At 47.2% G+C, this 127,014-nt stretch overlaps 6 protein-coding genes and 1 long non-coding RNA gene across 10 annotated transcripts; 4 read left to right on the top strand and 3 right to left on the bottom strand.

The window, feature by feature from the left end:
- Positions 1 to 2,932: 2,932 nt before the first annotated feature.
- LOC308664088 (uncharacterized protein) lies at positions 2,933 to 14,746 on the bottom strand. 2 transcript variants are annotated; one of them, XM_081321070.1, is made up of 7 exons: positions 14,591 to 14,746; positions 12,076 to 12,642; positions 11,700 to 11,817; positions 11,504 to 11,586; positions 10,460 to 10,586; positions 5,925 to 6,908; positions 2,933 to 3,024 (listed from the first exon to the last, which is right to left on the bottom strand). In XM_081321070.1, exons 2-6 carry the CDS (start codon positions 12,487 to 12,489, stop codon positions 5,932 to 5,934), a joined length of 1,719 nt encoding a protein of 572 aa, XP_081177196.1. In that variant the 5' UTR covers positions 12,490 to 12,642; positions 14,591 to 14,746; the 3' UTR covers positions 2,933 to 3,024; positions 5,925 to 5,931. The 2 variants fall into 2 exon arrangements, with proteins under 2 accessions (XP_081177196.1, XP_081177195.1); XM_081321069.1 differs by lacking the exon at positions 2,933 to 3,024 and having other exon boundaries at positions 4,751 to 6,908.
- A 20,395-nt stretch (positions 14,747 to 35,141) lies between these two features.
- Positions 35,142 to 41,214, top strand: LOC308661428 (uncharacterized protein). The gene is made up of 7 exons (XM_081316353.1): positions 35,142 to 35,355; positions 36,013 to 36,572; positions 36,836 to 36,953; positions 37,081 to 37,163; positions 37,344 to 37,448; positions 37,836 to 37,962; positions 40,012 to 41,214. Exons 2-7 carry the CDS (start codon positions 36,159 to 36,161, stop codon positions 40,932 to 40,934), a joined length of 1,770 nt encoding a protein of 589 aa, XP_081172479.1. The 5' UTR covers positions 35,142 to 35,355; positions 36,013 to 36,158; the 3' UTR covers positions 40,935 to 41,214.
- Positions 41,215 to 56,899: 15,685 nt separating this feature from the next.
- On the bottom strand, positions 56,900 to 74,449 carry LOC308663001 (uncharacterized protein). The gene is made up of 9 exons (XM_081319144.1): positions 74,149 to 74,449; positions 72,278 to 73,120; positions 72,163 to 72,187; positions 71,496 to 71,858; positions 71,125 to 71,357; positions 69,394 to 71,016; positions 64,737 to 64,869; positions 62,144 to 63,070; positions 56,900 to 58,043 (listed from the first exon to the last, which is right to left on the bottom strand). Exons 2-9 carry the CDS (start codon positions 73,040 to 73,042, stop codon positions 57,922 to 57,924), a joined length of 4,191 nt encoding a protein of 1,396 aa, XP_081175270.1. The 5' UTR covers positions 73,043 to 73,120; positions 74,149 to 74,449; the 3' UTR covers positions 56,900 to 57,921.
- A 3,905-nt stretch (positions 74,450 to 78,354) lies between these two features.
- LOC308662483 (zinc finger and SCAN domain-containing protein 26-like) lies at positions 78,355 to 87,961 on the bottom strand. 2 transcript variants are annotated; one of them, XM_081318343.1, is made up of 4 exons: positions 87,887 to 87,961; positions 84,810 to 85,776; positions 83,052 to 83,178; positions 78,355 to 81,985 (listed from the first exon to the last, which is right to left on the bottom strand). In XM_081318343.1, exons 2-4 carry the CDS (start codon positions 85,566 to 85,568, stop codon positions 81,174 to 81,176), a joined length of 1,698 nt encoding a protein of 565 aa, XP_081174469.1. In that variant the 5' UTR covers positions 85,569 to 85,776; positions 87,887 to 87,961; the 3' UTR covers positions 78,355 to 81,173. The 2 variants fall into 2 exon arrangements, with proteins under 2 accessions (XP_081174469.1, XP_081174470.1); XM_081318344.1 differs by lacking the exon at positions 87,887 to 87,961 and adding an exon at positions 87,654 to 87,837.
- Positions 87,962 to 89,474: 1,513 nt separating this feature from the next.
- LOC308664628 (uncharacterized protein) lies at positions 89,475 to 98,848 on the top strand. Of its 2 annotated transcripts, XM_081322032.1 has the most exons (4): positions 89,475 to 89,511; positions 90,596 to 91,544; positions 92,877 to 93,000; positions 94,948 to 98,848. In XM_081322032.1, the coding sequence occupies exons 2-4, from the start codon at positions 90,780 to 90,782 to the stop codon at positions 96,999 to 97,001; spliced, it is 2,943 nt and encodes a 980-aa protein (XP_081178158.1). In that variant the 5' UTR covers positions 89,475 to 89,511; positions 90,596 to 90,779; the 3' UTR covers positions 97,002 to 98,848. The 2 variants fall into 2 exon arrangements, with proteins under 2 accessions (XP_081178158.1, XP_081178159.1); XM_081322033.1 differs by lacking the exon at positions 89,475 to 89,511 and having other exon boundaries at positions 89,817 to 91,544; positions 94,951 to 98,848.
- A 9,955-nt stretch (positions 98,849 to 108,803) lies between these two features.
- LOC308663000 (zinc finger protein 202-like) lies at positions 108,804 to 115,715 on the top strand (the record flags this gene model as incomplete). Its single annotated transcript, XM_081319143.1, has 3 exons — positions 108,804 to 109,502; positions 111,456 to 111,582; positions 113,875 to 115,715. The coding sequence occupies 3 exons, from the start codon at positions 108,804 to 108,806 to the stop codon at positions 114,762 to 114,764; spliced, it is 1,716 nt and encodes a 571-aa protein (XP_081175269.1). The 3' UTR covers positions 114,765 to 115,715.
- Positions 115,716 to 122,642: 6,927 nt separating this feature from the next.
- LOC308661528 lies at positions 122,643 to 126,244 on the top strand. The gene is made up of 3 exons (XR_014024961.1): positions 122,643 to 122,753; positions 123,416 to 123,513; positions 126,067 to 126,244. It is a non-coding gene; the product is annotated as an uncharacterized lncRNA (long non-coding RNA).
- The last annotated feature ends 770 nt before the right edge of the window (positions 126,245 to 127,014 follow it).

Raw genomic sequence — 127,014 nt, 5'->3', positions numbered from 1 at the left:
TATTATTTTTATTATTTTTAAATTTTCCTTTATATGAGGTTTTTAGATCTGTATAAGCCACCTTGGACAGGAGGGGCTCTCTAAACTCATTTAATAAGTAAATAAATCAACAATGGATTTCAACACCCAGGCTTTACAAAAGGCCAACTTTGACAAAAACACGGGCCTAATCGGACACATAGCGTGAATGATGCATTTTAGACACAGACGCATCTCCGGCTGGGGATAGAGTGGGGCAAGGCGGGAAACCGAGTTCCAGTCCTTGCACGCCTGGCACCCAACTCCTTCCACACGGAATCCCAGCCTTGCGTGCAAAGCCAGTTGGAGCGACATAATAGATCCCTTCTCTCAGCTGGGGAATGGGGAGGCGAGGAAACCCCCCAAAATTGCAGGAAATTGTCCAAGAGAAGACTGACTTGGAAGCCCAAACCATGCAGGGGGTTTTCCCATCGAAATGGAGGCTGGGGGTGTAAATGGCTGCCCCTTTTCTGCGATTCTGATTTTTTTTTTCCTCCTAGGTACAGGGGTAGGCAACCTCGGCTCTTTTATGACTCATGGACTTCAACTCCCAGAATTCCTGAGCCAGCTGTAGAAACGCTGTAGAAACGGCGCGTGCGCGCTTTCAAGCCTTCCCGGGAAAATGCCTCGGGAAGCGCGCATGCCTGAGTCTGACTTGCGGAAAGAGGCAGAAGGCGCATGCTCAGTTATCTGGCAATGCGAGGGGAGGGGGGGCGGGGGGAGCTACCGCTCTCTTCCAACCGCCACCCAGGGAGCCCCCTGGTGGATCCTGTGCGCAAATGCCCTGCCTGAGTCTGACTTGCGAAAGAGGCAGAAGGCGCATGCTCAGTTATCTGGCAATGCGAGGGGAGGGGGGGGGGCGGCGGGAGCTACCGCTCTCTTCCAACCGCCACCCAGGGAGCCCCCTGGTGGATCCTGTGCGCAAATGCCCCGTTGAAGAAGAATTATCAACAATTGTGCCAGTGGTGTGTAGGGGCTTATGCTGGCTTATGCTGGCTGAGGAATTCTGGGAGTTGAAGTCCACAAGTCATAAAAGGGCCAAGTTTGAAGACCCCTGATCTAGGATCTGCAGGCAGCATAGTCAAACCATGTTTCATCCCAGCGGGAGAAAAAGAGCCATGACTTCAAATGGAATAAAAGCCATGAAAGTCAAAGGGAACCCTTGGCATCAGTTATGAGTCTTCAGACTGAGGGAGGCTGGTGCCACTGAGGGTACCAAGATGGGATCTGAGTCTTTAGTCTTTAATCTCCGGATGGGACAAATCTTATTTCCTGTTTCAGCCTAACCCAAGGCCATCCATAGGCAGTGGTCACAGTAGTGATAGCTCATATTTGTGTAAATTTTTTGGATTGCTAATTCTTTGTTAGCAATCCAAAAAATTTACACACACATACACACACACACACACACCTGCCCAACTCACTCTTCAGTGACTCCGGGGTGCTTAGAAAGACTAAAACCCAATACAAAACAATAAAAAGCAATAACCCACCCATCCACCCAGCAGCAACAATTCATGAAATAAACCACTTGATGGGATCCATCCCAGTCTGGGTTCCCCAGGCCCTTTGGTAAAACCAGGTCTTCGAGGCCTTATAAAATAGGGCTAAAGTGGGGCCCATCTTATTTCTGCGGGGATGATGTTCCACAGGGGAGGGAGCCACCCTAGAGAAGGCCCTTCTTCTTGGTCCCACTAAATGTGGGACCCACAGAATTTCTTGCCTACTCATTCTGGTCGATTGGATAGATATAACCAGAAGAGGGTCCGTATCGGGGTTTAAATAGGACATTCAGCATCTTGAATTGGACCCCGAAGCAAATCAGCAGCCAATGGAGCACCAGCAGGAGACATGACCTATGTGCCCACTTAAGCCTGTACAAAACCATGGAGACCACTGCATTTGGAACCAACTGGAAGCTTCCGGATACTTTCCAAGGGCATCCCACATAGAAATTAGTTTTCATCAGCTTCTCCACTTGATCTCCTGAGAGTGAGTGTTTTACTGTGCCTGACTCCTGGTTGCCACAGATTTTCTTCTCTACTTTACAAAGTGAACCAAATGTCTTTTCACTCAGACTACATTAGTGTGAAAAAGACCCAACTGGTAAGAATTAGGGTGTAAGCATGTGCACAACGTCACAAGCATAAAAATCACCATTCATTTTGCCTTCACTCAACTACCTGTCCTTGGTTAAGAAATGGAATTTGGATCAGAATTTGCATCACTAAGTGGTGATGAATCACAAAAGTCAATCCCAGTGTTGGAAAGGTGCCAGCGCTTTAGCTGCTGTCCATTAATAATGAAAAACAGGAAATCCTAGAGAGGATTTAAAGACAGACCAGAGCTTGAAAAAGTAAAAATATTGTTGTATACCACTAGTGGTATAGTAGCAATAGTTAATATACTTGCTGTAAAAATAGTATAATATAGCGTAGATGGACAGAAGTATATAATAGTATCTTACAGAGAACATTATATAGCAGACATGTCAAACTCGCAACGTCACATGACGTCGCGCAACGTATCGGAGCTTTTTCTCCGTTGCCGGCAATGGGATGGGTGTGGTTTTGGGATGACGCGTCTGGCCCACAGGCCGGCAGTTTGACACCCCTGTTATATAGTATCAATATAGTAGAGATCTGGTGAAAGGTAAAGGTTTCCCCGCACATGCGTGCTAGTCGTTTCCGACTCTAGGGGCCGGTGCTCATCTCCATTTGAAAGCCGAAGAGCCAGCGCTTGTCCAAGGACGTCTCCGTGGTCAGGTGGCCGGCATGACTAGACGCCAAAGGCGCACAGAACGCTGTTACCTTCCCACCGGAGTGGTCCCTATTTTTCTACTTGCATTTTTACGTGCTTTCGAACTGCTAGGTTGGCAGAAGCTGGGATGAGTAACAGGCGCTCACTCTGTTACGCGGCACTCGGTATTCGACCCGTCAAACTGCCGACCTTCTGATCGACAAGCTCAGCGTCCTAACCCACTGAGCCACGGCGTCCCTTAGAGATCTAGGATAAGACAGCAAAAATAAAAAGAATTTGCACATTGTATGTTTCACTTTTGTATTTTGAATATTTTTCCAAAGTAAAACTTCTCCACAACCCTTATCAGGAGAAAGAAAACTTATTGTCTAGAATTCATACTTTTTAATGGATCTTTTGAGCTCAAGTCAATCAAACTGGGTATGGTTTAAAAAGAACCTGTGACAAACTGATGATAGTGGCTGGATCAGCTCTGACTCAAGGGACTCACTAAGTTCTGTGTATGAAAACAAACATTAGCTGCTAAAGGAAGGGATTTGCTCACAAACTGCAAGATTTTGCAAGGAACAGCCAGCATTCTGGATGCAGCAATCAGGCATCCCACTGGAGCCTTCCAAAGACAAGCAAGGACGTAAAACAGGGGTGTCAAACTCAATTTCACTGAGGGCCACATCAGCATTGCAGTTGCCCTCAGGGGGCCGGGTGGGTATGGCCAGGGTGGGCGTGGCCTACTGGGTGGGCGTGGCTAGAGTGCGTATGGCCTACTGGGTGGGCATGGCCAGCTCTGCATCATTCGCATCAAGGGTGCCTATGGGGGCCTGGGCAGGAGTGGGACAGATCTGAGGGTCTCTGGCAGAAAGAGGGTCTCTGGGCCAGGGCCAAGGCAGTGGGGGCCGTTCCCTCACTGTTTCCAGGATGGCTTCGCGGGCCACATGAAACCACTTCGCGGGCCGGATCCGGCCCCCGGGCCTTGTGATTGACATGTCTGACGTAAAAGGTAGAACAGCCAGAAAAAGGGCTGGGTCCAGATAACCTGGGCCAATATCAGAACAGAAATATTGAGGTAACAGCCAGAATGATTATTTTTAGGTGCAGAGGCCTTGTCCTTTCCCGGCTATTTTCATAATCCCTGTCATGCTCTTCGATATTTATTTTTATTTATTTTAATTCCATTTATATCCCGCCCTTCTCCGAAGACTCAGGGCGGCTTACAAGCTTAGCAGTAGCCTTCATTCTATGTATATGCCTGCTTATTAGGGCTTTCACACACACCCCAAGCGGCATTATTACAAAGTCAGCTTAATTGCCCCCAACAATCTGGGTCCTCATTTTACCTACCTCGGAAAGATGGAAGGCTGAGTCAACCTTGAGCCTGGTGGGACTCGAACCTGAGCCATGTATCGTACATGTCCCGTAATCCTAAAAAATCTGTTCAGGACTCATCTGGGTTCTTTCTGAATGCTTGGCTAGACAGTCATTTTTTTTCTTGATAGTTACTGGCATCTGGACACAGCTGGGAACAGATTCAAAGGTGAAGATATTTCCCCAACACTAGAAACTTGTAATGGTTTGTGGGAATCACCTTTTAGAGACAAGGGAAATAGAAACTAATCTGATCCGTCACACCGTTATTTGCCACCCATCTTGCATTTCAAGACAACTTTAAATGTGATCCCCGGTGTGCACTTTCAGACTTGCACCATTCTATTATTATATAAGCTTATCCGGCCATGTTTCCTATCTCTATTACCTTGCAGGACTGATAAGACCACTGTGGTCTTTTGTGTAAATGATTTCAAGTTGCCGTGAGATTCCAAAAGCCTCACGTAGGCCCCCTCCAAAAATAACCCGATGTTTGTAATTGATAAATCAACCCAAAGTTCATTTAACTCTGTAACTGTAAAGAAGTCATACCAACTGTAAATCATTAATTTAATCTAAGGCTACAGGTACATGTGCCAAAAAAAAAATCCATGTTAGCTTTTATCCGTGACAGGAAAACAGAACTTGGCACCTTCGCTGGAGAAAAACTTTGCCATGTGCCTTTATAGGACTTTCCACCATTGTAGCTCATTTTCAGAGCTCTTTCCCCGAGGCTTCTTTCTATTAAATAACAGGCTGGACATATCCCTGAAAAGGCAATTTAATGCCCTTAATCGCCACTGATACTGTTGTGATTCAGGGTCAGCCTGTGGGTTCGGCAGTTGGGTCGGACGACTCAGAGGAGGAGGGGGGTGTTGAAGACCTTGCTGAGGGGGTTGAAGATCTTGCTGATGATAGCCCTCAGCCAGGCCCCTCCCACTTGGTCACCATGGAGACCCAGCTGTGTGAGCCTGACAGTGTGGATGAAGATGACCCCTAGCTGGCCCTGTTCAAGGACGCCCGACGCAGGAGGCAGTCAATTAGGAGTAAACAGAGGAAGGCAATGGGGCTTCTCGGAAGGAGGCAGAGAGAAGCCACGCCCTAAACTCTATATAAGGGGAATGTCTGGGAGGGCTGGTTTGCTGAAGGCAACCGCTGGGATGGTTCATGTTTCTTTAAGCTTCTGTGTCTTGGTTCGTGTCTTGTTTGTTTTTGTTGCAATAAATTTGGCAGGCGTAATTCCAGCCTCTTGCCGTTTGTGGAGGGGTTGTCCCTGCCTTTTCTGCAGGGCCGGTAGCAGGCTGGTACAGAACAGATACTTTTTAGTTCTAACCTCCGATTAGCAAAAACCCCAAGCAGGGTTTAGGACCCACCTTGTTCTAGTTTGGACTAGAAAGGCCATTTATGCATGCATATCTAAGGTGTAGAATTTTATGTCATACTCAAGTGGTCCTTCCATGAGGTTTTAGGTGACCACAGGTAGTCTTTGACTTACAACAATTCACTTAGTGACTGTTCAAAGCTACACCACTAAAAAGAGTGACATTACTGTTTTTCACACTTACAACCTTACCGAACCTCAGGTATTTGGCAACTGACTCATATTTACCAAGGTTGCACTGTCCCGGGGTCATATAATCCTCTTTTGTGACCTTTTGACAGGCAAAGACAACAGGAAGCCAGATTCACCGAACAAGCGTTAAGTGAACTTGACAATTAACTAACTTGACAATTGAAGTGATTCACTTAACAGATGCGGCTAGTAAACTTGTAAAATGGCTCACAATTTACTTAATAGCTGTCTTGCTTAGCAACAGAAACTTTGGGCTGGACTGCAGTCATAAACCGAGGATTAGCCATGTTTCTACTGAAGCTGTTTCCATACTTCCTCTGTTGATATGGCCTCTCCCGTGTGTGGATCCTTCTATGGCAAGTCAGGGCATTACTCCTTGCAAAGCTCTTTCCACACTCCACGCACTGATACGGTTTCTCCCCTGTGTGGATCCTTTTATGGGAAGTGAGATCACAAATCCACCTAAAGCCCTCTCCACATTCCACACATTGATAGCGCTTCTCCGTTGTATGGGTCCTCTTGTGGGAATTAAGACTACTGCTAAAACTAAAGGTCTTTCCACACTCCACGCACCGATACGGTTTCTCCCCTGTGTGGATCCTTTTATGGGAAGTGAGGTCACAGTTCCACCTAAAGCCCTCTCCACAGTCCACGCATTGGTACGGCTTCTCTCCCGTGTGGATCCTCTTGTGGGAGTTAAGGTAACTGCTATGAATAAAGGTCTTTCCACACTCCATGCATTTATATGGCTTCTCTCCTGTGTGGATCCTCTTGTGGGAAGTGAGGTTACTGCTACAACTAAAGCTCTTTCCACACTCCGTGCATTTATAAGGCCGTTCGCCCGTGTGTTTCCTTTCGTGGCTTCTAAGAGACTGATTATTACAGAACGACTTTCCACACTCTCTGCAGGTAAATCGTTTCTGTGCCGAATGTGTCTTTTTATGGGAAATGAGATGATCGGCTTGATTAAAGCTCTTCTCACACTCCGAGCACTTGTATGGTTTTTCTTCCGCATCGATGCTTGTGTGGTTAGGAAGCCAACTGATTGGAGGAAAGCCGTTTTCAATTCCACTTTGCAGTCGGCTTGTTTCGTCACTCTTTGGTTGCATCTGATCTGCAAAGTATCCTCTTCCCTCTTCCGGATGAATCGCTTGACATTCCTCCTTGCAATTCTTATTCTCTTGTCCACTGAAACCTTGAAAAAGAAAAAATGAAAACTGTAGCCAGACCAGGAGAACGATCAAACCTTTTCTCCTAAAATTTAGCCAAAGAATGTCATTATGTTTTGCCGGCTTTGCTGGCAAATATAAAGATGCCAAACGGAAGAGGTTATTCAAATGCTCATTTCCAAGGGGCTGCTACGAATCCTTTGATATCAGAATGGGATGGCATCAGAACAAACCTAAGACAAATCCTTGATCCAATCTTTGAGCACCAATGTGCGTCAACCCGCTGATGCCCGGGGACAATTCAATGGTGCCACAAACTCGCCGAGTGCATCAGACATTGTTATCGTGCTGGGTCAGCGACACACCCACCAGCTGCCCAACTTCAGTGAAAAGTCTCAACCCCACTTGTCTGCAGAGCAGAATCTCTGAAAGTCAATAAACATCCTGGAAGGCAATAGGTCCCCACTCTCAACCTGGAATGATGCCAAACATTCCTGAAAAAGGAGCATCCCTCTCGGGGGGTGGGGGCACATCTGGGTCTTGAACATGTGTGCCTGTCTGGTACTTCAGAGAGAAGAGCAACAAAGATGATCAGGGGACTGGAGGCTAAAACATATAAGGAACGGCTGCTGGAATTGGGTATGTCTAGTTCAGGAGTCGGCAACCGGAAAAAGGAAAAGAGCCACTCAGAACCGGTTCCATCACACAAACAAAAAAGTGGGAGCCGCAAAAAGTGCCCGTGCGTCCACTCACGCGCATGCGCAAAAAACATTTTGCACATGCGCAAAATGGGAGGCACCTGCGCGGCGACGGGTCTCCCCTTTGGAGAGGTGTGCGCCGTTCCGTTCAGAGACCTGCCGCGTTCGTCAAACATGGACGAACGTGGCAGCTGTGCAAACGGGATGGCGGTGGTTTGGAGAGTGCGCGCGCACCTCTCCAAGCCGCTACCGTCCCGTCCGGAGACCTGCCGCGTTCGTCAAACATGGACGAACGCGGCAGCTGTGCAAACGGGATGGCGGCGGTTTGGAGAGTGCGCACGCACCTCTCCAAGCCGCCGCCGTCCCGTCCGGAGACCTGCCGCGTTCGTCAAACATGGACGAACACGGCAGCTGTGCAAACGGGATGGTGGTGGTTTGGAGAGTGCTCGCGCACCTCTCCAAGCCGCCGCCATCCCGTCCAGAGACCTGCCGCGTTCGTCAAACATGGACGAACGTGGCAGCTGTGCAAACGGGATGGCGGCGGTTTGGAGAGTGCACGCGCACCTCTCCCAAGCCGCCACCGTCCGGAGACCTGCCGCGTTCGTCAAACATGGACGAACGCGGCAGCTGTGCAAATGGGATGGCGGCGGTTTGGAGAGTGCGTGCGCACCTCTCCCAAGCCGCCGCTGTCCCATCCGGAGACCTGCCGCGTTCGTCAAACATGGACAAAGGCGGCAGCTGTGCAAACGGGATGGCGGCGGTTTGGAGAGTGCGCGCGCACCTCTCCCAAGCCGCCGCCGTCCGGAGACCTGCCGCGTTCGTCAAACATGGACGAACGCGGCAGCTGTGCAAACGGGATGGCGGCGGTTTGGAGAGTGCGCGCGCACCTCTCCAAGCCGCCGCCGTCCCGAGACCTGCCGCGTTCGTCAAACATGAACACAGCAGCTGTGCAAACGCGATGGCGGCGGTTTGGAAAGTGCACGCGCACCTCTCCAAGCCGCCGCCGTCCCGTCCGGAGACCTGCCGCGTTCGTCAAACATTGCCGAACACGGCAGCTGTGCAAACGGGATGGCGGCGGTTTGGAGAGTGTGCGCGCACCTCTCCAAGCCGCCGCCGTCCCGAGACCTGCCGCGTTCGTCAAACATGAACGCGGCAGCTGTGCAAACGCGATGGCGGCGGTTTGGAAAGTGCACGCGCACCTCTCCAAGCCGCCGCCGTCCCGTCCGGAGACCTGCCGCGTTCGTCAAACATTGCCGAACACGGCAGCTGTGCAAACGGGATGGCGGCGGTTTGGAGAGTGCGCGCGCAGCTCTCCAAGCCGCCGCCGTCCCGAGACCTGCCGCGTTCGTCAAACATGAACGCGGCAGCTGTGCAAACGCGATGGCGGCGGTTTGGAAAGTGCACGCGCACCTCTCCAAGCCGCCGCCGTCCCGTCCGGAGACCTGCCGCGTTCGTCAAACATTGACGAACACGGCAGCTGTGCAAACGGGATGGCGGCGGTTTGGAGAGTGCGCGCGCACCTCTCCAAGCCGCCGCCGTCCCGTCCGGAGACCTGCCGCGTTCGTCAAACATGGACGAACGCGGCAGCTGTGCAAACGGGATGGCGGCGGTTTGGAGAGTGCACGCGCACCTCTCCAAGCCGCTGCCGTCCCGTCCGGAGACCTGCCGCGTTCGTCAAACATTGCCGAACACGGCAGCTGTGCAAACGGGATGGCGGCGGTTTGGAGAGTGCGCGCGTACCTCTCCAAGCCGCCGCCGTCCCGAGACTTGCCGCGTTCGTCAAACATGAACGCGGCAGCTGTGCAAATGGGATGGCACCTCTCCAAGCCGCCGCCGTCCCGTCCGGAGACCTGCCGCGTTCGTCAAACATGGACGAACGTGGCAGCTGTGCAAACGGGATGGCGGCGGTTTGGAGAGTGCGCGCGCACCTCTCCCAAGCCGCCGCCGTCCGGAGACCTGCCGCGTTCCTCAAACATGGACGAACGCGGCAGCTGTGCAAACGGGATGGCGGCGGTTTGGAGAGTGCGTGCGCACCTCTCCCAAGCCGCCGCCGTCCCATCCGGAGACCTGCCGCATTCGTAAAACATGGACGAACGCGGCAGCTGTGCAAATGGGATGGCGCCGGTTTGGAGAGTGCGCGCGCACCTCTCCAAGCTGCTGCCGTCCTGTCCGGAGACCTGCCGCATTCGTCAAACATGGACGAACGTGGCAGCTGTGCAAACGGGATGGTGGCGGCTTGGAGAGGTGCGCGCGCACCTCCGCCCTTCGGAAAGGTGCGCGCGCACCTCTCGGAATGGGCGGTGCCACTCTCCATTTGGAGAGGTGCACGCGCACCACTGCCCGTTCAAAGAGGTGCGCACGCACCGGGCGACTGGGAGCCGCAGGAGATGGCTCCGGAGCCGCAGGTTGCCAACCTGTGGTCTAGTTTAATGAAGAGAAGAACGAGGGGTGACATGATAGCGGTGTTCCAATATCTCAGGGGATGCCACAAAAAGGAAGGAGTCAAGCTATTCTCCAAAACACCTGAAGGCAGGACAAAAAGCAACGGATGGAAACTGATCAAGGAGAGAAGCAACCTAGAACTAAGGAGAAACTTCCTGACAGTTAGAACAATTAACCAGTGGACAACCTGCCTCCAGAAGCTGTGAATGCTCCAACACTGGAAGTGTTTAAGAAGAGACTGGACAGCCACTGGTCTGAAATGGCATAGGGTTTCCTGCCTGAGCAGGGGGGTTGGACTAGATGACCTCCAAGGTCCCTTCCATCATCATCATCATCATCATCATCATCATCATCATCATCATTATTATTTCAGAAATAACATTTAAACCCACATCCCATGCCTTCTCTGTGTTTCTAAGCAGAAATAGGTTTCTTACCCAGTGAAGCCAGATTCCTGGAATTCTCCAGCATGACTTCCCCATGGAGTGCTTTTTGGCCAGGATCCAGCTGAGACCACTCTTCCTGAGAGAAGTACACAGCCACTTCCCCCAAAGACACAACATCCTGAAGAAGGAAAGAAGCTTCCCAATTAACAGATAACCCCCAAGAACAATCTGAACAGTTGTTTTTCACCAATTCAAACAGAGAGAGATCCTATGAACAAAATGGGCATCTTTTGCAGAATTCAGTAAGAGAACTTACAACTTTTGGCTCATGGCACAACTGAAGCACATCTGATCCAGTTGGGGGGACTCAGAATGCCTTTCATGAAGCCAATTAAAATAGCTCTCTTGGTCAATTGGTCTTAAAACCTACTACTTATCAATGGCTCCAATTCTTCCTAGAGTAGGCAGAAGGAAACACAGGGATTACTCATCTGACTTTTTTGCCAATTTTTTTTTATCCACTGAGGGAACAAACTCTTCCCCCCAATCCACACCTTTATGAAGGTGTTGGGGAAGATTGTAATGGTAGCGAGAATGACTCTGGGAATTTTCAATGACCTGATCTAAAGTTTGAGTTGCTTAAAAAGGTAAAGGTAAAGGTTCTCCCGCACATGCGTGCTAGTCGTTTCCGACTCTAGGGGCCGGTGCTCATCTCCGTTTCAAAGCCGAAGAGCCAGCGCTTGTCCGAGGACGTCTTCCGTGGTCATGTGGCTGGCATGACTGGACGCCAAAGGCACACGGAATGCTGTTACCTTCCCACCGGAGTGGTCCCTATTTTTCTACTTGCATTTTTACGTGCTTTCGAATTGCTAGGTTGGCAGAAGCTGGGACGAGTAACAGGCGCTCACTCTGTTATGCGGCACTCGGGATTCGACCCGCCAAACTGCCGACCTTCTGATTGACAAGCTCAGCATCCTAACCCACTGAGCCACCACGTCCCTTTGAGTTGCTTAGAAACAGCAATATTATGCACTGAACTCCAGAACAAAATAAAACCCAAGATTCATGGATATTTACCAATGTTTCTCCTCCTACCTGAGGCAGAGGTTCAACCACTCTTTCAGCTCCACCAGAAAGAGGAGGCGATTCTAAAAAAAACAAGGACAGCTTTCTATTCTCTGCGAGACAGAAAGTGGTGGAAGCATATTTGTTAGACAGATTACAATCAAGAGGAGCAAAAGAATCATCTGGATGTCCAAACCCCACATCGCGTGTAAGGAGCTTCTGTTACCTGGCAGGGTGTCTTGACTTTGATCTTTCTGGAAGCTTTCCATGAACTGCAGCTCTTGAGAGGGTTTGGGTGGATCTTTCCTCTCCTTGGGATAACCAGACACATCTTTCAAAGACTTCTGGAGGTGATGTCCCAGGAGAAGCAAGAGAAGAGGGAAAGAAATGAATTATCATACTGCACTCTCAACCTAGCAGACCCTCAACGTCCATCGCTGCAGCTGGAAAGCAAGAACAGAAGAATTGCCCCAAATTCATCCTCTGGAAAAAGAATGGAACAACTGACTTAAGGAGATCATAATCCCAGAAAACTCTGCCAGAGAGGAATTGACAAATTCAGAGAGATCCTCTTTAGAGGTGCCACGATTACATTCTCACACCTGCAAGTCTTCCTGCATCTTTTCCAACTCCTGGGTCAGCAGGAAGCCTTCGGCCAGGGCCACCGCCTGGGAACTGGTCTCCGCTCTGCACTCCCGCACCCATTTCTCCATCTCTGATGGAAGGACAGCCAGGAACTGCTCCAGGAGCACCAGGTCCAGCATCTGGGCCTTTGTGTGTCTTTCTGGCTGAAGCCAACGATGGCAAAGACGGTGAAGCTGAGTGCAAACATCTCGGGGACCCCTCCCCTCCTGGAACTGTGCTTTTCTGAAGTGAAAACATTTGACCTCTGAACGGTTGGCTTCATCATCTTGGCTCTTCTGCCCAAGAATTGCCCCATTCTTCCCACAGTTCCAAGGCTGAGCAGCCGTAGGGCTTTCTCCAACTCCTGCATCTGTTGGGTGTTGTCCTTCCATCTTCTCTCTGGCCTCTAATCCAGCTCCAAAATGGACTGATGGACCTTACCAATCACAGGAAGACTGAACAAACCTTCCAAGACCTTCAGCTCTCTTCCTTCACAAGATACTTAAGCCTCCGGAGGAACCAGGAAAGATTTCCAGCTTACAAATCTGAAATGGAAAACACAGGGTGTTCAGCAGGGTGAGTAACTTAAGAGCCTCCCCCTCCTTCAAAATAAAAGTAAAAAATCAGAAATTCTTATAAAGCCTCAGTATCTGGGAAGAAGTCAGGAATCTTATTAGTAAGACTAGCTTATCTATGTTTCAAGAAAATTCCAATCAGCCCTTTCGTATCAGCTTCAGAATATTGAATGAACACATTAAAATATGTTCTGGATTTCTATTTCCTAACTGTTTATCCACATAATTTCAATGGCTGCCTATACGTTTAATAAACTATCCCAGCACGATCCAAATCCTAAGCGTCTAAGATCACAAACAGCAATTGAGCTGGCCGTCTAAATCGACTGAATAAGAAGATCAATCGACGTTTGAACTTCCAGTAAAGCTTCAACTAGCAGAACCCCGTTCACCACCTGGCCCAAACCCCCTGGGTGAACTCCAGAAGCCAGAATTAACAAACCTAGAACTAATATCCAAATGAATAAATCATCATGATGCTTTGATTCAGGCCCATCCTAGAAACAGCTTTCCCATTTTTAGCCTAATCCTGTCTTTTTCAAAATTGTCCAAATGTGAACTCCAGGAACTTACTACAGTGGCCAAGCTTTTAAAAAACACAGGCCTAATCAAACACGAAAAATAGTGTGTGAGAGTGATGGCCCTCAGAACCAGGGGCACACCTCTCTCCTCCAACATCTTCCTTCAGGGTTAGAACAATGGCTAATTGTACCACCCTGAGTCCTTCGGGAGAAGGGCGGTATATAAAATTATTATTATTATTATTATTATTATTATTATTATTATTATTATTAATTATTATTATTATTATTAATTATTATTATTATTATTAATTATTATTATTATTATTATTATTATTATTGACCCTCTTTTAGAGAGTGTCCTCTCGTATGGTATTGTGGTCTGGTATGCTGGTCTGACAGCCGCGGATAGGAAATTATTACAGAGGGTGGTGAGCACAGCACAAGACATTGTGGGCTGTTCCCTGACACCACTGGATGACATCGCCAGGGCTCGCTGCCTTGGAAGAGTGAGGAAAATTCTCAGGGATGACTCACACCCTGGACTGGTATCTCTTTACTCTCCTACCATCGGGTAGGAGATACAGGAGTATAGCCAGCCGCACCAACAGGCTGAAACACAGCTTTTCTCCGTGGGCTGTTAGGCTTTTGAACGGGGAAGTAATTTTTATAAACTTTATGCAGAATTGACTTGCGAGGCCGGTGTGTGGTGCAATCAGTTCACACGGTGTAATAAGATGGAGGGTTTGTTGTCACTGTGAGTTGGGGGGGGGGTGGGGGCACGAAGGGAGGCTCAGCTAATCTCAATGTATATACATGGTTGTACTTTGACAATAAAGGTTCATTCATTCATTCTTTACCTGCCGGCACAGTCAGCTGGAAATAGTGTGTGTGTGGGGGGGGGAAGGGGGAATGGGAAAGCAGGAAACGGAATTCCAGTCCTTGCACTAACTCTTCTAACCCTGGCAACCAGCTCCTTCCACACGGAGTTCCAGCCTGGCTTGCAAAGCCAGCAGGGCGGACTCCGACCGGTCGCTTCTTCTCGGCCTAGGCACGGGAAAAGACGAACAGGAAATTGTCCAGGGAGCCAAGACTGACTTGGAGGCACAAGCCTCTGTTGTTTTGCAAAGCCAAAACCTCTTGCCTCTTCCTCCTCTCCGCAGAGAGAGGTTTTTCCCATCGAAATCCCGGGCAAATGGCTCTCTCCTTTCTGTTAGGGACGACGCGGCGGGTCCGGAGTTTTGCTTTCTACCCTAGCCGGCCGGTACACGCAAAGGGGCGGCAGGGGGAACACGGGAACCCGGGCTTCCCTTTTCCCACGACCTAGAACATAAATATTAGGTTTGACACGTCTCCGTGAAACCCTCCACCGCGAGATAAAAAAAAACCAGACTCACTGAACCCCGAGTCGCGAGTGGATCGCCATCCGATAAAATCTTCCTTAAAGGCTCTTTGGACTCCCGGAAGAGCTCCGCCTAAGGCTCGCAGCGAGAAGGAGCAGAATAGGAAATTGCAAAGTGGGCTCAGCCTCTTCTGGGGAAAAAATGCCCCGGGCAGCGCGAGAAAGAGCAAGGCGCATGCTCAGTTCCCCCCCCCCTGAAGCGGGGGGCGGGGCGGGGCGGGCGGTGCGATTGGAGGCTGCCCGGCTTTCCCAGCGGCTAGGGAGAGAGCCCCCTGCTGGATCCTGCGCGTAAACGACAGAGTTCTGTGCAAGGGGAGAAGTGATCGTGATGTTCCGTGTGGGCCCTGGATGATGGGCATGGGAGCAGAAGAGTCTTGAACATGTGTGCCTGTCTACTACTTTACAGAGAAGAGCAACAAAGATGATCAGGGGACTGGAGGCTAAAACATATAAGGAACGGCTGCTGGAATTGGGTATGTCTAGTTTAATGAAGAGAAGGACGAGGGTGTGACACGATAGCGGTGTTCCAATATCTCAGGGGATGCCCCAAAAAGGAAGGAGTCAAGCTATTCTCCAAAGCACCTGAAGGCAGGACAAGAAGCAATGGATGGAAACTGATCAAGGAGAGAAGCAACCTAGAACTAAGGAGAAACTTCCTGACAGCTAGAACAATTAACCAGTGGAACAACCTGCCTCCAGAAGGTGTGAATGCTCCAACACTGGAAGTGTTTAAGAAGAGACTGGACAGCCACTGGTCTGAAATGGCATAGGGTTTCCTGCCTGAGCAGGGGGGTTGGACTAGATGACCTCCAAGGTCCCTTCCATCATCATCATCGTCATCATCATTATTATTATTATTATTATTATTATTATTATTATTATTATTATTATTATTATTATTATTATTTCAGAAATATCATTTAAACCCACATCCCATGCCTTCTCTGTGTTTCTAAGCAGAAATAGGTTTCTTACCCAGTGAAGCCAGATTCGTGGAATTCTCCAGCATGACTTCCCCATGGAGTGCTTTTTGGCCAGGATCCAGCTGAGACCACTCTTCCTGAGAGAAGTACACAGCCACTTCCCCCAAAGACACAACATCCTGAACAAGGAAAGAAGCTTCCCAATTAACAGATAATCCCCAAGAACAATCTGAACAGTTTTCTTTCACCAATTCAAACAGAGAGAGATCCTATGAACAAAATGGGCATCTTTTGCAGAATTCAGTAAGAGAACTTACAACCTTTGGCTCATGGCACAACTGAAGCACATCTGATCAGTTGGAAGGAGTCCCTTTGCTATTAATAATAATGATAAGTTGGAAGGGACCTTGGAGGTCATCTAGTCCAACCCCCTGCTAAGACTGGAAACCCTATACCATTTCAGACAAAATGGCTGGCCAGTCTCTTCTTAAAAACTTCCAGTGTTGGAGCATTCACCACTTCTGGAGGCAGGTTGTTCCACTGGTTAGTTGTTCTAACTGACATGGCTTGCTTCAAAAAGTGGCGTCGTTTCCAGCGGGCGTCCATTTCTAGATTTTTTTCCCCTTTTAAATGTCTAAGAACCCTCTGTGATCTTGTGAACATTGAGGAAATCTCTGTGGAAGCTCAAAAGTCGCTTTCCTCAAGAGGAGCTTGTGTAGAAATTCGGTCTCAAAAAATGAGCAAAAATCCTTTGAGAAATGGCAGGGCGGTCAAGAGACAAGAACAAGGAGCCTGTCTTTGAAGCACTGTTTGTCTCTTGTGGTTGTCAGCCTACTCAGGCTCAAAGTGGCGAAAGAAACCCACCCTTTTCCCTCCTGCTCATAATTCTGGGAGTTCAAAATCAGACAGGCTTTATTTTTCGCTAGTTCCTCGCTTGGGATGACCAGCCCTTCTTGACTGGTGTCTTGAAACCATTCGTTCCCACGGCAAGGCTGCCCCTTATCACCATTGCTGTTTATATTGACTCTTGAAGTATTAACGAGAACTATAAGAAACGACCCAAAGATAAAAGGATTAACCATTAAAAAGGAAACCTTTAAATTGCAAGCTTTCGCGGACGATCTGGTTTTTATTATGGAGGATCCATGTCAGACGGGACCAAAGCTATTGGAAGAACTATCCAAATATGGTGAGGTTGCCGGACTGCGAATAAATAGAAATAAGACCAAGATGATTGTTAAAAATATGACCAATAAACAAAAAAGAAATCTGGCCGGAATCATGGAGATAGAAATAGTCAAGAAAATAAAATATCTAGGGATTAACATTACGGCTAGATGCACTTCACTCAAAAAAGATAATTATGATAATGTAGTGAATCAAATAAAAGGTGATCTGGAAAGATGGGGAAATCTAAAACTCTCATTATTGGGAAGAATCGCTGTCATTAAAATGAATATTCTGCCTAAAATCCTGTTTCTGTTTCAGAATATCCCAATTCAACTCGACTCTAAATTTTTTCGAAATTTGAATAAATTATCACTAAATTTTGTTTGGCAGGGGAAAAAACCAAGAATTAAATTGAAATATTTACAGGACACGAAGGAAAATGGGGGTTTTGGATTGCCAGACTGGGAATTATATTACCATGCCGCGGCTCTGAGTTGGATTAGAGAATGGGTAATCTTGAGAAATAGAAGACTATTAACTTTAGAGGGTCACGATTTGCAATATGGCTGGCATGCTTTCCTATGGACGGAGAAACAAGGTCTTTTCTCGCATTTTCAAAAACATCGGATCAGGCAAGCGCTACTTAATACTTGGAAAAAAATTAGATCTCACAATTACACCAAAATACCGGTCTGGCTATCCACCCTTGAAGCGATAGTTTACCCAAATCTGTTTGATTTGGGTAACATAATCTCATACAAGGATATTCTGAATGAGGAGGGGGAATTGAAACTTAGGAATGAACTAGAATTACAAGGTATAAAACTCGATTGGTGGGCCTACTTACAAATCCAATCGAGATTTAGGAAGGATAAAAATGAATGGGGGATATATACCTCTGAAACAGCATTGGACAAAATATTATTGGGACCGGACTCTAAACAAATAAGGAATTTTTATAAATTGCTTTTGGGATATAAGCTGTTTGAAGAGCAAGTGAAAGACCCCATGTTGATCTGGGCTAACAATTTAGGACATAACATCGACTTAGGTACTTGGCAAACGATTTTGGATAGAAATAAAAGGATAACACTGGCCTCATCGTATAAAGAAAATTTATTTCAAATGTTTTACCGATGGCATCTTCCCCCAGCCCGTCTAGCAAAAATGTATACAACAGCATCTCCCAAATGTTGGAAGTGCTCTGAAGAGATAGGCACATACTTCCACACATGGTGGTCTTGCAGTAAAACACAAAAATTTTGGAGAATGATTTGGATTTGGCTGAAAGAAATATTGAAACAAGATCTTGAGTTTAGTCCAGAGCTTTTCTTGTTGGGAATTACGAAAGAGAAATATCCTAAAGATGTGCTATACTTAATGATCCATATTATCACAGCAGCTAGAATATCATTTGCGCAAAAATGGAAAAAGAATGAGATCCCAGGAGAAAAAGAGGTTATTAGGAAAATTTGGGATTGCGCTGAAATGGACAAATTAACTTTGGAATTAAAGAATAAAGATCAATCAGACTATTATAGAATTTGGAACAAATTGTATCTTTGGATGGATAAAAAGAAAGGTCTCTATTAGGTTTTACAGACTAGCTCACTGTTTTAAATATTGTGGTATTTCACCGATTTGTAATTTAAGTGTATTTAAGTGTATTTTTGATGTACATATATACATGTATATATATATATTTAAACATTGTAGACAAAAAGGTTTGTCAGCTCGCTGGTACTGTGTCCAATGTTTTTAAATAATAAATTTAATAAAAAGTAAAAAAAAAAAAAAAGAAACCATTCGTTCCCTCTCAAAATAAAATAGAAAAGAGAATGGGGTTCTTGCTTGTCTCCCCGGTGCAGCCTTTTCCTGCCCTTTCTTTGAGCAAGGAGTGGCTTTAATGCTGAGAAAAAGATGTGTTTCTGCCTGGAGTCGAACCGGGACCTTTCGCGTGTGAGGCAAATGTGATAACCACTACACCACAGAAACTACAGGTATGGGCTGCTCTCAGCCCGGATGCCCATATCTTTTGCTGGTCATCCCAGTCTGACCTCTACGGCACCAGAGGGATTAAGGTGATGATATTCCTTATGCTTCCTCCCCTTTTTGCATTTTGGAAGGTAAAAGTGATACAAATATTTGAATCCTAGTGACAAAAAAGCATTGACAGCGTGAGAAGCGAAGCCCTCAGATGAAAAGTCAAGTACAATAGCAACCTATCACCATTATCTTGGGATCACACCATCAAGCAGGCCCTGTCCCTGGGTGGGCTCAAACCACCATCCTTCTGGTTAACAGCCAGATGCGCTAACCCCTTGCGCCACAGAGACTTGGCACAGGGCTTGGCATCAGCCTCCCTCAGTCAGGAGATTCATACCTGGTGCCGGGGCTTCTTTTCGGCTTTCGTAGTGTGGCTTTGTTTTTCTCCCACTGAAAACAAAATCAAATATGAAGGGGGTGAATAGTTAATAGATTGGGCTCTTCATACGAGATCTTCGATTCCCACACTGTCAATGCTTTTTCTTACTGAGGCCTAAATATTTGTTCATCTTTTGGGTCAGCTTTATCTTCCAAAATGCAAAAGGGAGATAAAGACACCCTACAGTAGGGTTGGGCAACTATGGCAACTTTAACAACCGATGGACTTCGACTCCAGAAGTCCACAAGTTGTAATTTAATTTGCCCACCTCTGCCCAGCAGTATCTTTCTCTGGGCTTCTGCTGGCCACCAGAAAGAGCGGAGCGAAGGTTTGTTTTAGGCAAAGTTAATGCAGCCCAAACGACCCTGCCCTGGGCGCTCTCCGAGGTACTGAATCAGTCTCCCCTTTTCCATAGCACGACCCTGCCCTGGGCGCTCTCCGTGGTTCTGAATCAGCCTCCCCTTTTCCATAGCACGACCCTGCCCTGGGCGCTCTCCGTGGTCCTGAATCAGCCTCCCCTTTTCCATACCACGACCCTGCCCTGGGTGCTCTCCGTGGTCCTGAATCAGCCTCCCCTTTTCCATAGCAATCTTTTTTTATTTATTTATTTTATTTTAATTCCATTTATATCCCGCCCTTCTCCGAAGACTCAGGGCGGCTTACAAACTTAGCAGTAGCCTTCATTCTATGTATATGCCTGCTTATTAGGGCTTTCACACACACACCCAAGCGGCATTATTACAAAGTCAGCTTAATTGCCCACAACAATCTGGGTCCTCATTTTACCTACCTCGGAAGGATGGAAGGCTGAGTCAACCTTGAGCCTGGTGGGATGCGAACCTGCACTAATTGCAGGCAGCTGGTGTTACTTAAGGAGGCATTAGCCCACTGCTCCACCAAGGCTTCTGTCTGTCTGTCCTTATGCCATCCACGGCTGGCTTTCCTAAGGCTCCCTGCTATGACACGAAGCAAGCTCAGAGGGCACCAAGGACCCCTCAAATATATCTTGGGTGTCAAACTGTCGGCCCGCAGGCCGGACGCATCAAGAAGAAACTGCACCCACCCCTTTGCCGGCAATGGCGAAAAAGCTCCGATACGTTGCGCGATGTCACGTGATGTTGCGAGTTTGACATGTCTGATCTTGGTGGAAGAGGTCATGGGTCCAACTCTCATTTTCCCCATGGGATGGAACTCTGATCTCTCAGGGATTTGCTCATGTGAAGGAAAGGTTGCTGCCCAATATCTCCAGTGTAAATTGAGGATTCCTTGGTACTCTCTGAGCTTGCTTGTTTTCTTGCAGACGTTTCAATACCTAAACTAGGTGACATCATCAGTGCTGGTAAGGAGTGCAGTTTGCTGTCAGTTTATATTCTGGTGGCTTGCCCTATCAGTGTTGGTGGGCACGGTCTTAGAGATTCTTTGATTGGGCTGTTTGCTGTTGGCAGTTTCTTGATTGGGATATTGTTTACTTGATTGTCATTCTGATGTTAGCCTTGGAGATAATCTATGCTGATCTGGGTGCTGATTGCTGGTGGAGAGGTGTTGAAGTCATTTTGTTCTTTTTGGGGTTGGTCGATTGCATAGTCTGTAGATGTTGTTACTGTCTGTGTGTCTTTTGATGGCTGATTTGTCAGAGTGCCAGGCTTCTAGAAATTCCCTGCCATTTTTGAACCTGGCCTGGTCTATGATGGTCACATTTTCCCAATTGAAACAATGGTTAAGTCTATCCACATGTTGTAAAATTCAGGAACGGAGTTCCAGCACCTTTTTTGGATGGAACCTTGTAGGGTAGGCAAGGCAGGTTGTATGACATGTGTGAGTTCCGGCACCTTTTTCTTTTACAAAAAAAGCACTGGAGCTCTGTAAAGGCACAAAACACTAAGGAATAGTAGATCTTTAATCCATCCCCTACTGCAAGGAACAGTCTGGGATAGCCAGCAAAAGACATGGGCATGCTGGCTGAGATCAGCCCATACCTCTGGTTTCTGTGGTGTAGTGGTTATCACATTTGCCTAACACACAAAAGGTCCCTGGTTCGAAACCAGGCAGAAACACGTCTTTTTCTTTGGACTGATGGCCTACTACTTCTGGGACACTGGAGAAAAAGTATGTAAGCCTCTCATCTCATTCAGCAAGTCAGCTGAAAGGCAGCGAGCCTGGCCACATTGGCAACAGTGGGTGCCCTGAGAAAATGTTGAGGAAGTCTCTCCACCTCCTCCTGACCTTTCCTTTGCCTGAAAGACTGGGTCATGGGGCAGGAGTCACTTCGCAGACCACCACCAGTTGGGATTTTCCAAGGAGGGACGAAGTGAAAGACACAAAGCAGAGGATTCTCTGGCTGTCTTACCAACCTCCCCACTTGCAGGACCTGAGGCTTGAGCTGATGAAATTTCCAAGGAGAGGTTAGAGGGGTGAAGGCCACTTTGACCTTCCCCTGGTGGTCGAAGGGTCAAGATTCAGTACCATGGCCTGGTTTGGATTCCTAGCCAGGGAAAGCTTTTGCTTCCAAAATATGCATCATCCTGCAGGTGGAATATTCAGGGAAGCTCATTTTCATGGTAAAATAGGTTGAACTAGCCAGAAAATTTCCCTAACTTTCCTTCTTTCCACCCATCTCACCCCACCCTCTGGTCCTCCTAGCAGGCTCGACAGAGTCTCCATCCAACCAGCCTGCCTTGGACCTTCAAAGAAAACAGATGATGAATGCAGGAATTGCAAGAGACTTGGAGGGTGCAAAGCTGCCTATAATCCACTAGGGGGAGACAGGTGGCTGTCAGCCCTTCACATAGGCCAGGGGTAGGGAACCTTGGCTCTTTTTATGACTCGTGGACTTCAACTCCCAGAATTCCTGAGCCAGTCATACTAAGGTTGCCTACCCCTGACATAGGCTGAGTTGGAGCCATTGACCCACATCTCTGGAAAACAAGGGGTCAAGGGGTCTGGCTGTTGAGCAGAAGTGGTTTGAGTTCACCCAAGAACACCTGCAGGTACCTTTCCCTTAGCAAGATGATTGAGTGGGGAAATTCAAGGACAACTAATGCCATGTAAACTGGTATGCATAGATTTGAATCTCATCCCTGTGGGCTCTTCTTCCGGCTGATAGTGATTCTGGGGCTTTGGCCCCAGCTATCCTCACAAGAGTTAAACCAAAAGCAGAGAGAGTGCAAGGTGATGTCGGTGTTGGCCACCAAGCGCATTTCTATTTTCCTCCCATTGAAAACAGAATCCGGGATGAAAACTTTCTCTGGGGATGCTGCCTGTATAATCCTAGAAGGGCAAAAGGTGAAAGGAAACGTGCGCCAGCCGGGACTCGAACCCGGGTCGCAAGATTGGGAACCCTGCATGATGCCCCTACACCACTGGCACAGCTGTTGAGATTCTGTCTCAAGAGAAGCAATAGTTATAGCCGGGTTTTCTCATTTCCCATCTGATGGGAGGGGAGGGGCCGAAGAGCACACTGTGCCTTGTGACTAAAGTATCTTATTGCTGTCTAGCCTCAGCTACGGATGCTTAGGTGGGGGCAGCTGAGGGGGAGGCCTGTGCCAGGTCTCTGTGGCGCAATGGGTTAGCGCGTCTGGCTGTTAACCAGAAGGATGGTGGTTCGAGCCCACCCAGGGACGGCCTGCTTGATGAGTTGAATAATAATAGCTGAAGGTTACAGGAGGTTTGTCTATGGGATTCTTTATCTTTTTTTAAAATAATATTTTTTTATTAATTTTCTATTTTTACACTTAGGTATTTAAACAGCAACGTGGTGGCTGGGTAATCAATAGTTCAGTAACATACAAAATTCTCTAGTACAGATTTCAGACTACAACCTCAAGTATTTCCAATCTTTTTCCCTTGGAATCTGCTATCTCATATTTAAGCTTATACAGTTTTTTATGATATCAACTAAATAAAAACATCTCCCATAATTAAAGAGTGGGAGAAGGCCCCAAGCCTAAGAGGAGGGAAATCGGGACATAATTTCTCCATTTTGGTGGCTGCTGAGAACGCATGGTCCAATCAAGGCCAGCCTCAGTTTGTACGTGTTCTGTACCAGCCTGCTACCGGCCTTGCAGAAAATGCAGGGACAACCCCTTTTACAAGAAGGCAAGAGGCTGGAATTACGCCTGCCAAATTTATAGCTACAAAAACAAACAAGACATGAACCAAGAAACAGGAGCTTTAAGAAACAGGAACTATCCAAGCGGTTGCCTTCAGCAAACCAGCCCTCCCACACATTCCTCTTATATAGAGTTCAGGGCGTGGCTTCTCTCTGCCTCCTTCCGAGGAGCCCCATTGCCTTCCTCTGTTTACTCCTAATTGACTGCCTCCTGCGTCGGGCGTCCTTGAACAGGGCCAGCTGTGGGTCATCTTCATCCACGCTGTCAGGCTCACACAGCTGGGTCTCCGTGGTGACCAAGTGGGAGGGGCCTGCCTGAGGGCTATCATCAGCAAGATCTTCAACCCCCTCAGCAAGGTCTTCAACACCCCCCTCCTCCTCCTCTGAGTCGTCCGACCCAACTGCCGAACCCACAGGCTGACCCTGAATCACAACAGTACGTAGAAGAGAGAGAGGCAGCTCCAGGATCTCGCAGAAACTCTTTACAGGAGGTGAGGATTTGGCAATTTCACCAAGACGGAATGCAGAAAAATAATAATAATCCCAGACAGCCTTTCTGAAATCAGCTGCGTGCCTTTAGCCTCCCCGGGAAAACAAATCCAGCCAGATGGCAAATCCCTGAAAGATCAGTGGGTCCCTTCCGTGCAGAAACACAAACCTGCTGACATGATCTCTTCAGTCAGGTTCCTTCCATGTTTCATCTTTGCCTGTGACATAAAAGCGTGTATGGGGGGAACTTTTTTAACTTTTGTATTTTGTATCGGTGTGATTTTAAAATGCCCTGTAAACCGCCCTGAGTCCTTCGGGAAAGGGCGGTATATAAATCTAATAAAATTAAAATTAAATTAAATTAAACTTTGGAAAACAAAAACTCTCCCGAAATGCAGGATTTAACCAGTAGCCCGAGAATCCCTTAAATTTTGCCCCCTCATCTTTCACTCTATCACTGACTTCTGGAGGGCACAAATCTCTAAGGAATATCAGTTGATAAAGCCCTCTCATACTGCAAATACCAGATCTGGATTGGCCTGCCAAAGATATGGGCATGCTAGTCAAAGGGTACCCATACCTCTGGTTTCTGTGGTGTAGTGGTTATCACGTTTGCCTAACACGCAAAAGGTCCCTGGTTCGAAACCAGGCAGAAACATGTCTTTTTCTCAGCATTTCAAGTTCCAGGCATATATGGGAAATAGCATCCTGGTTTTATTTTCTCCCTTAGCCAGCAGGGAATGAATAAGCAGATGACACTTTAAAGCTATTGATCAGGCAAGCCAGCAGCTAGAGAGAACAGAGGCCCTAAGAGTTTGATGGCTTCACATTTTGCAGCCCCAAAGAAAAGTGGCATTTTTCCATTACTAGTCTGTCCTGACAGATTTTATTTTTCTGGGCTCCAAGATCACCGCAGATGGGGACTGTAGCCAAGAAATTAAAAAACTCTTGCTCCTGGGGAGGAAAGCCATGGCAAATCTAGACAGCACACTAAAAAGCAGAGACAACAAAAGTGCGTATAGTCAAGGCTATGGTCTTCCCAGTTGCAATGTATGGCAGTGAAAAGTTGGACCATAAGAAAGGCTGAGCGACAAAGAATTGAGGCCTTTGAACTCTGGTGCTGGAGGAGACTCCTGCGAGTCCCTTGGACTGCAAGGAGATCAAACCGGTCAGTCCTAGAGGAGATCAACCCTGACTGCTCTTTAGATGGCCAGATCCTGAAGCTAAAACTCAAATACTTTGGCCACCTAATGAGAAGGAAGGACTCACTGGAGAAGAGCCTCATGCTGGGAAAGATTGAGGGCAAGAGAAGAAGGGGATGACGGAGAATGAGGTGGCTGGATGGAGTCACTGAAGCAGTAGGCGTGAGCTTAAATGGACTCCAGAAGATGGTAGAGGACAGGAAGGCCTGGAGGAACGTTGTCTGTGGGGTCGCAATGGGTTGGACACGACTTCGCAGCTAACAACAACAACAAGTCTGTCCTGGTCCTGGTCACCATCTAAACTCTCCACCAACTTCTGGAACCAGGTTTAGAAATTTACTATTTGACAAGCCTGATGGGCTGCCGTCCTTGGCTCCGTGGCTCATGGGTTCCCTTCCCCACAGGAGACATGAAACTTCCAGTTGTCGATTCCAGATTCGGGATTGGGGATCCGTCGTCCATTCAACCAAAGATTCTACTCCACAACCCTGATCCCAGGCAGGAGTATTTTAAAATCATTACAGGCAGAGAGGTAGTTGAGTGCAGAGGCAATGAATGATGACTATTTGTGTGCATCTGTTTGCTTACTCATTTATTCTTAGAAATCAGCTTTTTTTTCTGACTAGAGCAGTGGTCCACAGCTTTTGCAGCTTGGCAGCCCACCTGGGAGGGGAGAAAAGGGGAACTGGGTGACGCAAACAGCAGGCCGGCACACATGCGTATGCTTGCTGGCCCGCTGCTCGTCCCTCAGCCCTGTTTGCCTCTACTCAGGCCCCCCAGCCGGGCCACCAAGCCACAAAACAACAACAGGGGCAGAAACATATTGTGCCTCAGCAATGCAAACCAAGGACTAATCTAGCAAAAAAAATTTAAAAAGAGAAATGCTGCATAATTATGGATTTCCTTTATTCCTTCTCTTCTTGACTTTGCTGGGGCTCGGCTGCGAATTCCAATAAAAGCAATTTGAAGTCCTGCTAGCTGGGAAAGGAGCTTTGAGAAATCAAACGCTTCATCCACACTGGACCATTCCTTTGAGCCCAGGGGTAGGCAACCTTGGCTCTTTTATGACTCGTGGACTTCAACTCCCAGAATTCCTGAGCCGGACAGGCTGAGGGGAAAGGGAGAGGTTTCCAAGCTGAGCCATGCTGGCTCAGGAATTCTGGGAGTTGAAGTCCACGAGTCATCAAAGAGCCAAGGTTGCCTACCCCTGCCCTAGGCCGCTTTATGACTCGTGGACTTCAACTCCCAGAATTCCTGAGCCGGACAGGCTGAGGGGAAAGGGAGAGGTTTCCAAGTTGAGCCATGCTGGCTCAGGAATTCTGGGAGTTGAAGTCCACGAGTCATCAAAGAGCCAAGGTTGCCTACCCCAATCTGGAAAAGGAGGTCCCCCCAATTTCCCCATTCTGAGAGCTTTCAAGCTAACACATTTTGGGTGATGCTGGGTGAAGTGTCTCCTCATTCTCTCCCCCCCCCCGCTTTTGTCAGCCCTCTTCTTCCCTGGATAGAGAGTCCCAGGGATCCTAGCAGATCCAGAGCCTGTTACCGTTGGGACGTTGGAGAAAGAGCATACAAGCCTCTCAACTTCTAGGCCTCCAGTGCCGGATATGCCACGAGAAAGCTGCCGTCTGCAGCAAGCCAGCTGGAAGATAGGAAGCCTGGCAACTTTGGCAATGATGGGTGCTCTGAGAAAAAAAATATGAGGAAACCTCTCCACTCCTACCTGGCCCTTCTCCTGCCTGAAAGCCTGGGTGGTGGGGCTGGGGTGTCTCTGCAGGCCGCCATCCCGTTGGGGTCTTCCAAGCAGGGCGAAAGTGAAAGTCTCAAAGGAGGGGGAGACTCCATCTTTCTTACAAACCTTCCCAGTTGCAGAACCTGAGGCTCGGATTGATGTACCTTGCAAGGAGAAGCTGGAGAAATGAAAGCCTCTTTGTCCTTCTCTGATGGACTAATGATGGATTCCACTGTAGCCTAGATTCGATTCCTGGCCAGGGAAAGCTTTTGCTTCCAAAACATCCATCATCTTTTCAGGGAGGCTCATTTCAATGGCATGGGTCCGGGTTATTTACGGGAGGACCTTTTGCCAGTGTTAACTTCCCATCGCCCTGTGCACTCCCACAGAGAGGGCCTCCTCAGGGTGCCGTCAGTCAGGGAATGTCGACTGGCGGCCCCCAGGGGAAGAGCATTCTCTGTGGGCGCGCCTGCCCTCTGGAATCAGCTCCCTGTTGAGCTCTGGATGGCTCCCGACCTTCGCTCTTTCCGCCACGACCTGAAGACTTGGCTATTTGAACTTGTCAGCCTGGACTGAGGGACTGAGATTTTAGATTTTTAAATTTTAAAAATTTTAAATTTTAGAATGTGTTTATTGTTTAGGGCTATTTGATTTAATTCTATTTTAACTTTTATACATTATGTGTTATTTATAGTGTTTTAATTGCCCTGTACACCGCCCCGAGTCCCTTCGGAGAGGGGCGCTATATAAATCCAAATAAATAAATAAATAAAATAGGATGAACTGACCAGAAAATTGTCCCGCCTTTCCTTTCCTTCCTTTATTCCCCCCCATCCCTCCCCCATCCTTTGGTCTTCCTAGCAGGCTTGAGAGAGTCTCCACCCAAGCAGCCTGCTGCCTTGAACCTTCAAAGAAGGCAGATAATGACCATGATGACCACAGGAATCGCAAGAGACTCGGCGGGTGCAAAACTGTCTATGGTCCACTTGGGAGAGACAGGTGGGTGTCACAGGAAAACGTTTGGAAGGATTGCGGGGGGGGGGATACTTCAGATTCAGGCTAGTTTGAAGCTATTTATTCAAATACTGTTCATTAACAGCTCTGTCTGAGGAAGCTTTGCAAATAGCTGAGGAAAGGAGGAAAGCGAAAGGCAAGGGAGAAAAACATAGATATGCCCAATTGAATGCAGAATTCCAGAGAATAGCTAGAAGAGATAAGAATGCCTTCTTAAATGAACAATGCAAAGAAATAGAAGAAAACAATAGAATAGGGAGGACCAGAGATCTTTTCAAGAAAATTGGAGAGATGAAGGGAACATTCCATGCAAAAATGGGCATGATAAAGGACCAAAACGACAAGGACCTAACAGAGGCAGAAGAGATTAAGAAGAGGCGGCAAAATTACACAGAAGAACTATACAAGAATGAGCTTAACGTCCCAGATAATCACAATGAGGTGGTCACTGACCTCGAGCCAGACATCCTAGAATGTGAAGTGAAGTGGGCCTTAGAAAAGCTGAGCAACAACAAAACTAGTGGAGGTGACAGTATTCCAGCTGAGCTATTCAAAATCTTAAAAGACAGTGCAGTAAAAGTGCTACACTCAATTTGCCAGCAAATTTGGAAAACTCAACAGTGGCCACAGGACTGGAAAAGATCAGTTTACATTCCAATTCCAAAGAAAGGCAGTGCCAAAGAATGTTCAAACTATCGCACCATTGCACTCATTTCTCATGCTAGTAAAGTCATGCTTAAAATCCTACAAGCTAGACTTCAGCAGTATGTGGATCGAGAACTACCAGAAGTACAGGCAGGATTTCGAAGAGGCAGAGGAACTAGAGATCAAATTGCCAACATACGCTGGATCATGGAGAAAGCTAGGGAGTTCCAGAAAAACATCTACTTCTGCTTCATTGACTATGCTAAAGCCTTTGATTGTGTGGATCATAACAAACTGTGGCAAGTTCTTAAAGAGATGGGAGTACCAGACCATCTTATTTGTCTCTTGAGAAACCTATATGCGGGTCAAGAAGCAACAGTGAGAACTGGACACGGAACCACTGATTGGTTCAAAATTGGGAAAGGAGTCCGGCAAGGCTGTATACTGTCGCCCTGCCTATTTAACTTATATGCAGAGCACATCATGAGAAAGGCAGGGCTAGATGAATCAAAAGTTGGAATTAAGATTGCTGGAAGAAATATCAACAACCTAAGATACGCAGATGATACCACTCTAATGGCAGAAAGTGAAGAAGAACTAAAGAGCCTCTTGTTGCGGGTGAAGAAGGAGAGTGCAAAACTTGGGTTGAAACTTAACATTAAGAAAACCAAGATCATGGCATCTGGCCCTCTCAATTCCTGGCAAATAGATGGGGAAGAAATGGAGGTAGTGACAGATTTTGTTTTCCTGGGCTCCAAGATCACTGCAGATGGGGACTGTAGCCAAGAAATTAAAAGACGCTTGCTCCTGGGGAGGAAAGCCATGGCAAATCTAGACAGCACACTAAAAAGCAGAGACATCACCCTGTCAACAAAAGTGCGTATAGTCAAGGCTATGGTCTTCCCAGTTGCAATGTATGGCAGTGAAAGTTGGACCATAAGAAAGGCTGAGCGCCAAAGAATTGAGGCCTTTGAACTGTGGTGCTGGAGAAGACTCCTGCGAGTCCCTTGGACTGCAAGGCGATCAAACCGGTCAGTCCTAGAGGAGATCAATCCTGACTGCTCTTTAGAAGGCCAGATCCTGAAGCTAAAACTCGAATACTTTGGCCACCTAATGAGAAGGAAGGACTCACTGGAGAAGAGCCTAATGCTGGGAAAGATCGAGGGCAATAGAAGAAGGGGACGACAGAGAATGAGGTGGCTGGATGGAGTCACTGAAGCAGTAGGCGTGAGCTTAAATGGACTCCAGAAGATGGTAGAAGACAGGAAGGCCTGGAGGAATGTTGTCCATAGGGTCGCGATGAGTCGGACACGACTTCGCAGCTAACAACAAAAACAGCTCTTGATCAAATTGGTGAAAGGATACCAATTTTGCTTTTGTACCCATTATGCAGTGGTGGGGTTCAAATACGTGAACAACCGGTTCTCTGCTTCCGGAAGTCCATTCTGGGCCTGGGCAACAAAAAAATTAGCTACCAGTTCTGCCGAAGTGGTGCAAACTGGCTGAATCCTACCACTGCCATTATGTCGTGTTTTTTTTTTTCATTACAGAAGATTGACAAAAATGGGCTGAGAGGTGTTATGTATGCAGACACCTGCATAGCAACAGCCACCAGGGGGCGTTGGCCTGAACGGTTTTGGCGGGAAACCCAGTTTCATTGGGAAACCTAGGGCCAACCCCATTGGCTGTCTGCTTACCTGGCTAGGTATTTAAGGAGGCCAGGTAACCCTCATTCCTCAGTACGCTACCCCCTACAATAAAGAGCTGAAAAAGTACTCCGTACTTCTTTTTTACTAACTGTAGATAAATCTCTTTTTTTGTTTTTGCACTATCACCTGCAAATCCAGACTAATCTCTTTAAACCATGGGAGTCTATATTCCCTTAAATTCTCTAAAGATCTAAATGTCAAAGCAAGAACATCCAATGTTAGCCTCGAAGTTCTTTGAAGAATTTCATCTATCAGAACCATGACACTTAAGCTTACTACTCATATTTCCTACTGGTTTTTTTCCCCTATACAACCCCTAAATAAAATTATTTTTATCTTCTTTTTTGCCTCCTGGTATTTGAGCTCTGTATTTACTTTTCAGTATTTGCCTTCCTTCATTTTATAATTCCACGTTTTCTCCAGACACATTAGAGACCGGTTCTCCCATTCTCCATCATAGCATCTAGTCTTGGAGTAAAATTTCTAAAACATCCATGAGTTTGAGTTTTTTTCTTCATTTTGGGATTTGTTTTGTTTTGATACTTCTTTTTCATCGGGATCTTTTCTTCAGGATATTATTACCACAGGCTGCCTCTTAGTGCCCTTAGCTGCCCAGAGGCATGAATTTGAGAATGGCAGCTGTAATACCTCAACTCAGACATGTCAAACACAAGGCCCGGGGGCCGGATCCGGACCGCAAAGTGGTTTCATGCGGCCTGCGAAGCCATCCTGGAAACAGTGAGGGAACAGCCCCCACTGCCTTGGCCCTGGCCCAGAGACCCTCCTTCTGCCAGAGACCCTCAGATCTGTCCCACTCCTGCCCGGGCCCCCATAGGCACCCTTGATGCGAATGATGTAGAGCTGGCCACGCCCACCCAGTAGGCTGTACGCACTCTAGCCACGCCCACCCAGTAGGCCACGCCCACCCTGGCCACACCCACCTGGCCCCCTGAGGGCAACCACAATGCTGATGCGGCCCTCAGTGAAATTGAGTTTGACACCCCTGCCTCAACTTGTTAAATAACAATACAAATCTTGATTTTCCTAACCCATCACTTCCCTGCCAGCCCCGACATCTTCCATCATTTCAGGCTGTGGAAAATAACTGGAAGTAGTGAGGATGTTTAAAAATAAAACTATCTATGCTTTTAGTATTATCGTGTGATCATATTTTATATTTTATAATAATCATTTTATAATCAATTGCTTGAGTAGATGCTTTGAGAATATGGGGAAAAACACAGGCCTCAGGTGGAAGGAGGGGGAGAACAGGAGTTACTATGGGGCCCAAATGTGAGTCACTATCTAGGAATTGTTTTTAAGTACCTTCGCAGGTGTAGAACACGGGAGACATCTCTCCTCTAGAAACAGGATAGTAGGGGAGGGATCTTATTAGTATAATGCAGTGCTTTTTTTGTAAAAGAAAAAGGTGCCGGAACTCACACACATCATATAACCCGCCTTGCCTACCCTACAAGGTTCCATCCAAAAAAGGTGCCGGAACTCCGTTCTGAGCGTTCTATGAGGGAAAAAAGCCCTGGTATAATGTAAGCAAACAGGGGCAGAGATAATGTGTTCTGTTTAGGCGCTTCTGATAGATTGTAACCTCCAAAGCCTAAGCCAATGGGGCCATGGGGGAGGGAATGGGGCGTCGCGATAGGATGTATAATAATATGTGATTTTGGAATTTGGGGTGTGGTTCAGTGTTTGGCTACATTGTTTGCCTTCCTGAATCCACCACACTTTGCAAACCCATTACTTTTTAGACTTTGTTGTGAAGTCTAATAAACTTCTTTTCAATTTGTAACTCAAACAGAGTGGATTTCAATTTGTGACTATTTTTGTGTCTAACAAGGCCTAAGTTTGCTGACAGCCACAAGGCACAGGCTGTGTTTCAAAGAGAAGCTCCTATTTCTTGCCCCTTGTCTGCCCTGCCATTTCTGACAGGATTTCTGCTCATTTTTGAGGCCTCCTTGAGTCTTTACAGAGAAGCTGCTCTTGAGGAAAATGGCTTTTGAGGCTCCACAGAGATTTCCTCAATGTTCACAAAATCAGAGAGGGATCTTAGACATTTAAAAGAGGGAAATCTAGAATGCCACTTCCTGGAGAGGCCCCCTCCTTTCTTTATAAAACCCTAGTGGAATACCACAACCAATTTTGGTCACCATACTACAAAAAAGATATTGAGACCTTAGAAAAAGTTCAAAGAAGAGCAACTAAAATGATCAAAGGCCTGGAGACTAAAACATAGGAAGAACGGCTGCAGAACGTGGGTTTGGCAAGTCTAAAGAAAAGAAGAAACACCGGTGACATGATAGCAGTATTCCAGTATTTGAGAGGCTGTCACAAAGAAGAGGGGGGTCAAATTATTCTCCAAAGCACCTCAAGGCAGGACAAGAAAAAATGGTTGGAAACTGATCAAAGAGAGAAGCAATCTGGAATTAAGGAGAAACTTCCTAACACTGAGGACAATTACCCAGTGGAACAGCTTGCCCTCAGAAATCATGGGCTCTCCATCATTAGAGGTTTTTAAGAAGAGACTGGACAGTCACTTATCTGAGGTGGAGGAGGAAACTAGACGTAAAGCTATACTAGACATAATTCTTACTAATAGAGAAGAAGTGATAGAGGGAATCAAAATTACTGGAACCTTGAGTGAAAATGACCATGTCATACTGGAATTTAATATAATGCAAACACTAGCAATAGAAAACAACCCAACCAATGTCCTAAACGTCAAAAGAACTGACTTCAACAAACTCAGAGAGAACTTAGGAAGGATCCCATGGATGAAAATCCTAAAGGTGAAAACAACCCAAGAAGCGTGGGAAACTGAAAAATGCAATCACAAAAGCCCAGACCCGCACAATACCACTGAGAAAGAAAAACAAGAAATCCAAGAAGAAACTAGCACAAAGATCTCTCTAACAAACTAAAAGACAAAAAGGACAAATACAAAAAATGGAATGAGGGACACATAACTAAGGCCGATTATGAGCAGACAGCCAGAACATGTAAAGATGAAGTCAGGAAGGCAAAGGCTCAGAATGAACAAAGACTTGCAACAGAAATCAAGGACAATAAAAAAAAGTTTCTTCCAACATATTAACAACAAGAAAAAAAATCAAGGAAACTGTAGGCCCACTAAAGAGAGAAGATGGCAAAGATATTGCAGGCAACAGAGAGAAAGCAGAGCTGCTTAACTCATACTTTTTGTCAGTCTTCACACAAAAAGAAACTATAGCCCAACACACCAAAAAACCCACTGCAAAAGACATACTAGAAACAAAAATTAAAATAAGCAAGAAAATGGTAAGGGAACACCTGTCCAACTTTGATTAATATAAATCAACAAGACCTGACAGGCTACATTCCAGACTTCTGAAAGAGCTGGCAGATATTATCTCAGATCTGTTGCACAACATCTTTCATAAATCCTGGAGCATCAGGGAAGTACCTGAGGATTGGAAAAGGGCTGATGTAGTCCCCATCTTCAAGAAAGAGGGGGGGGGGGACTACAGACCAATCAGCTTAACATCAATACCTGGGAAGATCCTAGAAAAGATAGTCAAAAAACAGATCTATGAACAACTAGAAGCAAACAAAGTCATAACTAGTAGCCAGCATGGGTTTGTTAAAAACAGATCATGCCAAACCAATCTCATCTCATGTATTTGATAAAGTGACTAAGCTAGTAGACCAGCGAAATGCTGTGGACATAGTATACTTAGATTTCAGTAAGGCATTCGACAAAGTAGACCACAACGTACTCCTTGGTAAGCTAGAAAAAGGTGGAATAGACAACATCACCACCAGATGGATCTGTAGCTGGCTGGCAAACCATACTCAATGAGTAGTCCTCAATGTCACTACATCCACATGGAGAGAAGTAAGCAGTGGGGTACCACAAGGTTCCGTCTTTGGCCCAGTATTCTTCCATATCTTCATAAAATGACTTAGATGAGGGAATTGAAGGAGAACTCATCAAGTTTGCAGATGACACCAAACTGACAGGAGTAGACAACACCCCAGAAGACCAACTAAGGATCCAAAAAGATCTTGACAAACTTGAACAATGGCCCCTATCCAACACAATGAGTTTCAATGTGGAGAAAAGCAAAGTCTTACATTTAAGGCAGGAAAAACCAAAAGTACAAGTACAGATTGGGCGAGACCTGGCTTAAAAACAGTAACTGTAAGATGGACCTTGGAGTCCTAGTGGACAATCACTTGACTATGAGCCAGCACTGTGCAGTAGCAACCAAAAAAGCTAATACAATCCTGGGTTGTATAAACAGAGGCATAGAATCAAGATCATGTGAAGTATTAGTACCGCTTTATAAAACTCTAGTAAGACCACACCTGGAATACTGCAGCCAATTTTGGTCACCATATCACAAAAAAAGATGTTGAGAGTTTGGAAAAAATTCAGAGAAGAGCAACTAAGATGACCAAAGGCCTGAAGACTAAAACATACGAAGAAAGGCTGCAGGACTTGGGTTTGGCTAGTCTAAAGAAAAGAAGAAATAGGGGAGACATGATAGCAGTATTCCAATATCTGAGGGGCTGCCACAAGGCAGAGGGGGGCAAGTTGTTCACCAAAGCACCAGAGCGAAGGACGAGAAACAATGGTTGAAAACTGATCGAAGAGAGAAGCAACCTGGAATTAAGGAGAAACCTCCTGACAGTGAGGACAATCAACCATTGGAACAGCTTGCCTCCAGAAATCATGGGCACTCCATCACTGGAGATTTTTAAGCAGAGACATTCACCTGTCTGAGACGGTATAGGTTCTCCTGCTTGAGCAGGGGGCTGGACTAGAAGACCTCCAAGGTCCCTTCCAGCTCCATTCTATTCTACTCTAGACAAGCAATGTTAGAGAAGCTCTTTTTTTCTACTCCAATGCCCATTATCCCAGGCCCTCATAGAACATGATCTCTCTCCTCCGGCCTTGCAGGGTCCTCTGGCATTGCGCACAGAAACCACTAGGGGGCTACCTCGGCAGCTGTTGAAAGGGCTGGGTAGCCCTCACCCGTCGCCCCCCCCCACCCCGCTTCAGAAGGGAACTGAGCATGCGCCTGGCTTTTTCACGAACTAAAGCGAGATACGTGTTGCCCGGGTCAATTTCCAGAAAAAGGTGAAAGTGCGTCCTCACTTTCTACCGTACAATGTCCGGGTCTGCTCGCCCTCGCTGAGAGCCTTTAGGCTGAGCCTTTCCAGAAGTCCAAGAGGCTGCAAGGAAGCCTTGGACGGATGGAGATCAAGACCCGATCCCGGAGTTCAGCAAGTGGGGTGACTTTTCTGTCGTGCCAAGCTTTCCGGGCTGGACCGTGCATGGAGCATCAGGTACGGAGTCGTGGAATGTGGGGAGCCCCTTGTCCCATGTTCCCCTGCCGCGCCTGTGCATACACGGGCCGGGCAGGGAAGAAATCAAAAGCTACGGACCCAAGATGGCCAGAAAGCTCTGAGCCATTCAGGATTAGGCTAAAATTGGGAAAGCTCTTTCCAGGAGATGCCTGAATCAAATTATGTTAAGCCACAGCGGGTTTATTGATTCGGGTATTATTCTGTTTGCATTGGATGGTGGTTTGTTGATTATGATTTCTCAGGTACCCATAGCAGTTTGGGCCAGGAGGTTGATGGGGTTGTGCTGGCTAAAGTTATACTGGAAGTTCAAGTGTTGATTGATTTACCTATTAAACTGATTTAGATAGCCACTCATCTCAGTGGCTGTTTGTGACTTGAGACATTTATGATTTGGATTCTACAGAGGTTGTTTTTGCAAGCAGCCATCAAAATTATTTGAATAAATGAGTAGGATATAGAAATCCAAAACATATTTAAATGTATGTATCCAATACTTTTAATCCTTGATAGAAGTCGATCCGGAAGCTTACTACAGAATTTTTTTCCCACACACAGATACATACCCTTCCCAGATATTGGTGGATTCATAATCCTTTCTAATTTATTTCTGGAAGTTTCTTTTGTTTTCCATTCCAGATATGTAAGTTGGAAATCTTTCCTGGTTACCCTGGAGTCCTAAGTATCTTGTGTGGGAAGAATAACCTTTAGGAGATTTCTCCAGACCTTTTGTGATTAGTAAGATCTGGGAAGATCCATCAGTCCATTTTGGAACTGGAAAGAAGATGGAGGGACAGTGCCCAGCAGATTCAGGAGTTGGAAAAGGCCCTGCAGCTGCTCTGCCTTGGAGCTGTGGGAAGAATGGGGCAAATCCTGGGCAGAAGAGCCAAGAAGAGGAAGCCAACAGTTCAGAGGTCCACTGCTGTCACTTCAGAAAAGTGCAGTTCCAGGAGGGGAGGGGTCCCCGAGATGTTTGCAGTCAGCTTCACCGCCTTTGCTGTCAGTGGCTGCAACCAGAAAGACACACAAAGGCCCAGATGATGGACCTGGTGCTTCTGGAGCAGTTCCTGGCTGTCCTTCCCCCAGAGATGGAGAAATGGGTGCGGGAGTGTGGAGCGGAGACCAGTTCCCAGGCGGTGGCCCTGGCCGAAGGCTTCCTGCTGACCCAGGAATTGGAAAAGATGCAAGAAGACTTGCAGGTGTGAGAATATAATCATAGCATCTCTAAAGAGGATCTCTCTGAATTTGTCAGTTCCTCTCTGGCAGAGTTTTCTGAGATGATGAACTCCTAAGGCCAGTTATTCTGTTCTTCCAGGGCATGTATTTGGGGAAATTCTTTCATTCCCATTTTCCAACTTCAGTGATGGACACTGTGGTCTGCTGGGTTGAGGGTGCAGTATGATAATTCATTTCTGTCTCTGTGCTGTTCCCTTCTTGTCACGTCACGTCACGTCATGTCTAGAAATCCTTAGATGCTGTGACTGAGTATCCCAAGGGGAGGAAAGATTCTTCCAAACCCTCTCAAGAGTTGCTGTTCAGGGAGAGCTTTCAGAAACATCAAAGTCAGGACACCCTGCCAGGTAACAGAAGTCATTTTCGTGTAATGTGAGGCTTGGCATCTAGCTGATCCTTTTGCTCGTTTTCACTTGAGTCTCTCTCTGGTACCATTTTTAACCATCTGCTTCCACCATTTTCTGTCCCTCACAGAGAATAGAAAGCTCTCCTTGGTATTTTTAGAATCGCCTCCTTTTCATGACAGAGCTGAAAGAGTGGGTGAAACTCTGCCTCAGGTAGGAGAAGAAACATCAGAAAGGTCCATGAATCTTGGAGGGGTTTCGTTTTGTGCTGGAATTCAGTTTATAACATTGATGTTTCTAAGCAACAAATTTTGATATCAGGTCATCGGAAATTCACACTTGGTTTAACCTACCTGTCTCTTCTGATAAGCTTTCTCTGCCCTCCTGCTTCAGGCTCGGATTTCATTGACCAGAAATTGTCTCAGATGGAGATCTTCCTTCTGTCTGCCAGGATCATTCTCACACACCATTAGAAGCTCTCCCAACACTTCCATGAAGGTATGGAGTCTCTGTGTGTGGGTGGGTGGGGAGAGTTGGTCCCTCAGTGGATAAAGCAATTCATTGGCAAAAATGTCAGATGGTTTTTCCCTGTATTTCTTTCTGCCCAGCCTCAGAAGAAATGGAGCCATTGATAAGTAGTAGGTTCAAGACCGATTGACCAAGAAAACTATTTTAATTGGCTTCACTAAAAGGAATTCCAAGTTTCCTTTCAACTTTGTCAGATGTGCTTCAGTTGTTCTGTCAGCCAAAAGCTCTGAAGTCAAATTCTGAATTCTGCAGAAGACGCCCATTTTATCCATTAGATCGCTCTCCTTCATTTGCTGAAAGAAAACTCAAATTCTTCTTGGGTTATCTGTTAATTGGCAAACTTCTTTCCTTGTTCAGGATGTTGTGTCTTTTGAGGATGTGGCTGTGCATTTCTCCAAGGAGGAGTGGTCCCAACTGGATGCTGACCAAAAAGCACTCCACGGAGAAGTCATGCTGGAGAATTCCAAGAATCTGGCTTCTCTGGGTAAGAATCCCTATCTGTGCTCGGAATCGTAGAGAACACATTGGGGGTTGATGTAACCATCTGCTTTTGATAAAATACATTTGATAAAATAGCCTTTTTCAAATTTGTATACTGCCTTTATACTTTTTTAGTACAGGTAGTCCTTGACATACAACAGGCCATTTAACTAACATTTGAAATTATGACAGACCCCTCCAAAAGCTACCTGTGATTCCATTTCAAGGTTAAGATGGCTATAGCAGTTTTGTGGTCATTCTGTTTGACAATGCACCACAGGTTCGTCTGCAGCACCCTCCCACTTCTCTTCCCCCATCCCACCCTGCCAAAACCTTTCAATGCTTGGACCTGCTTCCCCACACACCCATCTCAAACACACACACACACACACACACACACACACACACACACTTACCTTCTGAAGTTCTCCAGACCTCATATTGTAGAAGGAGGGCAGGCCATGTGTCCCAGGGCTGCAGTTTGAAGCAGTTTGTCCCACACATTTGTGGGTGGGCACAAAATGGCAGCTGCCACACAAACTGCTTCAATTTGCTGTGTTAGAGAAGTTTCCACAGTGATGCAGAAGCTTCTGAATGCTGCAGAAGCCTTCTGCAGCACTGCACAAAGTTTGTTAAGGCAACAAACCAAAGCAGTTTTTCCCTGTGCCATGTGGATGGGACAAAATGGCCCCTATTTTTGAAATTATTCCAGTGCTCTGGAAGGCCTCAGAGAAGGGCGTTTGGCCTGGTGGAGTGTAAACAAGGCCACAGGCAGGGCTCTTCATATTTGGCCCTTTCATGACTGGCGGACTTCAACTCCCAGAATTCCTCAGCCAGGCATGCTGGCTGAGGAATTCTGGGAGCTGAAGTACGCGAGTCATAAAAGGGCCACGTTTGAAGGCCTAAGGCCTGGGAGGACCCAGCGGGAGTGGGAAAAGCCCTGTTGGGACCCAAGGCATGGGAATTGGAACATGGGGTAACTCAGGGATGGGGGAGGCCTTGGGAGGCCAAGAACAAATGAGCCTTGGCCTGTACTAGACCCCCAACATCCTCCTCCACCCAGAAGGTATTCCGCACTTAACGACCAGAACATTGGTTTTATGTTTCATTGGGGAGAGCAGGAATGGGAGGGTTGCTAGGTGACTAGTTTATAATAATTATAATATAATAATAATAATAATAATAATAATAATAATAATAATAATAATAATAATAATAATAATAATAATAATAATAATCAGGGCTTTTTTGTCATAGAACGCTCAGAACGGAGTTCCAAGAGAGAGAGAGAGAGAGAGAGAGAAGGGAAGTGCAAGTGCCTCTCTCTGTCTCTCTCTCTCTCTCTGCAAATGGCGGAGGCTGACTGGGAGCCGCAGAAGGCTGAAAGAGCCGCATGCGACTCCAGTGCCATGGGTTGCCGACCCATGGCCTAGTCATTGGGTGCTGAATGGCTGCTATTCAAGACCTGATGCTATTGAACACCAATTATTCTTAGACGTGATCTGAAGGTGGATGAAGCAACTGACTGGCAAGTATAAACAAGACTTGGATGTGCCCTGAGAAGGACGTTCCTTTCTCAGAAATGTGTCCACTTGGGCACTGAGTTCACCCCAAATTGGGGAGGAGGAGCTATTGCCATCGAGAAAGTCCAGTCGGTTTTCAAAGGCACTACTTTGTCCAAAAGTGGAGATGAGACTTTCTTTGAAATAGGAGAGATGGTGGTTATGTTGGTCCCCCTGCATGATGCAGTGTCCAATGCATTTCAGGACTTCATGACACCATGTAACTGACCCTGGTCATCAACACTGATGGTGAAGGATTAGATCAGGATTTTGTCTTAGGTTCATTGTGACATGATATTGTCCTGATGTATGAACTTGGTGGGAGCCCACTTGGAAATGCATACTTGGTAAAACCTTAGTTTGGGTCTTCATATTGGTCAATAAAGCAGCCAAAAGGTATTCATCATTTACGTGGCTAAATTTCAGAGGAAAAAGTTTGATCTTTAATCATGACCCTATTCTTGCTACGGTTTTCATATTTCTTTTTCAAGGCTTTAATGGGCAGGAGAATAAGAAATGCAAGGAGGAATACCAAGAGATCCATCCAAAAGAGGGCAAAAGGAGGTTTGCAGATCAGATGCAACCAAAGAGTGATGAGACAAACCAATCACAAAGCGGAATGAAGAAAGGTTTTCCTCAGGTCGTTTGGCTTACAAACCACAGAATGATCCATACAGGAGAAAGACCATATGAATGTGTGGAATGTGGAAAGGGCTTTAGGAGGAATGGTGATCTTATCCGCCATAAAATCGTCCACACAGGTGAGAAACCATATCAATGCAGGGCGTGTGGAAAGAGCTTTTATATATACGACCATCTCATTTCCCATAAAAAGACACATTTAGAAGAGAAACCGTATACCTGCATGGAGTGTGGAAAGACTTTTGGTTCCAAGTACTCTCTTAGAAGACATGAAAGGAATCACAAAGGAGAAAGACCTTTTAGATGCATGGAGTGTGGAAAAACCTTTACCAGTAGTACTCATCTTACTTACCACAAGATGATCCACACAGGAGAAAAGCCATATAAATGTGTGGAATGTGGAAAGGATTTTAGGAGGAATTGTGATCTTACCCGCCATAAAAGGAAGCACTCGGGGGAAAAGCCATATCAGTGTAATAAGTGTAGGAAGACTTTTGGTCACCATAGCAGCCTTACTTCTCATGAAAAAACCCATACGGGAGTGAACTTGTATAAATGTATGGAATGTGGGAAGAGCTTTAGCAGAAGTAGTTCTCTGATCCACCATAAAGCTATCCACACAGCGGAGAAATTATATCAATGCCAGGAGTGCGGGAAGAGCTTTAGATTCAGAAGTGATCTTACTAGGCATAAAAGGATCCACTCAGAGAAAAAAGCCGTTATCAATGTAGGGAGCACGGAAAGAGCTTCTGTGAGAATGGGTCCATTGTGAAACATTAAAGAGTATCCACACGGAAAAAGCCATCTAAATGTGTGAAACATGGAAAGGGGTTCAGGAAGAATCGTGTTTTTACTTTCCTTTAAAGAATGCACATGGGATTAGCCATATCAGTGGAGTGTGGAAAGAGCTTCAGAAGCTGTAGCTTTCATTTACGACAGGGGTGTCAAACTCAATTTCATTGAGGGCCGCATCAGCATTGCGGTGGGGCCAGGTGGGCATGGCCAGGGTGAGCGTGGCCTACTGGGTGGGCGTGGCTGGAGTGTGTATGGCCTACTGGGTGGGCATGGCCAGCTCTACATCATTGGCATCAAGGGTGCTTATGGGGGCCTGGGCAGGAGTGGGACAGATCTGGGGGTCTCTGGCAGAAGGAGGGTCTCTGGGCCAGGGCCAAGGCAGCGGGGGCCGTTCCCTCACTGTTTCCAGGATGGCTTCGGGGGCCACATGAAACCACTTTGCAGGCTGGATCCGGTCCCCAGGCCTTGTGTTTGACATGTCTGATTTACAATAAAAGGATCCACACACAGGGAAGCAGCCATATCAATGCAGGGAGTACAGGAAGAGTTTCAATACAAATAGCTGTCTAAAAATCTCATGCAAAGGGTCTACTTGAGTAACAGTCCGTATTAAAACTAAAATCATCTTCAATATCCATGCATAAATTACCTTTCTAGGTCAATTCTAAATCCTGGCTGGTTTTTGCTAAGTAGGAGATTGCAAAGAAAAAGTTAACAGGGGAGATGAAGGAAATTAATTGCCCATGTCAGCAATGTGTCCTGCCCATTAGTTAACAATGGCAGATCCCCCAATTATTTGAAGGAACTCCCATCTGAACAACAACAACATGGGGCTTCCCTTGAGGACCACTCAGAGGCTTCAGCTGGTGCAGAATGCAGCCGTGCGAGTAGTAATGGGAGTTTCCCGATACTCTCAGGTAACACCTCTTCTCTGCGAGCTGCATTGGCTTCCGGTTCCCCTCCGGGTGAGATTCAAGGTGCTGGTGATGACCTATAAAGCCCTGAATGGCTTGGGTCCGGGATATCTGAGGGAACACCTGCATTAAGCTCCCTTCGTCCAGTGCGCTCCCACAGGGAGGGTCTTCTCAGGGTGCCGCCGATAGATTGTTGGCGGATAACACCCAGGGGAAGGGCCTTCTCTGTGGGTGCGCCTGCCCTCTGGAACCAGCTGCCCGTGGAGCTTAGGACTGCCCCCGACCTCCGCACATTTCGCTGGGACCTGAAAACCTGGATTATCTCAGGGAGCACCTGCTGCCAGCATCAGCCTCCCATCGTCCTGTGCGCTCCCACAGGGAGGGCCTCCTTAGGGTTCCGCCAGTTAGGGAATGCCGGCGGGTGATTCCAAGGGGGAGGGCATTCTCTGTGGGTGCGCCTGCCCTATGGAATAAACTGCCGGTGGAACTTCGGACTGCCCCAGACCTTCGCTCGTTTCGCCAGGACCTAAAAACTTGGTTATTTGATCTTTCTGGCCTGGACTGAGGGGGTTTTAATTTAACTTTAAATTTTAAATTTTAATTTGTTTTAATTGTGGGCTAGTCTTAATTTAATTCTATTTTACCGTATTTTCCGGCGTATAAGACGACTTTTTAACGCATGAAAATCTTCTCAAAAGTTGGGGGTCGTCTTATACGCCCAGTCGCCTTATACGCTGGAAAATAGTAAATCCTCGGGAGCAGAGACGTTAGTGGAAATGGACAAATCCAGCGCTCGAGAATGGCGAAAGACAGCCTCCTCAAAAATAAACCGACCAGCCCAACCGAGGCTGAGGCTCCAGCTTACCGGCGTCCTAGGGCAGCAGACCCCTTTTTTTTTGGGAAGGGAGCAGGAGTCAAGCGCGTGCCGAGCCCCCGGCACTCAGCGAGCACGAGAGCTCAAGGGAGCACGGGAAGCCAGGCGGAGGCTGACCTGACATGTTTGCGCAGAGCTGAGCTTCACCCGACCCTGGGAGTTCGACTTCGGTGTGGTGCCGTGGCCAGACCTACAGCAACACCCGCCTGGGAAGGCACAGCTCGGGAATTGCGACAGGCAGACCGCAGCGGAAAGCTGGCGCTGGGGCTTCAGCAACCCGGCGTCGCCCCTCCGCCCTGAAGTAGAAGGCAGCCTTTTGAAAAATAAATATTATAATATGTGCAGGGTTTTTCCCCTTTATTTCTTTTTCCCCTTTCTGTATACTCCAGCGATAACTTATGCAAGTGAAAGGAGGAAAAACCCCGAGTTTGCTTTTTCTTGGAAAACTTTAGAAAAGCACAGCAAAATGCAGGGGAGGGTAAACGGGCTTCTCGATCACAGTGCCATGCGGGGCTCCTTCTGGTTTCTAGTTACTTGGAAACTCGGGGCTTTCTTTGAGGGAATCTCAAACTTGCGGTGCAGGGCTGAGCCCGTTTCTTTCACCACCACCCCCCGCCCTCCGCCGCCCTGTTCATTAACTAACCTACGGAAAGAATCGCCTTCTTTCAGACCTGGTGCCTTCCCGAAGTGTTGGGCCACAATGCTGGTCGCTCCTGGCCGAAACAGCCAGTGCGTGTGGCTGAAGTAGAAGGGGGCGCCAACGCGAGAGGAGACGAGGTTTAGGCGAGGCAGAGCAAAGCTGATCTCGAGGCCAAAAGCTCTTGATAATCCTTCACCTAATTGAGAAGCAGCCCTGACTTCCTACTTACCCATATTTTCCGGCGTATAAGACTTTAACCCATGAAAATCATTTCAAAAGTTGGGGGTCGTCTTATACGCCCAGTCGTCTTATACGCCGGAAAATACGGTAATTGTATTTATTTGTATTGTTTAATTCACCCTGTAAACCGCCCTGAGTCCTTCGGGAATAGGGCAGTATATAAAATCAATCAATCAATCAATCAATATCCCTGCTGTGTCTCAAGAGGAGAAAACTCGATCAGCACTACTCCCTTTAGAGCAGATGTGCAGGGGGGAATATAACTTTCCATCCCTTTCTAGAGTTCAAGTTGTTCTTCCTTTCCTTAATCTTGTTACACATCTGTGTTTCCACCGAATTCCCCAACCTTTCCAGCTTGGCGGCCCAGAAGGAAAGAGAAAATTGTGTGCACGGGCCCCCGCGTGCATGCGCACACAAGCATGCGCATGACGGTGCAGGTGCTAGCATCCCCGCACATATGCAATTGGGGCCACTAGTGCCCAGACGACGGTGCTACCATGAGTGGGGCAGGGCTCGCCAGCTATTCTCAAGGCCCGGTGGCCAACAGGCCGCAGCCCGATACCCAGTGCTTTTTTTGTAAAAGAAAAAGGTGCCGGAACTCACACATGTCATACAACCCAACTTGCTTACCCTACAAGGTTCCATCCAAAAAAGGTGCCGGAACTCCGTTCTGAGCGTTCTATGAGAAAAAAAGCCCTGCCGATACCAAGCTGCGGACCGTAGATTGGGGAACCCTGCTCTAAAGAATCTGAACGACTAACGGTCTACGCAAATTTCCGAGAGATAAGAATTGATGGAAGTCAGGGTGGGCTGGACTTAGATCTCTTGCGGGCATGGAGGTACTTGAGACTGAAGACACATTTGATCCCTTCCTCGGCCTGGTCATCTTCAGATTTTTTATATATACTATATACATCTGGTAGTGGGAGAGAGGAGCAAACTATATCTTACAATTAAGACATCTTGAATCCTGAAGCAAAGGAAGACTGATGCCAAATCCTGTGCCAGGTGTCTGTGGTACAGGGACTTTGTGTCTTTGGCTGTTAACCAGAAGGATGGCAGTTCAAGCCCACCCAGGGACGACCTGCTTGATGAGTTGAACAATAGATGAAGGGAATGGATTGTTAATCCATCAGGTTTCTCATCTTGGGACCGCAGTTCCCATCCTCCTCACTACTTGTTTCTGCCTGGCCTACCAGGGTATCTGTTCCTGGAAGTGGCCCAACACATGGACCACAGTTCTGCCTGAGTCTCTGGAGTGCAACAGCACCATTCCTCTTGAAAAAGATCAACAGAAGTAGAAATATGTTTTATCTCAGCAATGCCAAACAAGGATTGCCTCAGGGCTTGCTACTCTCTTCGCTCCTTTTCAGCATCTACAGTATATGAAACCACTGGATGAGATCCTCCATCACCATGGGTCGAGTATACTGACAATAACCAACTCTGTATTTCTGTTCTTGATACCCCCACGTGATGCTGCTGCCCTCTCATGGTTTGTGGAGCCCTGTGGGGGCCTGGATGGAGGACAACAGAAGTCGACTGGACCCTGGCAAGACTGAATGGCTTGGGGTGCATGGGGCCTCAAGTTTCGGGACTTGCTCATCTTTGATGCTGGATGGGATGGCATTACCCCAAATGGATCTGGCCTGCAACTTGGGCCTCTCCTGGACTCCTGTTTCCTGTTTGAAGAGCAGGTGGCAGTTGCAGCTAGAAGAGCTTTTGCACAACTTCAGGTTATGCACCAGTTGTGGTCTTTCCTGGATCAGGAGTCCCAGTGCTTAATAATTCAGCCCCCAGTAACTATATCATGGTTGGACTATTGCAGGGGTAGACAACCTTGGCTTTTTATGACTTGTGGACTTCAACTCCCAGAATTCCTGAGCCAGCATGCCTCAGCTTGGAAACCTGTCCCTTACCCCTCAGCACGGCTGGCTCAGGAATTCTGGGAGTTGAAGTCCACGAGTCATAAAGCGGCCTAGGCCAGGGGTAGGCAACCTTGGCTCTTTTATGACTCATGGACTTCAACTCCCAGAATTCCTGAGCCAGCACGGCTCAGCTTGGAAACCTCTCCCTTTCCCCTCAGCATGGCTGGTTCAGGAATTCTGGGAGTTGAAGTCCAAGAGTCATAAAAGAACCAAGGTTGCCTACCCCTGGAGTATTGTGATGCAGTCTATATGGGGCTACCCTTGAAGACCATTTGGAAGTTACAGCAGGGGCAGAGTGCGGCAGCCCAGACAATTTTCAGGGCCCATGAGCTATTCTGTGCTGCATTGGCTGTCAGTCTGCTTCCAGGAGGAATTCAAAGTGTCGATAAATAACTTTAAAGCCCTTTGTGGCATGGCCAAGTTTTTATTTATTTATTTATTTATTTATTTTTGGGACTTATATGCCGCCCTATCTCCCGAAGGACTCAGGGCGGCTAACAACAATAAAACACGATAATACAAATATTAAAAAAGAATTAAATAACAGCCCCAAAATAAATTAACTACACAGTTAAAAATTAAAACATATTTAAAAACCCATCATCAATCCAGTTAATTGAGGGACCACCTCATCCCACTGAGTTTGGCCTGTCCCACCTGTGCTGGCAGAGGAGGTCTGCTGTGGGCCCTGTTGGCTTATGATTGCAAGTGACCCAGAGTTACCATGTAGTAAGGTAGGCGTATAGATAAATAAATAATAATCCAACAAGAAAAAGATGTATAATGATGGGTTTCTTTTATTCCTTCTCTCATCGATTTTGTTGGAGCTCGGCCGCAAATTCCAACAAAAGCTGTTTCAATCATGGCTGCCAGGAAAGGAGCAATGAGAAGCCAAACCCTTCATCCACACTGGATTATCTCTTGGCGCCAACCACTAATCCAGTCTGGAAAAGGGGGTCCCAGAATTCCGCCATTCCGAGAGCTTCCAAACTAACACATTTTGGGCAGTGCTGGGGGGAGGGGACTCTCATTCTTTGCTTGTTAGGCCTCTTCCGTGAGGCAGGCTCTGGGTATCACCTTTGAACCGGTGGCCTTTCCCCTTTGGGATGTTGGAGGAAGAGTACATAAGCCTCCCATCCTCTAAACCAGGGCTTTTCAACTCTTTCACCCATTGTACCACTTTTAGGATACGGCAACATCCGAGTACCAACAGTTGCCTAGCAAGTTGTCAGAAACTTAATGATCAAAAAAAAGGAAAAAAGTACAGGTAGTCCTCGACTTACAACAGTTAGCTTAGTGACTTGTGACTTAGTGACTTAGAGCCTTGGTGGAGCAGTGGGCTAATGCCTTCTTAAGTGACACCAGCTGCCTGCAATTAGTGCGGGTTCGCATCCCACCAGGCTCAAGGTTGACTCAGCCTTCCATCCTTCCGAGGTAGGTAAAATGAGGACCCAGATTGTTGGGGGCAATTAAGCTGACTTTGTAATAATGCCGCTTGGGAGGGTGTGAAAGCCCTAATAAGCAGGCATATACATAGAATGAACGCTACTGCTAAGCTTGTAAGCCGCCCTGAGTCTTTGGAGAAGGGCGGGATATAAATAGAATTTTTTTAAAAAATGACTGTTTGAAGTTACAATGGCACTGAAAAAAGTGCCTCCCAAGCCACAGCCGAGCAAGACACCTGCCCGCCCGCCCGGCGGCACTCTTCCTCCTGTCCAAGATTTTCATTGTTATGAGCATTTCTGTTGAGGATTGGCAGCGGGGGTGGGGTGGGGGGTGTTTAGTTTTTATTCCCTCCCCCTCTGCTGGGTGGTTGCAGCAGGTTTTGGTCACTTCACATGACCCTGGGATACTGTGACCATCATAAATATGAATCAGTTGCCAAGCATCTGAATGTAAATCACAAGACCCTGGAGATGCTGCAACATTCCAGCTGATCGGCGCTTCTTCTGGGCTCAGCCTGGCGCTGATCCTGGTGCTTCCGCTGAGCCCTGACAGCCCTGCAGCTCCAGCCGTCTCTTGCTCAGGCTTGTGTGGTGCTGCCACCGGTTCATCTCATTCCCCTCCTCCTTTTCTAGGATGGTCGCATACCATCTGCCAGGTGGCAACGTACCACAGGTGGTACTCGTACCACAGGTTGAAAAGCCCTGCTCTAGACTAGAGGTCCCCAACCCCTGGTCTGTGGATGGGGACCAGGTTGCGACATGCTAGAAACTGGTCCGCGCAAACAAGGAAAGCCCCATCCGTGGGATGCAGGCAGTACATGAAACTACACCCCCTGCGGTCGGCGGAAAAACCTCTCTCCACAGGACGGGTCCCTGGTGCTCAAAAGGTTGGGGACCTCTGGGCAAGGCATTCAGAAAGATGCCAAGAGAGAGCTTCCATCTGCAACAAGTCAACTGGAAGGTAGCAATCTTGGCAATGTTGGGCGCTCTGAGAAAGTTTTGAGGAAGTCTCTCCACCCCCACCTGGCCCTTCTTCTGCCTGTAAGCCTGGGTGGTGGAGCTGGGGTCTCTGTGCAGGTCATCCACCACCCGTTGGGGTTTTCTGAGCAGGGAGAAAGTCTCAAAGGGTTTGAGATTCTCTGGGCCTCTTACAACCCTCCCCACTTGCGGGAACCGAGACTTCAGTCGATGCCCCTTCCAAAGAGAAGCTGGAGGGATGAAGGCCCCCTTGTCCTTCCCTGGTGGTCTAATGGTCAGGATTCAGCGCTTTCACCGCTGCGGCCTGGGTTCAATTCCCGGCCAGGGAAAGCTTTTGTTTGCAAAAAATCTTATCATCCTGCAGGTGGAATTATCAGGAAGGGTCAATTTTTTTAAATCCCATTTATATTTTAATGGCAAAATAGGCTGAACTGGCCAAAAAAAAAATGCCCAGCCTTTCCTTTTCTTCCTTTTTCTTTCCCTCATCCTACCCCATCCCACCCCGTGATTGATTCTCCTAGTAGGCTTGACATAAACTCCATACAACCAGCCTGCCTTGGACCTTAAGTTAGGGTAGATGAGAACCGCAGGAATTGTGGTTGTCATCTACCCCAACTTGAAGGGGGCAAAGCTGTTCATGATCCAATAGAGGGAAACAGGTGGGTTCTCTTCTGTTCCAGCCTATGACCGACCCTGTTTGTCAGGGACAACCGCTTTTTCCTTTTTACAGTCAATAGGCTGGGAAAACCCAACCCAAATTTATTTACAGTTCAAACAAAAAAGCAACAGAATGTTTCCTTCAAAAAATGAATCAAAATATCAAACAAGAGTCAACAAACAAGAGTTAAACAGAAGTTGCAAGAACAGACCAGGATTCTCTTAGAATGTCTCCAAATGGTTGCCTTCAGCAACCAGCCCCACCCACACCTTCCCCTTTTATTATCAGTCCCAAGGCATGACTGCCTTCTCCTCCTCTCACTGAGTTGCCTCATTGATTTGCTCTGCTCTGCTCTGCTCTGCTGGATTGCCTTCTGCTTCTAGCATCTCTGAACAGACTCTTCTGAGTCCGACACCTCGTACTCACACAGCTGAGCCTCATGAGGAACATGACTGGAGGGCCAGGCTGAGAGTCCTGCAGTGCATCAGAGCCTCCCTCTGACACCAAAGGCTCTCCAAACCCCTCCTCCTCAGATTCATCGGACTCAGCTGCTGAGAGCACAGGCTGACACTGAATCATAACAAATATTCCCACATCCCTAGAACACGAAGGGTCAAGGAGTCTGGCCATTAGGCAGAAGGATGAGGATGGTTTGAACCTAGCCAGGAACACCTGCAGGTACCCTTACCTTGAGAAGATGGCGGAGTGGGGAAGTTGATGGACAGCTAATGAATGCCCTGTGCTCTTCATACCTGGATTCAAATCCCATCTCTGTTGGCAAGAATGGGAAAACCAAGAAATTATTTCTAGATTTTTGCTTCCTGCTGACAATGCAAGGTGACATCAGTGCCAGCCATCACTTCTCCTTTCTTCCCATTGAAAGCAGAATCCGAGATCAAAACCTCATCTGGTGATGCTGCCTGTACATCCTAGAAGAGCAAAAGGTGGAAGGAGACGTGCGCCAGCCGGGACTCGAACCTGGGTCGCAAGATTGGGAACCCTGCATGATGCCCCTACACCACTGGCACAGCTGTTGAGATTCTGTCTCAAGAGAAGCAATAGTTATAGCCCGGCTTTCTCCTTTCCCATCTGATGGGGGGAGCGAAGAGCACTCTGTGCCTTGTGAATAAAGTATGTTATTACTGTCTAGCCAGCCCCAGCTACGGATGCTCAGGTGGGGGCAGCCGAGGGGGAGGCCTGTGCCAGGTCTCTGTGGCGCAATGGGTTAGCGCGTCTGGCTGTTAACCAGAAGGATGGTGGTTCGAGCCCACCCAGGGACGGCCTGCTTGATGAGTTGAACAACAGATGAAGGGGATGGATTGTTTATTCACTGGGCCCTTCACCTTGGGACTGCAGTTCCCAATCTCTCGATATTTTTTTCCACCAGACTTAAATATTTAGCCATCTGCTTCATCAGCTTTACCTTCCCAGAATGAAAAAAAGCAGACAAGGCCCCCAGGCCTGGGGGAGGGGAAATTGGGAAATTATTTCTACATTTTGGTTCCTGCTGAGAACGCATGGTCCGATCAAGGCCAGCCTCAGTTTGTACACGGGTTGCAAGTTACGAAAGCTGAGTGATGCTTTCACAGCGTTGTGCAACTGCGGGAATCTTGTTCCTTTTAGGATGAAAGGTTCCCGCAGAAGAGAGAGAGGCAGCTCCAGGATCTCTCAGAAGCTCTTTACTGGAGGTGAGGATTTTGGCAATTTCACCAAGACGGAAGGCAAGAAAAAAAAAATCCCAGACAGCCTTTGTGAAATCAGCTGCTTGTCTCTGTCATTAACCTCCCAACATTTGCTGCTAGCCACATCTGCCCAAATCGGCGGAACATCCCTGAAAGATCAATGGCTCCACCGTTCACTGTAGAAGCACTGAACTGATCGCATGGCCTCTTCAGCTGGGTCCCTTCCACAGTTTATCTTTGCTTGTGGCACTGATAAAATGGCTTCTATGGGGTGGGGGGGATCCTTTGCAAAAACAAAAAAACAAAACACCTTTCCTTTATTGCAGGATTGAATCAGCAGCCTGAGAATGCTTTAAATTTTGTTCCCACATCTTTCACTGTATCACTGACCTCTGGAGGGCACATATCTCTAAAATAATTATCAGCTCTTTAAGCCCTCTCATACTGCAAACACCGGGTCTGGAATGGCCAGCCAAAGATATGGACATGCTAGTTGAGAGCTGCCCACACCTCTGGTTTCTGTGGTGTAGTGGTTATCACGTTTGCCTAACACGCAAAAGGTCCCTGGTTCGAAACCAGGCAGAAACATGTCTTTTTCTCAGCATTGCAGCCATTTCAAGGATGTAAGCATGTACGAGGAATAGATTCCTCCCCTCCCAGAAAAAAAAATCAAGAAGCATCCCCTTTTCTTTTCTCCCTTACTCAAGAGGGAATGAGTAAGCAGAGGAAGCTTCTAACTATTGACCAAAGAAGACAGGTCATCCTAAGCCAGGGGTGTCAAACTCAATTTCATTGAGGGCCGCATCAGCATTGCGGTTGCCCTCAGGGGGCCGGGTGGGTGTGGCCTGGGTGGGCATGACCTACTGGGTGGGCATGGCTAGAGTGTGTATGGCCTACTGGGTGGGCATGGCCAGTTGTACATTGTTCGCATCAAGGGTGCCTATGGGGGCCTGGGCAGGAGTGGGACAGATCTGAGGGTCTCTGGCAGGGGGAGGGTCTCTGGGCCAGGGCCAAGGCAGTGGGGGCCGTTCCCTCACTGTTTCCAGGATGGCCTTGCGGGCCGCATGAAACCACTTCACGGGCCGGGTCTGGCCCCCCAGGCCTTGTGTTTGACATGTCTGTCCTAAGCCATCAGCTAGACCAGGAGTAGGCAACCTTGGCTCTTTTATGACTCGTGGACTTCAACTCCCAGAATTCCTGAGCCAGCATGGCACAGCTTGGAAGCCTCTCCCCTCAGCATAGCTGTCTCAGGAATTCTGGGAGTTGAAGTCTACGAGTCATAAAAGAGCCAAGTTTGCCTACCCCTGAGCTAGACAGAACAGAAGCTGTAAGAGTTTTATGGCTTCACACATTCTGGAGCATTATGGAAAAGTGGCAGTTTTACATTTCTAATCTGTCCTGGTCACCATCTAAACTGGGTGATCTTCCAGGACAGGAGAGATTAAATTCACCACCACCTTCCGGAACAGGGCTAGGAAATTTGCTATTTGACAAGCCTGATAAGCCTCCATCTTTGGCTCAGTGGCTCACGGGTTCCCTTCGCCACAGGAAACATGAAATTTTCTGTCACTGCACGTTTTTTTCAGTTCGTCCGGAAAGTTCATTTCTAATTCTCTGTGGGCGTTCTCTGTGGGCGCGCCAGACCTGTGGAACCGCTTACCGGTTGAGCTCCGGATGGCCCCCGACCTTCGCTCCTTCCGGCGCGATCTCAAAACCTTCTTTTTTGAACAAGCTGGCCTGGTCTGACGGGATGGGGTTGGGTTTTTTTTATAATTAGTTTTAACTTTTAATATATATCAATTACTACGGGCATAGTTGTTTAATCACTTTTTAATTTTTGTATCCTGTTTTTTATTATGTATTGCCCTGTTCACCGCCCTGAGTCCTTCGGGAGAAGGGCGGTATACAAATTAAATTATTAAATTAAATTAATTAAATTAATTGTACATCTCTTTCTGCTCTGCCCCTGTGTTATTATCTTATCATGTAACCATAGTGAATCTCATATGTCCAGCTACTGTATGTTATGGTTTTAGACTGTTTTGTGCGCATGCCTAGAAAAAAGTTTCTCACAGTTTTTTCTTTACTTTTCTCTTCTGCCTGATGAGAGAATGTAGTCCGTTTAGGTCTTTTGTTTTCTCATTAAAAGTTTTACCATAGAATATGCCTCGGATTTTCTTTCTTTGATATCCACCATGCAAATGAACCACGGTCCATCCTCCTCTGGTCGGAATGTTAATTATTCCGCGACACTTCCACCTATGGATTCCTGATTGGTGGGGGGGCCATCATCCGTTCAGCCCAAAAGTTCCACCACACAGCCTTGACCCCAGCCAGGAGTACTTTAAAATCATTACAGGCCGCAGCGAGGTAGTTGACTGTTTGAGACAATGAATGAGGATTGTGTGAATGTTTGTGTGTATCTATTTGCTCATTCCTTTATTCTCAAAAAACGCCTTTGATTAGAAGGTCCCTTCTGCATAAAACTGTTTTGATTCAGTCATGTTGTCTTTGCAGAAGGGAAAGAGGGAGCTGTGCTAGGCAGGATTTGAACCTGGGATACAAGATTGGGAGCCTTACTTGACGCCACTGCCCCCACTGGTGCAATCATACAGAGCTGGCTCAAGAATGCTTTGCTTTTGGTGTACAAAGAAACAGGGAAATAACCACTTGGTAGCCAGCCCTGAGTTTGATAACATCTGGGAATCTTTTCTGACACCTGAAATTTGGAGAGGAGCAGAGGAAGACTCCGTTTCCTCTGCCTGCCTTGTTTCTCAGATCCCGAACATCAGGATCCAGAGCTCCTATTATGGTCTCCTCTACTTCTCCCTTTGCCTCGCTAAGAGACTGGCATCCCCCAGCCATGCAATGGAGGGATGAAGGGGCTGGAATGTTACAGCCTGCCTGCCCTCTTCCCAGCCATGGAAGTTTGTATCTTGTCAGCATCCTGGGAGATGAGCGCTGCAAGAGTCACCCCCTCAATGTTCCTTTGAAAGTAGTAATGCCTCTGAGGCTGAGCCACCCCCTGCCCTACAGGTTGTCTGGTCATGGAAGAAGCCCCCCACCCCACTGGGCCACTGCTATGCCTGAGTTCCAGGCGTGCAACAGCACAGATCCTCACGTGCAAAAGGTCAACGGGGCAGAAATATTTTTTTATCTCGGTGAATTCCAACAAAACCTCTTTCAGGACTAGTTAGCTGGGAAAGGAGCTTTGAAAACCCACAGCTTTCACCTTTTGGACAATCATTCAGAGTCCATCTGATCCAGCCGGGAAAAGCAGGTCCCAGAATCCCCCCCATTCTGAGACCTAACACATTTGGGGTGATGCTGGGGCGGGAGTCTCCTCATGTCCCCCTTGTCAGCCCTCTTCCACTTTGGAGAGAGAGCTGCCAACTGCAGCTAGTAAGTTGGAAGATAAAGTATCCAGTGACTTTCAAGGAAGCCACCCTCCCCATTGACCCGCCCCCTTCTTCCTGAAAGCCTGGGTGAGCAGGCCAGGGCCTCCTTCTCTGCAGGCCACCAGCGGTGGGAGTTTCCAAGCAGACAGAAAGTCTCCAAGGAGGGGATGATCCTGCTCTACTGAAAACCTGTGTCCTGCAGTCGGAGTTGATGCTCCTTCCAAGGAGAAGCTGGAGAGATGAGAACCAATTCATCCTTCCCTGGTGGTCTAGTGGTCAGGATTTGGCATTCTCACCGCCACGGCCCAGGTTCGATTCCTGGCCAGAGAAAGCTTTCGATTCCAACCTACCCATCATTCTGCAGCTGTAATTTTCGGGGAGGCTCATTTTGACAGCAAAATAGGCTGGAATTGGCCAGCAAATTGCCCTGCCTTTTCTTTTTTTTTCCTTTCCCCCCCATCCCATCCCATCCCACCCTCCTAGTAGGCTTAACAGAGTCTCCATCCATCCATCCTGCCTTGGACCTTCAAAGAAGGCAGATGATGACCGCAGGGATTGCAAGAGACTTGGAGAGTGCAAAGCTGCCCATGGTCCACTTGGGGGGATGAAGGATTGGCATCAGATCTTCAAGGAGGCTGAGGGGAAGTCATATCCCACGTTTCTGGAGCACAAAGGGGTCAAGGCAGAAGGATGGGGGTGGTTTGAGTTCAACCAGGAGGACCTGCAGGTACCCTTCCCTTGGCAAAATGGCTGAGTGGGGAAGTTGATGGGGGCAGTTAATGCCCTGTACTCTATATAAAATGGATTCGAATCCTATTCCAGTTGGTACTTCTTCCAGCTGATAGTGATTCTGGGGCTTAGGCTGCGGTCATCCTCACAAGAGTTAAAAAGCAGAGGAAAGCCCTGGGCCCAAGATTGAGGAAATCCCGCAGTTATTTCTACATTTTGCTTCCTGCTGACAATGCAAGGTGATGTCAGTGCCAGCCATCAAGAACAGCTTACTATGATGTTAAGGGGACGAGGGGACACAGATTACTATTTGTCTTGGAGTCAATGGTATAAATGGATGTCAAAAAGACTTATTAATTGAATCTTATTACTTGTTATATGCAATGATTTTTCCTTTCTTTGTGGTTGCTTTCTTATATGTAACGGGACAACCTTATTTCCTCCTCGTATTGTGATGTAAACTGCTATTGACTTAATGTTTGCTTGATACACAAATAAACAAAATTGGGGGGGGGAGAACTTTTCTTTTTTTTTTCTCCCATTGAAAACAGAATCCGGGATCAAAACTTTGTCTGGTGATGCTGCCTGTATAATCCTAGAAGGGCAAAAGGTGGTGGGAGACGTGCGCCAGCCGGGACTCGAACCCGGGTCGCAAGATTGGGAACCCTGCATGATGCCCCTACACCACTGGCACAGCTGTCGGGGTCTCAAGAGAAGCAATAGTTATAGCCCGACTTTCTCCTTTCCCATCTGATGGTGGGGGAGGGGCCGAAGAGCACACTGCGCCTTGTGACTAAGGTATCTTATTGCTGTCTAGCCTCAGCTACGGATGCTCAGTTGGGGGAAGCCGAGGGAGAGGCCTGTGCCAGGTCTCTGTGGCGCAATGGGTTAGCGCGTCTGGCTGTTAACCAGAAGGATGGTGGTTCGAGCCCACCCAGGGACGGCCTGTTTAGTGGCATGATTCAAAGATAAAGGCAATGGGTTGAATTGCTGCTCTTCCTCCAGAGGCTTCAATTCCCGATCCTTTTTCTCACTAAATATTCGGCCATCTTCTGCATATATATTTTTTTTACCTTCCAGAGTGCAGACGGAAGAACAAGGCAGACGTGTTCGCAATCAGTGACTTAAGGCGAAAGTGTGTGTGGGGGGAGAGGAATCGCCCCGCATGGGCTGAGCTGCTTCCTTGCAACTGAAGAAGTGCTGGAGTGGCACAAGGCAGCCCGAAGTGGTGAGAGCTCTCCAGGGTCCTGAATCGGCTGCCTGTTGCAAAAATTATTAGGCTACTGGCGTGTTACTTCTAGGAAGGCAAAAGGGAGGAGGGGGAGGGGGAGGAGGAGGAGGAGGAGGAGGAGGAGGAGGAGGAGCTGAAAATCACATCTGACTCACAACTGACAAACTTACCATTAATGCCTTCTCAGTGTCTGGGCAGTTGCTTGAAATCGTTTGCCCACCAAGTAAAATAGGCAGCTCGGTTGAGAAGCAGAAGCATTAAACATAGAGGGGTCTTTGGCACTCGAGGCCAAGCGATGTTAAACGCACAACAAAATGTGGCTGGTTGTGTGGTTGCCCGTGTGGAAAAAAACCAAAAGCGCTTGGGCACATTTTTAACGAGCAGGCAGCCATCTTTTAGAAAACAATAGTCTCCTTTGGTCTCTGCTGGTGTGGGGATGGAAGGCAGAGCCCGCATCTCTGGGGCCGGAGATGCTTCTGTGGCATCAATCTGGCAGTTGACAGTGTGACGCTCCCCCTGCGCCCCCATGAGGGACGGCAGGGTGGTGGGGGGGAGAAGCCAGCCTGTTCTGCATCAGCTGCTACTTCAAAGGGAGCCGAGGGGGAGGCCTCCACCGGTCTCTGTGGCGCAACCGGTTAGCGCGTCTGGCTGTTAACCAGAAGGATGGTGGTTCGAGCCCACCCAGGGACGGCTGTGGGTGCCCCACCCCCTTGACGAGGTGGCCGAGTGGTGAAGGTGATGGACTGCTAATCCATTGTGCTCTGCACGCGTGGGTTCGAATCCCACCCTCGTCGGCACCTTTTCCTCCTGGTTGCAGGATGTGGGGGTGAAAGGATTAGTCCTGCTCTGTACATCGGAAGGGTGAAGAGCAAGAGCGGCCTTGTTATTTTCACCTCGGTTTGTGCTCTTTCGTCATTTCATTTTTGTTGGTCCCTCCAGTTCTATCTAAGGCTATTTTCAGAATTTCTTTCCTTTGACAAGACACATACATCACCACCCAAACTAATCTCTGTTGTGAATATTCTGGGGTTTTTCCCTAAGTATTTTTCACAGACAACTATCCTTTTGTTTTCCAGTACCAGTGAAGGATAACTGCCAGATTGAATTAAGGAACCAAACCACGTTTATATGTCTGGCAATAAGCTACATACATTGACCAGGAAGGCCCCCAGTTATTCTTATTAATCATTAACGATCTCGCTTGAATATTTGTTTTTAATTCCGTTTCATAACAGATTTCTAAACCATCTCTGGATTTCTTTTTGCAAAGAGTGATTGTATAAAAAGACTTCTACAGGCAGTCCTCAACTTACGACCCCAACTGAACCCAGGATTTCTGTTGTTAAGCAAGACAAGTGAGTCTCGTCCCATTTCACAATGTTTCTAGCCACAGTTGTTAAGTGAATCACTGCCATTGTTAACGTTGTTGTTAGCTGCGAAGTCGTGTCCGACCCATCGCGACCCTATGGACAACGTTCCTCCAGGCCTTCCTGTCTTCTACCATCTTCTGGAGCCCATTTAAGCTCACACCTACTGCTTCAGTGACTCCATCCAGCCACCTCATTCTCTGTCGTCCCGTTCTTCTATTGCCCTCAATCTTTCCCAGCATTAGGCTCTTCTCCAGTGAGTCCTTCCTTCTCATTAGGTGGCCAAAGTATTTGAGTTTTAGCTTCAGGATCTGGCCTTCTAAAGAGCAGTCAGGGTTGATCTCCTCTAGGACTGACCGGTTTGATCGCTTTGCAATCCAAGGGACTCGCAGGAGTCTTCTCCAGCACCAGAGTTCAAAGGCCTTAATTCTTTGGCGCTCAGCCTTTCTTATGGTCCACCTTTCACTGCCATACATTGCAACTGGGAAGACCATAGCCTTGACTATACGCACTTTTGTTGACAGGGTGATGTCTCTGCCTTTTAGTTGTTAAGTTAGTTGGTTGTTAAATGAATCTGCCTTCCCTATTTGCTTGTCTGATGGCCACAAAAAGGTGATCACATCACCCGAGGACACTGCAACTGTCATAAATATGAGCCAGTTGTCTTAATTCTGATCACCTGAGTTAAGTGCGAAAAATGTTCATAAGTTTTTTTTTCCAGTGCTGTTGTAACTTTGATTACTCAATGAATGGTTATAAGTTGAGGACTACCTGTACAGAAATGAAGTAGTAACAATAAACAAATAAAACTCTGCCTCCCACTTTATGGGTGGTGCTTAGTGGTGGTGGAGCATGAGAAAGCCCCATGCCAAGAGACCTTTCATTCCCAGCTCTGTTCTTTGAGGCAGCTTAACAGCTCAGGACAGGATGATGGTCTTGACAGGTGACAGATGGATCCTCTGGTCTGATGATTTTGAAGGTCATGAATGATGCAACCTAGAACTAAGGAGAAATTTCCTGACAGTTAGAACAATTAATCAGTGGAACAACAACAGTCTGCAGAAGCTGTGAATGCTCCAGCACTGGAAATTTAAAGAAGAGCTTGGACAACCATTTGTCTGAAATGGTATATGGTGTCAGAATCCATTTATATCACATTCATAAATGTATGTTTAAAACATTATCCCCCCCCCTCATGGATTCTGCCATATCCCGAGGAAGGAGGAGCGCATGTGGATTCAGCCTGCCTTAGGTTATTTCAAAGACCAAGGGAACCTTTTGAACTAGGGGAACAAAAGGGAGGGTTAGAGAAGAAGGCATCTGGCTTGTGTCTTCTTTTAATTCTGGAGAGGAAGAAGGCAATAACCATAAAGATTCAAAGTTCCTTTTTTCCCACGAAAGGGATGACACGAAGTAAAATGATGGGGGCTGACCAAATGGGGTTGAGGGAAGTGGGGTTGAACCGGGATCCCTTTATAGAGTTTCAATTTGTAAAACAATACTAAGTCCTGTCTTGTATTTCCACAACCAAGCATGTCCTAGTAAAAATTCCTTTTGGACTAGAACTGACTCCAACAGTTTTTGTTTTCCTAAGACGTGGATTGGGGTGGGTCCTGACATAGGGTTTCCTGCCTGAGCAGGGGGTTGGACTAGATGACCTCCAAGGCCCCTTCCAAATCTGCTATTCTAATCTATTCTGATGGTTTTCTCATTTGCTGCTTCAGTGAAACTACAGCACAGGACAGTATTAATAATCCCCAAATGGCAAGTGGAGAAGAAAAATTGTGCAATAGTGGTAGATGAACCCCAAACCATAGTCCTTCCTACCACATTGTTGGGAGTGCAGCTTTCATATTCTCCAGATGGTGCAGCTTCGGTTGACTTGAGTTTTTGGACCCACCCAATCAATGTTCTGAACTATGGTGCTGGAGAAGACTCCTGCGAGTCCCTTGAACTGCAAGGCAATCAAACCGGTCAGTCCTAGAGGAGATCAACCCTGACTGCTCTTTAGAAGGCCAGATCCTGAAGCTAAAACTCAAAGACTTTGGCCACCTAATGAGAAGGAAGGACTCGCTGGGGAAGAGCCTAATGCTGGGAAAGATTGAGGGCAAGAGAAGAAGGGGACGACAGAGAATGAGGTGGCTGGATGGAGTCACTGAAGCAGTAGGCGTGAGCTTAAATGGACTCCAGAAGATGGTAGAGGACAGGAAAGCCTGGAGGAACGTTGTCCATAGGGTCGCGATGGGTCGGACACGACTTCGCAGCTAACAACAAATCAATGTTCTGATGGCCAAATTCTAGGTGGCCAAGATTTGTCCTTAACATCTTGGGGTGGGTGGATGGGAACCACACTGGATGGAGCAATGATGTGCCCACACGACATAAACACAAATAGGAAACTAGGATTTCCAATGATTTTTTTTTATTTCCTCTGCATGGCTTGTTTGAACTAAATCAAGCCAACCCAACAGTTATTTGAGTGGTGGAATTATCCAGCCAGAGTGAGGGGTGGATAAAAGACACTAGTGGGCTTGGAATTTATCCAGGGAAGGAAGCCACAAAGGTCATACCCTCCCTAAAAATCTCTGAAGACTTTATCTTCCTGTTCCCAACAGAATGCAGCCAGTCTGGCCAGATTGTTTTAACAGCCAACAAAGCCACAACAAAGAAGCAACTCTGGTCAGTTCAGTGTCATCCTGGTTCTTTGAGTCTAAGGGTGTGACACATTTTGGCCTTGTTCTGACCGATCATTTTGAAGAAACTGATTGCAACTGAAATGTCATCACTTGAGTTTTTTGGGGAGGGGGAGGGTTTGAAACAGGGTATACAAGTAGTCCTCAAGTTACAACAGTTGAGACCAGAATCTCTCTTGCTAAGCAAGTGCTTGAGTCATGCCTCATTTCACAATCTTTTGGCCATAACTGTCAAGTGAATCATTGCAGTTGTTAAGTGAACCACGTTGTTCTTAAACAAGTCTTGGCTTCCCCCATTTGTAGGAAGCCATCTGGCAAGATTCAAGGTACTAGCAATGGTGTTTAAGGCCCTACATGGCAGGGGTCCGGAGTACCTTAGGGAGCACCTGCTGCCGGCATCAACTTCCCTTCGCCCTGTACGTTCCCACAGAGAGGGCCTCCTCAGGGTGCCACCGATCAGAGAATGTCGATTGGTGGCCCCCAGGGGGAGATCCTTCTCTGTGGGCGCCCCGGAGCTATGGAATCAGTTACCGGTTGAGCTCCGGATGGCGCCCGATCTTCGCTCCTTTCGCCGCAATCTAAAAACATTCTTATTCGAACAAGCCGGCCTGGCCTGATGGGGGATTGGTGGGGGGTTTTTATTGTTTTTATTGGTGTTTTAATATTGTATTTACTGTTTTTACTGGGCATATATTTAATCCTTTTTTAATTTTTGTAACTTTGTATTTTTTATTCTTGCCCTGTTCACCGCCCTGAGTCCTTCGGGAGAAGGGCGGTATATAAATATTATTAAATAAATAAATAAATAAATTGTAGATAAGTGATCACACCACACCGAGATGCTGCAGCCATCAGAAATTCATGCAGGTTGCCAAGTTTTGATCATGCGACTCTGGGTACGCTGTGACAATTGTAAGCGCAAAGGCCGGTCTTTTATCAGTGCTGGCGTAATGTTTTTTTTTGTATTTATTTTCATTGATCCACAAGAATAAAATACAAAGCAGAAAAACAAACATCCGACATTAACGAAGACGAAAAAGGAAATTATTTGTGTACAAAAGAGAAGGGGAAAAAAACCAACCCCCAAATGTCGAATATATCTAACCTTAAACATAAAGAATCCACCCTGGCTGGCTTGCTGAAAAATAAATACAGGTAGTTCTCAACTTACAGCAGCTCATTTAGTGACCATTCCAAGTTACAACGGCCCTGAAAAATGTGAGTTGTGGCGTTTTTCATAGTTACGACCTTTGCAACATCCCCAGGATTATGCGATCAAAATTCAGATACTTAGCAACTGGTTCATATTTAGGACCGTTGCTGTGTCAAGTAGTCCCCTTTTACGACCTTCTGACCAGTAAATTCAATATGGAAGCCAGATTCATTTAACAACCAGGCTACTAGCTTATCCACTGCAGTGATTCACTTAAGAGCTATGCAAGAAAGGTCGTAAAATGGGGCAAAATTCCCTTAACAAATGTCTCGTTTAACAAGATAAATTTTGGGCTTAGTTGTGGTTATACGTCGAGGACTACCTGTATATTAAAAAAAAACGGATGGGTTCTCCTTCCCTTGCATAACAGGTCTAGAAATAATCATGAACTTTCCCATCCTTATTCAGTGAAAGTACTGTATTAAATAAACAGATATTCCAGATGAAAGAATCTTTCTATCTAATAATCAAACAGAACCAACATCTAATGGGCTGTTCTAACTTTCAACAGGCTACAACGAATGGTTGTAAGTTGAGAACTATCTGTACTTATTTTTTAAACTGAAAGTTAACCACTGATCTATGTTTGGTGTGAGAAATGCAAGCTTCAGTAAGAGACTGGGCAATTGGTGTAATTCCAGTGCTGACATATGTATTGACTTGGAAAAGTCACAGAGGCAAAAATATTCTAGCTAACCTTTTCCCCTCACCTTCAATTATGGATTGCCTTGATCATAGTACAGGAGTCCTTGACTTACAACCCCAACTGAGGCCACAATTTCTGTTGCTGAGCCAGGCAATTGTTTTGTCCCATTTTACACAACTTTCTTGCCACAACTGTTAAGTGAGTCACCGCAGTTGTTACATTAACGTGGTTGTTAAAGTAAATGTGGGCTTCCCCATTGATGTTGCTGGTCAGAAGGTTGCAAAAAGGCGATCACATGACCCTGGGACACTGCAGCCGTCATAAATATGTGCAGTTGCCAGGCGTTCAAGTCTTGATCATGTGACCATGGGGATATTGCAATGGGGCGAAAAACAGATATAAGTCAACTTTTTTCAGTGCTGTCGTAACCCTGAACGACCACTACACGTATTGTTTTAAGTCGAGGACTACCTGCATGTCTATGATCTCTCTCCCAGTTTTGCTCCCCAATGGGTGTTGAGATCTGATTTTCCCTCTAAGTGATTCTCACCGCTTGAGCTCCTGAATGGATTGACTCCTGTATGAATGCGTTCGTGTGTCATCAAGCCGGACTTCTGACAAAAGGTTTTCCCGCAGCGGGTGCACCGATACGGTTTCACTCCGGTGTGAATTCGCTCGTGGGTGATTAGGTTTGACCCGTCAGTGAAGCTCTTCAGGCACACAGAGCACTGATACGGCTTCACTCCTGTGTGGATTCTTTCGTGAACCCTCAGGACCGCAGTGGTGCGGAAATTCTTCCCACAGCTGGAACATCTGTAGGGCTTCTCCCCCAGGTGGATCTTTTCGTGGACGCTCAAGGTTCCCTTCTGACGGAAAGTCTTCCCGCACGTCAAGCATTCGAAAGGCTTCTCGTCCATGTGGATTTTCTCGTGGATGGTCAGCGTCCCCTTTTGCCGGAAGCTCTTCTCGCAATGCGTGCATCGGTACGGCTTCTCTCCTGTGTGAATCCTCTTGTGGGTGATGAGGTTGGAGCTGGTGGTAAAGGTTTTCTGGCACGTGGGACACCGAAAAGGAGCCTCACTGGTATGAATTCTTCTGTGGGCCTTTAATTGGGCAGATTTATGAAAAGCGGTGCCGCATTCTGTACAAATGTATGGCTTCTCTCCAGTGTGAATTCTTTCATGTACCCGAAAATTGGAGCTCCGCTGGAAACGTTTGCCACAGTGGCACTGGTGGGTTTTATGGCCGGTCCCGTTTTCTTCTGGATCAGAATCACTCTTACCAACAGAAACAACTTCGTCCAAGGTTCTTTGGGGGGAATTCCATTCCGTTTCTGGATCCTCCTGGTTCTTAGGCCTCCCTTCCTCCTTGCAACACTGGGAGGGTATGATGTCTCTTTTTAGTATCCCATTTTCCAGTTCCTCAGGAATGCTCTGATGAAGATGGTTGTCTTGGTTCATCAGTCTGCGATTGTCACCTTGAGGAAGGAAGAGGATCAAGTCTTCAGATAAAGCTCAGGTGACATTCTAGGTCAGGGGTAGGAAACCTTGGCTCTTTTATGACTCGTGGACTTCAACTCCCAGAATTCCTGAGCCAGCATGGCTCAGCTTGGAAACCTCTCCCTTTCCCCTCAGCGTGGCTGGTTCAGGAATTCTGGGAGTTGAAGTCCACGAGTCATAAAGCGGCCTAGGCCAGGGGTAGGCAACCTTGGCTCTTTTATGACTTGTGGACTTCAACTCCCAGAATTCCTGAGCCAGCATGGCTCAGCTTGGAAACCTCTCCCTTTCCCCTCAGCGTGGCTGGTTCAGGAATTCTGGGAGTTGAAGTCCACGAGTCATAAAGCGGCCTAGACCAGGGGTAGGCAACCTTGGCTCTTTTATGACTCGTGGACTTCAACTCCCAGAATTCCTTAGCCAGCATGGCTCAGTTTGGAAACCTCTCCCTTTCCCCTCAGCGTGGCTGGTTCAGGAATTCTGGGAGTTGAAGTCCACGAGTCATAAAGTAGCCTAGGCCAGGGGTAGGCAACCTTGGCTCTTTTATGACTCAGGAATTCTGGGAGGTGAAGTCCATGAGCCAGCATGGCTCAGCTTGGAAACCTCTCCCTTTCCCCTCAGCGTGGCTGGTTCAGGAATTCTGGGATTTGAAGTCCACGAGTCATAAAGTGGCCTAGGCCAGGGGTAGGCATCCTTGGCTCTTTTATGACTCGTGGACTTCAACTCCCAGAATTCCTGAGCCAACATGGCTCAGCTTGGAAACCTCTGACTTTCCCCTCAGCATGGCTGGCTCTGGAATTCTGGGAGTTGAAGTCCACGAGTCATAAAAGAGCTAAGGTTGTCTATCCCTGTTCTACGTCAAAATTCTGCAGGATTAAGGATTCTTCTACAGAGTTCACAAACACTTGCTTTTACCACTACATTAGTTGTGATTCCTTGCTACTGGATTTCATGTAATGTTCCTTAAGCTTGTTTAAACATAAGCCTCTTTGAATGTTTAATCACAGGGCATGTATGCTTTTAGGTATCAAAATACTTCTTGCCGATATGGGCTACTCTACTACAAATTTCATGTTGGAGGTTTATGACACAACCACTCTGTTTTCCAAAAAGAAAAAAAATGCACATTCCTGACCTAATAACTCATGGAGAAGGTAAACTTCAACAGCTTCCCCACCTCACAATATTTTTCTTTGGTGTAAGGAACATTTTGGGGAAGGCAATTAATCATTGTCAGATGAATTATTTTTCATCAGAAGAAGAGTCTATCGAACTTGACTCAGATTGACCCCCAAGATGAGCAGAAAGCTGTAGGTTAAAAAAAAAGGACACAAATGCAAACTCTCATTCTATTTCTGGAGCACATTTGTCTTCCTACTTGTGCAGGATTCAAACCTGGTTCCCTCACATCTACAGAATTATACCCAGTGGTGGGATTCAGCCGGTTCGCACCACTTCGGCAGAACCGGCAGCTAATTTTTTGTTGCCCACTTCTGGAAGCGGCATCCACACAGAGAACTGGTTGTTCACATATTTGAATCTCAGCACTGATTATACCGTGAGGATCGATCAGAAACTCTTGTTTGGATGATAAAGATCGAAGATGAAGTATTCAACACTTGGGGCTGATCAAATGCAGCTCACCCTTACCAAATGAACTCGGGTCTTTGTCAATGTCCAGCTTCATGTCGTCGGACAGTTGCCATCCCCACGAACCTAGTGGTAGAAATGGGCTTCCCTGGGAAGGCTCCTTCATTGCCCCCATCTCCAAAGGACCTGGACTCTGAAACGACACACAAAAAATTATTCGTTGGAACAAAATCCATCAGCTATGACGGGAATAGGCAAAAGCTGCACATGTCAGTCTTCCCATCTTTCTCTCAGTGTGGGAGGGGTGGGGGAGATTAAAACAATTTCTCCTTCAGTTACTCTGAATGGAAGCAGGAGACTGGAGAGCAGTGGAGAAATAGTGTTGGTGTCACAAACATCCTTCTTGGTTCGCAATCGACAATCAGTAGGCAGGTACGGGTGACTGATGGTTTATTTCATACAGGCAAAAGTCAGCGCTGGGAGTGAACTGCTCCCAGCGCTTTACATAGCCTCCCTGCTTCATAGCCCCACCCCGTCTGCAAGCCAGCATCCGGCGTGAGTTTCGTATAAGCGGCAGTCCGGTCCCATGCTTCCTCCCCTCGCAACGGCTCACATCTCAGAGCAGTCCTCAGGTAGAGTCTCTTCCTTTCCTCGTCCTGGTCTGGCACCGCTCCTAGCCTCCAGGACCCGGGAACAATGTCGGTTAATGTAAAAAAAAACCTCCTTGCTATGGCGTCACTGTCCATCCTTTGCACCCCCGCCCCTGTGGCTCAGAGCCATAGGCCACGGGGATTCCCCTCCCCACAGCCTCTGTGGGGATTCCTCTCCCCGCAGTTGCCACGCCACGGCCTGTGCTGGGCTCCCACCCGGAGCTGCCCCGAACCCCGATCCAGAGCTGTGTTAGTCTTTGCGGCAGTGTTGCAGGCTCCAGCGCCCAATAGCTGATGGCCTCTGGCGCCAGCCCCGACACCAGCTGAAGACGTTCTGGCCACAGAGTGCTGCGTTGGGCTGCCCAGCATCCCAAGTGCTGAACAGCTGATGGCCTCCGGCATCGGCCCTGATGCCAACTGGTGATATCCCGGCTGCGGAGTGCTGCATCAGGCCGCCTGGCGTCTCCAGCGCCAAACAGCTGATGGTCACCGGCATCGGCCCCAACACCAGCTGGAAATGTTCTGGCTGCGGAGTGCTGCATTGGGCTGCCTGATGTCCTGGGCAGATGGAGGAGGGCATACAGGGAGGCGGCGGTTCAGTGCTGGATTTTTCCCCCCCTCCTTTGAGTGTCGGGCCCACAGGGCTCAACAGGCGGCTCCCTCTACCAAGGCTCCACCTGGAAGATAAGAAGACTCATATGAGTGGTCGTCTGTCCTGGTGGGCGGTTCAGCTGACCCCCCACCCAGTTTACCAGGGTACTGGCGATGGAATGCTCGTACCAGGCGAGGAGCACAGATGTCTGCCTCCCTCACCCGTGATGCCTTGATAATGGGATACCCCTTCCATAATACCAAGTATTGCAGGTTTCCCCGTCAAATCCGGGAGTTCAGGACCTCCTGAATCTCATAATGATCATCTGAGTCAGGCCCTGGTTCCCCTTGCATGGGTCTCCGGGAATGCTCCTCAACTGGTTACAGCAGACTGCTATGAAAAACAGGGTGTATTTTCCCCAGGAACCTGGGTAGTCATAGTTGGACGGTCACTGGGTTGATGACCTGTACGACCTGAAAGGGCCCTAGGAACTTCGGCCCGTTTCCTACAAGGCACCTGCAGCTGCAGGTACTTCATGGAAAGGTACACCAGGTCGCCCACCTGGAAGGGCTTCTGGGGCCTCCTTTTTCTATCGGCCTGCGTCTTTGTGGTCTCCCCGGATTTCACTAAGTCCTCCTTAACTGCACTCCACACACACCCCACGTGCATCATCCATTCCCTGGGCTGGCAGGGCAAGGGATCCCCTTGGTTGTACTCAGGTAGGGGAACAAAGTCTCTGCCAGGGACCACCCGGAAAGGAGCAAACCTGGTGCTACTATGCACCACATTATTATATGCCACTTCTGTGAATGCCAACAGGTCCACCCAGTCCATTTGCTAGTATGACACATAGCTTCGCAGGTAGTGTTCTACCATGGCATTTGCCCATTCTGCTGCCCCATTGGTACTGGGATGGTACGCCGAGCTGGGACCCTGGGACAACCTGATGAACTTGCGCCAGAAGTGAACCGTGAACTGCACCCCCCCGGTCCGAGATGATCTGTCGGGGTACTCTATGCAACTGTTACATGTTTGTAATGAACAGCTTCCTAGTAGACAGCAACCCTTTACATGGAACAAAGTGTGCCAGCTTGGAGAAGAGGCCCACGATGGTCCAAATAACCGTGTAGCCATGGCTCTCCGGCAACTCGACAAAATCCATCGCAATGTTCTCCCAGGGTCTGGTTGGGTCTGCCACCGGCTGCAACAACCCCAAGGGCCTCCCTGTATGGGGCTTTTTAGTGGCACAAATGTGGCACCCCCAACATAGGTCTCTATGTCCGCCTTCATCCATGGCCACCAGAACTGACGCCTTTCCAAATGTAGGGTCTTGAGGAACCTGAAGTGACCCGCTTGTTTTGCATCGTGGCACCATTGGAGCACCCCCTGCCTCAGTGCTTGCAGGACATAGAGCTCATCACCATGCCAGGCCAAACCGTCCCGTTTTGTTAGCAGATCTGGATGGTCCCGTAACCAAGGTTCGTCCTGGAGCACTGTCTGCAGCTCCTGCACCAGGTCACTCACTACAGTACGGGTTACCGCCCTCACAACGGCTTGGCAGTAAGGGGGCATAATCGCCTGCACCACCTCCTCCCGCTTGCTGTTATATTGAGGCAGTCTTGACAGGGCATCGGCCAAGAAATTCGTCTCCCTTGGTACCTACTTTAGCTGAAAGCGGAACAGCCAGAAATACTGTGCCCATTGGATGTGTTTAGGGGAGAGGCATCTCGGTGTCTGTAGTACTTCCAGGTTTTTATGGTCTGTCCAGACCTCAAATAGTTCCTTTGCCCCCTCCAGAAGGTGTCGCTATGTTGAGAGCGCCCACTGCACAGCAAACGCCTCCTACTCCCAGACAGCCCATACTCATTCGGTTTCTGTTAGCTTTCGTGACGTGTAGGCACAGGGTTGCAGGGACCCCGGACTGTTTCTCTGAAGTAATATTGCTCCTACAGCGATGTCACTGGCACTAGCCTGCACCACAAATGGTAGATCAGGGTCTGGATGGAGCAGAACCAGCTCCCTCGCGAACAAAGCTTGCAGAGTCTCAAAGGATGTCTGCCATGCCATAGTTCATGCCAGCAGCTGACCGGGGCGTGGCTTTGTTGCGGCCTGTCAGGTGTGTAGGTCAGTCAGGGGTAAGGCTACTGCGGCAAACAAGGAGATTAATTGCTGATAAAAATTGGCAAACCCCAGGAAGCTTTGTAGCTGGCAGCGGGTCTTTCGCGCCTGCCACTCCAGAACAGCTTTGACCTTGTTGGGGTCCATTTTCACCCCTGCCCCTGATATCCGATACCCCAGGTAGTCCAGTCGGGTTTGATGAAACTCGCATTTGGACAGTTTCACGAATAGCTGGGCCTTCAACAGCTTTTCCCAACACCTGCCTCACTAACCTGATGTGTTCCTCCATGGTGGTGGTATAGATGAGGATGCCATCCAGGTACACAAGCACCCCACAGTACAAATGTTCATGCAACACTTCATTAATAAGTTGCATGAACACCGCGGGGCCCCCCTACAACCCAAATTGCATGACCCGAAACTGGTAACTACCAAGCAGACAGTTGAATGGCATTTTCCATTTGTCCCCCTGCTTGATACGGACCCTGTAGTAAGCCTCCTGCAGGTCCAGCTTGGTGAATATCTTACCCTTTGCCAGATGGGCCAGGAGGTCCTTCATCAGGGGAAGAGGGTACATATGCTCCACACAAACCCCGTTGATGCCCTGGAAGTCCATACACAAAGGGAGGGAACCATCCTTCTTTTATTTGAACAGGACTGGCGCCACAATACATGAGCGGGCCAGTTGGATGAAACCTCTGGCCAGGTTCCGGTTGACGCAACTCCTCCATCTCCCTGGGAGAGATGGAGGAGTACGTACATTCAGGGCTTGGGCAGTTTTGCTCCCGGTACGTCAATGGTGCAGTCAGTTGGCTGGTGGGGTGGCAGGACGTCGCATTCGTGTTCGCAAACACCTCAGCGAGATCGGTGTACACAGCCAGAAAGCAGTTCTCTTGCCCTGTGCCGACCTGGGCCACCTTTGCCTCACTGCCGTCTTCCTTGGACTCTCTGGGGTCTTAGGCGGTGGCCGGGGACCAACTCCGGCATAGGTTCTGATAACCCCCTCCCACCAAATTGTTGGGCCCCACTTATCTAGCCATGCGAGCCCCAGAATCACGGCCTCAGTCATGCAGGGGACCACAATGAACCGGAGGGTCTCCCAATGGGCCCCCATCTCCATCCTCACAGGCTGTGTTATGAGAATGGCCGGAGGGGCCCCCCAAGGAGGAACCCATCCACCTGTTTGAACCAGCTTGGGCTAACTGCCTCACCCTGATCCCGACTTCGGCTACCACCTCCTTACTGATGAGGCAGCGGGTACAACCGGAGTCAATCAGGGCCCTGTACTCCCCCGTGACCTGTTCTGTGGGCTCGTTAGGGTAATAGGGATGGCAAAGGGGCATATCAGCTCACTCACCGTGGGATCCTCGGCTGAGTCTTCCGCACTGTCATAAGCCACCAGCTGGTATCTGGTGGCGGATGTTGCTTCCCCCATTGCATGCGGCCGTTGGGAAGCATCCCCTTCCGGTTGCTGCACTGCTCGCGACCGTTCCGTGGCTTTCTTGGCTGTAGGGCCGGGTTTCCCAGGGGTCGATGGAATACCTCGAGGAACGGGAACCGAACACTCTGCCGCTCGATGCCCTGGCTGATTGCACCGGAAACACCGGAATGCTGACCGAGGAGGTGGGCCAGAGGACCCCGATACTGGAGCTTGGGTCCTCCCTCCATCGTCCCTTTGCCTCCACGCTGCCCTCCGGGGTGCAGGTGGGTCCTCCGCCTTCCTCTGGAACTCCTGTAGTCCCATGTCCAGTTCAACCACCACCCGGAACCACTCCTGGAGCCGGTTTGGAACACCTCTGAAGACGCATGCCTGGCGCAGATCCCGATCCAGGCCTGCTCGGAAGTAATGAATCAGGAGACGTTCCGGCCACGACCGTAGTCTGTCGACCACTCGTCGGAAGTCACGGATGTACTCCAAGGCGGGCCGACCCTGTTGTTTCAACGTCAGTACCTCCGCCTCGGCCCGTTGGACTCGGAAGACATCCTCAAACCTAGATCGTAGCGCTTCTAAGAACAAACCAGCATCGGCCAGCTCCCTTGCGTGGTCGGTATAGAGGTCCGCCGCCCATGCTGCTGCCTCGTCCTGTAAGCTTGCCGTCACTGCCACCACCATCTCCCACTGGGACAAATAGAACTGTGCATACCGGTCCAAATGACTGATGACGTGGCTAAGGAACATTGCTAGGCGGTCCGGGTTCCCATCAAATGTCACCGGTATCGGTGGTGGACCCCAGGCCATCCCCAGACCCCATGTCCCCAGAGCCGTCCCTGCTCGTGGGTTGTCATCCGTAGGGGGAAAACGGTCACCGGGGCCGGCCACCCGCCAGTCCAGAGCCCCAGATGACCTCGCTGTCTGCCTGGTAGGTACTCCATGCTGATCTGCCAACGGCCTTCCCTCCTGTCCAGACCATGACTGAGCTGTTGGGAGGCCCAGGCTGGGGCTTCCTGCCTGAGGAGTACCGAGGCCAGTAGAAACCCGGAACCTCGGGCTGGCCAGACGAAAGCGTGATGGCTCTGACGGGGCTAGCTGTGTCTCAGCCCGGAACCATGGCACTGTCTCACGACTAGCCTCCAGTCTTGGCCATGAGGGGGGATCCAGGTACCCCACCTCGCCAAACCGAACCCTGAGAATGTCCATGGTCTGTCTTTCAGGTGCCGTGGAATAGTTCCACTTTTCATCGTCCTCCTCCGTGAGAAGCCTCTCCCTCCACTCCATCAGAGGTCCCCCGGCACCCGGTGTAGGTGCCTGGCCAGGATCCGGGAGGGCAAGTGCAGGGCTAAACCACCATTCCCCCGAAGGCACTGAGATCCCTACCTCCTGGGATTCATTCACCGTGGCTGCAGGTCGTGGGTCCCGCACCTTGGGTCTCAACGGTGGCTGGGCATCCCCTGGCTCTGCAGCAGGTGTTGGTGCTGTGGCTCCGGTTGGCTCTCCCTCCTCTGCCACCGGGGCAGCCCCTTGTGTTCCCTCTGCCATTCCCTAAACAGTACAACAGGAATTGGAAAAAATGAACAGGAAAGATAGAGCGCTGACTTACTGTCACAAACGTCCTTCTTGGTTCGCAATCGATGACCAGTAGGCAGGTACGGGTGACTGACGATTTATTTCGTACAGGAAAAAGCACTGAGAGTGAACTGCTCCCAGCACTTTACATAGCCTCCATGCTTCATAGCCCCACCCCGTCTGCAAGCCAGCATCCGGCGTGAGGTTTGTATAAGCGGCAGTCCGGTCCCATGCTTCCTCCCCTCGCAACGGCTCACATCTCAGAGCAGACCTCAGGTAGAGTCTCTTCCTTTCCTCGTCCTGGTCTGGCACCTCTCCTAGCCACCAGGACCCAGGAGCAATGTCGGTTAATGTAAAAATCCCCCTCCTTGCTACGGCGTTGCTGCCTGTCCTTTGCACCCCCGCCCCTGCAGCTCAGAGCCATAGGCCGCGGGGATTCCCCTCCCTGCAGTTGCCACACTGCGGCCTGTGCTGGGCCCCCACCCGGAGCTGCCCTGAACTCCGACCCAGAGCTGTGTTCGTCCTCGTGGCAGCATTGCAGGCTCTGGCACCGAACAGCTGACGGCCTCCGGCACCAGCCCTGACACAAGAATTCTGGCTGCAGAGCACTGCGTCGGGCCCCCTGGCGTCCCCAGGACCAAACAGCTGACAGCCTCCGGCATTGGCCCCAACACCAGCTGGAGATGTCCCGGCTGCGGAGCACTGCGTCAGGCTGCCCGTTGTCTCTGGCACCAAACAGCTCATGGTTGCCACCATCGGCCCTAACACCAGCTGGAAATGTTCTAGCTGCAGAGCGCTGCATCGGGCCACCTGGCATCCTGGGGAGATGGAGGAGGACATACAGGGAGGCAGCAGTCCGGTGCTGGATTTCCCCCCCCCCCAAGTGTCATGCCCACAGGATGACACTTAGAACAGGAGTCTTCAAACTTGGCCCTTTGTGTGCCTGGCTGAGGAATTCTGGGAGTTGAAATCCACAAGTCATAAAAGGGCCAAGTTTGAAGACCCCTGACTTAGAAAGTACCACTCATCTTCAAAAGCTTTGTTCCTTAATTTGATCTGTTATGTAAAAAAAATGGAATTAGAGAAACTCTGTTCCCGAACATTGCCTTAGATATCAGGTACCTTCCAACCACCAAGCTGTACTTTCCTGAAAAAGCAGGGAATGGAAAATGCATTGAACTCCCGTTCTCCTCCATCTTTTGGAGAACCAGTTGAAGACTACCCCCAGAGACTTCACCTCTTCCTCCTGTTTCACTGAACTCCGCTTCGACAGAAACTCCTCCGCCAAGAGCACAGCCCCAGTGCAAGTCTCAGGGCCGTGGGCCCTGACCCAGCTCTGCATCTCCGGAGGCAGGACAGTCAGGAACTGCTCCAGGATCAGCAGTTCCAGGATCTCCTCCTTGGAGCACCTCTCAGCTTTCAACCACTGGCAGCAAAGTTCCTGCAGATGCCTGTAGACAATCCGGGGCCCCTCTGTCTCCTGGTAGCAAAACTGCCGGAAATCCTGGCGCTGCCTCTCCCTGGCCAGGACCTCCCCTCTCAAGAGGGCTGCCTTCACCTTCCCATAGTCTCCTCTGTCTTGGCCGCTAAGGCTGTTGAAGGCCTCCTCAGCTTCTCCTCTGAATCCTGGCACAAGAAGAGTCACCCATTGGTCCTGGGGCCATTTGCAGGCAGATGCAACTTGTTCAAAGGAAGTCAGGAAGGCCTTCATGTTGACCCATGGCCTGGGCTCCTCTACTGTCTGAGCATGGGCCCTCTCAGAGCCAGGAGCCTGCAGGCTCCTAAGGAACTCCTGCCACTGGACTTCCCAGCATTCTTGCAATCCCGCTTCAGGTTTGCATTTCACCTGTTGGAGAGGAGCCAAGCCAGAGGGGGCCTTCATTGCCTCCAGGTCTGACCAGAGTTTGACTAGGGAAGCCCTTTGTTTCTCCTTCCTCAGCTCTGGGTCCTCCACCATCTCTTCGTCCATGGACATGTTCACCTGCACACTCAGGGTCTCCATCACTTAATCCTTCCTTACTACCAGTCCGTGAATCTTTTGCTAAAATCAGCTTTCTAGTCAGCGGCAAACTGGCCTCTCCTGCAATGAAAGAAATAGATATGTAAAAGCATATTTAGAAAGTAATTCTGCCTCAAAGCTAAATTTATATATTTCTAGAGCAGGGGTAGGGAACCTTGGCTCTTTTATGACTTGTGGACTTCAACTCCCAGAATTGGCTGGCTCAGGAATTCTGGGAGTTGAAGTCCACAAGTCCTAAAAGAGCCAAGGTTGCCTAGCCCTGTTCTAGAGTATTGCTGACCTTCTAGATTTCTTGGTTCAAAGACTTTTTAGATTCACACCCATTCCATCCCCTGAATGGTACAGATCAAAGAGATAACGGCATCTTAAATTTAAAACAGAACCAAGTATGTTTTTTTCCTATGTTGCTCACATATGTTAGCAAAGCTCCTGATCAGGGTTTGGGGTTTTTTGGGGGGTTGTTGTAAGTTACCCAGAGTTGTTTGACACAAGATGGTGGCAAATAAATTTAATAATAAAAATAAAAATAAATAAATAAATAAAAGGAGAAACTTAGTTTCCAGCAGGTTGGCCAAAGAAGAAAATGCTTGTTTGTTTTACAGAATCTAGATTTTGCAACTCAGGCAAGCTAGGATGTCAACTATGATTGGGTAGGGAAGGGAGACAGAGAGAGAGAGAGAGAGAGACAGACAGACAGACAGACAGACAGACATAGATGATAGACATAGATAGATAGATGATAGATAGATATAGACAGACATAGATGAAAGATGGATAGACATAGATGATAGACAGACAGACATAGACATAGATGATAGACAGACATAGATGATAGACATAGATAGATAGATGATAGATAGATAGATAGATAGATAGATAGATAGATAGATAGATAGATAGATATAGACAGACATAGATGATAGATGGATAGACAGACAGACATAGATGATAGACAGACATAGACATAGATGATAGACAGACATAGATGATAGGCATAGATAGACAGACAGACAGACAGACAAAGACAAGCTTTCACTCCGCCCAAAACAACAAGGCCACCTATCTTACTCGCAGTTACAGAAACTGACCTCGTTCCGTTCAGAAGTTGGCTAACCAACAACCTCCAATGCCTTCCGCTGCAAAAGCTCGACTTTTGCGTGCCTTGGCGTACAGACGACGCCGGGGCGACACGAAGGTTTCGAAAGGCGTTGCTGCACTCTCGTATTCAGCAACAGCTTGGAAGACACCGGCGCAACTCCCTTCTCTCGCCACTTAGCGCATCCTTCTCTCCAGCAGGCGCGAAGGACTGCTGTCCTCGTCCCGCAGCTAGGAAAAACGGACCTCCCCAAACCTGTTGCTTCCTCCAGAGGAGAAACCGGAGGACCCGAAGAAGCCGGGAATCGCAGCAAAGGTGCGTGAAGTGGGAGGGGGAAGGCAGCGGTGCACGGCGAGCACTCATTTCCGGTTCGGATTCGAATTCTTTTTCGGCGGGAGCATCCTTCCTACGCCTCGCCGAGCATGGCCACTCAGACACCGATTGGGAATCCGAAGTATAAGTTCAGCCTACTCTAGATTGAACGGCTGCCTCTTGGTGGTGGCGCTGGTGGTGAAGCCATCCTCATCCGTCCAAAGTCTAGGACTCTATGATTTTAACCCTTGCCGTTGACAAGGCTGCCTCCCACTTTAGGGTTTTGCCTGTTCTCCAGTCCCTCTGAGCAGACGGAGAAGATGATGGGGAAATGAAGGTCTCGCCTCTGCTCCCAGCTAACATTTTCTATATAAGAACCCCCCCAGGGAGCTTCTGTTACTAACTTCTGGGTCTCCCACTCTTACCATAGTCCAGGATTTTCCTCTACTACATCTATCAAACCACACTGGGTCCCCGATGAAAATATACTATATATATATATCTATATCTATATATATCTATATATATATCTATATATATATCTATATATATATATCTATATATATATCTATCTATATCTATCTATATCTATATATATATCTATATATATATCTATATATATATATCTATATATCTATATCTATATCTATATCTATATCTATATCTATCTATCTATCTATCTATCTATCTATATATATATATATATATATATATATATATATATATAATGTATATATATGTGTGTGTGTGTATATGTATATGTATGTATATATATATATATATATATATATATATATATATATATATATATATAATGTATATATATATATATGTATATGTATATGTATATGTGTATATATATATATGTGTATATGTATATGTATATGTATATGTATATGTATATGTATATGTATATATACACACACATTTACTTGTTTTATACCAGGAGTGGGCAACTATGGCTCTTTTACCACCCGTGGACTTCAATTCCCAGAAATCCTGATCAAACCATGCTGGCTCAGGAATTCTGAGAGTTCCACTGGCTCAGAGAATTCTGGGAGTTGAAGTCCACGGGCTGTAAGGGGGCCATAGTTGCCTAAAAGGTAAAGGTTCCCCCGCACTTGCATGCTAGTCGTTTCCAACTCTAGGGGCCAGTGCTCATCTCCGTTTCAAAACCGAAGAGCGCTTGTCCAAGGAGGTCTCCGTGGTCATGTGGCCAGCATGACTAGATGCCAAAGTCGCACGGAACACTGTTACCTTCCCACCGAAGTGGTCTCTATTTTTTTACTTGCATTTTTACGTGCTTTCGAACTGCTAGGTTGGCAGAAGCTGGGACGAGTAACAGGCGCTCACTCTGTAACAGGCGCTCACTCTGTTACGCGGCACTCGGGATTTGACCCGCCAAATTGCCGACCTTCTGATCGACAAGCTCAACGTCCTAACCCACTGAGCCACCGCGTCCCTATAGTTGCCTACCCACCTGCATTATACCCTTTGACCACATCAGGATTTGCAGGAAGGGCAAATAACAAGACAGCTTCTGCATTTTATCAAAGATCAGGATCGTGCAAACTACAATATTTCCCTGAGGCATTTTGTGGAAGTGAAAGTTGGACTTTGAAGAAGCAGGATAGGAAGAGTTTTTGGCACCTTAGAATTCTGGTGTTGGAGAAGACTGCTGACAATGTCATGGACAGCTGAGAAAACTGGTGGATCGTTGAATAGATTCTACTCAGGGCACAAAGGATCAGCCTCATATGATCTTATTTCAGACCCATTAACAGAACAGCTTTAACAGAATAACAGAGTTGGAAGGGCCCTTGGAGGTTTTCTAGTTTAGCCCCCTGCTCAGGTAGGAAACTCTGTACCATTTCAGATAAGTGGTTGGCCAATCTCTTCTTTAAAACCTCCAGTGTTGGAGTACCCACAATTTCTGGAGGCAAGTTGTTTTTCTGTTAGGAAATTTCTCCTTAGTTCTAGGTTGCTTCTCTCCTTGATTAGTTTACATCCATAGCTTCTTGACCTGCCTTCAGGTGCGTTGGAGAACAATGTCAATGCTGCTAACATTGGATGTTTCTGCTCTGACAACGGATGAAAATGCAGCCATTTTCTCTTCTCCTTTAACATGCTTTTCTTTACTTATAGAATTCAGGTGCAGCGGGGGTGGGGTGGGGATGTAAGCTCAGTAAGCCATAATAATAATAATAATAATAATAATAATAATAATAATAATAATAACGCTGCCGTGGGAACAAGGACCAGCTGATAATGTTTTGACGAGCTGAGGAGAAAGCCCAATGCTTGAAGCTAATTGGGGAATGTGTTTTATGGCAATTTATTGGGGGTGGGAATTGTACTTTGTTCCTTTGTATCAGGGGGAAGGGAATTTAGTTTTTGGGTTCAACTATGTAGTCCGATACTTTGTTTCTCAAATAAATGTTCTTTAACGAAGAATTTTGCTTCAAAGTTCTTTTGATGGGTTTCATCTGTCGGAATCATACCAAACAGGTTGACTCCCTCTTCTTTGTGACAGCCCCTTAGATATTGTAACACGGCTGTATGTCACTCCTAGTCCTTCTTTTCATTAAACTAGACCAGGCATGTCAAACTCACAATGTCATGTGACGTTGCGTGACATATCAGAGCTTTTTTCCCCATTGCCGGCAATGGGGTGGGCGCAGTTCCCTTGTGATGCGTCTGGCCCGCGGGCTGGCAGTTTGACACCCCTGAACTAGGTTCCCTCGCCCATGCGTGCTAGTCGTTTCCGACTCTAGGGATTGGTGCTCATCTCCGTTTCAAAGCCGAAGAGCCAGCGCTTGTCCGAGTACGTCTCCATGGTCATGTGGCCGGCATGACTAGATGCCAAAGGCGCACGGAGCGCTGTTACCTTCCCACCGGAGTGGTCCCTATTTTTCTACTTGCATTTTTTACGTGCTTTCGAACCGCTAGGTTGGCAGAAGCTGGGACGAGTAACAGGCGCTCACTCTGTTACGCGGCACTCGGGATTCGACCCGCCAAACTGCCAACCTTCTGATCGACAAGCTCAGCGTCCTAAACCACTGAGCCACAGCGTCCCTTATGTTCCCCTTGAACTAAACATACCCAATTCCTTTAACATTCTTTATATATTTTAGCCTCCAGTCCCCTAATCATCTTTGTTGCTCTTCTCTGCACTTTCTAATGTCTCAACATCTTTTTTTATATTGTGGCAATCAAAACTGGATGCAATATTCAAAGTGTGGTCTTACAAGGCATTATAACGTGGTATTGGAGTTCACATGATCTTGATTCTATCCTATTATTACAGCCTGAGACTGCCTTGTTTTTTTTGGCAACAAATTGTCAATTTGTTATTTCCTATAAATCTAAAAGGGACACGGTGGCTCAGTAGGTTAGGACGCTGAGCTTGTCAATCAGAAGGTCGGCAGTTTGGCAGGTCGAATCCCGAGTGCCGCGTAGCAGAGTGAGCACCTGTTACTTGTCCCAGCTTCTGCCAACCTAGCAGTTCGAAAGCACGTAAAAATGCAAGTAGAAAAATAGGGACCACTCCGGTGGGAAGGTAACAGCGTTCCGTGCGCCTTTGGCATCTAGTCATGCCGGCCACATGACCACGGAGACGTCCTTGGACAAGCGCTGGCTCTTCGGTTTTGAAACGGAGATGAGCACCGGTCCCTAGAGTCGGAAACGACTAGCACGCATGTGCGGGGGAACCTTTACCTTTACCTTTTTATAAATCTAAATAATTGTCTTCTAGTTATGATTATTCAACCTTTGTTCCCTCAGTAGTAAAAGCCAAAGAAATTTGGGAATTCTGGGTTTTTGTAAGCCTGGCAACGTCTGGCAACAGCTAGATCACAGAAAAATACAAAAGATAGGAAGCTGCAAGGCAAATATAATTTTATTTTATTGTTGAAAATTAGAAAAGAATTCAACCTTGGGAAATTAGGTTTTTATTTACTGCCAGGTCAGTGTGGTTCCATTCCATTGAATCTCACATTTTGAATAGCGATGGTCAATCTGACATCAGAAAAGAGAGTAAAAAAAGAACCACTCTCCATCCAACTGCATTCGTGATCTTTCAGTTAAAAAGTTCCCTTCCTCCTGCCCTCTTGCTTGCAATTATATAGTGACACGTTAGGCAGATCAATATGCTATTTGTTATTTCACTGTGCCAAGAGCCTTTACAGAAAAGTAACTGCATTAACCATGCTCCTGCAACGATGCGACGCAATGCCATATATGGAGTATTATTTCAGAGTCACACTTCCTACTACATCGTATTACAAATCCTCTGAATGGCATTGCTTTTCTACACCAGCAAGCTGCTAGACATACAAACTTTTTATCGTTAGGGCCTGTGGTTGTTCCAGACGATAGACGAGGCTGTCCTGTATCCCAATTTCTTAATATGCGTATGGCCCCACTTTTTGAGGATGTTTAGATCAGAAATTCCCACTATATTCAGCGGAACGTCCTCCAACAACACATAAATTGCGACGAAAGAAAGAACGGCTTAAAAGGAGGACACAGCAATGCAATCCTAAAACACATAAAGAAATAGGCCTAGTTTAAGTGCTAAGGAGATGGTGGGGGAGGGAGGGAGGAAGGGAGGATGATAGATGGATAGATGGATGGATGGATGGATGGATAGACAGACAGATAGACAGACAAACATTTTAACTTTAACATTTTAATTCTTATATACTATATTTTGATGCCCCTCCGAGGGAGCTGGGCAGTTCAGAAATGCAAAATGTAAATAAAAAAAATTAATAAAAAAGAGGAAAGAAGGAAAAAGGGAAGGAAGGAGGGAGGGAAGGAAGGAAAGAAAGAAAAAAAGAAAGAGAAAGAGAGAGAGAGAGAGAGAGAGAGAAACATTTTAACTGTAACATTTTAATTCTTACTGTTTTATATTTTCATGCCCCTGTTTGAAGGAGCTTGGCAGTTCAGAAATGCAAAATGTAAAGAAATTAAAAATAAAAAAGAAGAAAAAGATGGAAGGAGGGAAAGAGACAAAGGGAAAGAGGAATGGGGAAAGAAAGAAAGAAAGAAAAGAGAAAGAAAGAAAGAAAGAAAGAAAGAAAGAAAGAAAGAAAGAAAGAAAGAAAGAAAGAAAGAAAGAAAGAAAGAAAGAAAGAAAGAAAGAAAGAAAGAAAGAAAGAAAGAAAAGAAAAAAGGGAAGGGAAGGAAAGGAAGAAAGAGAAAGAAAGAGAAAGAAAGAAAGAAAGAAAGAAAGAAAGAAAGAAAGAAAGAAAGAAAGAGAAAGAAAGAAAGAGAAAGAAAGAAAGAAAGAAAGAAAGAAGAAAGAAAGAAAGAAAGAAAGAAAGAAAGAAAGAAAGAAAGAAAGAAAGAAAGAAAGAAAGAAAGAAAGAAAGAAGGAAAGAAGGAAAGAAAGAAAGAAAGTTAGTTCTGTCTTGGAAACTCCCAGAATTGTCTAACAATTGGCCAAGGAACATCCTTGCTAGGAATTCTGGGTACTGTAGTTTCAATCTGGATCTGAGGCTGGGGAAGGCTTCTCCCATTTCAACCTGCCCACCTGCCCTCTTCCTGCTGCATTGCTGGATGTTTTTTTTTTCTTTTTTTAAAAAAATACAAGGTGCAGCATCAAATCCCACGAGATCTGGGGCATCAGCTTCCATCTCTCGTCTCAGTTTTTCCCCAAAAAACATTTCTGGGCAAATGAATGAAGACGTTACTACGCTGTGCTATCAAGACCAAAAGGGCTTTCTTTTGCTAATACAGGTCCCTTTTTTGCAAACATTTTGAACACGTAAAATCCTACTGGAAAATTTTTTTTAAAAAGCTATTTTGCATGTCAGTGTGGTTCACCAACCGACTTAAAAAGAGTTTATAGCAACATCAAAAAGCTGGTCTTTCTTCTTATATGAAATCATCACTGGGCAGGGGGTTTGAACTAAAAGACCTCCAAGGTCCCTTCCACCCCTATGGTTTTGTAAATAATAATAATAATAATAATAACCCATCTATGAAATGTTTTTCTCCTAAGGCTTGGAGCCCTTGGGTGCTACTTTTTAATGTAGCATGGGGGTGTGCGGGAGGAGTGTGAAAATACTCCACTTGATTTGTCTTTAAATTTAATTACAATCAAGTTTAGATCATAGCTGGACCACGCAGCTTAATTTAGGGATTGATCAGCGAAAAACAATTTGGAATGCCAATGTGGCATCTGCCTATAAAGCAGTTGTGTCTTTTCTTGCAACAAGGCAATCGCCTCCCAGCTGGCACAGGGTCCTATGAAGATAAAAACAGCTTTCAGTCAATACAGAGAACTGCTGTGTTCATACTCTCAAACATGGCCCCTTTATGACTTGTGGACTTCAACTCCCAAAATACCTCAGCCTGGCTGCCTGGCTTGCCTGGCTGAGGAATTCTGGGAGTTGAAGTCCACAAGTCATAAAAGGGCCAAGTTTGAAGACTCCCTGGTCTTAAACGCTCCGACTCGGAATCCCTGCACAGCCCTTTCACACTTATTTCCTAGTAAATTTTTCACTTGTTTTCTGCTTTTGCTGTATTTAAAAAAAATAAAAAAATCCCGGGTAATAAAAGTTGGAACCTGTCAGCGCCCATATAATAATATCGAAGGCTTTCAGAGATCGTTGTGTCTCTCCGGCTGTTCACAAACCAAGCTTTTGTCGTCTGAGGTTCAGAAAATATTTTCCTACGGTTAAATAAGGTTAAAAATGGCTACTCCGTGGCTGCGTGAGTTTTCTGGTGTTCATACAATTCTGATTTTCGGCCGAAGCTTTTCCCGCAGTACGAGCAGGTGTTCTTGTGGACCCGTTCGTGCAGTATCAGGTGGGACCCAGACATGAAGGATTTCCCACAGTGCAAGCATTTGAACGTGTCTTGCCCTCGATGGACCATCTGGTGCATTTTGAGACAGGTGTAAGAGGAGAACTTATCCCCGCAGGTTGTGCAGATGTACATCTCTCCGGTGTGAGTTTTCTGGTGCTTAAGGCAGTCCGTCCGCCGAATGTAGCACTTCCCGCAGTCGGAACACATGAAACATTTGTCTTCGTCGGCGCCGAGCCTCTCTTTGGGAATCCAGCCGAAGTTTTTCCCACAGTGGGAGCAGAGGTGGGAGGACTGCCCTGCGCGGATTCTCTGTTTTTCTCCGCAGTGGGAGCAGGTGTAGAGTTTCTCGGCCACGTGGGTCCTCTCATGGGTCAAGAGATCTGAGCTACTCCCGAAGGTCTGGCTGCAATGCCAACACTTGTAACGCTTCTCCTTCGGGTCAGGTTTGTCGCATGCCTCAAGGTGGGAACTTTGGCTGAGCCCCCCTGCATGGTATTTCCCCCTGGTGTTGGGGAAGGAGGATTCGTCAGCCGCTTGGAAGAACCCTTCTGAGTCGGACAGCTGCTCTGCTCCAGCCTCGTTTTTGCTTCGGTCTTGCTGCTCTGCTGCATGTGGACTCCCACCAGGTTTACCCGGAGCCAGGATGTAATTCTCTCTAGCAGATCCCAGCGATGTCCTCTGTAGCTCAGGCCAACCATCGACTGTGGGGGGAGGAGGCAAAAATCAGACAATCTAGCTAGTATTCAAAGTTGATGTCAAGTTTCCGACTATGGACTTTTCAAGTGACTCTGAGGCATTGTTTACCTTAAAAGTCCTTTATTCAGCCTAATACACCGGCAAATGCTTGCTCGAAGGAAGCTGGAATCTGAAATCTCCGCCCTCTTGCACAATATATTAAAACACAATTCTCCGCCTTTCTAATGTTGTCATTAATCATATTCTCCAATTAATTTAAAGAATCAGTTTCCCTTCCGTTAGAAACTGCTGCCAAGTTCTTATCTTCTTTAATTAGAGATGGCCTTGAAGGTACAATCCTCCTCTTCCCCACTCCCAACCTTAACTCAATCTCTTAAAGCAATACACAGGTTTAACATATGAAATGGCTACTTCTTCATCTCTTGTCAAGCAATAACATTCGATGTTAGCAGCGTTGACAGTTTATTTTAAAGATCTGAAACCTTGCATTACAAAACAGCATAATCCTCCACTAACCACACTTGTTTTCCAGATCAGGGATATTTCTTGGCAATAAAATACAGTATCTTTGTTTTTTCCTATGAGGCTTCCTACTTCTTTGGCGAGGCCACTGCAGCAGGAGTCAGCCATCCTATTTTGTAGGATACCTACTCATACTTTCTCCATTTAACATTCTCTTTAAGGGGTGGCAGCACCAAAAGGTTTAAGGCAGGGGTGGGCCACCTTGGCTCTTTTATGACTCGTGGACTTCAACTCCCAGAATTCCTGAGCCAGCCACGCTGAGGGGAAAGGGAGAGGTTTCCAAGCTGAGCCATGCTGGCTCAGGAATTCTGGGAGTTGAAGTCCACGAGTCGTAAGAGAGCCAAGGTGGCCTACCTCTGGTTTAAAGGGAGGAGCCATAACATAACCCACCTTAAAGTTGCTGAGTTGAGAAACTCGTCACTAGAGAATGTTGAAGGTGCTATTACTTGTTGGTATCGGCCACTGGAGACACACAGCTTAAGGCTCTTGTGCAGAAGAGGCCAAAGAGACCCCTAATATTTGATCTCTTAGGCGCTCAAAGTGACTTACCCGATGTGCCTGCATCCCCTCCAGCTTCCTGCTTGGCTTCTTTACAAAGTTGTGCCTTCACCATTTCTGAGAGAGCTTGGTTTCCTTTGGGGGGCTTTTCAGATTCCTCCTCCATCATCCCCATCATCTGGAGCAGCAAAGACAATGCGACAGAAGAGCAGCAAAGATAATTAGGGGACTGGAGGCTAAAACATATAAGGAACGGTTGCTGGAATTGGGTAAAGGTAAAGGTTCCCCCGCACATACGTGCTAATCGTTTCCGACTCTAGGGGCCGGTGCTCATCTCCGTTTCAAAGCCGAAGAGCCAGCGCTTGTCCGAGGATGTCTCCGTGGTCATGTGGCCGGCATGACTAGACGCCAAAGGCGCACGGAACGCTGTTACCTTCCCACCGTTGTGGTCCCTATTTTTCTACTTGTATTTTTACGTGCTTTCGAACTGCTAGGTTGGCAGAAGCTGGGACGAGTAACAGGCGCTCACTCTGTTACAGGGCACTCGGGATTCGACCCGCCAAACTGTCGACCTTCTGATCAACAAGCTCAGCGTCCTGACCCACTGAGCCACCGCGTCCCTTTTGGAATTGGGTACATCTAGTCTAATGAAGAGAAGGACGAGGGGGGACATGATAGCCGTGTTCCAGTATCTCAAGGGCTGCCCCAAAGAAGAGGGAGTCAAGCTATTCTCCAAAGCGCCTGAAGGCAGGATAAGAAGCAACAGATGGAAACTAACCAAAGAGCGGAGAAATTTCCTGACAGCCAGAACAATTAACCAGTGGAACAACCTGCCTCCAGAGGCTGTGAATGCTCCAACACTGGAAGTTTTTAAGAAGAGACTGGACAGCCATTTGTCTGAAATGGTACAGGGTTTCTTGCCTGAGCAGGGGGTTGGACTAGATGACCTCCAAGGTCCCTTCCAACTTTATTACTATTACTATGGGGGTGGGGTGGGGTGGGGAGAATAAACTCATTTCACGGACTTATAACTGCAAAATGTCTACGGAGATTCTCAGTCATCAAGGTCAGTTATTCCAAAGATGTTTTTTGACAAGGCAACTGGACTTTCTTGTTTTACTTTGAAGAAAAATTGCTAAGTATTTCAGAGTAGTTTAAAGCAATGTAGCTCTACCATGCTTTAAATTGTGGGGACTTCCAATTCCCAAAATCTCTAGCCAGCATGCTGGCTGGGGAATGCTGGGAATTGTAGTCCACTTATCTTTGCCAAAATTGAGAAACAGTGGCTGAAAGGATTAAACACCATGGACACCCAAGAACCACAAAAGAGAAGCCTGGTTGGGTCCGTAATTTTCACAGGTACGAGGTCACTTATTTCATTTTACTTTAGCCTTTTTTTTGTACTCTTATTCCACGAATTGGGGCTTAATGCAACCTCTGACTAAACCTCTAATTCCAAATTAAATCAGACTGACACGATCAACTTTAAAATAACAGGCAGTGGAAATCACTGGCAGATTACACCCAGGAAAGATTCCCCAAAAGATCTGTGCTTTTGCACTATACTTTCAGGATCTAAGGCAGGGGTGTCAACCGCGGGCCGGTTGCATCGTACGGAGGACGCACCCACCTCAGATCCGGCAATGCAAAAAAAAAAGTCGCGACACGTTGCGTGATGCGGTGAGTTTGATCCCCGTGATCTAAGGATTAAAGTTAGGTCAGCTAAGACTGCAGTCACATTCACGCAGGAGATTTTATGCGTCGCCCTCTCAACAATGGACAAGGTTGCCATTGTCCAAAGAGACTCACCTGCTTGCTCCAGCCTTTGACCTCCTGTTGCCTCACAAGGAAATCCTCTGCCAGGGACACAGCCTGGGCGCAGGTCCTTGGACCGTTTTTTTTCAGCCAGTTCTGCATATCCCAAGGCAGGATGGTCAAGAACTGCTCCAGTGTCACTAAATCCAGGATCTGATCCTTGGTGTGTTGCTCCGGCTTCAGCCACTCGTGGCAAAGTTCTTCGAGATGCTTGCAGAGTTTGCGAGGCCCCTCAGCTTCTTGGTAACACAGCTCCCGGAATTGCCGGCGCTGATTCTCCAGCCTGGCTCCAGGCCTGTTCACCACCCCCTTCTGCCCCTTCCCATCGGATGCAACTTCCGGAGAACTCTCATAGTCCCGCTGGGCTTCAACGGACAGATGTGGCTGGGCCTGAGCCATCCAAACTCCTCTGGGACAGTTGCTGGCATCCCTCATCCTCTGAGAGAGCACCTGAGTGGCTTTAGAGTCATTCCAGGCCGGTGAAGGGCTTTCTCCACCGGAATCGGGAGCCTGCAGCGTCTTCAGAAACTCTTGCAGTTGGGCATCCCAATTTCCAGATGGTCCTTCCTCTGGCTCTTGTTTCACCTGATGGATAAACTCCTGCTTGATCTTCTCAGTTTCTGGGAAATCTTCTCTTTTCCTTCCTTCTCCAGTCTGAAGGCCTGAAGAACACTGCGCTTCCATTTTTATTTCTGGATCTACATTTTCTTTTAGGAGACACTTGGTTGCCTCTGTTTTATGTGCGACGGCCATTTCCTCCTCAGCAACGAGCTTTATTTTATTGCCTGTTTCTCTTTTTCACTGTCAATCCTTGAGAGAAGCACTGCAGACGTCCTTCTTAGATCCTTCCAGTATCAACAGCCTAAAAGAATCATTCAACAACACTGCTTGGAAGGAAAGCAGCGAAGCATCAAGAATTTCTAATTGCCGTCTTTTGAGAGAACAGAACTTCCTCTTGCTCCTGCACCGAAAAATAGAAAATGACAGGGCTAGAAAGATATCCCAACCATTGCAAGCAAATACATAGATACACAAACATTTTTGTTGCAATTACTCAAGAATGGGAAGCGACTCTACTTTCCAAAACTTCTGGGGATCTCTTATGAAGAGATGGTGCTCCTGGATGCCTTATACACTTGGAAATAGTAGGATTGGGGGCTTGGGAGTGAAAAATGGGAGTGGAGAGATTTGCTTTCATTTATAGCAGACATGTCAAACACAAGGCCGGATCCGGCCCGCGAAGTGGTTTCATGTGGCCCGCGAAGCCATCCTGGAAACAGTGAGGGAATGGCCCCCACTGCCTTGGCCCTGGCCCAGAGACCCTCCTTCTGCCAGAGACCCTCAGATCTGTCCCACTCCTACCCAGGCCCCCATAGGCACCCTTGATGTGAACGATGTAGAGCTGGCCACGCCCACCCAGTAGGCCATACGCACTCTAGCCACGCCCACCCAGTAGGCCACGCCCACCCCGGCCATACCTATCCGGCCCCCTGAGGGCAACCGCAATGCTGATGCGGCCCTCAATGAAATTGAGTTTGACACCCCTGATATAGTGTATATACTTCAATGTTTCTCAACCACAGAAGGCGGGCTGGAGAATTTGAGGGGATTTCACATTCCTGCAGTTGAGGAACACTAAACTGGGGGGCAGCTTGAGTGACACCTCTAATGGAACATTCTACTAAGCATATGCTTCTCAGGCACGCTGGCTGGGGAATTCTGGGAATTGAAATCCAGAAGCCTGAAAGCGGAGGCGAATTCTGGGAATGGAAGTCCAGAAGCCTGAAAGTTAAGGTCGAGAAACACCGTTTATTAGATACAGCAAAGATCTGCTCTATTACATTCATGACAGGAAGAGGTCACCTTAATTTCCTATCTGGAGAGTGTTAAAGAAACCCCCTCTCTTTTTTTCCCTTTTCCCAACCAGTTAAGACTCATTATTTTATAGAGTTTGGAGGATACTTTACAGCTAAACTCCCCTTTCCTCCCTCCCTCCCTCCCTCCCTCCAGGAAAGTGTTTCTTTCACCTCTGGTTTTCCAGATCAAGATAAAAAGGTAAAGGTTCCCCCGCACATGTGTGCTAGTCACTTCCAACTCTAGGGGCCGGTGCTCATCTCCGTTTCAAAGCCGAAGAGCCAGCGCTTGTCCGAGGACGTCTCCGTGGCCATGTGGCCGACATGACTAGACGCCAAAGGCGCACGGAACGCTGTTACCTTCCCACCGTAGTGGTCCCTATTTTTCTACTTGCATTTTTACGTGCTTTCGAACTGCTAGGTTGGCAGAAGCTGGGACGAGTAACAGGCGCTTACTCTGTTACGCGGCACTTGGGATTCGACCCGCCAAACTGCCGACCTTCTGATCGACAAGCTCAGCGCCCTAACCCACTGAGCCACCGCGTCCCTCAGATCAGATTTTTTTTTTAGATCAAGATAACAAAGCAAAAAAAAAAAATTACCCGATAGCTCAGGGGTCTTCAAACTTGGCCCTTTCATGACTTATAAACTTCAACTCCCAGAATTCCTCAGCCTGCATGCCTGGCTGAGGAATTCTGGGAGTTGAAGTCCACAAGTCATAAAAGGGCCAGGTTTGAAGACCCCTGCGATAGCTGAACCTGCCTTCCTAGGATCCTGGGGTTGAACGATTTAAAAAAAAATGCTAATTTTCACCCTTTATGCCCCTTGCATAAAAAGCTTTTATGGAAGAGAAGAGCTGGGGAAAACAAAAAGAGGATTATTGTCTGTTGAGGTCTCTGAATTATGCCTTATGGCTCACACTTCTTTTGCCCGACCCAAAAAAAGAGAAGTTCGTCAGACATGGTTTGTGTGGGAAACACAAAACCTGGACTTTGAAATGTTTACCTGTGTCTAAATGGGTAAAATTGGTGGGAAAATAATTAATTATTATCCTATCGGGCTTGCCCAGAACCCAGCCTGAAAACTTGGACGGCGGCAAAGAGACGCGAAACCCTCGCGACTCTCGTTTCCGTAGCCCAGCTCTCTCGCAGAGGCCTACTACGACGGCCGTGACGCGTGTAGCCGTTCCCCACAACCCGGTTGCCTCGCTTCCTTTACCTGCCCTTTCTTCTTCGGCCCTCCTCGGCAGCGACTCGCGGGCTCCGCAGCAAACAGGAAGGAGCTTTCCTCGGCCATCTATGAGGCTCCTCTAGGAGTGCCGGCTCTATGGCTTTAACTCTTTTATGGCCAGGGAAACGGGCTGGCGGAAGTCTTTGAGAGACCAGGATGACCGGGAAATGCTGGGAGTTGAAGTCCACACATCTTAAAGTCGCCACGTTAAAACAAACAAACAAACAAACAAACAAAACAAAACAAAAAAAAACAGTGCTTGACGGGATAGTTTTACTGCCATCGCTATTATTAAACTGCACGTTCTAGTTGGGGAGGGAGAGGGAAATTTATCAACTTGCAGTTTTAAGCAAACTCTTTTCTTTTAAAGTGGTGAATGCTCCAATACTGGAGGTTTTTAAGAAGAGACTGGACAGCCATTTGCCTGAAATGGTATAGGGTTTCCTGCCTGAGCAGGGGGTTGGACTAGGTGACCTCCAAGGTCCCTTCCAACTTTATATTATTATTATTATTAAGTGACCCAAAATGTTTAGGCCAGGGGTAGGCAACCTTGGCTCTTTTATGACTCGTGGACTTCAACTCCCAGAATTCCTCAGCCAGATTTCCTGGCTCAGGAATTCTGGGAGTTGAAGTCCACGAGTCATAAACGAGCCAAGGTTGCCTACCCCTGGTTTAAGCCATTATGATGAAAATAAACTTCATAGTTTTAAAACAGTCCCCGAACAAGTACAGTAGTCCTAACCTGAATACAGGCAGTCCTTGATTTACAACCATTCATTTAGTGACTGTTCAAAGTTGTAACAGCACTGGAAAAAAAACGAATTAATTTTTCACACTTAACGACCACTGCAGCATCCCCATGCTCAGGTGACCAAACTTCGGAGGCTTGGCGACTGGCATGTATTTAGGACAGCTGCAGTGTCCTAGAGTCCTAGGATCACATTTGCAACCTTTTGACAAGCAAAATCAATGGGAAAGCCAAAGATTCATTTAGCAACCCTGTACTAATTTAACAACTGCAGTAAATTAACATAATAACAACAATAACAACAACAATAACAACAACAATAACAACAACAATAACAACAACAATAACAACAACAATAATAACAACAATAATAACAAGAAGAAGAAGAAGAAGAAGAAGAAGAAGAAGAAGAAGAAGAAGAAGAAGAAGAAGAAGAAGAAGAAGAAGAAGCTGGAAGGGACCTTGGAGGTCATCTAGTCCAACCCCCTGCTCAGGCAGGAAACCTTATACCATTTCAGGCAAATGGCTGTCCAGTCTCTTCTTAAAAACCTCCAATGTTGGAGCATTCACCACCTCTGGAGGCAGGTTGTTCCACTTAACAAGAAATGTCGTAAGATGGAGTAAAACCCACCTAACAACTGTCTTGCTTAGCAACATAAATTTTGGGATCAATGGAGGCCGTAGAATGAAGGAGTACCTTTACTACCTTTATTGTGTAGGGCTTACTACCCTGGTATGACCACAACTAAGGAACATTGCTAGGAAGGGTTAATGCCATAGAATTGTATAGCCTAGAGAGGTACGAGCCTGTATCCAAAGGAAAGTTCCGTTCTGTCTGTCCTGGGGAATCATTTTGCTGCGTGTTGTAAGGCTGGGGAAATCAGTGAATTTGCAAATTTTTAAGGAGCGCGATACAAAAAAAAATAGGTCATTTTAAAAAGCCACAGGGAGGAAGGGCTACAGCAGTGTCAGATAATGTTTTCAAAGGCTGTTTTATTGGGGTCTCCTATAAGAGACTCCGCAGAATGGATGCTTTATTAGGGCTGTCTGCATCCTGAAAGGACGATGATTTAATGTTTTCTTTCTAGATCTTTATAGTGGGGTGTGGGGGGTGTGAGGGTGGGGCACAGGGAGGATGGGGGAGAATTTTCTGCCTGAAATTTTTGTTCCCTCTGCAGCTCAGCCACGTTGACTGGGGGTGTGCACTTGATTCTATTTCTTCTATGTTAGCTAATGCAATTGTTTGGGTCGTGTGTCTTCTTTTAAATTTTGCACTTTTGCCCCTTGGGGTGCACCATTAGCAGTCCGAGCAAGTTCTTTCGTACAGTGTCATCGCGACTGGATAGTCTTCATGTGAGACACGTGTACATTGCATGGATGATCATTTGCATACGCACGAGAGGCAAATTAATGGGAAGCACATTGCTGTGCCTCAAAAGAGGAGGACCTGCACAAAATCAGAATGGGAAGCTTGCCCTGGCTTAATGTAATCCACGTCTATGGTTTGCAGTTGAATTGCACTTAGATTTCAGGCTTTTGCAGGTGGCTGTTCGACTGGGTTTCATGCTTTCACTAAACGATTTTATTGCTTAGTATGTGGTATGAATGCCCCATGAGGATTTAGTGTTACATGTGAATCAGTCCACTGAGATTGTTCAGTCCAATAATCCTTGTCTGCTGTTAGGTGACTATAACCTAGGTGAGGAATTGACTATCCTATTGTTATGATCAATAAGCATAGTTGGGTAATTCATAAAAATTGAAGAGTAAAATGACTTTGTGTCTCCCGGGATCATTGTTGTATGAATGAGAAATGTGGTTCCTTAGAATAAATCCAGTACTCCCCTTCTCCTTTTAAGCCTACTAGTAAACATTGCATTTGCAAAAGAAAAAGTCCCCAGTAAAGCAGCTTTGGTTCCAATGACTTTTCTTTCTTATTTCCTGTCTAGTACTTTCACTTCTCAGTGGAAAGCGCACTTGTGCCATTTCCAAAAAGGTGGAAGAAGCTGATGCTTTGATCGGTGAATTAAGTTTCATTGAATGCTTCAAATCTGTTGCATAATGCCGCAATAGCCTTTGAGGAATGCTGCTAATAAAGACAACAGTAGAACAGGCCAGTCCTTGAAGGGCAAAATGTCCACAGTGCAAGAGGTAGAGGCTGCCGAGTCTCTGCTACATCGCAATATGAATCCTGAAATAAAAACGGAAGAACGAGACTCCATTGACCCCAAGCCAGGAGAGGGAAGAACACATTTCCTAAACTTTGGAAGAAGCAAGGAAGAACCAAGACATAATGTCAAAGAAGAGCCGGAGGAAAGTCCATCAAAGAACTGGGATGCCCAGTTGCAAGAGTTTCTGAAGACACTGCAGGATCCTCAGGGGAGAAGAGACGTTCCACAGTTCCTCGAGCCAAAGCTCTGGAGTGGTCCTAAAATGTCTTGGATGTCCTCCCAAAGAGGGATGGACACCAGCAAATGGTCGGAAGAAATGTGGATTTCCCAAATCGAGACTCACCTCGTTGGGACAACCCAAGACGATTGGGACACCCTTCTGGATGTTGCCCATGGTGGGAAGGAGAAGATTGGAGATCTGGCTGAAGAAGCCATCAGGGTGGAGACAAGATCCCCTCCCTTTCGAACCCTGAGCTACGAAGAGGCCAAGGGACCTCGACATTTTTGCCAGCAGCTTCAAGAGCTTTGTCACGAGTGGTTGAAACCAGAGAGACGCACCAAGGAGCAGATCCTGGACCTGGTGACCTTGGAGCAGTTTTTGTCTGCCTTGCCTCTGGATATGCAGAATTGGCTCAGGAAATACAGCCCGGAAACTTGTGCCCATGCAGTGTCCTTGTCAGAGGAGTTCCTCTTGAAGACACGAGAGACCCAGACATGGGAACAGCAGGTGAGGGTATTTGCAGTTTGGAACATTGCTATTTGGGGGTTTATAACCACAGAATAAGGGACTCGGTGACTCAGTGGGTTAGGACGCTGAGCTTGTCGATCAGATGGTTGGCAGTTTGGCGGGTTGAATCCCAAGTGCCGCGTAACAGAGTGAGCGCCTGTTACTCGTCCCAGCTTCTGCCAACCTAGCAGTTCGAAAGCACATAAAAATGCAAGTAGAAAAATAGGGACCACTACGGTGGGAATGTAACAGCGTTCCGTGCGCCTTTGGTGTCCAGTCATGCCAGCCACATGACCATGGAGACATCCTCGGACAAGCGCTGGCTCTTCGGCTTTGAAACAAAGATGAGCACTAGCCCCTAGAGTCGGAAACGACTAGCACACATGTGCGGGGGAACCTTTACCTTTACCTTTAACCACACAATATAAATTAGGTACTCCCCAATCTTGATTAAATAAAATACATGCCTGCTCACCAGCATCTTCCATCTGTCATGACACAGTTCCTTTGATGAGGACAACGGACTAGGGCAGAGGTTCCCAACCTTTTGGGCACCAGGGACCGGTTCTGTGGAGAGAGGATTTTCTGCGGACTGGAGGGGGCGTGGTTTTGTGTGCTGCCTGTATCCCGCAGATGGGGCTTTGCTTGTTTGTGCGGCCCGGTTGCTTACTATTTTATGCTTTTATTGCTTTAGACTGCAGGAGTCCTTGAATTCTGGCAATGTAGCAACTAAATAAATATATTTAAATAAATACAGCTAAGACTTCCAAACTAGTTTATCAGGTTTCAGTGCTCATTTAAAAAAAATCAGAATGAATTGCTCAGAAATCATCTTTAAAAAAACCCTGAAGAATAGAGAACTGTCCCTCTAATCCAGGGGTCTTCAAATTTGGCCCTTTTATGACTTGTGGACTTCAACTCCCAGAATTCCTCAGCCAGTGTGTCTGGCTGAGGAATTCTGGAAGTTGAAGTCCACAAGTCCTAAAAGGGCCAAGTTTGAAGATCCTGCTCTAATCTAATGTTTTAGTGGTTAAGTCACCAGGCTGGAAACCAGGAATTCTAGTCCCACCTTAGCTAGGAAAGCCAACTGGGCCAGTCTCTCTCTCTTTCTCTCTCTCTCTTAGCCCAACCCACCTCACAGGGTTGTCGTTGCACAGACAATAGGAGGAGGAAGATGGGTTGGATATGTTTGCTGCCTTGGGTTATGTTCTAAAAATAATAAAGCTGGGATACAAATAAATACATAAATAATGGCTTGGTCACCCACTGCACATTTTGACTCCATCATGAATTCATTTGGAACTGTTCCTCCCCCCCCCCACTCTTTTCCAGATGACAGAGATGTCAGAAGAAGATATTGGAAAAATGCTAAAGTCAAACCAGCTTCCGTCAGAACCACCAAAGGACGAGGATTTGGGAATGATTAAACCAGAAAGTGACGGCAGCAAAAACTTGAGTAAGTTCCTCAGAATTGGCTAGCACAGGGGTAGGTAACCTTGGCTCTTTTATGACTTGTGGACTTCAACTCCCAGAATTCCTGAGCCAGCATGGCTCAGCTTGGAAACCTCTCCTTTTCCCCTCAGCATGGCTGGCTCAGGAATTCTGGGAGTTGAAGTCCACGAGTCATAAAAGAGCCAAGGTTTCCTACCCCTGAGCTAGCACATAAATTTAATAATGAATAAATAAATCTCTTTTGCTTTCTGGCTCTTGGAGATAGATAATTTAGGCTCTTCCCTGAATTGCAAGAAAGCAGAACAAAGAGCAAATATTTGCTATGTCTGTGATGCATTTATGTATTCATTTGCTAAAGTCGTGTGCCATCAAATCCAAATTGACTCATGGCAACAATCAAAACATCCCTGATGTAACGTAATAAACCATCAAAGATCCCAATAAACAGTGTAATTCTAAAACATCCATAAACTCAGCACACATCTACATAAATCCTAATACAATAATTAAATTACTACCAATAATATATTCTTCATTCTGTTTATTTTCCGGATTTTCATTCAAGGACTATATGGAGATGCCTCCAAGATAAGTCAGTTTGAAAGTAAGCGACAGAAATGCATGCAGCGATTTTCACCCCATAGTGCAGGGGTCTCCAACCTTTGCAGCTTTAGGACTTGTGGACCTCAAGTCCCAGAATTCCTCAGCCAGCCATGCTGCTGAAGAATTTTGGGAATTGAAGTCCACAAGTCCTAAAGTTGCCATGGTTGGAGATCAGATCCTTGCTACAGTGGACACTTGAACCTTTCCACCCAGTACTTCGATCCAAATATCCACCCATCAAGCCTTTTCTGTACAACCACGAACACTTAGGGCGCCTGGCAACTGACTGAAATCCATGATCTCCACTCTTTCTGTCGTAATTGAGGGCGAAAGTTTGCATCCTACGGTGGCAAGCCTAGAATGCTAGGAAAAATACAGCCCATCTATCAGGGAGATGGGCGGTTAAAACGTTTGATATTTATATATATATATACAATCATTTTTGTTCCTTGGTTCTCTTTGAGCTTGGTTGCTTTCTTGCAGACATTTCATCACCAAACTAGGTAACATCATCAGGGCAGATCACTGGGCAAAAGGATTACCGTATTTTCTGGCGTATAAGACAACTTTTTAACCCATGAAAATCTTCTCAAAAGTCAGGGGTCGTCTTATATGCCGGGTGCTGAAACTTTAGGGACAGGGCTGGCTGGAAAACCTGGAGCAGATCTCCCATTTGGTCTGCGCAGGGAAAGCGGGACCAATTGGAGAAGAAGCTGCAGTCTGTGATTTTTTACAGGCTGGGGTCTAGGCGTCTTTCCTTCTAAAGTTGAAGAGCAGCTGCAGTCTATCCCAACTTGAAAGGCAGGTGGGGAATGCAGCAGCCAGAGCAGCTGCTTAGCTCTAAGGACACATTTGACTCAGGAACTGGGCGGGCTGGCTGGAAAACCTGGAGCGGATCTCCCATTTGGTCTGCGCAGGGAAAGCTTTAGAGTGAATTAGGAAAAGTTTAATCCACTTGCACTGTTTTATGTTTACATGTTTGATGACAAACAGCCTTATGTTTATAAGTGACAGTTTTCCTACTAAGTACCTACATGTCATAAGCATTTGAATTAAAATTATCATATTAAAATCAAATCTGATGTTTTTTAATTTTTATTTGGTGTGCGTTGGAAGAGGGGTAGTCTTATACGGCGAGTATAGCCCAAACCCTATAATTTAACAGGAAATGTAGGGGGTCGTCTTATACGTCCAGTCGTCTTATACGCCGGAAAATACGGTACCTGTTTTGTGAGGATATTAGCTCGCTTGTAAAAGCAGGCAAGCTATCTAACTGATGGTCAAACAAGAGAGCATGTTAACACAATACTTTCCGGTTAATGTCCACTTTCCTTTTTTTTTCTTTTAGCAGGCGTTGGGTGGCTGAATGAAGATGGTGGACCAAAGCTGATGAATTCTGAGAGAAGGAAACCTCTAAGGATATTCTTGGAAGCTGCCATCAAGAGCGATTTGCCGGTTTTCAAAGAGAACAATGGAAACCATGACACGGCACCTGGGCAGAATGAAAGTGATGTTGGGGAGGGAGTGGGTCAGTTACTTCAGCCCCAAAACGTTTGCCCAGGACTCAGAGGCCCCTCTGTCCGAGAGGAGAAGGAGATAAATAGTAATGGGAGTGGGGGAGGGGTGGAACAAAGCTTGCAGATTACAACCACTGAAAGCCCCCATGCGGGAGAGAAGCTGTTCCGATGTTGGCATTGTGGTAAAAACTTCAGTAACAGCTCACACCTGCTGACCCACGAAAGGACCCACGTTGGCGAGAAATTGTACAAATGTTCCCACTGTGGAGAAAGCGAGAGGGTCCACAAAGGCCAGAAGCCCCACAAATGTTCTCATTGTGGGCATAATGAGAGTGGGGGAGGGGTGGAACAAAGCTTGCAGATTACAACCACTGAAAGCCCCAATGCGGAAGAGAAGCTGTTCCGATGTTGGCATTGTGGTAAAAACTTCGCTAACAGCTCACACCTGCTGACCCACGAAAGGACCCACGTTGGCGAGAAGTTGTACAAATGTTCCCACTGTGGAGAAAGCGAGAGGGTCCACAAAGGCCAGAAGCCCCACAAATGTTCCCATTGTGGGCGTACATTTGACTGTCATGCTCACGAGGAGATCTCCGCAGAGGAGAAGCCTTACGTGTGCGCCGAGTGTGGGGAAAGTTGTAGTCAGAAATCCGATCTTTTGAAACACCAGAGAACCCACCCGGGCGAGAAACCTTACAAATGCTCGGTGTGCAGCGAAAACTTCCGAAATGAGTCGAGTCTCATAGTGCACCAGAGAATCCACACCGGGGAGAAACCGTACGTGTGTTTGTACTGTGGGAAGTGTTTCAGCCGGCGCTCGCACTTCCTGTCGCATGAGAGGATTCACACAACCCTGTGCTCCCACTGTGGAAAAAGTTTCACTCAGAAATCGGAGCTGGTGGAGCACAGGAAGACTCATCTGGCGGAAGATTTGTTGGCCTGTTTTGCCTGCGGGAAAATATTCGAACTCAGCTCTGAGCTCCTGGCGCACGTGCAGACTCACAAAGAGAAGCCGTTTGAGTGCTCGACCTGCGGGAAAACGTTTCGGAGCAGTTTGCAACGCCTTGCGCATCAGAAAGTCCACACAGGAGAGAAGTCGCACAAATGTTCCCATTGTACGAAAAGCTTTAGCCAGAGACAGAGTCTGAAAGCTCATGAGAGAATCCATATGGGAGAAAAGCCACAGAAGTGCTTAGTGTGTGGGAAAAACTTCCGAAACATCCAGGATCTCAAATCTCACGAGAGGATTCACAGGGGAGAGAAACTGTACCGTTGCTCCTATTGCGAGAAAAGTTTCTGGTGGAGTTCACAACTCTTGTTGCATAAGAGGACTCACACGGGAGAGAAGCCCTACCGGTGTTCTGAATGCGGGAGAACCTTCGACAGGAGGTCCAGCCTTCTGGTGCACGTGAGAATCCACACGTGGCAGAGGCCCCACGTGTGTACGGATTGTGGGAAAAGCTTCTTCTCCAGCTCAGTCCTTTTGCAACAGCAGAAGATCCATGTGGGAGAAGAGGTTGCAAGGCAGCTAGAGTGTGGGGAAGGTTTCAGACAGCACAGGGACCGGGCAGAAAAGGTCTCAAAATGTCCTGACTGCACCCAGGGACCATCCCTGAGTGTGGATCTTGAGCATGCACAAATGCAATCGCAAGAAAAGAGCTTTGAATGCCCGCTCTGCAGCAAAACCTTCAAAAACAGTTCTTACCTGAGGATGCATCAGAGCGTCCACACCAAAGTTCAACCAAGCCAGTGTCTGGACTGCGGGCGAAATGTAGTCAGAAAGCCTAACCTCATTGGCCCTTTGAAAAACCCGTCTGGGCAAACCCCACGGAAGTGCTCAGAATGTGAAAAACGGTTTGAGTTTGATCTTGGAGGAAAACGTTGACCTCAGCCTTCTTCCACCCATCTCCTGAATGTCACGCTTCCCGTCCCTTAAAAAAGAAAAGATTCTTGTGTCGGAGGACATTTGGGAGTGGTGGGGTGTACATCAGTCAAAAAAAGGCCCCAGATGGCCGTGACCATTGAATCAAAAGCTCTGCCCTTTTTATATGGAGCTATTCCTCAATTTATGATGCTTAGTAACCGTTTGACCCTACAGTCCACCTGGAAAGGATGAGAAATTGGGAGGATTGGGTATCCCATTGGGATCACGTGACTGTACTTTGGGCGCTAGGCAACAAGGACAGATTGACAGCCAATTGCTGTGTCGCCTGGTGGGTGTGACTGTTTTACAAGCGATTTGCCAAAAACTGGCACTCCTGGTTTTTAACCAAAACTGCATTTAAAATGAACAATGGGTTTGCACTTCTGTTACGTTTGCTTTAACAAGCGGTGTTCACACGGTCACCGTGATTCACTGAATGATTGCCACAATATTAATTTTTCTTTTGTGAAAACAGCCACTTTTGCTGTTGTTCTGAAGTCTGCGATTGACCCTTGGGAAAATTATTTGAAATGCCACAAAGTGCAGCTTTTTTAATCTTTAGTAGCTGCCTGCCTGGGTGGCATGGAGCGGTTTTATGATGTACAGAGACTGTATGTCTGATGATAATTTCTAAGATAACAGGTTATCAAAACAAACATCTACTTCAGGGGTGTCCACCCTTGGCAACTTTAAGACTTCATAGTTGGCTGGGGAATTTGAGGAGTTAGGTCTTAAAATTGCCAAGATTGGACACCCCTAGTCTATTTCATTTATTCAATTATGATAGTAAAGGTTATTTCATATTTAAAGTCGTGTCCATAAACTACAGTAGATAGTATTAGGATGCTAAGAAACCATAGTCCCTACTGCTTGATTCCACCACTAAAGTTAAGTCTGGTTAACTTTTAAAGCTAAAATGAGTAATAGTATTTGATGGGCCTATATGTGGGTCTGTATAGTTTCTCACTGTCTGTCCTGAACACAGCTCCTTGCTTTTTCTTTCAAAAGTGATTTTGCAAACACAGTTCCTTGAGAAAGAGCTTTCTCCCTGCCCAAATTAATTTGACCATGGACACATGTATCTAACTGTTCTCCAAGGCCCAAACGTCTACTCCAGGGGGTCTTCAAACTTGGCCCTTTTATGGCTTGTGGACTTCAACTCCCAGAATTCCTCAGCCAGGCACGCTGGCTGAGGAATTCTGGGAGTTGAAGTCCACAAGTCATAAAAGGGCCAAGTTTGAAGACCCCTGGTCTACTCCATCACCATGGCATCTGGGCATCTGTTGAGCGTTGCCCATAGCAACAGGGCCTGCTGGCATTCCAGAAGCTTGGAACATGTCCTGTTTTTGGTCTCCATGGGACAGACAATCTTGGCTCAAGCTGGTTGTGGATGATTTGCAGTGGAAGAGTGGAAGGTGACTCCTATAAGGTGGTACGCAATTCCATCTTTTGTTGTGATAACTCTTTCACCCAAGAGCTGTTTCCATTAAGTTTTTATTGTATTATCATCATCTCCCTCTTTCTGGTAGCTCCATGGGTTTTTTTCCATTTTTACTCAAGAGAGAAATGGATCTATCAGAAAATGTTGCTGTCTTTTTATTAGGTACCTCAAGCAATGCTTATAAAAATTGTGTGCTGTATCAGATTTCTTGTCTAAGAAATTTAATTCCTATGACTGATCATGGTCAGCTGCGGCTTTGTTTTTTTTCTTTTGGTTCCAGATAATTATAGAATTGCAGCTTTATTAGATTTGGAAAAGAGAATTATACTGTTCAGTTAGAAAGTAATATTAAAGAATGGATTCACAAGATGCGCTCCTTATTGATTTTTGAAATATCCTTTTATTTTATAAATGAGAAGATGGAACAGTATTTTATGAATGGTCTAGAGCTGACTTCATTTATTAATAATATATGGTCTCTCTTTTGTAGCCTTAGATCTTTTCAATCACAATTTTGGGTACTCTGTACTCTTTATTATATTATGATTCACCTTAAAAATTAATTACAAAACATGAGAGACAGAGAAAGAGAGATTGATAAGCTAACAAGATTACCATCCCATTCAGTTTTGAGGGTGGTGGGGGGAGTTTTATATAAGGTTTTAGCCAGGATGGCTCTCTGGCTATGATAGAAAACTTGGTTAACTAGATGACTGAATTAACCTCAGGATTACCTAGTTTATGATGCCATGCATTAGACCAGGGGTAGGCGAGAAAGCCATGCTGAGGGGAAAGGGAGAGGTTTCCAAGCTGAGCCATACTGGCTCAGGAATTCTGGGATTTGAAGTCCACAAGTCATAAAAGAGCCAAGGTTGCCTACCCCTGCATTTAGGCAAGCCCCCAGATAAATGGTTTGTCCAGTAACCATTACGCCCCTGAGGCTTGACTGGTTTAGCCTGATGCATAACCTCTTTTTTAAAAAAAATAAGTTGCCCTTGAGTTTCGAATGGCCCCCAGCCTACTGGTGTTCGAAGAGTCCTGAAGACGCTTTACAACAAATATGATTGAAACCCAGTGCTTTTTTTGTAAAAGAAAAAGGTGCCGGAACTCACACATGTCATACAACCTGCCATGCCTACCCTACAAGGTTCCATCCCAAAAAGGTGCTGGAACTCCGTTCTGAGCATTCTATGAGAAAAAAAGCCCTGGTGAAACCCCTCTGCTCCTGACACTGTGCAACAGGCTAAGGCCGCAGGGCATATCACCCTCCACATTCTGGTGGTGGGCCAAGGCAGCTTTGCAGGCAAGTGCCCCTGGACACTTAAGATTTTTGCACCCCAGATCTGGATTTCTGAGTGCATACAAATTTCTTACGCCCTGGCCTGGCTGGGATTAATGGGAGCTACACATTCAGCAGGCATGCATTTGGGGAAAGTTATCCTAGACCAGGGGTAGGCAACCTCGGCTCTTCTATGACTCATGGACTTCAACTCCCAGAATTCCTCAGTCAGCATAGCTGACTGAGGAATTCTGGGAGTTGAAGTCCATGAGTCATAAAAGAGCCGAGGCTGCCTACCCCTGTCCTAGACCTACACAGTATTTCTCCATCCTTGGCAATTTTAAGATGGTTGGACTTCAACTCCCAGAATACCCCGGCCAGCCATTCAATTCTGAGAGTTGGAAGTCCACCCATCTTAAAAGTTGCCAAGGTTGAAAAACACTGTCCTACGTCATGGCAGTGAAAGTTGGACCATAAGAAAGGCTGAGCGCCAAAGAATTGAGGCCTTTGAACTATGGTGCTGGAGAAGACTCCTGCGAGTCCCTTGGACTGCAAGGCGATCAAACCGGTCAGTCCTAGAGGAGATGAACCCTGACTGCTCTTTAGAAGGCCAGATCCTGAAGCTAAAACTCAAATCCTTTGGCCACCTAATGAGAAGGAAGGACTCACTGGAGAAGAGGCTAATGCTGGGAAAGATTGAGGGCAAGAGAAGAAGGGGACGACAGAGAATGAGGTGGCTGGATGGAGTCACTGAAGCAGTAGGCGTGAGCTTAAATGGACTCCAGAAGATGGTAGAGGACAGGAAGGCCTGGAGGAACCTTGTCCATAGGGTCGCGATGGGTCGGACACGACTTCGCAACTAACAACAACAACACATTCAGCAGGCATGCATTTGGGGAAAGTTGTCCTAGACCAGGGGTAGGCAACCTCGGCTCTTTTATGACTCATGGGCTTCAACTCCCAGAATTCCTCAGTCAGCATAGCTGACTGAGGAATTCTGGGAGTTGAAGTCCATGAGTCATAAAAGAGCCGAGGCTGCCTACCCCTGTCCTAGACCTACACAGTATTTCTCCATCCTTGCCAATTTTAAGATGGTTGGACTTCAACTCCCAGAATACCCCGGCCAGCCATTCAATTCTGAGAGTTGGAAGTCCACCCATCTTAAAAGTTGCCAAGGTTGAAAAACACTGTCCTACGTCATGAGCTTTGCTTATTTGCCCTTCTCTTCGAAATCCACCCCCCCCACCCCCCCCCCAAAAAAACCCGTCTATGAGTGATCATCGTGCTCCGAAGGTGTTTCTTTCCCCCGGCGGCCCAGAAGGGGTTAACTATACTGAGATCTGCTTGCTAGAGACGCCCAGAGGCAGACGCTTTCCTACTTCCTAGCCCTCCACTCTTTGACGAGTGAGAAGCTCAGTTCTGTATTTTATTTATTTATTTCCCTTTTTGCAGCTTGAGAGGAGCACCGCTGCCGGAGGTCAACAGGCTGCGATGCAACGGCTGCAAAGAGGAGGTGAGTCCCAAGATTTAGCGGAAAAGGAAGGAAGAAGGAGGGCATCCCTGCTTTGAGCAGCCTTTGCAAAACAGGTAGCCTCGCTGCAACTCTCCTGCACTGGGGAGGACCTACCTTGCCCCAGGCTAGCCCATCGCTGGAGATTTTCAAAAAATCAACTGGGCAGCTCTTCGACTCGGATGGTATAAGACAGGGGTGTTCAAACTTGGCCCTTTTATGACTTGTGGACTTCAACTCCCAGAATTCCTCAGCCAGGCACGCTGGCTGAGGAATTCTGGGAGTTGAAGTCCACAAGTCATAAAACGGCCAAGTTTGAACACTTGGGAGGACCTACGTTGCCCCAGGCTAGCCCATCACTGGAGATTTTCAAAAAATAAACTGGGCAGCTCTTCGACTCGGATGGTATAAGACAGGGGTGTTCAAACTTGGCCCTTTTATGACTTGTGGACTTCAACTCCCAGGCACGCTGGCTGAGGAATTCTGGGAGTTGAAGTCTACAAGTCATAAAACGGCCAAGTTTGAACACTTGGGAGGACCTACGTTGCCCCAGGCTAGCCCATCACTGGAGATTTTCAAAAAATAAACTGGGCAGCTCTTCGACTCGGATGGTATAAGACAGGGGTGTTCAAACTTGGCCCTTTTATGACTTGTGGACTTCAACTCCCAGGCACGCTGGCTGAGGAATTCTGGGAGTTGAAGTCCACAAGTCATAAAATGGCCAAGTTTGAACACCCCTGGTATAAGAGCATGGGGTTGGACTAGAAGACCTTTGAGGTCCCTTTGAGCCCTACGATTCTATGTTCCCCCATTCTCTGGGACCGAGAAGGGAATCCAGAAGAAAGAGAGGCAGAGCCCTGCTCCCTTCAAGGAAAGATTTTGGGGGGGGGGTTTGTGGATCTCCAGAGCATTGCTTTGCTTCAGCCAGCAGGATCCCCACAAACCACAGCAAAGGTGGTTTCTTTTATTTGGAAGGGAGGGAACTTAGAAAGAGCAAACTGGAAAGATAAAAGGGAAGATGGCTAGTTGAGAACTTTGATCTACTCTACAAATGGGCAAGGAACAGTTTGCTGGCTCATTTGCCTGTAATCTCAGGCTGATCGATGCAGAATGGATCAGCCACATCAGACTGGATTTTCCCTTTACTTCTGGTTTATTTAGGTGTGCGAAGGAGACTTCCTTTGCTTACAGGTTGCACTAGAGCAGTGTTTTTCAACCTGGGCAACTTTTAAGACGAATGGATTTAGCTGTAGTTTTAGAGGAATTAATGGAGGGTAACCTCCTAATGGCAGAAAGTGAAGAAGAACTAAAGAGCCTCTTGTTGCGGGTGAAGAAGGAGAGTGCAAAACTTGGGTTGAAACTTAACATTAAGAAAACCAAGATCATGGCATCTGGCCCTGTCAATTCTTGGCAAATAGATGGGGAAGAAATGGAGGTAGTGACAGATTTTGTTTTCCTGGGCTCCAAGATCACTGCAGATGGGGACTGTAGCCAAGAAATTAAAAGACGCTTGCTCCTGGGGAGGAAAGCCATGGCAAATCTAGACAGCACACTAAAAAGCAGAGACATCACCCTGTCAACAAAAGTGTGTATAGTCAAGGCTATGGTCTTCCCAGTTGCAATGTATGGCAGTGAAAGTTGGACCATAAGAAAGGCTGAGCGCCAAAGAATTGAGGCCTTTGAACTATGGTGCTGGAGAAGACTCCTGCGAGTCCCTTGGACTGCAAGGAGATCAAACTGGTCAGTCCTAGAGGAGATCAACCCTGACTGCTCTTTAGAAGGCCAGATCCTGAAGCTAAAACTCAAATCCTTTGGCCACCTAATGAGAAGGAAGGACTCACTGGAGAAGAGGCTAATGCTGGGAAAGATTGAGGGCAAGAGAAGAAGGGGACGACAGAGAATGAGGTGGCTGGATGGAGTCACTGAAGCAGTAGGCGTGAGCTTAAATGGACTCCAGAAGATGGTAGAGGACAGGAAGGCCTGGAGGAACCTTGTCCATAGGGTCGCGATGGGTCGGACACGACTTCGCAACTAACAACAACAACACATTCAGCAGGCATGCATTTGGGGAAAGTTGTCCTAGACCAGGGGTAGGCAACCTCGGCTCTTTTATGACTCATGGGCTTCAACTCCCAGAATTCCTCAGTCAGCATAGCTGACTGAGGAATTCTGGGAGTTGAAGTCCATGAGTCATAAAAGAGCCGAGGCTGCCTACCCCTGTCCTAGACCTACACAGTATTTCTCCATCCTTGCCAATTTTAAGATGGTTGGACTTCAACTCCCAGAATACCCCGGCCAGCCATTCAATTCTGAGAGTTGGAAGTCCACCCATCTTAAAAGTTGCCAAGGTTGAAAAACACTGTCCTACGTCATGAGCTTTGCTTATTTGCCCTTCTCTTCGAAATCCACCCCCACCCCACCCCCCCCAAAAAAAACCCGTCTATGAGTGATCATCGTGCTCCGAAGGTGTTTCTTTCCCCCGGCGGCCCAGAAGGGGTTAACTATACCGAGATCTGCTTGCTAGAGACGCCCAGAGGCAGACGCTTTCCTACTTCCTAGCCCTCCACTCTTTGACGAGTGAGAAGCTCAGTTCTGTATTTTATTTATTTATTTCCCTTTTTGCAGCTTGAGAGGAGCACCGCTGCCGGAGGTCAACAGGCTGCGATGCAACGGCTGCAAAGAGGAGGTGAGTCCCAAGATTTAGCGGAAAAGGAAGGAAGAAGGAGGGCATCCCTGCTTTGAGCAGCCTTTGCAAAACAGGTAGCCTCGCTGCAACTCTCCTGCACTGGGGAGGACCTACCTTGCCCCAGGCTAGCCCATCGCTGGAGATTTTCAAAAAATCAACTGGGCAGCTCTTCGACTCGGATGGTATAAGACAGGGGTGTTCAAACTTGGCCCTTTTATGACTTGTGGACTTCAACTCCCAGAATTCCTCAGCCAGGCACGCTGGCTGAGGAATTCTGGGAGTTGAAGTCCACAAGTCATAAAACGGCCAAGTTTGAACACTTGGGAGGACCTACGTTGCCCCAGGCTAGCCCATCACTGGAGATTTTCAAAAAATAAACTGGGCAGCTCTTCGACTCGGATGGTATAAGACAGGGGTGTTCAAACTTGGCCCTTTTATGACTTGTGGACTTCAACTCCCAGGCACGCTGGCTGAGGAATTCTGGGAGTTGAAGTCCACAAGTCATAAAACGGCCAAGTTTGAACACTTGGGAGGACCTACGTTGCCCCAGGCTAGCCCATCACTGGAGATTTTCAAAAAATAAACTGGGCAGCTCTTCGACTCGGATGGTATAAGACAGGGGTGTTCAAACTTGGCCCTTTTATGACTTGTGGACTTCAACTCCCAGGCACGCTGGCTGAGGAATTCTGGGAGTTGAAGTCCACAAGTCATAAAATGGCCAAGTTTGAACACCCCTGGTATAAGAGCATGGGGTTGGACTAGAAGACCTTTGAGGTCCCTTTGAGCCCTACGATTCTATGTTCCCCCATTCTCTGGGACCGAGAAGGGAATCCAGAAGAAAGAGAGGCAGAGCCCTGCTCCCTTCAAGGAAAGATTTTGGGGGGGGGGTTTGTGGATCTCCAGAGCATTGCTTTGCTTCAGCCAGCAGGATCCCCACAAACCACAGCAAAGGTGGTTTCTTTTATTTGGAAGGGAGGGAACTTAGAAAGAGCAAACTGGAAAGATAAAAGGGAAGATGGCTAGTTGAGAACTTTGATCTACTCTACAAATGGGCAAGGAACAGTTTGCTGGCTCATTTGCCTGTAATCTCAGGCTGATCGATGCAGAATGGATCAGCCACATCAGACTGGATTTTCCCTTTACTTCTGGTTTATTTAGGTGTGCGAAGGAGACTTCCTTTGCTTACAGGTTGCACTAGAGCAGTGTTTTTCAACCTGGGCAACTTTTAAGACGAATGGATTTAGCTGTAGTTTTAGAGGAATTAATGGAGGGTAACCTCCTAATGGCAGAAAGTGAAGAAGAACTAAAGAGCCTCTTGTTGCGGGTGAAGAAGGAGAGTGCAAAACTTGGGTTGAAACTTAACATTAAGAAAACCAAGATCATGGCATCTGGCCCTGTCAATTCTTGGCAAATAGATGGGGAAGAAATGGAGGTAGTGACAGATTTTGTTTTCCTGGGCTCCAAGATCACTGCAGATGGGGACTGTAGCCAAGAAATTAAAAGACGCTTGCTCCTGGGGAGGAAAGCCATGGCAAATCTAGACAGCACACTAAAAAGCAGAGACATCACCCTGTCAACAAAAGTGTGTATAGTCAAGGCTATGGTCTTCCCAGTTGCAATGTATGGCAGTGAAAGTTGGACCATAAGAAAGGCTGAGCGCCAAAGAATTGAGGCCTTTGAACTATGGTGCTGGAGAAGACTCCTGCGAGTCCCTTGGACTGCAAGGAGATCAAACCGGTCAGTCCTAGAGGAGATCAACCCTGACTGCTCTTTAGAAGGCCAGATCCTGAAGCTAAAACTCAAATACTTTGGCCACCTAATGAGAAGGAAGGACTCACTGGAGAAGAGCCTAATGCTGGGAAAGATCGAGGGCAATAGAAGAAGGGGACGACAGAGAATGAGGTGGCTGGATGGAGTCACTGAAGCAGTAGGTGTGAGCTTAAATGGACTCCAGAAGATGGTAGAAGACAGGAAGGCCTGGAGGAATGTTGTCCATAGGGTCGCGATGGGTCGGACACGACTTTGCAGCTAACAACAACAACAACAAACCTCCTTGAGTTACCTACCTCAGGGGTGCCCAATCTGTGGCCCGTGGCCCATTACCAGACCGTGGCCTATTAGCCACCGGGGCATGTGAGTGGCTGGCTGGTGCGCTTGTGTCTGTGCACGTGCACAGCCCCACCATTCCTGTAAGCATCGCTGCAAGCACTGCGGGAGTTCATGGCCCATTCGTACCAGTGCTCACTGTGTGTTCATTTCCCCCTCATCCCTCCCCTCCACTCCAGGCTGCCAACCCCGAAAGGTTGGGGAACTCTGATCTAGCTAAATGGATCCTACTGAGAATATAAATTATTCCTTGCTCAAACTCAATACCTGGGAAGATTCTGGAAAAGATAATCAAACCACAAATCAGCAAACACCTTGATGCAAACAAAGTCATCACTAAAAGCCAACATGGGTTTGTCAAAAACACATCATGCCAGACAAACCTTATTACATTCTTTGACCAAGTGACAAAATTAGTGGACCAGAGGAATGCTGTAGATATAATTTACTTGGACTTCAGTAAGGCATTTGATTAAGTAGACCACAACCTACTACTTGATCAGATAGAAAAATGTGGGTTAGATAGCATCACCACCAGATGGATTCGTAGCTGGCTGACAGGCCGTACTCAGCGTGTGGTCCTCAATGGAACTGCATCTACATGGAAGGAAGTGTGTAGTGGGGTGCCCCAGGGCTATGTTCTGGGCCCAGTGCTCTTCAATATCTTCATTAACTATTTGGATGAGGGGATAGATGGGGAACTCATCAAATTTGCAGACGACACCAAGCTGGCAGGAATAGCCAATACTCCAGAAGATAGGCTTAAGATACAGAAGGATCTGGACAGACTCGAACACTGGGCACTATCTAACAAAATGAAATTCAATGGTGAAAAAAGTAAGGTTCTACATTTAGGCAGGAAAAATCAAATGCACAGGTATAGCATAGGTGGTACCTTGCTCAATAGTAGTAACTGTGAGAGGGATCTCGGAGTCCTAGTAGACAATCACTTCAATATGAGCCAGCAGTGTGCTGCAGCTGCCAAAAAAGCCAACACAGTGCTAGGCTGCATTAACAAAGGGATAGAATCAAGATCAAGTGAAGTACTAATACCACTTTACAATGCTTTGGTAAGGCCACATCTGGAATACTGCATCCAGTTTTGGTCACCACGATGTAAAAAAGATGTCGAGACTCTAGAAAGGGTACAGAGAAGAGCAACAAAGATGATTAGGGGGCTGGAGGCTAAAACATATAGGGAACGGTTGCTGGAATTGGGTATGTGTAGTTTAACGAAGAGAAGGGTGAGGGGTGACATGATAGCAGTGTTCCAATATCTCAGGGGCTACCACAAAGAAGAGGGAGCCAAGCTATTCTCCAGAGCACCTGAGAGCAGGACAAGAAGCAACGGATGGAAACTCATCAAGGAGAGAAGCAACCTAGAACTAAGGAGAAACTTCCTGACAGTTAGAACAATTAACCAGTGGAACAACCTGCCTCCAGAAGCTGTGAATGCTCCCAACACTGGAAGTTTTTAAGAAGAGACTGGACAGCCATTTGCCTGAAATGGTATAAGGTTTCCTGCCCGAGCAGGGGGTTGTACTAGATGACCTCCAAGGTCCCTCCCAACTTATTATTATTATTATTATTATTATTATTATTATTATTATTATTATTATTATTATTATTATTATTATTATTATTATTATTATTATTATTATTATTATTATTATTAACCAAGGGATCCGATGAATGCCTTCCAACTACTGGCACCGTGTCCGGCAGAACTCCTATCTGACGGGTTGATAAGTCTTAAGATTTTCCAGCGTGTCTAGGAGACACTGGTGCTAATGGTGGTGATGGGGAGACTAATAGAGCTATTGTGTGAGGTAGACCTTTTGGGGAGATCCTCCTCGTTGGGTATGGGAAGACACTTGGTGGAACAAATTATTCTCTGGCTGTCCATTCCTTTTGGAAAACTCTGAAGAGGAGCAACTTTCACATACACTTTTGTGTCTGCTGAACTTCAGCCTTTCCTTAGCCAGGGGTAGGAAACCTTGGCTCTTCTATGACTCGTGGACTCCAGCTCCCAGAATTCCTGAGCCAGCCATGCTGAGGGGAAATGAAAGAGGTTTCCAAGCTGAGCCGTGCTGGCTCAGGAATTCTGGGAGTTGAAGTCCCCGAGTCATAAAAGAGCCAAGGTGGCCTACCCGTGCCCCAGGCCGCTTTATGACTCGTGGACTTCAACTCCCAGAATTCCTGAGCCAGCCATGCTGAGGGGAAATGAGAGAGGTTTCCAAGCTGAGCCGTGCTGGCTCAGGAATTCTGGGAGTTGAAGTCCCCGAGTCATCAAAGAGCCAAGGTGGCCTACCCGTGCCCCAGGCCGCTTTATGACTCGTGGACTTCAACTCCCAGAATTCCTGAGGCAGCCATGCTGAGGGGAAATGAGAGAGGTTTCCAAGCTGAGCCGTGCTGGCTCAGGAATTCTGGGAGTTGAAGTCCCCGAGTCATCAAAGAGCCAAGGTGGCCTACCCGTGCCCCAGGCCGCTTTATGACTCGTGGACTTCAACTCCCAGAATTCCTGAGCCAGCCATGCTGAGGAGAAATGGAGAGGTTTCCATGCTGAGCCATGCTGGCTCAGGAATTCTGGGAGTTGAAGTCCACGAGTCATAGAAGAGCCGAGGTTGCCCACCCCTGCCTTAGACTTTGTGGGGAGGCCTTTGGAAGAAATAAACGCAACATGAGGTCAGGAATGAAGTTGATAACCTTGATTGTAATTTGCAGGGCAACAGGAAGTAAAAATGGAACAGGAAGAGCCTGAAGGGAAGGGAAAAGGAAAAAAACCCAAGGCCGTACAGAAGGACCTCCATGCTAGCCGTGCTGGAATGGAGGCTGAGCTTCATTTTCAAAAGCTTTTGAAGCCGATCAAGCAGGAACCGGAAGATGAACTGCAACAGGGCTGGGAAACCCAGTGGCAGAAATTTGTGAAGAGTATGCAGGCTCCTTATTTTTCAGAAAGAGATCCACAGCTGGCTCGGCCCCCATTGGAGGAGAGTCCTAAAGCATTTCAAGCTTCTTTTCCCTCCTTGAAGGGGATAGTAGAGACCAGGCTACAGTCTAAAGAAGAGGCGTTCAACCAGAAGACCTTATGCAGGACTTGTGAGAAGGACCCAGATTCTTCTCTGCAGGTGAAGGAAGAGGTTTGGCGGGAGGACACGGATAGCTTAGAAGAACAGAGCCAGCATTTCCGTCAGTTCTGCTATCGGGAAGCTGAAGGGCCCAGAAATGTTTGCGAGCAGCTTTGGAGGCTCTGCCACCAGTGGTTGAAGCCGGAGAGACACAGCAAGGAGCAGATTTTGGAGCTGGTGGTTCTGGAGCAGTTTCTCACCATCCTGCCTGAGGACATACAAGGTTGGGTAAGAGAAGGCAGACCGCAGACCTCCGCCCAGGCTGTCGCCCTGGCAGAAGATTTCCTCCTGAATCTACAGAGAAGACAGCAGGTAAGAGCTTTTCCTAGCCAAATTCTGGAAATCTTGACTGGGGTGTAAAGGTATTCCTCAAATTACGACCTTAATGGAGCCTGCCCATTACCAGTTGCAAGCTGTAACAGTCAGAAAACCCAATTTTACAACATTTTTTGCGGCAGTGGTAAAAGGAACCCATTTTTTTTTTGCTACGGGACAGTTTTGCCGAAAACTGGAAAAGAATGGTGGTTGATTGTCCCGAGCTTCCAATTGTCCTGTGATGGAGGTCAGCCTTGGTGCTGACCATCTGCCACTACTTGCGCTAATTCTGTGAGTTTTTCTCTGCTCTGGCTGGTGTCAGCTTTGATGGTATCCAGCCACCGCGTTCTTTGATGGGCTGGTTTCCTTTTGCCACTAACTCTTCCAAACATAATTGATTTCTCCAGTGAATTCACCATATGACATGGCTTAAAGTAAGTAAATAAGTAATTAAGTAAGTAATAACAATAACAATAATAACTGCAGCTTCCTGCAATAACTCCAGCAATGCTACAAAAAACTGTGCTACTCGGAACATCTTATATTTTAAGGTGGTACCTGGTTGATACCTAGGATGCTGGCAGCAATCCGTGTCAACCATCAGCGCCAGTCAATTTGAATGTTCAGTTGACTGAGGTTCATGTTTAATGAATAACAGATGATGATGATGATGATGATGGAAGGGACCGTGGAGGTCATCTTGTCCAACCCCCTGCTCAGGCAGGAAACCATATACCATTTCAGACAAATGGCTGTCCAGTCTCTTCTTAAAAACTTCCAGTGTTGGAGCATTCACCACTTCTGGAGGCAGGTTGTTCCACTGGTTAATTGTTCTAACCGTCAGGAAGTTTCTCCTTAGTTCTAGGTTGCTTCTCTCCTTGACTAGTTTCCATCCATTGCTTCTTGTCCTGCCTTCAGGTGCTTTGGAGAATAGCTTGACTCCCTCTTCTTTGTGGCCAACACCTGAGATATTGGAACACGGCTATCATGTCCCCACTCGTCCTTCTTTTCATTAAACTAGACCAGGGGTGTCAAACTCAATTTCATTGAGGGCCGCATCAGCATTGCGGTTGCCCTCAAGGGGCCAGGTGGGTATGGCCAGGGTGGGCGTGGCCTACTGGGTGGGCGTGGCTAGAGTGCATATGGCCTACTGGGTGGGCGTGGCCAGCTCTACATCGTTCACATCAAGGGTGCCTATGGGGGCCTGGGCAGGAGTGGGACAGATCTGAGGGTCTCTGGCAGGAGGAGGGTCTCTGGGCCAGGGCCAAGGCAGTGGGGGCCATTCCCTCACTGTTTCCAGGATGGCTTCGCGGGCCACATGAAACCACTTCGCGGGCCAGATCTGGCCCCCGGGCCTTGTGTTTGACATGTCTGAACTAGACATACCCAATTCCAGCAACCGTTCCTTATATGTTTCCACCTCTAGTCCCCTGATCATCTTTGTTGCTCTTCTCTGTACTCTTTCTAGAGTCTCGACATCTTTTTTACATCGTGGTGACCAAAACTGGGTGCAGTATTTCAAGTGTGGCCTTACCAAGGCATTGTAAAGTGGTATTTACACTTCACATGATCTTGATTCTATCCCTCTGTGAGATGCAATTTTCATGATTTTCGCCTTGTAGTGACATGTCTGGTGTTGGGCACTCCAGTGCTTGTTTGTTAGTCACCTTTGCTTTCCAAGGAATGTGCAGGAGCCTTCTCTAGCCCCACAGATCAAACAATTCCATTTTTTTTCCTGCCTTGCTATTTCACACCCATAGGTAGCCACGGGAAAGAACAATAGAGCGAACCAACCTACATTTGGTTGCCAGGCTGATGTCTTTGCTTTTCCATACTCGGCTCATGTTCATCATTGCTGGGCAACCCACCCAATGCAATCTGACGTTTTATTTCTGTGGTTTCTCCAGCCTGTCGTCCTGATTTGGATTGTGCCCCTGATCTGCTTTGCAGGAACTGGAGACGTATGAAGAGGTGACTGTTAATTCCCCCAAGGCAGAATTGGATCCATCAGATACAGAGGACCCAGGGAACTCCACGGAGGTTGATCCTGACAGTGATGATGACCCTCCCTTATTCAGTAAGTGTTGTTGGAAGGAGTGGCCGAACCTGACAGCAAATGGTTTAAACCAGGGGTGTCAAACTCAATTTCATGGAGGGCCGCATCAGCATTGCGGTTGCCCTCAAGGGGCCGGGTGGGTATGGCCAGGGTGGGCGTGGCCTACCGGGTGGGCGTGGCCTACTGGGTGGGCGTGGCTAGAGTGCATATGGCCTACTGGGTGGGCATGGCCAGCTCTACATCGTTCGCATCAAGGGTGCCTATGGGGGCCTGGGCAGGAGTGGGACAGATCTGAGGGTCTCTGGCAGAAGGAGGGTCTCTGGGCCAGGGCCAAGGCAGTGGGGGCTGTTCCCTCACTGTTTCTAGGATGGCTTCGCGGGCCACATGAAACCACTTCGCGGGCCAGATCTGGCCCCCGGGCCTTGTGTTTGACATGTCTGGTTTAAACCAAGGGTCTTCAAATTTGGCCCTTTTATGATTTGTGGACTTCAACTCCCAGAATTCCTCAGCCAGCGTGCCTGGCTGAAGAATTCTGGGAGTTGAAGTCCACGAGTCATAAAAGAGCCAAGGTGGCCTACCCCTGGTCTAGGGAATGGTCAGATAAGAGAAGGCTTAGCCCTCAGCTGGGTGGAGAAAGAGGCTCACGAGAGAGTCTCCCTAATTTCTTGGACTGCAAAGGAGACGGCAGAAGATTTGTACTTTTGATATGCAGGTTCTGAGGTTTTGCTTGATAAAAAATACAGGAAATCAGAAGTTCCCTTCGAGCTTTACGTTTTTATTCAGCTCAGCAAAGTAGGGCTTCTCTTAAAAAAGAGGAAAAGCCCCAAATATCAGAAAAGCCTTATTTTTTATACCTACTTTGATTACATAAGCAATTTACCCAGCAAAGCTGACACACATAAGATAAAGACCTCGCCCTTTAAGGCTGGCACACTATAGATCAGACATGTCAAACACAAGGCCCGGGGGCCGGATCCAGCCCACAAAGTGGTTTCATGTGGCCCGGGAAGCCATCCTGGAAACAGTGAGGGAACGGCCCCCACTGCCTTGGCACTGGCCCAGAGACCCTCCTTCTGCCAGAGACCCTCAGATCTGTCCCACTCCTGCCCAGGCCCCCATAGGCACCCTTGATGCAAATGATGTAGAGCTGGCCACGCCCACCCAGTAGGCCATACGCACTCTAGCCACGCCCACCCAGTAGGCCACGCCCACCCTGGCCATACCCACCCGGCCCCCTGAGGGTAACCGCAATACTGATGCGGCCCTCAATGAAATTGAGTTTGACACCCCTGCTATAGATAACAAAGGAAGAAAGCAGAAGTAGCTAAATGTTCCTTTGGGGTGTTTCTCCCTAGACACCAGATGTTCCCCGGTGGGTTAGAATATTGGGTGTTTCCTGACCCTGCATTCACTTGCTTGCAAGTGGCCAGAGAGAGAGGGACCATCTGCACGTATTCACAGTTGATACTGTCCCCTCACTGCCCTGAGTCCTTTGGGAGAAGGGCGGTATACAAATAATAATAATAATAATAATAATAATAATAATAATAATAATAATAATAATAATAATAATAATAATAATAATAAAAAAATCCTGGTCAACACTTTTCAGACTTGAAAAATTCTGTCAATTTAGTGGTGCAATAATTAGCTGCAGTAACGGAAAAATACTTGTAGTTCGGGGCTGAAATGAGAGACCCTTGGTGCTCTCTGAACCTGGTTGCTTTCTTGCAGATGTTTCATTACCCAAACTTGGTTACGCCATCAGTGTACTAGAATTAGTTCATCTAATCATGTAAAAAGGGACGCGGTGGCTCAGTGGGTTAGGACGCTGAGCTTGTCGATCAGAAGGTCGGCAGTTTGGCGGGTCGAATCCCGAGTGCCGCGTAGCAGAGTGAGCGCCTGTTACTCATCCCAGCTTCTGCCAACCTAGCAGTTCGAAAGCACGTAAAAAATGCAAGTAGAAAAATAGGGACCACTACGGTGGGAAGGTAACAGCGTTCCGTGCGCCTTTGGCGTCTAGTCATGCCGGCCACATGACCACGGAGACGTCCTCGGACAAGCGCTGGCTCTTCGGCTTTGTAACGGAGATGAGCACCGACCCCTAGAGTCGGAAACGACTAGCACGCATGTGCGGGGGAACCTTTACCTTTACCTTTTTAATCATGTAAAGAAAGGTGTTAAACTCATCTCTTATTCATCCACATCCTAATCTGATTCCATCAGCTCCTCTATTGTTTTAGGAAAGTTGTTGGATTTTCTCCGATTCAATGCCAATGTTTTAGACTGAGTTTGTGATTTCTCTTTGGGCAGGTGATGGAGAAAGGGGCCGTCGTCACCAGCCAGGGAGAATGGAGCAGGAAGAATTAAGGAGGAGGTCCGCAAAAGACCTACAAGGACAGGCTGATCCAGATCCTTGCTTTGCTTCCGGATGTGAGAATGAGGAGCTGAATCTTCATCAGGAAAGTGCCCAGATGGCCGAATTCAGTAACCTCTCCTCAGAAAGAGGCAGAGGGACATTTCTCCAGGTCCCTGAAGTAGCAGGTTGGCCAGGAGGTCAAAAGAGACCAAGACACACCCAAGGAAACTCAGCCAGGAAGGTGCCAAGAAGAAATCTGGTTTGCAAGGAAGATGATTCAGACAGAAGCCCCAGTCGGAAGAGGGTCCCTGAGCACCTATCCCAAAAGACGGCTGCCGAATGTGCGAAAGAGAGCAGCCTGTGCGTTGACTTCGCTCAACCAGCCAAGGCCCCGTCCTACGAGTGTTCCTACTGCGGCAAGCGGTGGCCCTGCCAATCCCAGCTCCGCCGGCATGTCATAATCCACACGGGCGAGAGGCCTCACAAATGCACGGACTGTGGGAAGAGTTTCAGCAACAGCTCGAACCTCAGCCAGCACAAAAGGGTGCACACCGGGGAGAGGCCCTACAGTTGCAAAGACTGCGGGAAAAGCTACCGACGCCGGGCCTCCCTGCTTCAGCACGAGAGAGAAACCTGCCGGAAAGGGAACCCCTTAAACACTCCAGCCGTGGGGTACATTGTGTTGGGCAACTGCACTTTGCTGTGTATGAAGAAATCGGGGCAGAGCGGGAATGATCGGGTGATCGCGCCAAAGGGGTCAGAGGTCCCCCTCGCAGCTCCCCCTTTAAACTTAGTAGTGGGATACTCACAAGAGAAAAGCCAGGCTGGCAGTTTAGAGGCCTAGAAAGCTTAAGTTGGACAGATGATGCTGCCTTTGACCAAGCGGGCCTCTTGGCTGGAGTAGAGGAACACCAGATCTTCCTTGGAAACAAATCTGTGGGAAAGCTTTTCCTTGAGGAAAACTCTCCTGTTTCAGTTTCAGGAAAATCCAAACATTAAACTAGGAGCAAGGCAGGAGGAGGATGAAAATGATCAATGGAGGGCATTTCTGAAGGATCCCACAAAGTGGCTTGTTAGGCCTCTTGGCCTGGAACAGGTGCCAAGAATAGGGAGAAAGCTTCTGCCCGCAAGGAAGCTTCCGCTGGAAATCTGTTGGGCCTATCTCCAGGTTTACTAAGCCTTTTAGGGCAGGCATGTCAAACTGCCGGCCCGCAGGTCGGATGCGTCACACCGAAACCGCGCCTACCCTGTTGCCGGCAATGGGGGGGAAAGTCGCAATACGTCGCACGGCGTCGCATGACATCGCGAGTTTGACATGCCTGTTTTTAAGGTAGGCCAAAGGGAGGACAATATCTTAGCTTTGGACAGTAAGGCTGTGTAGATGCCTGGATTGCAAAAGAACGAGACAATTCAGAGCCTGTCCAGAGAGGAACGATACAGTTGTCTGTGACTCTTTAAAGAGGCTGAGTCTTTCCCAGTCTTGTATGTCTCTCCTAGACAAAGGCACCTGGCTTAAGGATGTACTAATAGGGGCAGTGCAGGTGTGCTGTTCCAAGTCACCTGTTCCATTTGAGATTTGCGCTGTTAATGTATTGTAAGATTTGACAAATGCCTTGGCAGTGTTGGTATTATTCTCTGGCAGCTTAAATGATCTCTGTATGAGTGCAAATCCCAGAGGTTCAGTCAGTTTGCAGACACTCATTCAGACCATAGGTGGATGAGATGCAGTGAGTCCTTAGCCGTAAATTCAAAACCTTGTTCAGACTTTTTCGAACTGCCACCGGTTTAATCTCAATGCCCCTGGAAGCAGAAACTATAACATTTTTTTTTCTAAATTTGAGACACTCTCCTCGACATAGTTGCCTCTTTTTCAGTACAAGGGCTGAGAAGGCAACCTGGAGGTTTCTTAACATTGGGAAAAAAACTATTTTTTTTCTTCCTTAAGCAACCCCTCCCCCCTTTTTTAAAAAAAATAAAGTGTTGAAATCATAGAAGGTTTCGACAGAGATAAGACTGGATGTCAAATTCACGCTTAGTCGGCTTTGAAACATCTATTTCTATGCCACTGAGGGGTTTAACACTGACTACACCAGGGGTCCTCAATCCTCAGGCTGAGGCCCTCTATCCGGCCTTGAGCTTTTCGGAACTGGGCTACGGAAGTGTCGGGTGACTGCCTGCATGCATGTTTTACAGTCATTTTTGTGCCATACAACATTTTATAAAATTTGCCAAATGTCAACTTCTTGGCAGTTACCGGTCCCAGATGTTGGGCACCTTCTATAAGTTAGCCCTTTTGAGGTACCTTGATTCAAAAACTGTTGCCCTACAACAGGGGTAGGCAACCCTGGCTCTTTTATGACTCGTAGACTTCAACTCCCAGAATTCCTGAGCCAGCCATGCTGACGAGGAATGGAGAGGTTTCCATGCTGAGCCATGCTGGCTCAGGAATTCTGGGAGTTGAAGTCCACGAGTCATAAAAGAGCCAAGGTGGCCTACCTCTGCCCTACAAGGTACCATTTTGCCCAGTTAAAGGTTACACAAAGATAATTGGGAGCGTTTTAGTAACGTGTACATGATAGAATGACTAATTGTATATAGTGGGTAGCATCATTTTTCACTGATGTTCTAACACGTCAACATTTCAGCCCGAAGAATTATTGCGGCCATAGTCAGAAACAGCACAATGATACACCAGAGCTACATAAACAGACCAAATGCGATGACAACATCAGGGATCCGTAGAACCTGTGAACCAGCATAGCGATTGGATCCCCTTCACTGGATATATCTAATCAGAGGCTGGATAGTTATCTCTTCGGAGTGCTTTAATCTGCATTTTTTGCACAATTGGATTTCAGGGCCTTCCAGTGCTGCAACTCTGAGTATACCTGATCAGGGAACACGTTCACATACTTAACAGGTGTGCTGTAAATAAGCTATACTGCCAGATTCTTTGGCATCTTTTCCAAGCACATTTCTTACAGTCTAGCAAGATGTTGTCAACATCCAGTTTGAGAATCCAAATAAAACTCCAGTTTCATTCCGTTTCTGATACATCTGCTGTTTATTGGATACACTGCGTGGTTATGTCAATGTAAAACTAACTCTGAGGTTCCAACACCGATTCAGGGACTTAAACCAGGGGTTCCCAACCCCATGGTCCATGGACCAGCACTCCAGTATCTTTGCCATGAAAACCCTATGGACAGTACCAAAAGGCAAAACGATATGACGCTGGAAGATGAGCCCCTCAGGTCGGAAGGCGTCCAATATGCTACTGAGGAAGAGCAGAGGGCTAGTACTAGTAGCGCCAGAAAGAATGAAGCGACTGGGCCAAAGCCGAAAGGACGCTCAGCTGTGGATGTGTCTGGTGGTGAAAGGAAAGTCCGATGCTGTAAAGATTTTTTCTCCATAGGAACCTGGAATGTAAGATCCATGAATCAAGGAAAGCTGGACGTGGTCAAACAAGAGATGACAAGACTGAACATCGACATCTTAGGTATCAGCAAACTAAAATGGACAGGAATGGGTGAATTTAATTCAGATGACCATCAGGTATACTACTGCGGACAAGAATCCCTCAGAAGAAATGGAGTAGCCTTCATAGTCAATAAAAGAGTAGGAAAAGCAATACTGGGATACAATCCTCAAAATGACAGAATGATCTCAGTTCGAATCCAAGGCAAACCATTCAATATCACAGTAGTCCAAGTCCAACCACCAATGCTGAAGAGGATGAAATTGACCGGTTCTACGAAGCCCTACAGCACCTTATAGAACTAACACCAAAAAATGATGTCCTTATCATCATGGGGGATTGGAATGCTAAAGTAGGAAGCCAAAAGATAACTGGAATAACAGGCAAGTTTGGCCTTGGAGTACAAAATGAAGCAGGGCACAGGCTGATAGAATTTTGTCAAGAGAATACGATGGTCATAGCAAACACTCTTTTCCAACAACCCAAGAGACGGCTCTACACATGGACATCACCAGACGGTCAACACAGAAATCAGATTGACTATATGCTCTGCAGCCAAAGATGGAGAAGCTCTATACAGTCAGTAAAAACAAGACCAGGAGCTGACTGTGGCTCAGACCATGAGCTTCTCCTTGCAAAGTTTAGGCTTAAACTGAAGAAAGTAGGGAAAAGCACTAGGCCACTCAGGTATGAATTAAATCATATCCCTGTTGAATATACAGTAGAGGTGACAAATAGATTTAAGGAATTAGATCTGATAGACAGAGTGCCTGAAGAACTATGGACAGAGGTTCGTGACATTGTACAACAGGTAGCAACCAAAACCATCCCAAAGAAAAAGAAATACAAGAAAGCAAAATGGCTGTCTGAGGAAGCTTTGCAAATAGCTGAGGAAAGGAGGGAAGCGAAAGGCAAGGGAGAAAAACATAGATATGCCCAATTGAATGCAGAATTCCAGAGAATAGCTAGAAGAGATAAGAATGCCTTCTTAAATGAACAGTGCAAAGAAATAGAAGAAAACAATAGAATAGGGAGGACCAGAGATCTTTTCAAGAAAATTGGAGAGATGAAGGGAACGTTTAATGCAAAAATGGGCATGATAAAGGACCAAAATGGCAGGGACTTAACAGAGGCAGAAGATATTAAGAAGAGGTGGCAAAATTACACAGAAGAACTATACAAGAATGAGCTTAACGTCCCTGATAACCACAATGAGGTGGTCACTGACCTCGAGCCAGACATCCTAGAATGTGAAGTGAAGTGGGCCTTAGAAAAGCTGAGCAACAACAAAGCTAGTGGAGGTGACAGTATTCCAGCTGAGCTATTCAAAATCTTAAAAGACAGTGCAGTAAAAGTGCTACACTCAATTTGCCAGCAAATTTGGAAAACTCAACAGTGGCCACAGGATTGGAAAAGATCAGTTTACATTCCAATTCCAAAGAAAGGCAGTGCCAAAGAATGTTCAAACTATCGCACCATTGCACTCATTTCTCATGCTAGTAAAGTCATGCTTAAAATCCTACAAGCTAGACTTCAGCAGTATGTGGATCGAGAACTACCAGAAGTACAGGCAGGATTTCGAAGAGGCAGAGGAACTAGAGATCAAATTGCCAACATACGCTGGATCATGGAGAAAGCTAGGGAGTTCCAGAAAAACATCTACTTCTGCTTCATTGACTATGCTAAAGCCTTTGATTGTGTGGATCATAACAAACTGTGGCAAGTTCTTAAAGAGATGGGAGTACCAGACCATCTTATTTGTCTCTTGAGAAACCTATATGCGGGTCAAGAAGCAACAGTGAGAACTGGACACGGAACCACTGATTGGTTCAAAATTGGGAAAGGAGTCCGGCAAGGCTGTATACTGTCGCCCTGCCTATTTAACTTATATGCAGAGCACATCATGAGAAAGGCAGGGCTAGATGAATCAAAAGATGGAATTAAGATTGCCGGAAGAAATATCAACAACCTAAGATACGCAGATGATACCACTCTAATGGCAGAAAGTGAAGAAGAACTAAAGAGCCTCTTGTTGCAGGTGAAGAAGGAGAGTGCAAAACTTGGGTTGAAACTTAACATTAAGAAAACCAAGATCATGGCATCTGGCCCTCTCAATTCCTGGCAAATAGATGGGGAAGAAATGGAAGTAGTGACAGATTTTATTTTCCTGGGCTCCAAGATCACTGCAGATGGGGACTGTAGCCAAGAAATTAAAAGACGCTTGCTCCTGGGGAGGAAAGCCATGGCAAATCTAGACAGCACACTAAAAAGCAGAGACATCACCCTGTCAACAAAAGTGCGTATAGTCAAGGCTATGGTCTTCCCAGTTGCAATGTATGGCAGTGAAAGTTGGACCATAAGAAAGGCTGAGCGCCAAAGAATTGAGGCCTTTGAACTATGGTGCTGGAGAAGACTCCTGCGAGTCCCTTGGACTGCAAGGCGATCAAACCGGTCAGTCCTAAAGGAGATCAATCCTGACTGCTCTTTAGAAGGCCAGATCCTGAAGCTAAAACTCAAATACTTTGGCCACCTAATGAGAAGGAAGGACTCACTGGAGAAGAGCCTAATGCTGGGAAAGATTGAGGGCAATAGAAGAAGGGGACGACAGAGAATGAGGTGGCTGGATGGAGTCACTGAAGCAGTAGGCGTGAGCTTAAATGGACTCCAGAAGATGGTAGAGGACAGGAAGGCCTGGAGGAATTTTGTCCATAGGGTCGCGATGGGTCGGACACGACTTCGCAGCTAACAACAACAACAACAGACCAGGGGTGTCAAACTCAATTTCATTGAGGGCCGCATCAGCATTGCGGTTGCCCTCAAGGGGGCCGGGTGGGTATGGCCTGGGTGGGCGTGGCCTACTGGGTGGGTGTGGCTAGAGTGCGTATGGCCTACTAGGTGGGCATGGCCAGCTCTACATCGTTCGCATCAAGGGTGCCTATGGGGGTCTGGGCATGAGTGGGACAGATCTGAGGGTCTCTGGCAGAAGGAGGGTCTCTGGGCCAGGGCCAAGGCAGTGGGGGCAGTTCCCTCACTGTTTCCAGGATGGCTTTGCAGGCCGCATGAAACCACTTCGCGGGCCGGATCTGGCCCCCGGGCCTTGTGTTTGACATGTCTGGACTAGACTAAACAGTCACTTGTCTGAAATGGTATAGGTTCTCCTGCTTAAGCAGGGGGCTGGACTAGAAGACCTCCAAGGTCCCTTCAAGGTCTATTCTATTCTATTCTATTCTATTCTATTCTATTCTATTCTATTCTATTCTATTCTATTCTATTCTATTCTATTCTATTCTATTCTATTCTATTCTATTCTATTCTATTCTATTCTCTACACCGATTTGTATCCTGCTGCCTCATTGAGCCCTTGTGCTTCCAATAGCACAACAGTGCCATAGCAATGAAAATAGCAATGAAAATGAACATTACATCCAGCATCACAAAAATGAAAAACTGCAGAAAGCAGCAGTCCCAAAGGCACAATTAAAATATACGGTCTTCGTTGCCTTTCTAAAGGCTGTAGAACCCTGTATTATTAATTCCTCCACAAAAGCTGCTGAGTTGGGGCTACCTGATAATAGCTGTGTGTGAAGAGGTTAGAAGAACCAGGGCTTTTTTTCTCATAGAACGCTCAGAACGGAGTTCCGGCACCTTTTTTGGATGGAACCTTGTAGGATAGGCAAGGCGGGTTGTATGACATGTGTGAGTTCCGTCACCTTTTTCTTTTACAAAAAAAGCAGTGAGAAGAACTGTCCTCAAATGGAGAAGAGGGCCATACCATGTGCCACACAACAACCTTTTAGGCTACAGACTTGAGGTTGAGTCAGCGTCCAACCTCACCCTCTTGACCCTGGCCAGAAATGTCCTTCTCCTGGTCCTCTACATCAGGGCCTTTCAACCTTTTCACCCATTGTACCACTTTTAGGATATGGCAACATCCAAGTACCCACCAGTCGCCATGCAAGGTGTCAAAAACTTGATAATCAAAAAAAAAAGGAAAAAAGTGATGAAGTACAGGTAGTCCTCAACTTACAACAGTTCACTTAGTGACTGTTCGAAGTTACAATGGTACCCCGTACCACGGGTTGAAAAGCCCTGCTCTACATCACCACCATCTGAAAATGAAAGATTTGAGAATTAAGGCAACAACCATCTGATCCTGGCCAAAAAAAATACTTAGGAGCAGTATAGGAGCTGAAGGAAGCCATCTTCTGACTTGGCCATGGACCTAGGCCAAGTCAGAGGTTGCTGTGAATTAGGGAGCTTGACCAATGGACCTTGGAAACATTTCTAGAACAAGGCTGAACCGTGAGGTGTCGTTTCAAACCCTCCAAGCCTTTTAATCTGACTTGTCTTCTGATTTAACATGCCTTCTGCCCCTTCTGATGCTGTTCTTCTAGTGCAGGGGTAGGCAACCTCGGCTCTTTTATGACTCATGGACTTCAACTCCCAGAATTCCTGAGCCAGCTGGCTCAGGAATTCTGGGAGTTGAAGTCCATGAGTCATAAAAGAGCCGAGGTTGCCTACCCCTGTTCTAGTGCATGCTAAATGTAGACTGAATACACGTAGCAACAGCACTTAGACTTATATATATAAACCTTTATTGTCAAAGTACAACATGTGTACATTGAGATTAACTGAGCCTCCCCCTGTTGTGATTCAGGGTCAGCCTGTGGGTTCAGCAGTTGGGTCGGACGACTCAGAGGAGGAGGAGGAGGGGGGTGTTGAAGGGCTTGCTGAGGGGGTTGGACAGCTTGATGAGAGCCCTCAGCCAGGCCCCTCTCACCTGGTCACGACGCAGACCCAGCTGTGTGAGCCTGACAGCGTGGATGAAGATGACCCACAGCTGGCCCTGTTCAAGGATGCCCGACGCAGGAGGCAGTCAATCAGGAGTAAACAGAGGAAGGCAATGGGGCTCCTCGGAAGGAGGCAGAGAGAAGCCACGCCCTGAACTGTATTTAAGGGGGAATGCGTGGGAGGGCTGGTTTGCTGAAGGCAACCGCTTGAATAGCTCCTGTTTCTTGGTTCGTGTTTTGTTCTATTTGTTTTTGTAGCAATAAATTTGGCAGGCGTAATTCCAGCCTCTTACCTTCTTGTAAAAGGGGTTGTCCCTGCCTTTTCTGCAGGGCCGGTAGCAGGCTGGTACAGAACACCCCCCGTGCTCTCTCCCCCCAACACACAGTGACAACAAACCCTCCATCCTACCACGCCATGTGAACCAACTACACCATACTGCTTCACAACGCTTTACAGACCTCTCCAAGCTGTATATAGAGAATCGGCATGTGCCCCCCCCCCAGCAATTTGGGACTTCAGTTTACCGACCTTGGAAGGATGAAAGGCTGAGTCAACCGTGAGCCGGTAAGAATTGAACCGCCAAATTGCTGGCAGCTGGCAGGCAGCAGAAGTAGCCCGCAGTACTGCGTTCTAATCACTGCGTCACCACGTCCTTGACTTACAACCATTCGTTTAGTGACCATTCAAAGTTACAAGGGCACAAAAAAAAGTGACTTATGACCAATTTCAAAGGACCGTTGCAGTGTCCCCATGATCATGTGACCAGAACTCAGAGGCTTGGCAACTGGCATGTATTTATGACGGTTGCAGCGTCCCGCGGTCATGCATCCACCTGTTGTGCCGAGCAAAGTGCAATGGGGAAACGGATTCACTTAACAACTGCAGTGATTCGTTTCACAAGGGTGGCAAGGAAGATCGTAAAATGGGGCAAAACTCACCTAACAAATGCCTCACTTAGCAACAGAAATTTTAGGGTCAATTTTGGTCGTAAATCAAGGACTACCTATATGCAACCACCCTCTTTGGTTCTTCGGAATCTTCAAAGTGATTCTGGCTGGGCGTGTTGTGTTTGTGTGGTGTAAAGGTACAGCCTGGCACTCTCCTTCTGTCAGAAGCTGGAACTGAGATGTTTCTGCTCAGCAAGCATCATCATTGTGCTTGCAGCTGGCCTTGCGAGAGCAGAAACGCTGCAGACGAATCACATCAGCCTAATTATCTCCCCTCAGACCCTTGCTTCCAGTCCAGCAGAGTGGCGCAGCGGAAGCGTGCTGGGCCCATAACCCAGAGGTCGATGGATCGAAACCATCCTCTGCTAGGCAACAAGGTAGATTTTTTATTTTGTTCTGGGGGTGTGTGTGGAAAGTGGCTGTTTGGCTGTTACTGTCTGGAGGCCTTTTAAATTGATTGGGGTTTTTTTTTGCTAAAAAATGTGCAGTAATGTACTGGCCAGAAGCCCTGAAGCAGGCACTGTTTTGCTGTTGCTGAGCTTATCTCAAAATACTTCATTTTTCTGGGCAAACCTGACAGATGCGTCCTTTGAACCTGGAGTTTTCATCAGAAGGACAAAATGTGCATCCTGACATTGCGCGACACGTTCCATCCCTCACACATGCTTGTGGAATGTGTGTGTAAAAAAGGGACAGAGTTTGCATAACAAAAATATGCTTTATTGTTTGCACTTCCCTGGGGTGGGGTCCATGGGGAACCCAGGGATACATGTTTATGATTTTTGTGATTTAATACTTCTAGCAACCTTCCCAGTGACACATGAGCTTGCCAATCTTGCTACTGGGTTCAAATCACCATCACCACCATGTTCTTTCCTTTCATTCTTTCATGCTAAGAATTCCAGCTATCAGATGGCCAAAAGCTATCCAGTAAAGCTAAAAGCCCAATCTGTTGGAATCTCTTTTCTTCTGCATAATCCCTAGGTTTGTTGTTGTTAGTTGCGAAGTCGTGTCTGACCCATCGCGACCCCATGGACAACGTTCCTCCAGGCCTTCCTGTCCTCTACCATCTTCTGGAGTCCATTTAAGCTCATGCCTACTGCTTCAGTGACTCCATCCAGCCACCTCATTCTCTGTCGTCCCCTTCTTCTCTTGCCCTCAACCTTTCCCAGCATTAGGCTCTTCTCCAGTGAGTCCTTCCTTCTCATTAGGTGGCCAAAGTATTTGAGTTTCAACTTCAGGATCTGGCCTTCTAAAGAGCAGTCAGGGTTGATCTCCTCTAGGACTGACCGGTTTGATTGCCTTGCAGTCCAAGGGACTGGCAGGAGTCTTCTCCAGCACCATAGTTCAAAGGCCTCAATTCTTTGGTGCTCAGCCTTTCTTATGGTCCAACTTTCACAGCCATACATTGCAACTGGGAAGACCATAGCCTTGACTATACGCACTTTTGTTGACAGGGTGGTGTCTCTGCTTTTCAGTGTGCTGTCTAGATTTGCCATTGGCCCATGGCTTTCCTCCCCAGGAGCAAGCGTCTTTTAATTTCTTGGCTGCGGTGATCTTGGAGCCCAGGAAAATAAAATCTGACACTAAATCCCTAGGTAGGCCTCTAGAATATTCTTAGAGGAATATTCTATTGTTTGGAAAAGTCGATATTTATTTTTGTTCATTTATTTTTCTTTGACACATTTTTTTGATGCATTGCCTACCTTATGTATAGAGGCAGCCTTCGACTTATGACCATATGGAGCCTGCCCATCACAGTCATAAGCCATAAAGCGTGTCACCCACCTGGCTGAACCGATCTTACAATATTTTTTGTGGCAATCATTAAGTGAACACTGTGGCCGTAAACCACTCCGTTTGCTACGTGCCAGTTTTGCTGAAAACCAGAAGTAAATGCCAGTTTTTGGCAAAACCATCATAAAACACAGTCATATGACTCTAGGAGGGTGCAAACAGCCGTAAATGTAGGCTGGTTGCCAAGCACCTGACATTGGTCACATGACCCTGCAGGTGGGTTGGCTGTGGGAACTAACCAAAACAGAAACACCTTTTGGGGGTTGGGTTTCTGGGCTGTTGAGCTGGCCAGGGCTCTTTGGAAAGCTAAACTTTCACTGAATAGAAGTGAATTTTCTGTTACTACTTTCTAAGATGGATGATGCCATTTTAACTTGAGCTACAAATACAGCCGAAGTAGCTCAGGTGGGAGAGCATTAGACTGAATATCTAAAGGTCCCTGGTTCAACCCTGGGCTTTGGCAAGTATGTGATTAGTGCTCATCTTTTATAGTCTCAGACTACTCCTCTTGATAAGTGATCCTCCACAAACCATAGGTGGGCCTTTAAAATATTCCTATGGATTTGGAAAAAGTTCTAGGTTGCTTCTCTCCTTGACTAGTTTCCATCCATTGCTTCTTGTCCTGCTTTCAGGTGCTTTGGAGAATAGCTTGACTCTTTGTGGCAACTCCTGAAATATTGGAACACTGCTATCATGTCACCCCTCACCCTTCTCTTTGTTAAACTACATATAGGGAACATCCCTATATGTTTTAGCCTCCAGTCTTCCAATCATCTTTGTTGCTCTTCTCCGTACCATTTCTAGAGTCTCAACATCTTTTTTACATCGTGGTGACCAAAACTGGATGCAGTATTCCAGGTGTGGCCTTACCAAGGCATTATAAAGTGGTATTAATACTTCATGTGATCTTGATTCTATCCCTCTGTTAATGCAGCCTAGCACTGTGTTGGCTTTTTTGGCAGCTGCAGCACACTGCTGGCTCATATTTAAGTGATTGTCTACTAGGACTCCGAGATCCCTCTCACAGTTACTACTATTGAGCAAGGTACCTTGCTATACTATACCTGTGCATTTGATTTTTCCTGCCTAAAGGTAGAAACTTACTTTTTTCACCATTGAATTTCATTTTCCAGATCCTCCTGTATTTTAAAACTATCTTTTGGAGTATTGGCTATTGCTGCCAGCTTGGTGTCGTCTGCAAATTTGATGAGTTCCCCATCTATCCCCTCATCCAAATCGTTGATGAAGATGTTGAAGAGCACTGGGCTCAGAACACAGCCCTGGGGTGATCCTGGTTTGGTGCTGATCCTGGTGCTTCTGCTGAGCCCAGAAGAAGCACCGATCAGCCGGAATGTTGCAGCATCTCCAGGGTCTTGTGATTTACATTCAAATGCTTGGCAACTGATTCATATTTATGACGGTCACAGTGTCCCAGGGTCATGTGAAGTGACCAAAACCTGCTGCAACCATTCACTAACCAAAATAGAACCCCCTTTGGGGGATGGGCTTCTGGGCTGCTGAGCTGGACAAAGCTCTTTGGGAAACCAAACTTTTGCTGTTTTTCTTACAGTTTTCCTAACAGTGAGGACAATTTACCAGTGGAACCGCTTTGCCTTCAGAAATCGATGGGCGCTGCATCACTGGAGGTTTTTCAGAAGAGACTGGACAGCCACTTGTCTGAAATGGTATAGTTCTCCTGCTTAAGCAGGGGATTGGACTAGGAACAGGGCTTTTCAACCAGTGGTACAGGTACCACCTGTGGTACATTGGCACCTGGCAGGTGGTATGTGACCATCCTAGAAAAGTGGTAGCGGGGGAGGGGAATGGGCTGAACCGGTGGCAGCACTGCACAAGCCTGAGTGAGAGACGGCTGGAACTGCAGGGCTGTCAGGGCTCAGCGGAAGCGCCAGGATCAGTGCCAGGCTCCAGTTGGAGCTCAGCGCTGATCCTGGTGCTTCTGCTGAGCCCAGAAGAAGCACCGATCAACTGGAATGTTGCAGCATCTCCAGGGTCTTGTGATTTACATTCCGATGCTTGGCAACTGATTCATATTTGTGACAATCACAGTGTCCCGGGGTCAT

The sequence above is a fragment of the Vipera berus genome (assembly GCF_964194415.1).
Source record: "Vipera berus genome assembly, chromosome: 2".
In the NCBI taxonomy this organism is placed as follows: domain Eukaryota; kingdom Metazoa; phylum Chordata; class Lepidosauria; order Squamata; family Viperidae; genus Vipera; species Vipera berus.
Note: the sequence above shows the minus strand (reverse complement) of the source record. Positions and strands in the feature narration are given on the sequence as shown.

Excerpts from the sequence above, each read along its gene's own strand:
- LOC308664088 (XM_081321070.1), bottom strand. The coding sequence starts at position 12,489 with ATGGAAGGACAACACCCAACAGATGCAGGAGTTGGAGAAAGCCCTACG. Across the intron at positions 11,587-11,699 it reads AAGTCAAGACACCCTGCCAG|AGAATAGAAAGCTGTCCTTG; the intron begins GTAACAGAAGCT and ends TCTGTCTCGCAG. Across the intron at positions 10,587-11,503 it reads TGGTTGAACCTCTGCCTCAG|GATGTTGTGTCTTTGGGGGA; the intron begins GTAGGAGGAGAA and ends TTCCTTCTTCAG.
- LOC308661428 (XM_081316353.1), top strand. The coding sequence starts at position 36,159 with ATGGAGGGACAGTGCCCAGCAGATTCAGGAGTTGGAAAAGGCCCTGCA. Across the intron at positions 36,954-37,080 it reads AAGTCAGGACACCCTGCCAG|AGAATAGAAAGCTCTCCTTG; the intron begins GTAACAGAAGTC and ends TGTCCCTCACAG. Across the intron at positions 37,164-37,343 it reads TGGGTGAAACTCTGCCTCAG|GCTCGGATTTCATTGACCAG; the intron begins GTAGGAGAAGAA and ends CTCCTGCTTCAG.
- LOC308663001 (XM_081319144.1), bottom strand. The coding sequence starts at position 73,042 with ATGGAGACCCTGAGTGTGCAGGTGAACATGTCCATGGACGAAGAGATG. Across the intron at positions 71,859-72,162 it reads TACAGCTTGGTGGTTGGAAG|GATGCCAGGTGGCCCGATGC; the intron begins GTACCTGATATC and ends CCATCTCCCCAG. Across the intron at positions 71,358-71,495 it reads CCAGCACAGGCCGCAGTGTG|GAGAGGTGCCAGACCAGGAC; the intron begins GCAACTGCAGGG and ends CCTGGTGGCTAG.
- LOC308662483 (XM_081318343.1), bottom strand. The coding sequence starts at position 85,568 with ATGGCCGTCGCACATAAAACAGAGGCAACCAAGTGTCTCCTAAAAGAA. Across the intron at positions 83,179-84,809 it reads TCAAAGGCTGGAGCAAGCAG|ATGATGGGGATGATGGAGGA; the intron begins GTGAGTCTCTTT and ends TTGCTGCTCCAG. Across the intron at positions 81,986-83,051 it reads AGGGGATGCAGGCACATCGG|TCGATGGTTGGCCTGAGCTA; the intron begins GTAAGTCACTTT and ends CTCCCCCCACAG.
- LOC308664628 (XM_081322032.1), top strand. The coding sequence starts at position 90,780 with ATGTCCACAGTGCAAGAGGTAGAGGCTGCCGAGTCTCTGCTACATCGC. Across the intron at positions 91,545-92,876 it reads CCCAGACATGGGAACAGCAG|ATGACAGAGATGTCAGAAGA; the intron begins GTGAGGGTATTT and ends ACTCTTTTCCAG. Across the intron at positions 93,001-94,947 it reads TGACGGCAGCAAAAACTTGA|CAGGCGTTGGGTGGCTGAAT; the intron begins GTAAGTTCCTCA and ends TTTTTCTTTTAG.